Raw genomic sequence first — 144,179 nt, 5'->3', positions numbered from 1 at the left:
TATACCCAAAAGAAAGAAAATCAGTATATTGAAGAAATATCTGCATTTCTATATTTATTGCAACACTATTCCCAATAGCCAAGATTTGGAAGCAACTTAAGTGTCCATCAACAGGTGAATGGATAGAAAAAATGTGGTATATATACACAAGGGAATATTATTCAGCCATGAGAAAGAATATAATCCTGTTATTTGCAACAACATGGGTAGAACTGGAGATCATTATGTTAACTAAAATAAGCCAGACACAGAAAGACAAATTTTGCATGTTCTCAGTCATTTGTGGGTGCTAAGAATTAAAATAATTGAACTTATGAAGACAGAGAATAGAATGATGGTTACCAGAGGCTGGGAAGGGTAGTGGGCTGGAGGGGGTGCACAGGAATGATTAATGGGTACAAAAATACAGTTAGAATGAATAAGATGTAGTATTTGGTAGTACAACAGCATGACTATAGTAAACAATAATTTATTGTATATTTAAAAATAGCTAAAAGAGGCCAGGTGTGGTGGCTTATGCCTGTAATCCCAGCACTTTGGGAGGCCGAGGTGGGGCTGATCACCTGAGGTCAGAAGTTCAAGACCAGCCTGACCAACACGGAGAAACCCCATCTCTACTAAAAATACAAAAATTAGCGGGGCGTGGTGGTGCACACACCTGTAGTCCCAGCTACTCAGGAGGCTGAGGCAGGGGAATCGCTTGAACCAAGGGGGCAGAGGTTGCAGTTAGCCAAGATTGTGCTACTGTACTCCAGCCCTGGTGACAGAGCTGGACTTTGTCTCAAAAAAAAAAAAAAAAAAGCATAATTGGAGATTGTTTGTAAAACAAAGAAAGAACAAATGCTTGAGGTGATGGGCATCCCATTCACCCTGATGTGATTATTACACATTACATGCCTGTGTCAAAACATCTCATGCACCCCATAAATATATACACCTACTGTATAGCCACAAAAATTGAAAGTAAAGAATTTTTTAAACCCCCAATCTTGGCCAGATGTGGTGTCCCACACCTGTAATTCCAGTGCTTTTTTAGGCCAGGATGAGAGGATCACTTGAGTCCAGGAGTTTGAGACCCACCTAGGCAACATAGCAAGACTGTCATCTCTAATACCAATAAAAAAACTTAGCCAGGCATGGTGGGGCTCATGCCTATAGTCCCAGCTACGCGGGAGGCTGAGATGACAGGATCCCTTGAACCCAGGAGGTTGAGGCTGCAGTGAGCTATGATTGCCCCACTGCACTCCAGCCTGGGTGACAGAATGAGACCATGTCTCTTAAAAAACAAACCAATCCTAGCATGATCGGACCCTGTCTGCCACCCTCTATTCCTTTCCTCTTGCTCATTGTGCATCAGGCATCTGGGCTTCTTTTCTGCTTCTGTAAATGCCAAGTGGTTTCCCTCTTCAGGACCTTTGCACATGCTCTCCCCTGCCTGAAATGGACTTCCTATACCTCCTGCCATAGCTGGATTTTTCTCATGTTTCAGACCTCAGCTCACACATCATCTCTGCAGAGAAATCCTCCCTCATCCTGTGAAGAGGGAATCATCGTCCTTTTCATTGCCTCGTCCTGCCTGGTTCTTTCAAAGCAGATATCACACTAAAAAATCAGCTTGTTATTTATTGAACTGCTTGTCTGTATGTCCTCCTCCCAAACGCACGGCGAATCAGAACAGAGACTCCCTATGGCAGGAGTCCCATCTTGTTCATTCTCAGAACCTAATATAGTACTTGGCACATAGTAGGCACACAACAAATGTCATTAGAATGAGAAAGTATCAAGGGGCCAGGCGCGGTGGCTCATGCCTGTAATCCCAGCACTTTGGGAGGCCGAGGCAGGTGAATCACCTCAGGTCAGAAGTTTGAGACCAGCCTGGCCAACATGGTGAAACTTTTGTCTCTGCAAAAAATACAAAAGTTAGCTGGGCATGGTGGTGCACACCTGTAATCCCAGCTACTTGGGAGGCTGAGGCAGGAGAACCGCTTGAATTTGGGAGGCAGAGGTTTCAGTGAGCCAAGATTGTGCCACTACACTCCAGCCTGGGTGACAGAGTGAGATTCCATCTCAAAAAAAAAAAAAATGAATGAATGAATAAGTATCAAGGAAGGGAGATTTTGTGATTTGCCACCTTTACATGGAAAGCCTACTTAACATTGACATTTTCTATTTGATGGTATTTTTATAATAGGAAATTGAAACTGAGCTAATTAAAAAAGAATAAGGCTGGGCATGGTGATTCATGCCTGTAATTCCAGCACTTTGGGAGGCTGAAGAGGTAGGATCACTTGAGGGTAGCAGTTTCAGACCAGCTTGGGCAACATACAGAGACCTCTGTCTCTGTAAAAATAACTTTTTTTTTTTTTTTTGAGACAGAATTTTGCTCTTGTTGCCCAGGTTGGAGTGCAGTGGCATGATCTTGGTTCACCAACCTCTGCCTCCCAGGTTCAAGCAATTCTTCTGCCTCAGCCTCCCAAATAGCTGGGACTACAGGCATGCACCACCACACCTGGCTAATTTTGTATTTTTAGTAGAGGTGGGGTTTCTCCATGTTGGTCAGGCTGGTCTGGAACTCCCGACCTCATGTGATCCACCTGTCTCGGCCTCCCAAAGTGCTGGGATTACAGGCATGAGCCACCTCGCCTGGCCAAAAATAACTTTTAAAAAATAAACCAGGTGTGCCAGGCACAGTGGCTCATGTCTGTATTCCCAGCACTTTGGGAGGCTGAGGGGGCCGGATCACCTGAGGTCAGGAGTTTGAGACCAGCCTGGCCAGCATGGTGAAACCTCATCTCTACTAAAAATACAAAAATTAGCTGGGCGTGGTGGCAGGCACCTGTAATCCCAGCTACTCAGGAGGCTGAGGCACAAGAATCGCTTGAACCCAGGAGGCAGAGTTTGCAGTGAGCTGATATCAAGCCATTGCACTCCAGCCTGGACAACAAGAGTGAAACTCTGTCTTGAAAAAAAAATTAACCAGATGTGGTGACACACGCCTGTAGTCCCAGCTCCTCCAGAGGCTGAGGTGGGAAGATCACTTGAGCCCAGGAGATAGAGGCTGCAGTGAGCCATGATTGCCCCACTGCACTCCAGCCTGATCAACAGAGCTAGACCTTATCTCTAAAAACAAAAAACAAAAACAGAAAAGGGTCAGGCGCAGTGACTCACACCTGTAATCCCAGCACTTTGGAAGGCTGAAGTGGGTGGATTTCCTGAGGTCAAGAGTTCAAGACCAGCCTGGCCAACATGGTGAAAGCCTGTCTCTACTAAAAAATACAAAAATTAGCCGGGCATGGTGGCAGGCACCTGTAATCCCAGCTACTCAGGAGGCTGAGGCACAAGAATTGCTTGAATCCGGGAAGCAGAGGTTGCAGTGAGCAGAGATCATGCCACTGCACTGCAGCCTGGGCGACAGAGCAAGACTCCATCTCAAAGAAAAAACAAAACAAAAACACTAAAAGGAACATTTCAGCTGCTTGTCAAGAGACTGGACATGGAGGGGCAAGAGTTGGAGCAGGACATCTGGTGAGGAGCTGCCACATCAACATCTTTTGATCACTCCAGGCCACGTTTTGAGTGGGGCCTCCGCTAGAATGTGGCCCAGCCTCAGATGCCTTAATTCTGACACTCAGTGCCGGTAGAGGCCCTGTGAGGTCACACTGTGGAGGCTTCTTGGGAAAGTGTTGGCTCTAAAATCAGCATCTTGGTTCATTCCTTTGATGCTGGAGACAATGACCTGTATCTCCTCATATGTCTGCTCAAGACTGTTATAAACAGGGTGGAGTGTCTCTTAGTCTAGGAGCTTGGGCTGCTCTGGAGTTTGCACAAATACAAATAATCATCACATGCTCTCAGGCCACATGTCTTGGTTATGACCCAAAACAGCCCTTCAGCAGTGGACGTCTACATAGTGGAAGTTCCCAAACACCTCTTTTTTTAAAAAAAATATAGAGACAGGGTCTCACTATATTGCCCAGGGTGGTCTTGAATTCCTGGCCTCAAGAGATCCTCCTGCCTCAGCCTCCCAAAGTGCTGGGATTACAGGTGTGAGCCACTGAATCTGGCCCTTTTTTGTTGTTTTTAGACAGGGTCTTGCTCTGTCACACAGGCTGGAGTACAGTGGCATGATTACAGCTCGCTGCAGTTTCAAATTCCTGGGCTCAAGTGATCCTCCTGCCTCAGCCTCCTGAGAAGCTGGGACCACAGGCATACAGCCACACCCAGCTAAGTAAAAAAAAAAAAAAAAAATTTCTGGAGACAAGGTCTCACTATATTGACCAGGCTGGTCTTGAACTCCTGATCTAAAGCCATCCTTCTGCCTCCGCCTCCCACCTTGAACACCTCTTTTCCCCAGTTTGAAAATGAAATCCACACTTTGAGAAGAAGGAACAAATGGGGAAGACAGGAAGCCAAGAAGCCAACCAGGCTTGCCTGGATAAACACTAAATCCCTTACATTGGTTTTACTTCAATGATACAGCTCATTAAGAGTTGTTGATTTTGTTAAGTTCCTATTTGGCAAGTGAACAGTTTCTTCCTCGGTAAATTCGAACATCAAGTGTCTATTCTGTGATTGAATGAAGCAAATATTTTACACATGGGAAACCACTGTTAAATCATTGTATTATAGAAAGGGATGAACGGGACAGGGGCAAGGCAGGGGTGGATGTCAGTGCCTGTGTCCCTGTGCTCCCCACCCACCTCCTCTGTCCCTGCTTCCCATGGTGTTTGTCAAGGGGCACAGTGTGCTGAAGATGGGGTTACCAGGTGGCATATCCAGAAGACATCATTCTCAGCTACATGGAATCCACTTACTTTGATCTAACTTCTTTACTCATAAAATTCATTAAACATTCACATCAGCAGCTCCTGAATATCTAAGCCAATTGTTAAACATAGTGATGTTACTGGATTCTTAAAACAAGCTGGAGGCTGGCCGGGCACAGTGGCTCACACCTGCAATCCTAACACTTTGGGAGGCTGAGGGTGGATCATCTGAGGTCAGCAGTCAGAGACCAGCCTGGCCAACATGGCAAAACCCCATCTTTACTAAAAAAAAATACAAAAAAAATTAGCCAGGCATGGTGGCAGGCCTGTAATCCCAGATACTCTGGAGGCTGAGGCAGGAAAATCGCTGGAACCCTGGGGTCAGATGTTGCAGTTAGCCGAGATCGCACCACTGTACTCCAGCCTAGGTGATAGAGCAAGACTCCGTCTCAGAAAAAAGCAAAACAAGTTAGAGAAGGGTTTTTTTTTAGCTTCATTTTGAAATTGTGAAGACAGGCAGTGAGAGTGAGTGAGTTGTCCAAATTCAGGCCACAAGCTGGAGAGCATGCGATTCCTGGCCTTTTGCAGCCAGAGTGTGTGGGCCAGCTGTGTGGTGGTGTGCACTCCCACCTCCGTCTGCCGGCACTACCACGTACCACGTCTGGCCTTGTCACCTGGAGACCTGGGAGTCTTCTTTTGTTTTCCCTGACTTTTGTCACCAGATCTGCTTACTTGCAAGTCCTGTTGGTTGTGCCCCTCCCCGCCTTTCCCGTCTTCCTCCTTTTTATCTTGGTCATTATTTCAACCCAGCTAGAATCATATCTGGCCCAGATTACTGCATTAGTTCCTAGTTGGAGTCCTTTAAACTCTCTTTTTTAAACAAAGATGGCTGAACAGGTGGCTCATGCCTGTAATCCAAGCACCTTGGGAAGTTGAGGCAGGAGGATCACTTGAGGTCAAGAGTTCAAGACAAGCCTGGGCATCAGAGTGAGACCCCCATCTCTACAAAAAAAATTTAAAATTAGCTGATGAAGGAAATAATGTATACAGTGGTCCATTTCCAAGACAAAGTGCCTTAAATCAGATTAGGTCAGCAAACTACAGAAGAAACAGGGTATACACGGCTCGGTGCAGTGACTCACGCCTGTAATCCCAGCACTTTGGGAGGCCGAGGCGGGTGGATCATGAGGTCAGGAGATCGAGACCATCCTAGGTAACACGGTGAAACCCCGTATCTATTAAAAATACAAAAAAAAAAAATAGCTGGGTGTGGTGGTGGGTGCATGTAGTCCAAGCTACTCAGGAGGCTGAGGCAGGAGAATGGCATGAACCCAGGAGGCGGAGGTTGCAGTGAGCCGAGATTGCGCCACTGCACTCCCACCTGTGCGACAGAGCAAGACTCCATCTTAAAAAAACAAACAAAAAAAAACACCTAAAGCCCCTACCCAACAACCAATAGGTGATGTCCAGAAAGATTGTGACCCCATAGTACTCAGCCTATGTATGAGGAAACGGGAGGGACCTGCACACAAGAGGATAAATTGCTTGTTGAAACTGTTCTGAGTGTGCCTACCTATCAGACACCCGATCCTGCAAGACTATCATTAAAACTCTTACTTTCGCTGTTCTCTGGGTACCTGAGTCCATTCTTTGTGTTTGGACAGGTAAGTTTGTTTCTCACACTGGGCGTGGTGGTGCAACCTCCACCTCCCGGGTTCAAGTGATTCTCCCTTCCTCAGCCTCCCGAGTAGCTGGGATTACAGGCACCCACCACCATGCCCAGCTAATTTTTGTGTTTTTAGTAAAGACAGGGTTTCACCGTGTTGGCCATGCTGGTCTCGAGCTCCTGATCTCAGGTGATCTGCCTGCCTCGGGCTTCCAAAGTGCTGGGATTACAGGTGTGAGCCACCGTCCCTGGTCCAGTTGTGAAGTCTTATACAGAGTATCAATCAGTCTTGATTGTATTGGTTTTGAATGTATTTGTTTTACTTAAAGAGTAAGTTGCTGGGCGCGGTTGGTCACGCCTGTAATCCCAGCATTTTGGGAGGCTGACGCAGGTGGATCACTTGAGGTCAGGAGTTTGAGACCAGCCTGGCCAACATGGTAAAACCCTGTCTCTACTAAAAATACAAAAATTAACCAGGCATGGTGTTAGGTGCCTGTAATCCCACCTACTCCGGAGAGTTTGAGGCAGGAGAATCACTTGAACCCAGGAGGCGGAAGTTGCAGTGAGCTGAGATCATGCCACTGCGCTCCAGCCTGGGGGATAGAGTGACACTCTGTCTCCAGAAAAAAAAAAAAAAGGGAGGGAAGTTGTATCTAGAGGAATTAAATGAAATTTGATGCTAAGAGATAAAGGGAGAAAATTGAGAGTGTAAAAAAGCAACATTTAAAGAGTTTAGCTGGTGTTTTTATCAGAAATAGTGTTTCTTGGACTCTTCTCCATTAAAAAAGTGGCCAGGTATAGTGACTCATTCCTGTAATCCTAACACTTTGGGAAGCCAAGGCAGGAGAAAAGCTTGAGGCCAGGAGTTCAAGACCCAGCCTGGGCAACGTAGCAACACTCCATTGCTCCAAAAAGGATTTTTTTCAGATTAGCCGAGTGCAGTGGCACACACCTGTAGTCCCAACTACTTGGGAGGCTGAGGTGTGAGGATCACTTGAGCCCAGGAGGCAGAGGTTACAGTGAGCCAAGATCTCACCACTGCACTCCAGCCTGGGTGATAGAGCAAGGCCCTGGCTCTAAAGGAAATTTTAAAGATTGCCCTCGGAATTAAGATTAATATGTATTCCCTGTGGTTTCCAGGGTATCAAAAAAAAAAAAAAGGAGGCAGAAAGAGAAGAAGAAAAGGAAAATTCGAGCAAGAATGGAAGAAGGGCTGGGCGTAGTGGCTCATGCCTATAATTTCAGCACTTTGGGAGGCCTAGACGGGCGGATCACCTGAGGTCAGGAGTTCTAGACCAGCCTGACCAACATGGCCAAACCCCATCTCTACTAAAAATACAAAAATTAGCAGGTCATGGTGGCGGGTGCCTGCAATCCTAGCTACTCGGGAGTCTGAGGCAGGAGAATCTCTTGAACACAGGAGGCAGAGGTTGCAGTGAGCTGAGATCATGCCATTGCACTCCAGCCTGGGCGACAGAGCAAGACTCTGTCTCAAAAAAAAAAAAAAGTTTTCTGAGCCCGGGTGCAGTGTTTCATGCCTATAATCCCAGCACTTGGGGAGGCACTTGTTTCATGCCTATAATCCCAGCACTTGAGGCAGGCAGATCATTTGAGGTCAGGAGTTTGACACCAGCCTGGCCAACATGGTGAAATCCCATATCTACTAAAATACAAAAATTAGTTGGGTGTGGCAGCAGGTGCCTGTAATCCCAGCTACTTGGGAGGCTGACAAAGGGAGAATCACTTGAACCCGGGAGGTGGAGGTTGCAGTGAACCAAGATTGCGCCATTGCTCTCCAGCCTGGGCGACGAGTAAAACTCTGTCTCAAAAAAAAATTAAAATAAAAATAAGTCAGTAAAATAAATGAATAAAAATACAAAAATTAGCTGGGCGTGGTGGTAGGCACCTGTAATCCCAGCTACTTGGAAGTCTGAGGCAGGAGAATCACTTGAACTCGGGAAATGAGAGGTTGCAGTGAGCCAAGATCGCTCCATTGCACTCCAGCCTGGGCAACAAGAGTGAAACTCTGTCTCAAAAAAAAAAAAAAAAAAAAAAAAATATATATATATATATATATATAGTGAGAGAGAGAGAGAGAAAGTTTACCTCTACTTGATGAGCCAAGTCTCTTCAGTGTGTGAAAAATAAACGCTTTTTTTTTTCCAGCCACCCCAGACTTCTGGGAAAGGACCCTGGAGCTGTGCCCAAGCATCCCAGCCTTTGCCCTAAATTGCAAACAGAGTGGAGTGTCTCTTAGCTTAGAAGTTTGTGCTGCTCAAGAGTTTGCACAAATACAAAGTTGAGAAATACTCCTTGCTGAAAGGGGTGTAAAAGGCAAAGGACAAACCGGTTGTCCTCTGAAGTGGAGACATTTCTATTCTATGTTGGGCTATGATCTTGGAGGATGCAGGCAAGGAACGAGTTTTGCTGGTTTTTCAGTGACAGACTCCTTGTAGTAAGAGAGGCTCTTCTCTCTCTACCTGGTGAGTTATTTCATCTCTTTGGTACCCATTTCCTCATGTTTAAACTTAGGAGTGAAACCACATGTCCCCTAAGATCCTTTTCTCTTAGCTGTTCTGTGAATTAATTAATGAGATTTGTTTTCCCATTAGCATACATCCAAAAAGGTAATCAGCGTAGGTTTTCCATGTTTCCTGGAATCTTGTAATTGCCCCAAATGAAGTGGGAGTATTTGGAGGAGAAGCCCTTCCTTGCTTCCTTTATTTCATTTTTAGAGACAAAATCCCTGTCACCCAGGCTGGAGAGCAGTGGTGCAATCCTGGCTCACTGCAACCTCCAATTCTTGGCCTCAAGTGATCCTCCCATCCCAGCCTCTGGAGTAGCTGGGACAACAGGCTCACACCACCATGCCCAGCTAATTTTTAAAATTATTTTGTAGAGACAGGGTCTCTCTATCTTGCCCAGGCTGGTCTCAAACTCCTGGCCTCAAGTGATCCTTCTGCTGCAGCCTCCCAAAGTGCTGGGATTACAGACATGAGACATTGTGCCTGGCCCTTCATTGCTTTTTAATAACCTTAATTCTTTTGAATATCTTTAGAACTACAGTGGTTTTGTCTTTTGAGGCTAGAGTTGATTTCCATAAATAGTCATTTTGAGCCAGGTCTTTTGAATAAAGTGAGTGGCCAGAGATGATGCCACAACTTTGGCTAACACAGTTTCCCAAGGATCACGCCATGAACTCTAAAATGCTGTGTGCTGGTCACTGGGCCACAGTTCACTCTTCTTGCCAAATTCAGAATTGCAAATGAAAACTTTATTTTATTTTATTTATTTATTTTTTTTAGACAGAGTCTCGCTCTGTCACACAGGCTGGAGTGCAGTGGCGTGATCTCAGCTCACTGCAACCTCTGCCTCCCGGGTTCAAGAGATTCTCCTGCCTCAGCCTCCCATGTAGCTGAGATTACAGGCATGTGCCACCATGCCCAGCTAATTCTTGTACTTTATTTATTTATTTATTTACTTATTTATTTATTGACATGGAGTCTTGCCCTGTCACCCCGGCTGGAGTGCAATGGTGCAATCTCAGCTCACTGCAACTTCCGTCTCCCGGGTTCAAGCGATTCTCCCTGCCTCTGACTCCTGAGTAGCTGGGATTACAAGTGCCCACCACCACACCCAGCTAATTTTTGTATTTTTAGTAAAGACAAGGTTTCACCATGTTGGCCAGGCTGGTCTCAAACTCCTGATCTCAAGTGATCCACCTGCCTTGGCCTCCCAAAGTGCTAGGATTACAGGCATGAGCCACTGCACCCAGCCTAATTTTTGGACTTTTAGTAGATACGGAGTTTCACCATGTTGGTCAGGCTGGTCTCCAACTCCTGACCTCAAATGATCTGCCTGCCTTGGCCTCCCAAAGTGCTGGGATTACAGGCATGAGCCACTGTGCCCGGCCGATTTTTTCTGATATCAAAGGAATCACCAGGGTCTTCACTTTTGATTCATTTATTTTCTTGGTTCTGAAATATTTTTTTAAAATATGGAATGCTTCATGAATTTGTTTGTCATCCTTTCACAGGGACCATGCTCATCTTCTCCATGTCATGCCAATTTTAGTATATGTGCTGCCGAAATAAGCACTGGTTCTGGATTGATTGATTGATTTGTTTGTTTATCTGTTTTTGAGACAGGGTTTCACTGTGTCTTCCAGGCTGGAATACTGTGGTATTATCATGGCTCACTGCAACCTCCGCTCCCCAGGGCTCAAGCAGTCCTCCTGCCTGGGCCTCCCAAAGTGTTGAGATTACAGGCATGAGCCACTGTGCCCAGCCTGGAATGTTTAACTGCTGACTTTGATGCCTGGTTTTGGTTGTATTAGACACTCCCACTACTTTTTTCTTTAAAAATTACTGGTTTCTTTAGCTCCTTAAAAAGATCTTTGGTGAAAACTAGCAGAAGGCAAGAAATAACTAAAATCAGAGCAGAACTGAAGGAAATAGAGACACAAAAAACCCTTCAAAAAATTAATGAATCCAGGAGCTGGTTTTTTGAAAGGACCAACAAAATTGATAGGCCGCTAGCAAGACTAATAAAGAAGAAAAGAGAGAAGAATCAAATAGACGCAATAAAAAATGATAAAGGGGATATCACCACCGATCCCACAGAAATACAAACTACCATCAGAGAATACTACAAACACCTCTACACAAATAAACTAGAAAATCTAGAAGAAATGGATAAATGCCTCGACACATACACCCTCCCAAGACTAAACCAGGAAGAAGTTGAATCTCTGAATAGACCAATAAAAGGCTCTGAAATTGTGGCAATAATCAATAGCTTACCAACCAAAAAGAGTCCAGGACCAGATGGATTCGCAGCCAAATTCTACCAGAGGTACAAGGAGGAACTGGTACCATTCCTTCTGAAACTATTCCAATCAATAGAAAAAGAGGGAATCCTCCCTAACTCATTTTATGAGGTCAGCATCATCCTGATACCAAAGCCGGGCAGAGACACAACCAAAAAAGAGAATTCTAGGCCAATATCCTTGATGAACATTGATGCAAAAATCCTCAATGAAATACTGGCAAACCAAATCCAGCAGCACATCAAAAAGCTTATCCACCATGATCAAGTGGGCTTCATCCCTGGGATGCAAGGCTGGTTCAACATACACAAATCAATAAATGTAATCCAGCATATAAACAGAACCAAAGACAAAAACCACACGATTATCTCAATAGATGCAGAAAAGGCCTTTGACAAAATTCAACAACCCTTCATGCTAAAAACTCTGAATAAATTAGGTATTGATGGGACGTATCTCAAAACAAAAACAGCTATCTATGACAAACCCACAGCCAATATCATACTGAATGGGCAACAACTGGAAGCATTCCCTTTGAAAACTGGCACAAGACAGGGATGCCCTCTCTCACCACTCCTATTCAACATAGTGTTGGAAGTTCTGGCCAGGGCAATCAGGCAGGAGAAGGAAATACAGGGTATTCAATTAGGAAAAGAGGAAGTCAAATTGTCCCTGTTTGCAGATGACATGATTGTATATCTAGAAAACCCCATTGTCTCAGCCCAAAATCTCCTTAAGCTGATAAGCAACTTCAGCAAAGTCTCAGGATACAAAATCAATGTACAAAAATCACAAGCATTCTTATACACCAATAACAGACAGAGAGCCAAATCATGAGTGAACTCCCATTCACAATTGCTTCAAAGAGAATAACATACCTAGGAATCCAACTTACAAGGGACGTGAAGGACCTCTTCGAGGAGAACTACAAACCGCTGCTCAATGAAATAAGAGGATACAAACAAATGGAAGAACATTCCATGCTCATGGGTAGGAAGAATCAATATCGTGAAAATGGCCATAATGCCCAAGGTAATTTATAGATTCAATGCCATCCCCATCAAGCTACCAATGACTTTCTTCACAGAATTGGAAAAAACTAGTTTAAAGTTCATATGGAACCAAAAAAGAGCCCGCATCGCCAAGTCAATCCTAAGCCAAAAGAACAAAGCTGGAGTCATCACGCTACCTGACTTTAAACTATACTACAAGCCTACAGTAACCAAAACAGCATGGTACTGGTACCAAAACAGAGATACAGACCAATGGAACAGAACAGAGCCGTCAGAAATAATGCCACATACGTACAAGTATCTGATCTTTGACAAACCTGACAAAAACAAGATATGGGGAAAGGATTCCCTATTTAATAAATGGTGCTGGGAAAACTGGCTAGCCATATGTAGAAAGCTGAAACTGGATCCCTTCCTTACACCTTATACAAAAATCAATTCAAGATGGATTAAAGACTTAAATGTTAGACCTAAAACCATAAAAACCCTAGAAGAAAACCTAGGCATTACCATTCAGGACATAGGCATGGGCAAGGACTTCATGTCTAAAACACCAAAAGCAATGGCAACAAAAGCCAAAATTGACAAATGGGATCTAATTAAACTCAAGAGCTTCTGCACAGCAAAAGAAACTACCATCAGAGTGAACAGGCAACCTACAAAATGGGAGAAAATTTTTGCAACCTACTCATCTGACAAAGGGCTAATATCCAGAATCTACAATGAACTCCAACAAATTTACAAGAAAAAAACAAACAACCCCATCAAAAAGTGGGCGAAGGACATGAACAGACACTTCTCAAAAGAAGACATTTATGCAGCCAAAAAACACATGAAAAAATACTCACCATCACTGGCCATCAGAGAAATGCAAATCAAAACCACAATGAGATACCATCTCACACCAGTTAGAATGGCAATCATTAAAAAGTCAGGAAACAACAGGTGCTGGAGAGGATGTGGAGAAATAGGAACACTTTTACACTGTTGGTGGGACTGTAAACTAGTTCAACCCTTGTGGAAGTCAGTGTGGCGATTCCTCAGGGATCTAGAACTACAAATTCCATTCAACCCAGCCATCCCATTACTGGGTATATACCCAAAGGACTATACATCATGCTGCTATAAAGACACATGCACACGTATGTTTATTGCGGCATTATTCACAATAGCAAAGACTTGGAACCAACCCAAATGTCCAACAATGATAGGCTGGATTAAGAAAATGTGGCACATATACACCATGGAATACTATGCAGCCATAAAAAATGATGAGTTCACGTCCTTTGTAGGGACATGGATGAAATTGGAAATCATCATTCTCAGTAAACTATCGCAAGAACAAAAAACCAAACACTGCATATTCTCACTCATAGGTGGGAATTGAACAATGAGAACACATGGACACAGGAAGGGGAACATCACACTCTGGGGACTGTTGTGGGGTGGGTGGAGGGGGGAGGGATAGCATTGGGAGATATACCTAATGCGAGATGACGAGTTGGTGGGTGCAGCGCACCAGCATGGCACATGTATACATATGTAACTTACCTGCACATTGCGCACATGTACCATAAAACCTAAAGTATAATAATAATAATAATAATAATAAAAGAAAAAAAAAATTCTATCAGGAAAGTAGAATGAAGATATGATTTAATAAAGCATGTCTAAGAATTCTAGGGAAAAAAAAAAAAAAAAAAAAAAAACCCTAGAAGAAAACCTAGGCATTACCATTCAGGACATAGGCATGGGCAAGGACTTCATGTCTAAAACACCAAAAGCAATGGCAACAAAAGCCAAAATTGACAAATGGGATCTAATTAAACTAAAGAGCTTCTGCACAGCAAAAGAAACTACCATCAGAGTGAACAGGCAACCTACAGAGTGGGAGAAAATTTTCCCAACCTACTTATCTGACAAAGGGCTAATATCCAGAATCTACAATGAACTCAAACAAATTTACAAGAAAAAAACAAACAACCCCATCAAAAAGTGGGTGAAGGACATGAACAGACACTTCTCAAAAGAAGGCATTTATGCAGCCAAAAAACACATGAAAAAATGCTCACCATCACTGGCTATCAGAGAAATGCAAATCAAAACCACAATGAGATACCATCTCACACCAGTTAGAATGGCAATCATTAAAAAGTCAGGAAACAGGTGCTGGAGAGGATGTGAAGAAATAGGAACACTTTTACACTGTTGGTGGGACTGTAAGCTAGTTCAACCCTTGTGGAAGTCAGTGTAGTGATTCCTCAGGGATCTAGAACTAGAAATACCATTTGACCCAGCCATCCCATTACTGGGTATATACCCAAAGGACTATAAATCGTGCTGCTATAAAGACACATGCACATGTATGTTTATTGCGGCACTATTCACAATAGCAAAGACTTGGAACCAACCCAAATGTCCAACAATGATAGACTGATTAAGAAAATGTGGCACATATACACCATGGAATACTATGCAGCCATAAAAAATGATGAGTTCGTGTCCTTTGTAGGGACATGGATGAAATTGGAAATCATCATTCTCAGTAAACTATCGCAAGAACAAAAAACGAAACACTGCATGTTCTCACTCATAGGTGGGAATTGAACAATGAGAACACATGGACACAGGAAGGGGAGCATCACACTCTGGGGACTGTTGTGGGGTGGGGGGAGGGGGGAGGGATAGCTTTAGGAGATATACCTAATGCTAAATGATGAGTTAATGGGTGCAGCACACCAGCATGGCACATGTATTACATATGTAACTAACCTGCACACATATGTAACTAACCTGCACATTGTGCACATGTACCCTAAAACTTAAAGTATAATAATAATAAAATAAAATAAAATAAATACGAAAAAAAGATCTTTGGTGTTTTATATATCAAAATATGCGAGGCCAGGTGTGGTGGCTCATGCCTGTAATCCCAGCATTTGAGGAAGCCAAGGTGGGAGGATCTCTTGAGCCCAAGAGTTCAAAACCAGTCTGGGCAACATAGTGAGACCCCTGTCTCTATAAGAACTAAAAAATTAGCTGGGCACGATGGTGCATGCATGTAGTCCCAGTTCTTAGAAGGCTGAGGCAGGAAGATTGCTTGAGCCCAAGAGGGTGAGGCTTTAGTGAGCCATGATCATGCCACTGCAGTCCAGCTTGGGTGACAGAGTGAGACCCTGTCTCAAAAAAAAAAAAGAAAAAAAAAGTAGATTAATAATTGCAGAAACATTTTCTATGCTGCAGATTACTTTAAAAATTAGACCTAATCTTGGCCAGGCATGGTGGCTCACGCCTGTAATCCCAGCACTTTAGTAGACCAAGGCAGGTGGATCACTTGAGGTCAGAAGTTGGAGACCAGTCTGGCCAACATGATGAAAGCCTGTGGGTAAAAGTAAAGTTGGGTGCAGTTGCTCTCCCTGGATTCCTTGATGCTTTTAATACCCTTAGTCCTCTACCCCACTCTGAGCCACACTGACACTTGTGCACCAAGGTGCGTGGTGTGGCCCCAGTGCCCACGGGATCGCTTGTAAGAACTGCTCCTTCAACCCCTACCTGTGGCCTTTCCTCCAGGGTGCAGTCTGGTTCCTGATGTTCACACCACGCTCCTTCTCACCAGGGTGCACAGGCATCACTGCCTACAAAACATTTGATTGAAACCTGTTCCTGGTGGGGCCACCTTACCTGTCCAGGATGGCTTTCTCTGAAGCCAGTTCTCCCACCACAGTGGAAGTAAAGAAAATTATGAAAATTGGCCAGGCACGGTGGCTCATGCCTGTAATCCCAGCACTTTGGGAGGCCAAGTGGGGCAGATCACTCAAGGTCAGGAGTTCAAGACCAGCCTGGACAACATGGCAAAACCTGGTCTCTAATAAAAATACAAAAAATTAGTCAGGCATAGTGGTGTGCGCCTGCAATCCCAGCTTCTCAGGAGGCTGAGGCAGGAGAATTGCTTGAGCCTGGGAGGTGGAGGTTGCAGTGAGCTGAGATCACGTCACTGCACTACAGCCTGCGTGACAGAGCAAGACTCTGTCTCAAAAAAAAAAAAAAAGAAAAAGAAAATTATGAACACTCTCTCTTGAATATATGGGCATCTCCTGAACAGGGAGGTGGTTGAGGGGCGGTCCTGGCAGGTGGCACAGGGAATCCTGGCAGAGCAGCAGCGGGGACTTCAGTGTATTCAGTGTCTGGACCACAATGGTGCCCTTTGTCACAAGCATCCATCTACATTCACTGACTTATATGGGGGAACCTGGGGAAAAACCAATGATATGGTTTGGCTGTGTCCCCACCCAAATCTCATCTTTAATTTTAGCTCCCATAATCGCCACGTGTTGTGGCAGGGACCCAGTAGGAGGTAATTGAATCATGGGAGTGCATTTTTCCCATGCTGTTCTCATTGATAGTGAATAAGTCTCAGGAGATCTGTTTGTTTTATAAAAGGGCAGTTCCCCTGCACATGCTTTCTTGCCTGCCACCATGGAAGATGTACCTTTGGTCTTCCTTTGCCTTTGGTCACAATTGTGAGGCCTCCCCAGCCATGCTGAACAGAGAGTCCATTAAACCTCTTTCCTTTATAAATTACCCAGTCTCAGGTATGTCTTTGTTAGCAGCATGAGAATAGATGAATACAATCAACTTCAATAGCTTAAGTGGGTCTAGCTACCACTCCAGAAGAGATACAGGATTATAAACCGTGGTGGCATCCACACAGTGCTAACTCAGCATATGTGCAGAGTATATGAGCTGTGGGGCTATGGTGGGCTCCACCTAGATTTCTTTCTTTTCTTTTTTTTTTTTTTTCTTGAGATAGAGTCTTGCTCTGTTGCCCAGGCTGGAGTGCAGTGGCACAATCTCAGCTCACACTGCAAGCTCCACCTCCCAGGTTCACGCCATTCTCCTGCCTCAGCCTCCCACGTAGCTGGGACTACAGGTGCCCGCCACCACGCCCATCTAATTTTTTGTATTTTTAGTAGAGACGGGGTTTCACCATGTTAGCCAGGATGGTCTCGATCTCCTGACCTCGTGATCCACCTGACTCGGCCTCCCAAAGTGCTGGGATTACAGGCATGAGCCACCGCACCCAGCCCTCCACCTAGATTTCAAAACATGTATTGAACAGCTGGGAGCCCCAGGCAGAAGTTTGTCACAGAGGTGGAGCTCATGCCTGTAATCCCAGCACTTTGGGAGGCCGAGGAGGGCAGATCACGAGGTCAGGAGATCGAGACCATCCTGGCTAACATGGTGAAACCCCATCTCTACTAAAAAAAATACAAAAAATTAGCCGGGCATGGTAGCGGGCACCTGTAGTCCCAGCTACTCCGGAGGCTGAGGCAGGAGAATGGTGTGAACCCAGGAGGCGGAGTTTGCAGTGAGCTGAGATCGTGCCACTGCACTCCTGCCTGGGCGACAGAGCAAGACTCCATCTCAAAAACAAAAACAAAAACAAAATGTCTGCCTTATATCTGTCCTACCATTGTATTTTGGAAGCCCCCTTTTTTTTTTTTTAAATTTCACAGGCTCACAGCTGTTGCCTCAGAATGAATTGTGCCGTGGGTCTCACCCTATCTGATTTTGATGAGACTCTGAACTTTAAACTTTTGAGTTGGTCCTGAAACAAATTAAGACTTTTGGAGCTATTGGGATGGAATGAATGTATTTTGCAGGTGAGAAGGACATGAATTTGGGTGGTTGGGGCAGAATGCTATGGTTTGAATGTATCCTCCAAAGTTCATGTGTTGGAAACTTAATCCCCAATGCAACAATGTTGAGCGGTGCAACCTTTAAGAGGTAATTAGGTCACGAAGACTTTTGCCTTCAGGAATGGATTAATGTCGTTATTGTGGGAGTGGGGTTCATTATGATGTGAGCGAGTTCCTTATGAGGGCTGAGTTCCGCCCCCTTCCTGCTCTCTCTCACCATGTGATACTTTCTGCCATTGTCCAATACAGCAAGAAGGCCCTCACCAGATGTAGCCCCTCTACTCGGACTTCCCAGCCTCCAGAACCCTGAGTCAAATAAATTTCTGTTCATTATAAATTACCTGTTATAGCAGCACAGAATGAAGACAAGTGCCTCTGAATTATTCACCTGGTTTAAAAAATGCAGAATTTTTAGTGTCTCCGAGAGCTCTGAATCTAAATCTCTGGATATCTAAACCTCTGGATATGTAATTTTTAACAATTTTCCGGTGATTCTTAAGCATATTCAAATTTGAGAACTGCTGCTCTATGCCCAATATCATTTTAACCTGGAAAATATGCACTCACCAACCATTCAATGTTATTACCTGAGTTTGCCTGATCATAAAGGTCACTAGAGGGCTTGATAAAAAACCAAACACCGAATGTTCTCACTCATAGGTGGGCATTGAACAATGAGAACACATGGACACAGGAAGGGGAACATCACACACTGGGTCCTGTTGTGGGGTTGGGGGAGGGGGGAGGGATAGCATTAGGAGATATACCTAATGCTAAATGACCAGTTAATGGGTGCAGCACACCAACATGGCACATGTATACATATGTAACAAACCTGCATGTTGTGCACATGTACCCTAAAACTTAAACTATAATAAAAAAAAAGAACTAAGAAGTTACATAGTATAATATACCATGAAAGTAAATGTATTTAATAAGAGAAGAAATGGAAAATATCAAATAAAGCAATATAATAATTTCAAAAAATATATATATACACATTCTTAGGTTGCTCTGCTGGTAGAAATCATGAATGAAACAAAGCCCAGGAATTTACATTTATTTATTTATTTGCTCTTTTTGAAATGAAGTCTGTCACCCAGGCTGGGGTGCAGTGGTGCGATCTCAGCTCACTGCAACCTCCACCTCCTGGGTTCAAATGATTCTCTGGCCTTAGCCTCCTGAGTAGCTGGGATTACAGATGCCTGCCAACATGCCCGGCTAATTTTTGTATTTTTAGTAGAAACAGAGTTTCACAATGTTGGCCAGGCTGGTCTCAAACTCCTAACCTCAGGTGATCCACCCACCTTGGCCTCCCAAATTTCTGGGATTCGAGGTGTGAGCCACCATGCCCAGCCAAGAATCTACATTTAAATGCAATTGTTAAATGTTCTTCTAAGTAACTGTGTACACATTTATCTATTTTGTGGAATTACTGGAATATAGATCAGTTAAATTTTGGATAGCTTTAGCCCAATATGATAATTTTAGTTTTTGAATAGCAGTTTATTTTAAGCCATTGCTTCCAGAAGAATTTAATCTGATCCAATGTTGCATTTTTCTTTCACCCATAGAGACAAGAATGAAGATAATAGCTATAGCATTTATTGAACATTAACTATGTGCCTGTCACCATGTAACTGATTCTCCTCAAACCTTCTGAGGCATGGACCACTGTACTACTGCCATCCCCATTTTATGGAGAAGATACTGAGGCAAAGGGGAGTTAAGTACCTTGCCGGGCACAGGCAGTTATTAACGCGGTAGAGCTGGGATTCCAAACCATTCTTGTAAGCAATGCAACACTGCATCTCTGGACTTAATCCAGACCAATTTCTCTGATGCTCAGAAGTTGCCTGCATTAAATGCGCTTTTGTGAAATTCCCTCCTTCCTTCCTTTCTTCCTTCCTTCCTTCCCTTCCTTCCTTCCTTTCTTCCTTCCTTCCTTCTTTTTTTTTTTTTTTTTTGAGATGGAGTCTCTCTCTGTCACCCAGGCTGGAGTGCAATGGCACAAACTCTGCTTACTGTAACCTCCACCTCCTGGTTCAAGCGATTCTCCTGCCTCAGCCTCCCGAGTAGCTGCAATTATGGGTGGCCGCCACTACACCCGGCTAATTTTTGTATTTTTAGTAGAGACAGGGTTTCATCATGTTGGCCAAGCTGGTCTCCAACTCATGACCTCAGGTGATCTGCCTGCTTTGGCCTCCCAAAGTGCTAGGATTACTGGCATGAGCTACCACGCCCAGCCAAAATATATTTCTTATATAAAAGAGAAAGTTTTCCTTGTGCTGTGTTCTACTCATGGTTAAAAGGTTCCTAAAATGGGCCTTGTTCTTTTCTCTTCTCCTTCTTCTTCTCTAGAGCAGCTAGAAAGAAAGACACTTGTTCTTAACCCAAATAGGCCTCTTCTAAAAATGTTTTCTATATTGGTGAGACTAATTAAACTGGAAAAGATCACCAACTAAATGATGAAACAAGGTAAAGCCTTTTGCTAATTATTTTTGAATAAATTATTCCTGGCTGAGCACGGTGGCTTAAGCCTGTAATCCCAGCACTTTGGGAGGCTGAGGTGGGAGGATCTCGAGGTCAAGAGATCGAGACCATCCTGGCCAACATGGTGAAATCCTGTCTCTACTAAAAGTACAAAAATTAGCTGGGTGTGGTGGCACATGCCTGTAATCCCAGCTACTCAGGGGGCTAAGAAAGGAGAATCACTTGAACCTGGGAGGTAGAGGTTGCAGTGAGCTGAGATGGTGCCACTGCACTCTAGCCTGGCGATAGAGTGAGACCCCATCTCAAAAAAATTATTCCTGGGCTCCCTATGACTTGTTGAGGAATTGCAAGATACTGGGAAGTCTCTAATTAGGGAGTTTTAGAATAAACAGAAGTATAAACATTCATAGGAGTTAGATTTGAAGACAACTGCTTTTAACACACAGACCCACCAGGAAGTGAGCATCTTGGTGGGGGTTATTTATTATGTGTTTTAGTTTGAACAGAGAACATGCACATTCATTAGCTCAAAAGTGTTCTTGTCCTCGCATAGTGAAGGAAATGTGTGCAAGATAAGGATGAATGTGGTATGCAGGGAGATCCAGGCACAGCTGGCGTTTGGCTTTGCTGATGGCTGCAATGTGGACTGTGGACTGTGGGCAAATTAACTCACCACTTTTTGAATGGCCTTTAGAGAGAAAATCCTAAAAAGATTCCAGGACTTGCAGCAGCCACACAGGAGATTGAGTATTCAAGGGAATAGAATGCTGGAGAACACAGAGACAGTTAGGTTAACTAAAGAAGATGAAAAATTAGGCTGGGCACAGTGCTTCATACCTGTAATCCCAACACTGTGGGAGGCTGAGGCAGGAGCATCACTTGAGCCCAAAAGATTGAGGCTGGCCTGAGTGACATAGTGAGACCCCCCCCCCGTCTCTACAAAAAATAAAAAGAAATCAATTGGGTACAGTGGCATGCACATGTGGTCACAGCTACTCAGGAGGCTGAGGTGGGAGAATCACTTGAGCCTGGGGAGGTGACACCCTGTCGAGGAGGAAGAGGAGGACGAAGAGGAAGAAGGAGGAGGAGGGGGAAGAAGAGGAGGAAGAAGAAATAGAAGAAGAAGAAGAGCTGGGTGCGGTGGCTCATGCCTGTAATCCCAGCACTTTCGGAGGCTGAGGTGGGCAGATCATGAGGTCAACAGATCAAGACCATCCTGGCCAACATGATGAAACCCCATCTCTACTAAAAATACAAAAATTAGCTGGGCGTGGTGGCATGTGCCTGTAGTCCCAGCTACTCGGGAGGTTGAGGCAGGAGAATCACTTGAACCCAGGAAGCAGAGGTTGCAGTGAGCTGAGATTGTGCCACTGTGCTCCAGCCTGGTGACAGAGGGAGACCCCATCACTGAAAAAAGAAAGAAGAAGGAGAAGGAGAAGGAGTAGGAGAAGAAGAAGAAGAAGAAGAAATGGTCTCTGAGCAGCCATGAGGAGTAGGAAGATAACCCAAGCTACCTCTCACTGGGTCTATGGGGAAAATATTGATTAAGGCAGAGCAGGTCTTCAGAGAGAGACTAGGTTTGGTGAGTATGAGATTCAAAAAGCTAGAATGGAATGAGGATATTTAAGTTACTCTTATTGCATAATATATAACCCCAAAACTTTAGGCGCTTAAAATAATCTTTTTTTTTTCATGGTTCTGGGAGTTGACTGGGTTCAGGTAGGTGATTTTCACTCGGGGTGTCTCATGCTGTTGCAGTGGCTGGGGCTGGAGTCTTCATAAAGCCTTCTTCAGTCCCATGTCTGGCAACTGATGTTGGCTGTCATCTGAAACCTGTGCTGGGACTGTTGACTGGAACATCAAAATGTGGCCTCTCCCTGTGATCTGGGCTTCCTCACAGCATGGTGGCTGGGTTCAAAGAGCAAGCATCCCAGGAGGACCACGGAGAAAAGTGTCCCCTTTCATGACCTACCTTGAATCACTTCTGCCAGTCACAGACCTTCTTGAATTCAAGGGGGAGGAGCACAGACCCGACCTCACCATGGGAGCAATGTTAAAGTTATGTTGAAGAAGAGCACATGCTATTATTATTATTATTATGTCTTGCTCTGTCACCCAGGCTGGAGTCCAGTTGTGCAATCTCGACTCACTGCAACTTCCACCTCCCAGATTCAAGTGATTCTCCTGCCTCAGCCTCCCGAGTAGCTGGTATTACAGGCACATGCCACCACACCCAGCTAATTTTTGTACTTTTAGTAGAGATGGGGTTTCACCATGTTGGCCAGGCTGGTCTCAAACTCCTGACCTCAGGTGATTCACCCGCCTAGGCCTCCCAAAGTGCTGGGATTACAGGTGTCAGCCACCACACCTAGCACATGCTATTAGTAAAAAGTCAGAAAACAGTCAGGTGAGATGGTTCACGCCTGTAACCTCGCACTTTGCGAGGCTGAGGTGGGCAGATCACTTGAGGTCAGGAGTTCGAGACCAGCCTGGGCAACATAATGAGACCCCCATCTCTATAAAAATAAAAAATTGAAAGAAAACAAAAGATGTTGGCGAGGATTCAGAGAAAAAAGGAATGTAAATTAGTACAACCATTACAGAAAACAGTAGGGAGATTTCTCAAAAAACTAAAAATAGAACTGCAATCCAACCAGCAATCTCACTACTAGGTATCTACCCAAAGGGAAAGAAATCAATATATCAAAAAGTACCTGTACTCATATGTTTATCACAGCACTATTCATAGTAGCAAAGATATGGAATCAACCTAAGTGTCCATCAACGGATGATTGGATAAAGAAAATATGGTACATGTACACCATGGAACATGACCTAGCCACATGAATGAAATCATGTCTTTTGCAGCACTGTGGATAGAACTGGAGGCCATTCTCCTCAGTGAAATAATTCAGAAACAAAGTCAAATACTGAATGTTCTCACGCATGGGAGTTAAACAATAGGTACACATGGGGAGCAACAGATATTGGAGACTCCAAAAGATGGGAGGATGGGAGGAGGGTGAGGGGTGAAAATTTCCTATTGAGTACAGTGTTCACTATTTGAATCATGGCTACACACAAAGCCCAGACCTCAGCACTCCACAATATATGCATATAGCACTCCACAATATTTGCCCCTGGTCCAGTTGTGAAGTCTCATACGGAGTATCAATCAGTTAATGTTCTCCCTTGGCTTTGAATGTATTTCTTTCACTTCAAGAGTAAGTTGTCAGGCGCGGTGGCTCACACCTGTAATCTCAGCACTTTAGGAGGCCAAGGCGGGCAGATCACTTGAGGTCAGGAGATCAAGACCAGCCTGGCCAACATGATGAAAACCTGTCTCTACTAAAAATACAAAAATTAGCCAGGCATGGTGGCAGGCACCTGTAATCTCAGCTACTCAAAGGGTGAGGCAGGAGAATCTCCTGAACCTGGCCGATGGAGGTTGCAGTGAGTCGAGATCACACCACTGCACTCCAGCCTGTGTGACAGAGCTAAAAAAAAAAATTTTATAAAAATAAAAATAAATAATTTTTTAAAAAGAAGAGCACACGGGATGGCAGAACTTGTTGCAGCCACCTTGGAATATAGAATCTGCCACAGAGGGCAAGTAGAAAGTATGTCAGAGTTTAAGATTTCAGAAATCTAGCCATCCAAAAGGATCACAAGAGCCATTCCTGTAGTGGCTTTGGGGAGTGGAAGCAAAGGTCATTAGAGCTGAGAAAGACGTGGGATGATGAGTCAGGCGAATTGCATGCTCATCCACGTGGACGCTGACATCCTCAGGAAAGCAGAAGGACTTCAGATAACAGAGGGCAAAACACGATTTCATTCATTTTTTTTTTTTTTAGAGAGACAGGGTCTTTCTCTGTCACCCAGGCTGGAGTGCAGTGGCGTGATCATAGCTCACTGTAGCCTTGAACTCCTGGGCTCAAGCAATCCTTCCGCCTCGGCCTCCTGAATAGGTAGGGCTACAGTGTGTGCCACCGCGCCTGGCTAATGTTGTATTTTTATTTTTTGTAGAGATGAGGTCTTGCTATGTTGCCCAGGCTGGTTGATAACTCCTGGCCTCAAGCGATTCTCCCACATTGGCCTCCCAAAGCATTGGGATTACAAGCGTGAGCCACTGTGCTCTGCCTCAAAACACTCTTTTAAAAGCTTTTGTTTTTTTTTTCTGGAGTGGTGAAATAATTAATCTCTGCGGTGAGGACTTCTTTTTTATTTGGGAAAAGATATTTGCTGTGGGCCTATTGTTTCTGCAAAAATACTAGTAGCTAACATTTTTTGAGTGTCCATTCATTCATTCATTCAAAAAATATATATGAGGGCCAGACGTGGTGTCTCACACCTGTAATCCCAAGGCCAAGGCGGGTGGATCACCTGAGGTCAGGAGTTCAAGACCAGCCTGACCAATATGGTGAAACCCCATCTCTACTAAATACAGAAAAAAAAAATAACCAGGCGTGGTGGCGCACCAGGCTACTTGGGAGGTTGAGGCAGGAGAATCAGTTGAACATGGGAGGTGGAGGTTTCAGTCAGTAGAGATTGCATCACTGCCCTCCAGCCTGGGCAACAAGAGCAAAACTCTGTCTCAAATTAAAAAATAAAAATAAAAATAAATGAGGGCTTATGAGGCATCAAAGGTCATTTATAGAATGTTCTTAGCAATTTAATTCATGATAGCTAAAAATGGGGCAGATGTCCATCCGTAGTAGAATGGGCAAGTAAAATTGTGGATATCTAATATAATGGACTATTACACAGTAATGAAAAATAACAATCACTATTTGCAATAGCATGGGTAAACCTCCCAGACCTATTGAAGAAAGAAGCCAGATGATCAAGAGATCTCATCAACTGAGTAAAGGAATCTGCAAGAAGGGAAGCTGCAGGAGTCCACTTAGATTTATTAAAATCATTAGGGATGTAGAGTGAGGTTTTTGTTTTTTGTTTTTGTTTCTTAATCAGTGTGTCACTCTGTCATCCAGGCTGGAGTGCAGTGGGGCAATGTTGGCTCATTGCAGCCTCAATCCACACCCCTGCCCCAAGTCCTCTGGCCTCAATCAGTCCTCCCACTTCGGCCTCCCAAGTAGCTGGAACAACAGGCATGCACCACACCTTGCTAATTTTGTATATATTTTTGCAGAGATCAGGGCTCCCTACGTTGCTCAGGCTGGTCTTGAACTGCTGGCCTCAAGCAATCCTCCTGCCTCAGCCTCTCAAAGTGTTGTGAGCCACCCCACCTGGGCAGAGTGAGGATGTTTTTGAGGACTGTGGTAGATAGCTTCCTCATATTCATGTCCTGTGTAATCCTCTCCCTTTGAGCATGGGCTGGACCTAGGGACTATTTTCGTTTCCTTTCTTTCTTTTTTTTCTTCTTTTTTTGAGATGAAGTTTCTCCTTGTAAGCCAGGCTGGAGTGCAATGGTGTGAGCTTGGCTCACTGCAACCTCCACCTCCCAGGTTCAAGTGATTCTCATGCCTCAGCTTCCCAAGTAGCTGGGTTTACAGGCATATGCCACCACATCCGGCTAATTTTTGTATTTTTAGTAGAGACGGGGTTTCACCATGTTGGTCAGCTGGTCTCGAACTCCTGACCTCAGGTGCTCTACCCACCTCAGCCTCCCAAAATTCTGGGATTACAGGTGTGAGCCACCGTGACTGGCTGGACCTAGGGCCTATTTTCTAAGTAGCAATAGACTACGTAAAAGTAATGGGATGTCACTTCTGGGATTAGGTTTCAAAAAAGGACTGTGATCTCACTCTCATTTTCTTTTTCTGTCTCTTCCTCTTTCTCCTCCCTCTCCCTGGGGTAAGCCTGCCGCTTCTTACCAAGAGGTGCAAGTGGACAGGAACTGATGTCTCCAGCCAACAGCCAGAGAGGACCTGAGGCCTGCCAGCAGCCATGGAAGTGAGTTTGAAAGAGGACTCTGAAGCCTTGAGAGAGCTGCAGCCCTGGCTGACAGCTTGATTGTATCCTCCTGAGAGCCTGAGCCAGAGGACACAGCTAACCTCACCCAGATTCCTAGCCCACGGAAACTGTGAGGGAAAAAAAAAGTTTATTGTTTATTAAGCTGCTGAATTCGGGGCGATTTTTACCCAACAATAGATAATGAATACAAGGATATTGCTTATTACTCAAAATCACTATATAAAGCCCCTGAAAAATTGAAAGCTGCAACCAGGGAAACACTGAAAATCTCCAAGAACACTGTGTTTCTTCTTAAAGACAGTGAGAAAAGCACATACATCTGTTTTCCTTTTAGTTTTGGCTACCAGGAAGCTCAGAGCCAAATTTATGATGCAATTTTAATAACTATGTAAGCCCCTATGGCCTGCTTATCTGTGTTCTTCTTCCTGGCCTTTCATTTTATTCTGACTTTTCTTTTTTTTGTCCTGATTGTATTAGCTCATCTTTATTTTTCTATATTATATGAGTTATGGTAAGCCACTTCAAATTCAGCTTACGGAGAAGCAAGGCATTCGTAAATCTTTTTTTTTTTTTTTTTTTTTTTTGAGACTCTTACTCTATTGCCCAGGCTGGAGTGCAGTGGCATGATCTTGGCTCACTGCAACCTCCACCTCCCGGGTTCCAGCAATTCTCATGCCTCAGTCTCCCAAGTAGCTGGGATTACAGGCGCCCACCACGACACCAGGCTAATTTTTTTTGTTTCGTTTTTTGTATTTTTAGTAGAGACGGGGTTTCACCATGTAGGCCAGGCTGGTCTCGAACTCCTGACCTCAAGTGATCCACCAGCCTCGGCCTCCCAAAGTGTTGGGATTACGGGCGTGAGCCACCGTACCCGGCCTATAAATCATGTTTTAAAAATAGTTTTTAAATTTAAAACACAGTTTTGCACATAAAAAAAAAGTTTTGCATAGGTCGAACAGAGAGTCCCCGGGGGTGGTGGTGGGAAGATCAGGTCATAGGAGTGTGGCTCTGGAGCTCCAAGCATTGGCCAGGGTTGATTTGGATTGGGTCAGAAATATACAAGGAAAAAGGGAAAAAGGATGGCAATTGATTGCCATCCCCAGAGGGAGGGGCCGAGGGTTCGCCCAGTAACCCACAGTGGCATCCTTGCAATGTGCTAGTTACACCGCTCCTCTAAGTCCCTCCCGCACTGGCCCGCTCGGCCCCGCCCCTCTCTGGCCCCGCCCCTCTCTGGCCCCGCCCTTCCCCGCCCCTCTGTGGCCCGGGCTCCACCCCTCGCGCGCGTCGGGCCGCACCGCCTCAGTCTCCGCCCGCCGATCCGGCCTCCCCGGCGGTTGCGCACGCCACCCCCTCCCTCCGCGCCCGCGCGCGCCTTCCCCGCCCCGTCCGCCTCACTCCTTTCGGGGCGGTTGGGCCGCGCGCCTGTGGGGGCGGGGCCCGGAGCAGGCTACCGAACCAATGGGGCGCGGCGGCGGCGGCGGTGGTGGCGGCGGCGGCGGAGGCGGTGGTGGCAGTGGCGGCGGCTGGGTCGGGCCCCGACGGGCGGCGGCGGCTGAGGTGGAGGCGGAGGGAGGCGGCGGCGGCGGCGGCGGCGGCGGCGGGAAGATGGCGGCGCCCGTCCTGCTGAGAGTGTCGGTGCCGCGGTGGGAGCGGGTGGCCCGGTATGCAGTGTGCGCTGCTGGAATACTGCTCTCCATCTACGCCTACCACGTGGAGCGGGAGAAGGAGCGGGACCCCGAGCACCGGGCCCTCTGCGACCTGGGGCCCTGGGTGAAGTGCTCCGCCGCCCTTGCCTCCAGGTAGCCGGCTTGGGGGAGTGGGCCGGGAGCGGCCGAGCGGGGCGAGGGCGGAGTCTGGGGGTGGGGAGCGCGCGGCGGGAGCTCAGGCCTGGGGGCGGCGGGGACCGGGCCGTTGGGGGACTGACGGGGTCCGGTCGGGGCCGGGCGGGGGGCGGCGGGGCTCTCCTGCCCGGGGGGCGGCCTGAGCCCAGGCCGCGGGGCGGAGGTGGCGGGGCCGCGAGGCAGCCGGGGAGGGATGAGGTGGCAGAGTGCAGCCGGGAGGCCGGGGCGGACGCGGAGCGGTCGGGCGGGCTGGGGCCGGGCTGTGCAGAAGCGCGAGGGGGCTGCGGAGGGTGGGTCCAGGCTGGCTTGACAGGTTTCCTGGTTCTCAGGAGGCGGGCCGGGGGTGTGGGACCTTGTCCGCCGCAGCCGTGAGACCAGCGGCAACCTCTTGTCCCCCTGATCGCTGCAGCCGAGGCTTTGGGGCCGGCGCGGAGACAGGGGGGTTGCGTTTCCCACTGTCTTCCTGGTGCTAGGACAGGTGTTTCCGTGGTCAGGCCTCTTTGTACTCCAGCGCTAGTGAGAATTTGCAGACTTACTGGGACGGTGACATTTGCTGGCAAACACGAATTTGACCCTACTCTGGAAGAAGATACCGGCACTTAACATATCTGATTTCTTGGATTCCCTCTCGTATGTTTCAGTGTGCCAGGAGAAGGAAATGGTGTGAGTTTGGGTCTAGTTTAAGCTTCATTGGAGTACAGAACAAGTATGTTATGTATATGGTGGTGTTTTAGGCATTGGGATGACTTTTAAACGTTGTTGCCTATTAGTATAATAGGATACCCACAACAGATTAAAAACACACCCTTTGCTAAACTGGAGCGATTGGTTTGTGTTACTGATCATTTTAGTTTTTTCTTTAATGTTGTAATTGGTTTGTCTGTTATGTTTTATTTTAATGTATTACATTTTCCTAGGCAAGTTACTTTGAAAAAGGGGGGAATTTACATTTTAAAAGTGGCTGCTTTTTTTTTTTAATGGGGCGATTAAAAACATAACAGAAGTCGAAGGAATGATTTCAAAATGGATGCGTTACCATTTTAATAGAGACTATGTCTGATATTTAGATGTTTGTTAACAGTAGTCACATTTGAGCGATTTCTTCCCCTCCTGTTGATTGGTAAATTGGTATATATCAGAAATGTATAGCTCACTAGTTTATTTCAACTCATATATTGTTGATTACATGAACAAGGTAGCATTGGAGTTTCTCTTGTTATTGGTTACAAACTTCAGGGAGCTGATCTTTCCACTTAGCCTTTTTCATGGACCAGGTACTCTGTCTCATTTGCTCTTAAACCAAAATCCTGTCGCTTTTTAGAGGGTAAATAATTGTCATAGGGCCAAATGAAACATTTTAAAAATGCATTTAAAATGTAGGTATCAGTTTACAGGAGAAAATACATAGATGTGACAAAAAGCTCACATTTGTTGTTGGTTATTCAGAACAAAGTTAATAGGCTGATTAGACTCTCAGATACACTTTGAGAACATTGAGTGTCTTTTATGCAAACACTGTTATGTTATTTCAACTTTCAGAAAGGACTTTTAAACTTACAAGTACCTTCCACCCAAAGTTAGTTGAATGAATAAATATTTAAGGAAAACATTATGCAGCAGCACATTTCGAGTATTTTAACAAACAAGAAGAACTAAAAATGACTTTTGATCCTAGTTTAATATGGAATTTAAGCAGAATTATTACCAATTTTAGATTTTTTTTTTGAAACAAGTCTATAATAAATGGACCTTTTAATATTGGGGCATGGAAAGAGTGCTTACTATATGCTTAAGTTCTTTTTTTTTTTTTTTTTTTTTGAGACGGAGTCCTGTTCTTGTCACCCAGGCTGGAGTGCAGTGGCATGATCTCGGCTCACTGCAATCCCCGTCTCCCGGGTTCAAGTGATTCTCCTGCCTCAGCCTCCCGAGTAGCTGGGATTGCAGACATCCGCCATCATGCCCAGCTAATTTTTGTATTTTTAGTAGAGATGGGGTTTCACCATGTTGGTCAGGCTGGTCTCGAACTCCTGACCTCAGGTAATCCGCCCACCTCTGCCTCCCAAAGTGCTGGGAATCAAGCATGAGCCACCGCGCCTGGCCTGCTTAAGTGCTTAAAATTGACTTTTCTTGGCCGGGCACAGTGGCTCACGCCTGTAATGCCAGCACTTTGGGAGGCCGAGGCAGGTGGATCATGAAGTCAGGAGTTCAAGACCAGCCTGGCCAACATGGTGAAACCCTGTCTCTACCAAAAATACAAAAATTAGCTGGGTGTGGTGGCATGTGCCTATAGTCCCAGCTACTCGGGAGGCTGAGGCAGGAGAATTGCTTGAACCTGGGAGGCAGAGGTTGCAGTGAGCCAAGACCACACCATTGCACCCCAGCCTGGGCAACAGAATGAGACTCCATCTCAAATAAATAAATAAATAAAATATAAATAAATAAATAATTTTTAAAAATTGGCTTTTCTTTAAAAAAGTGTATTTAGCATACACTGTAAATATTCTCATATCCTGCAAGAGCTGCATGTTTGTGCATAAAACATCAAGTAGTATATTAAAAGTATGTATAAGTACATGTAAGACTAAAGGTAACTGGATCTCTTTATAGTTTTAAATGTGAATTTAATATGTTGTGACTGAAAGTGATGTTTCATTGTGTAGCTGTGGACATAAAATAGTTTAACTTAGTTGCTTGCCAAAGGAGGGTAGGTAAAAATAAGATTTGCTAATAAGAAGAGTAAATAACTTATTTGCCATGTATACAGTGAAATTAAGAAATTTGTTCAATTTGATCAGCCTGTTTATAAACTACTTGCAAAAATCAAGTAGCTTATAAACTACTCATTTAATAAAGGAATTTACAAATCAACTTGTTTTGCAGGTAGTTTATAAGCAGGCCGATCAAAATCACATATGTATATATACATATATAATCACATATATGTACATATATAGACTCATTTTCTTTTGGAAGTGCGTAGACAAAACATCATTGAAAGTTTTTATTTTGTCAAGCTGAAAGAGACTTTTCTTTTTTTTTTTTTGAGACGGAGTCTTGCTCTGTCGCCCAGGCTGGAGTGCAGTGGCGTGATCTCGACTCACTGCAACCTCCACCTCCCGGGTTCACTCCATTCTCCTGCCTCATCCTCCCGAGTAGCTGGGACTACAGGCGCCCGCCACAATGCCCGGCTAATTTTTTGCATTTTTGGTAGAGATGGGGTTTCACCATGTTAGCCAGGATGGTCTCGATCTCCTCACCTCGTGATCTGCCCTCCTCGGCCTCCCAAAGTGCTGGGATTACAGATGTGAGCCACCGCGTCTAGCCTGAAAGAGACTTTAAATGAAAGCTGATTATTGGACACCTCAAGTTAGTTTCTTTTGAGTAGTGATTGCCGTGTAGCAGTAGTACTCAAATATGTGACTCTTTTAGGAAAAGAAAGTTTGAGCCCAGAGGAAAGTTAACAGATAAAGATTCTGAAGAAAGTCATCTTCCAGGATCCAGAGTCAGCATGTGGTTTTGGATTGCTCAAACTCACTTTATTCTCATTTCACAATCCCTAAATGTCTTAATCCAAACACAATAAGGTAGAGATTAATGAGAGAATCTTGAGAGGCAGGTGCTATCTGTGTGTAAAGTCCTCTATTATTTTGGGGAGGCATAATGATGGAAAGTTCCAGATTTTATATTTCTAAAGAAATATTTCACTGAAATTAGTAGGCTACAATAGAAATGCTGATTTTTCAATTCCACCAGGTACAGCCAATAAAAACAATAACACAACACTATCCCTGTCACCATCATTTCATTTAACAAAAAGATATTTCCATTCAAACAATTTGCAAGAACAGAATCTCTCAGAATAAAAGATTTTTAAATGGAATCATTTAGCTATATGGAAAAGCTTACTTTCAGACCAGCCTGGCCAACATGCTGAAACTCTGTCTCTACTAAAAATACAAAACGAGCTGGGTGTGGTAGCATGCACCTGTAATCCCAGCTACTCGGGAGGCTGAGGCAGGAGAATCACTTGAACGTGGGATGCGGAGGTTGCAGTAAGCCGAGATCGCGCCATTGCACTCCAGCCTGTGTGACAGAACGAGACTCTGTCTCAAAAAAAAAACACAAAAGTTTACTTTCGTGTCCTTACTTTTTCCTGTTTTCCCATAAATCGGTGAAAACTCTGCTGCAAACCTGCACCAGCCTGCCAGCTAACATTAAGTTAGCAGTCCCTGCCCCCTTGGTTTGGTACACTGAGCTCAAATCTAAGGGATCTGGGTGGGCTTCCACCTCTCCCAGTTCTTAGACTTGTGGCCTTATCTTCATGGTGCCTCAGTTTCTTATGTTAAATAGGGATTTTAACACTTACTTAGGGCCTGATGCAATGGCTCACACCTGTAATCCCAGCACTTTGGGACGCTGACACCTGGCAGATCTCTTGAGCTCAGGAGTTTCAGACCAGCCTGGGCAACAGGGCAAAACCGTGTCTTTACAAAAAATACAAACGTTAACCGGGCATGGTGGCGCATGCCTGTATTTCCAGCTTCTTGGGAGGTGAGGTGTGAGGATCACTTGAGCCTGACAGGCTGAGGTCTGCAGTGAACCATGATGGTGCCACTGCACTCCACCCTGGGTGGTAGAGAGAAACCCTGTCTCAAAAAAAGAAAAACAAAAAAACCTACTTTGCCAGATTAGTGTTATGATGAAAAGTGATACATGTATGTTTCTGAAATAAAGCCTGTCCTCAGTTATAGTTGTTACCATTGATTGGAGATGTTCTTTTTTTTTCAGTTTGATAATAAATGCCTTTAAGTTTCTTGTACATACTTGTTTATACGTTTAAACATTAATTGTTTTAATGTAGTTTTTTGCTGACTTCATGGCATAGTATAAAGACGTGTTCATTTAAAACAATTTTGAAGTTGTGCAAGAGAAACTAATATGCAGAATTTTTTTTTTTTTTTTTGAGATGGAATCTCGCTCTGTCACCCAGACTGGAGTGCAGTGGCATGATCTCAGCTCACTGCAACCTCCACCTCCCGGGTTCAAGCGATTCTCCTACCTCAGCCTCCCAAGTAGCTGGGATTACAGACCCACCACCATGCCCGGCTAATTTTTGTATTTTTAGTAGAGACAGGGTCTTGCCATGTTGGCCAGGCTGGTCTTGAACTCCTGACCTCAGGTGATCTGCCTGTCTCAGCCTCCCAAAGTGCTGAGATTATAGGCATCAGCCACTGCGTCCGGCTGTAATATGCAGAATAGTCTATGTAGGTATTTTCTATATATTAGACCCCCTCTAAGAAGGGTTTCTATGTAAGAATAGTACAAATGATCTGGAAAGGTTAATAGGCTTGACAAATCTATGTTTCTTAAAACTGTAAAAATAGTCCGGTTGTCCTATGGTATATGTTCTATACATATACAGGATTTCAGTAAAAACAGGGGTCCTGGAACCAATGTATAGAACATATACCATAGGGGATTGGTTCCAGGACCCCTGTTTTTACTGAAATCCTGGCATACTCAAGTCCCCACTGTGGGCCCTGCAGAACCTGAATGTGAAAATTTGGGCCTCCATATATACAGGTTTCGGTCTGCATTTGGTTGAAAAAGATCCGCATATAAGTGAGCCCACGGAGCTTAAACCTGTGTTGTTCAAGGGTCCACTGCATTTGAAAATCAAGTCCATAAAAAAGTTGCCTTATTTTACAAAATGTTGGATTACTACTTCTCCCATATCTTAAAAAAAAAGTACCATCTATTTACTACCCCATTGAGATAATAAAACTTTTAGAATTAGAATAGAACCTACGGCTGGGCATAGTGGTTCATGCCTGTAATCCCAGCACTTTGGGAGGCTGAGGTGGGTGGATCACCTGAGTTCAGGAGTTCGAGACCAGCCTGGCCAATATAGTGAAACCCCCTGTCTACTAAAAACACAAAAAATTAGCCGAGCATGGTGGTGGGCACCTGTAATTCCAGCTACTCGGGAGGCTGAGGCAGGAGAATCACTTGAACCCGGGAGGTAGAGGTAGCAGTAAGCCGAGATCGTGCCACTGTCCTCCTGCCTGGGCAACAAGAGGGAAACTCTGTCTTAAAAAAAAAAAAAATAGAACCTAGGAGTATTTACTGCTCCTTGCTTTGTCTGAGACTCAGAGGTTAAGATAGCACAGGTAGTAGCAAATTTTGAGACTTGACACCTGGCTTCCAGAGTAGTTATTTAAAGTCCCCTTTGCACCCCCATTTTAAAAATTAAATTCTTGGCTGGACGCAGCGGCTCATGCCTGTAATCTCAGCACTTTGGGAGGCCGAGGTGGGCGGATCATGAGGTCGGGAGATCAAGACCATCCTGGCTAACATGGTGAAACACCGTCTCTACTAAAAATACAAAAAAAATTAGCCAGACATGGTGGCACACGCCTGTAGTCTCAGCTACTTAAGAGGCTGAGGCAGGAGAATCAGTTGAACCCGGGAGGTGGAGGTTGCAGTGAGCCAAGATCGTGCCACTGCACTCCAGCCTGGGTTGACAGAGTAAGACTCTGTCTCAAAAAAAAAAAAAAAAAAAAAATTAAATTCTTGTCTAGGTAATGCATTCGCTGCTTCGGATTTGAAAGATAACCAAGCATGTACAGTGAAAAGTCTCCTTCATATCCCTTCCACCAAACAGACAGTTCTCGCTCTCAGGAGACCGCTGTGAAACTTTTCAGAGCCGTTTGACACATAGACAAACATCCATGTGACCATATGATTCCTCCCTTTTTTTAACATGGGAGTATCACGTATGCGTCCTGATTGATAGCCTGCTTTTTGCTTGGCATTTGTTCCATTGCTCCCATACTTTAAATGCTTGTGTTCGTATTTAGTGAAATGTTAATAACTGCTAGTACGTAAAAGAGAATTTGTTCTAGTAGTTTTGACTAACCAAGGTAAATTTCAGAAATAAAATTCTTAACATTATCATTGTTTCTTGGTATGGAAATTTCAGAAGCAGGTTGAACTGAAAAGAGTCCAAGAGGAATAGAGAAATATCACAAGGAAGTGAATCTGGACTGTAGTAGAGATAAATGTTAATACTTACAGATAATGCTACTATGTGCTAGGCAGTGTTCTAAATGTTTTGCATATATTATTGAAGTCTCTCAACAGTCCCATGAGGCAGGTAGCTTTTATCACCATAAAATGGTGAGAAAACTGAGCCACGCAGACTAACACTTGATCCAGGTAGTACAGTGGCAGGGGCCTGATTCTAACCCAGGCAGTCTGGCTCAAGAGTCCAAGCTCTTTACCACTACTCTGTCTTCCTTTCTTCCCTTCTTTTTTTCTTCCTTTCCCTCCCTCCCTCCTTCCTTTCCTTTCCTTTCTTTTCTCTCTCCTTTCTTTTCCTTCCTTCCTTCCTTCTCTTTCTTTTTCCTTCCTTCTTTTATTTTTCCTTCCATCCTCCTTCCTTCCTTGCTTCCTTCCTTCCTTTTCTTTTTCTTTCCTTTCCTTTTTTTTTCTTTCCTTTCTTTTCTTTCTTCTTTCATTTTTTGAGACATTGTCTCACTCTGTCTCCCCAGGCTGAGTGCAGTAGTGCAATCATGGCTCACTGCAGCCTCAACCTCCCTGGGTCAAGTGATCCTCCCACCTCAGCTTCCTGAGTAGCTGGGTCTACAGGTGCACACCCCACCACCCTAGCTAATTTTTTCTATTTTTCATAGTGACGAGGTCTCACTTTGTTGCCTGAGTTGGTCTCAAACTCCTGGCCTCAAGCAGTCTTCCTACTTGGCCTCCCAAAGTGCTGAGATTACAGGTGTGAGCCACCATGCCCAGCCTTTTACCATTACTTTAAATTCCATTTAGATCTAACATTGATAGAGTGATAACCATATCAACCAGATTTTTAAAATATGCAAACAATGGTGCCAGTTTCTGTATCTGTGTGACAAAAATATATAGAGTTTGTATTACAGCTTTTACCTGTTTAGAGCACTCTTTGGAAAGGCAGGGAAATTACTGTGAAGGTATTGGTATTCCAGAAGTAAGTTCCTCGAGTGTTTGCCTTCTAAGGTGTGAGGACGTGGTTTGTCACACCCAGTTAGCTAACAGATAGACAGTATAGTGAGCTGTCCGGAAGACTTAGCAGGTTAGCCTAGGGAGGAAGGAGAAAGGGGTTCTGGGCACATGGAGGGAGGGGGAGGGAAAAGAGTTTGTTTGAATCTGTCCTAGGTTGGGGTAGCTTTTTCTGAGAGAGGCCTTGTCATGTGGACCTGCTGCATATAAAGACAGGAGAATTGGACCTGAGGTGTGGGTGCTAGCTAAAGCGCCACACAGATCTGGGAATTTAAGAGGAGTTCATTTCCTCAATCATTAGGAAAAACTTGAAAGGGTAGCAAACTGTGGTCATTTGAGAAGAATAGCAAGTGGTCATATTTGAATGTAACATACTCAACTGGGTTGGGAAAGAACCAGAATCTAGATCTTGCCCATAACAAGTGCAAAACCAGGCGTTCTTGTAAACCATGTACTCTTGTAAACACTGATAAGACATAGCACTGAGTCCTGGGCTTTTCTTCTATAAAGTTACTGTACAGGCTGAGGATCCTTAATCCGAAAATCCAAAATCTGAAATGCCCCTATGAACATTTCCATTGAGTGTCATATTGGCACTCAAAGTTTTGGATTTTGGACCATTTCAGATTTTGGACTTTCAGATTTGGGATGCTCAACCGGTATATAATGCACATATTCTGAAATCTGAAAAAATCCTAAATCCAAAGTAGTTCAGCTCCAAAGTGTTTCAGATAAGGAATACTCAACCTGTACTACATTGTACTAGGCTTGTATTAGATTCTCAGTTTTCAAAATTTGTGTCTCAGAATCCCTGTTCTCTGTCAATGAAACAGGGATTTCATACACTTTTGATTCACATTTTAATGTTTTAAACTTTAAAATATAATAAATGTTTATACACACTCAAATGCGTCTCATGCTAAATTTTAATATATTAGAGACAACTGATTTGTACTGCCAGGTTATCTCAAGAGAGTTATACTGAGTGAAAACAAGTGAGAACCCTAAAAGGTTACATACTGTATGATTGCATTTATGTAACATTATTGAAATAACAAACCTGCAGAGATGGAGAACAGATTTAGTGGTTGCTAGGAGTTAGGAATGGGAGGTGAGGGGTGGTGTGGTTATAAAGTGGTAGCATGAGGGAGCTGTGTAGGGAGGGAACAGTTCTGTGTCTCAGGTGTGATTATACAAAGCTGCAAATGTGATAAAAATTTCATACAACCACACACACACGTACTGCATATAAATCCTAGCAGACTCAAGTCCCATTTTGCATACAAAACTGGTGAAACCTGAATAAACTCGGGATTGGAGGAATTTGGGCGAGGGTACTTGGGACCTCCCTGTGTACTTTTTTGTACATTCCTGTGATTTATAATTATAGTAATTTTAAAATAAAAAGTTGGCCAGGCACGGTGGCTCATGCCTGTAATCCCAGCACTTTGGGAGGCTGAGGCGGATGTATCACCTGAGGTCAGGAGTTCAAGACCAGCCTGGCCAACATGGTGAAACCGCATCTCTACTAAAAATACAAAAATTAGCCGGGCATGGTAGTGGGTGCCTGTAGTCTGAGCTACCTGGGAGGCTGAGGCAGGAGAATCACTTGAACCTGGGAGGCGGAGGTTGCAGTAAGCTGAGATCATGCCACTGCACTCCAGCCTGAGCGACAGAGCAAACTCTGTCTCAAGAAAATAAAACAAAATAGACTAGGTGCAGTGGCTCGCGCCTGTAACCCCAGTACTTTGGGAGGCTGAGGCGGGTGGATCACCTGAGGTCAGGAGTTGGAGACCAGCCTGACCAACATGGTGAAACCCCGTCTCTACTAAAAATACAAAATTAGCTGGGCATGGTGGTGCATGCCTGTAATCTCAGCTACTCGGGAGGCTGAGGCAGGAGAGTTGCTTGAACCCAGGAGGTGGAGGTTGCAGTGAGCCAAGATCACGCCATTGCACTCCAGCCTGGGCAACAAGAGTGAAACTCCGTCTCAAAAAAAAATAAAATAAAAAAGTAGAAAAGAAAAAAAAAAAGTGCATTTAGAATATTTGAGAGAAAATAAGCAAAAGGAAGAAAATGTAAATTATCTATAATGCTTACACCCAGGACAACAATCCTTGGCATAGAATGTCTCACTTTGTGTATAGAATTGAAACTTTTAAAATGCCATTTTATTTTTTAATTAAAATTTTTTCTTTCCTTTTTTTTCCTCCTCAGAGTTAGAAAGGATAAAAATGTTATCGATTAGTAAGACTGTAGCTTTATGTTGATATTTTGAAATTTTAGGCTAGTGCTTGTTTGTTCATGTAACATTATATAAGCACATTCAGTACTATTAGAACTGTTGCATTATGCAATAACATGACTGCCTAATGCATGTATCAGGATTAGTACATATTGTAAAGTTTTTATTTTTTACCAAAATGTTTACGACTACCAAGTATTCATTCCTTAACACTGTTATATAATTAATTTAGAAATGTTTTACTTTTAAAACTTCTGGACAGATGTAATTAAATCCTTAGATAACATTAATGTACTATTTAAAAAACACACACAAAACATTATCATTTGCAGAACATGCTTTATCATCTATTCATCTTTGTGAATCAGGTTTTTCTTGATACCATGCCATCAAAACAAAACAAATTTGACATAAGACTGCCCAATCATCCATAATTTAAAGTTGGTGTTCATCAGAAGAATTTTATTGTTCTCATTATACATGTTATATATTTGAGCTTCTTTTTTTTTTTTGGAGATGGAGTCTCACTCTGTCACCCAGGCTGGAATGCAGTGGTGCCATCTCGGCTCACTGCAACCTCCACCTCCCAGCTTCAAGCGATTTTCCTGCTTCAGCCTCCTGAGTAGCTGGAACTGCAGGCATGTGCCACCATGCCTGGCTAATTTTTTTTGTGTGTATATTTTTAGTAGAGATGGGGTTTCACCATGTTGTCAGGCTCGTCTCGAACTCCTGACCTCAAATGATCCACCCCTCCCTCCTTGGCCTCCCAAAATGCTGGAATTACAGGCATGAGCCACCACACCCGGCCACATTTGAGCTTTAAAATACATTGATAGAATAAAACACTGCTTTAATCTTTTTTTTTTTTTTTTTTTTTTTTTTTTTGAGACGGAGTTTCATTCTTTCACCCAGGCTGGAGTGCAGTGGCGGGATCTCGGCTCACTGCAACCTCTGCCCTCCAGTTTCAAGTGATTCTCCTGCCTCAGGCTCCCGAGTAGCTGGGATTACAGGCACCTGCCACCAAACCCAGCTAATTTTTGTATTTTTAGTAGAGATGGGGTTTCACCATGTTGACCAGGCTGGTCTCGACCTCCTGACCTCGTAATCTGCCCGCCTCGGCCTCCCAAAGTGCTGGGATTACAGATGCGAGCCACCACACCCAGCCTAATCTGTTTCTTATGTTATAGATGCACATAAAATTTCATTTATAAAAATGTTCTTGTACTACAATATTTAAAGCTATTGAATTATGATTCATAAGTTTTATTTTGTAGTTAGCATCTCTAACTAGGGGAATTTCAGGGACACTGTTGGCTGTCTTGTGATTACCGATCCTTTTAAAAACTCACTGTATTTGAGAAGTAAAGTAGTAGAAAACCTGTGACAAAATCGGGAATTAAATTAGACAGTATACTCAACTCTACTGTGTCTAAAGAGTTTGATTAATTTCTATACATTGTGCCAGTGGTTAAGATCTGGGACTCTAGAGTCAACCTGAGTTGAAATCTTGGCTCCGTCACTTGATCTCTTGTCTCAGTTTCTTCCTCCATAAAATGAGGGTAGTAATAGTGTTAACTCATAGGATTATTGTGAATATGAAGTGTACCAGTACATGTAAATAGTCCTGGTGTCTGGCATAAAGGTACTCATAAAACATAGTTACTATTATTTTAGAGCATGGTTTAGATCTTACTGCATGTTTAATTTGTCTTTTCCTCACTTAACATATCACAGCAGGGTACGGTGGCCATAATCCCAGTGCTTTGGGAGGCTGAGGCAGGTGGATCGTCTGAGGTCAGGAGTTTGAGACCAGCCTGGCCAACGTGGCAAAACCCCGTCTCTACTAAAAATACAAAAATTAGCTAGGCATGGTAATGCACACTGATGGTCCCAGCTACTTGGGAGGCTGAGGCAGGAGAATTGCTTGAACTGGGAGGCAGAGGTTGCAGTGAGCCGAGATCATGCCATTGTACTTCAGCCTGGGCGACAGAGTGAGACTGTCTCAAAAAAAAGAAAATGTTACCACTATTTTCCCATGTTGTTAAAAATTCCACCAGTAATGGAAGAGAATATTAGGTGCCCTGTGCCCTTGCCAAATTGGGCATTCTCATTTTTTAGATATTTGCCAATATGATATATGAAAATTGTCATGTTATTGTTTTGATTTGCATTTTCCCCAAGCATCAGCAAGATTTAATGGTTTCACATTTAAAAAATTTATTTTTTAATTTATAATCACCTTGTTTGATAATGAGGTTTTCATGTTTTTATTAACTGTGTTTCTTCTCCTGCCTGGATAAATTTTAGAATTTTTCACATTGATTTAGACGAATGCTAGTACAAAGGTTTTTTCAAGTCTATGATAATTTTAATGATTTTTCTTGGTAATTTTTGTCTGTAGATTCAAGTTCAGACAGGCATTTCCCATTCTGATATCGTGTAAATATATGTAATTTGTTAGTTCTGAAAAACATGACTTCTTTAATCTCCTAGAATGTAGTTTACTGGGTGTTACATGAGTCTACAACATAATTTTTGTACAGACAAAAATTTTGCATTTCTTCTGGATATTGCCTGTTCATACCTTTGCCCATTTTTTCCCTTTCTGGGTTGTTTATCTTTTTTTCTTGTTGCTTTATAGGAGTTCTTTAGATGTCACAATGGTTAATCTTTTGTTATATGTGTTACACATTTTCTCTTCATTTGTTATTTGTCTTTTAATTTTGTTTATGGTGTCTTTATATAGAAGTTTTAACTTAGGTGGTCACATCTTTCACTTAAAATTCTTCATTATTCAACTGGAAAATCTTTCACATATTTATAGTTTTTTTTTTTCTGATTTAGCAAAATCTCTACCATCCGAAGATTATCTTTAAAAAATTTTCATATATTTTATGTGAAAAAATTTTTTTCACACTGAGCTCTTTTAGTTTGTATGGAATTTCCTTTTGTGTCTAGTGTAAGGGTAGGGATCTAAATTTTTCCTAAATGGATAGGCTTTTGCCTCTCTCAGTTCATTGACTTGTTCATATTTCAAATGCCACAAGGCTTTCCTGCATACATAAGGCCTCTTTCTGGATGCTCAGTTCTGTTCCAGTGACAGGTCTGTCTGTGTTTATTCCATTGCCACCCCTCCCCCGTGGCTTTTTATAGAAGTTTGATATCTGATAGGGCAGATATGCTCATTTTCAAATTTTTCTTTGCTATTCTCATGAATTTACTGTTTCCGGTGAATTTTAGAATAATTTTGATGAGTTCTAAGACAAATCCCACTGAGATTTTGATTAGAATTGTGCTAAATTTATAGATGAATATGGGAAGGAGTCAGTTCTCACTAGCAGGTCTTTCCATCAAGGAGCATATTGTATCTGTTTATTCTGGAGTTGCCTCTCTGATAATGGTTTTAACCTAGATGCTCATTGTGGCATTGTTTTGTTCTAAACACATGTATTACAAAGATAGTATTAGAGTAAATTAGTTGAGGGAAAAGCCTTATATCATCTATCCTTGTTTTCATTTCTCTTTTCACCTTTACTTTTGGTCTAAAGAGACTTTATCATGATATATGGTATATGTATACTCAGGTTCTTGTAATAATCAGCAGTATATTATGATCTCTTTTTCTTGTAGTCATTAATTTAATGATTAAGGACCATTTAATCAAGTTGATAACTGTAATTAACTCTTATTGTTAGATAGGAAGGGTGTTTCCAGTTTCTGAGGGTACACATTAAGATAGTGCCTTTACTTTTGTTTTATTTGAAAAATGTTTCAGGAGGGGTTTTATTTTTTCGAAAAACACCTTTGAGGTAATACGTAATTGTTGTGAAAATGTCATACAATATTGCAGCACATAAAGAAGAAAGTGCCTTTTGAGAAGGTGAGAGGTTTTTTTTTTTTATTTTAATTTTTATGTTTTTGAGACGGAGTCTCACTCTGTCGCCCAGGCTGGAGTGAGTGCAGTGGTGCGATCTCGGCTCACTGCAACCTCCACCTCCCGGGTTCACGCCGTTCTCCTGCCTCAGCATCCCGAGTAGCTGGGACTACAGGCACCCGCCACCACGCCCGGCTAATTTTTTATATTTTTAGTAGAGACGGGGTTTCACCGTGTTAGCCAGAATGGTCTCAATCTCCTGACCTTGTGATCCACCCGCCTCGGCCTCCCAGAGTGCTGGGATTACAGGCGTGAACCACTGCACCCAGCCGAGTTGTTTTTTTTTTTTTTCTGAGACAGAGTCTTACTCTGTCGCCCAAGCTGGAGTGTGGTGGCACTATCTTGGCTCACTGAAACCTCTGCCTCCTGGGTTCAAGTTATTCTCCTGCCTCAGCCTCCCAAGTAGCTGGGATTACAGGTGCACGCCACCACCCCTGGCTAATTTTACGTATTTTTAGTAGAGACGGGGTTTCACTGTGTTAGCCAGGATGGTCTCGATCTCCTGACCTCATGATCTGCCCGCCTCAGCCTCCCAAAGTGCTGGGATTACAGGCGTGAGCCACCGTGCCCGGCCTGGAAGGTAAGAGTTTTGTTCTCCAAACTTTCAGTCATTGGAGTGCCTCCTTGTTACTTTTGCCATATGCTTGTATCATCTGTACTGTTAATTCATAACAGTTTTCTTAAAATTTACTAAAGAAACCCAAAAATCCTTAGTGATAAGAGCTGTGAACTCATACATTGATCTATATTAGATAAATACATAACGTTGATATTATGTACATTGCTGTATATTAAAGAAATATAACATTGATGCATATTAAATAAATGAGTTTTTCAAAAGTATTTATACTTTATGACACACTGGCACAGTGAGTGGAAGTATACGTTCTGAAATCAAGGTTTGGTGGTTTTAGATCCTAATTGTGCTATGTCCTCCCTCAGTGATACTAGATAATAAACTTAAGCCTCCACTTCCATTTTATTTGTTAAATGAGGTTAGTATGCCACCTGCCTTGTAAGGTTATTGTAAAATTAAACAGCAAGTGTACAAGCAGTCAGCACAGCCCTAGTACATAGATGTTGCACAAATACTAGCTATCATTCAATAGAATAATTTGTAAATACCTTGCACCTCCTTCAAAGTTAGTTCTCACACAAGCATCTCATTTTTAAAGTGTTTACATAGTATTCATTGTAAGAATGTATTGTGATTTATGAAACATAGCCTTTTAAAATTTTTTTCTGTCATTTAAAAAAAAAAGCAACAAATAACAGGATTGCTTCCTAATATGTATCACCATGTTTCCCTCCCAAAGGACTGTACTAATTTGCTATTCTATCAGTTTAGACTTTATCACTTAAATATTTGGTGAGGGGTGATAGTGGGTTTAAAAATAAAAGTTGTTTTTGTTTTAGTTAACATTTTATTATTATTCACCAGCCATTAAGGAACACATTAATTACTATTTATTCTTTCTGGTTGAATCTGTGCAATTTTCTGAGAAGTAGGTAAACCCCCCCCGTGTGTGTATATGTCTGTGTGTGTGTGAGATGCAATTTGTGTGGTGCTAGAAATTGAGAAATTATGGTAATTTCTTATTATTCTGGTCAGGGATCCGTGGAATATCAAAATTGTCTGCAATCTATAGCCACTGTTTTCAAGTCTGTAGGGTCCCTGGGAGAAATATTTATATTAAATATTTGCTCTGACAAATGGACAACAAAAGGACTCTACGTTTTATTCTTTACTAGGACTTGGGCACCAAACTCCAGGGTAGAAGACTGAAATGAACCCAGCTGGTTCAGGTGGAAATGCTGTTTTTTGGAATCTAGTTAAGCTTAAATTGTTTCAAACTAAAGCAGGCCATGAGATGAACCCTTTTCATCTTCCCAGTTCTTAAACACACTGAGATCTTCCCCACATTTCACTCCTTTCTGTCAGTTGCCACAGGTCATGTAACCAGAGTGAGCCCATTTGCCCTGGCTGACTGTTGATCTGGCCTTGGACACCTGTCCTGGCCTCTTCTACCCAAGCTGTAGGTTTGACCCTGGCTCTCCCTTACTGCGGGGGTGAGGGGGGTGCAGGGGGGAGTGACAACCTTCTTAACCACTTCAGTCACATGAAAGAAGCAGAAAAGTGAGCTCGCATCTGTGTGCTGACCTTTTAACAGTGATGCTGCCCAGTAGCACTCAGACCGAATCAGTGTTCTCACATCTGCCTTCCTCCTTCCTGAGAATTAGGAGAAAGAAGAGCTCAGCCTTGATTTCTTACCTCAAAAGACAGCACAAAAAAACTTGCAGCCATTCTCAGAAGTATTGGTTTTCTGTTGGGTTGTTGCTTGTGTCAAGTCAGCCAGAAAGAGGTGGAGTAAAAACTGGCCTGCTGAGTAGTACACATAATCCATGTCCCTCCCTAACCCCCCAACTACACATCAACCTGCAGGGAGTGACTTCTTACTCTTGAGATGCTTTTCCTCTTGCTTAATGGTTCGTGACAGTTCTTCATTTTCCTCCTACCACTCTCAATTTTTTTTTTTTTTTTTTTTTTTTTGCTGGCTTATTCTCCTGTATCTGGCCATTAAATGTTGATGTCCCACCAAGCAGCCTTAGGCCCTTCTGTCATTCTTCTTTCCCTTAACAGTCACAGCCATGTCCATGGTCTCACTCATGGGTGAATCCAACATTTTTATCTCTACCCCAACCTCTGCTGTTGAGTACTTCATTTGCTTATATCTAATTGCCTACTAGACATCTCTACTTGGATGTCCCAAAACTAGTAAATTCAGTATGTCCAACATTTATTTCATACTCTTCCTCCAAAAATGCTGTTGGCTATCTCAGTGAAAGACATCACCACCTAAGCAATTGTGCAAGTCAGAAACCTGGGACTTGTCCATGATTCTTTCTCTTCCTCCCCTCCCCCACCAAATTCAATCAATCACCAGGCCCCATTGATTGTTTTTCACCTTCTTTTATTGTGAACTATAACATACAGAAAAATCAATGAGCGGTGCATCTTTTTGTTGTAATCACCAAAGTATAACCCTGTAACCAACATTCTGGTCATTAAATAGACCAATGCCAGCACTCCAGAAAGCCCTCCCTTAACTTCCCCCAATCAACTATATGCGTCCCCCTTCTCAAAAGTTACCTCTGTCCTGACTTTTATGAGAATCATTTTCTTACTTTTCTAAGATCGCACCCAAACTCGGTAGTTTAGTTTTGCTATTTGAACTTTATATAAATGGAACCATTTAGTTTGTTTTCTTTACTTGGCTGCTTTCACTCAGTGTCATTTTGTGAGATTCACCTGTGTTTTATGGAGCTGTAGTTTGTGCATTAGTCATTGCTGAATAATACTCTATTATGAATATAACACAATTGATATATTCATTCTCTCTGTTTTTGTTTTTGGAGACTGAGTTTCACTCTTGTCACCCAGGCTGGAGTGCAATGGCATGATCTCAGCTCACTGCAACCTCTGCTTCCTGGGTTCAAGCGATTCTCCTGCCTCAGCCTCCCAAGTAGCTGGGACTACAGATGCACACCACCACACCCGGCTAATTTTTTCTTTTTTTTTTTTTTTCTGAGACAGAGTCTTGCTCTGTTGCCCAGGCTGGAGTGCAGTGGTGCGATCTCGGCTTACTGCAAGTTCCACCTCCCAGATTCACGCCATTCTTCTGCCTCAGCCTCCCGAGTAACTGGGACGACAGGCTCCCGCCACCACGCCCGGCTAATTTTTTTGTATTTTTAGTAAAGACGGGGTTTCACCGTGTTAGCCAGGATGGTCTCTATCTCCTGACCTCGTGATCTGCCCGCCTTGGCCTCCCAAAGTGCTGGGATTACAGGCGTGAGCCACCGCGCCCAGCCCCTAATTATTGTCTTTTTAGTAGAGACGGCATTTCACCATGTTGGCCAGGCTGGTCTCGAACTCCTCACCTCAGGTGATCCACCTGCCTTGGCCTCCCAAAGTGCTGGAATTACAGACGTGAGCCACCACACCCAGCCTTCACTCTCTTTTTGATTGATATTTATCTCCAGTTTGCAGCAATTGTGAATACTGCAGCTATAAACATTTTTGTATATCTTCAGTTTTACTTGGTAATGCCAGACTATTTTCCAAAGTGGTTGCACTGGTTTAGATTCCTACCAACAATGTGTGAGAATTCCTGTTTATCCACCTCTTTGCCAAGGCTTAGAATTGTCAATCTGTTAAATTTTATTAACCATTCTGGTAGGTACATAATGGGTTTTTGTGTGTAACTGAGGTATATGTCATACACAATAAAAACAAAAATGTACAGCCTGAAGAGTATTTTACCTATAAATGTATCTATAACCATTACCCAGATGAAGATATAGAATATTTCCATCACCCCAGAAAGTTCTTTCATGGTAATTTCCAGAAAGAAGCTGCTATTCTAACCACACTGTTTTGACTTTGGCCACTATACATGTGTTTGGCCTGTTTTTGAACTTCATATAAATGGGCTCAGACAGTAAGGACTCTGCTGTGTCTGGCTTCTTTTGCCCGGCATAATTTTTTTTTTTTTTTTTGCAATTTATCCAACTTGGTGGTAGTATCAGTTACTCTTTTTTTCTCGCTGTGTTCTGTTGTATGATTATATTATCCTTTGTTTATTCATTTTCTTATTGATTGTTTCTAGGTTTTGGCTATTGTGAATTAAGCTGCTATGAACATTCTCGTATGTACTCATTTCTCTTGTGTATATATCTAGGAGTGGATTTCTGGGTCATGGGATAGGTGAGTGTTTAACTTTACTAGAAACGAGAGAACAGTTTCCCAAAGTGGTTGTACTAATTAACACTCCACTTTGGTTTTAATTTGCATTTCCCTGATTACTAATGAGGTTGATCAGCCTTTTATATGTTTTTTGGCCATTTGGATATCTTCTCTGTGAAGAGCTCATTGAAGTCTTTTGGCTAATTTTCTGGTTGGTTTGTATAAGGGATAAATATATTGATCCCCTCCCCTCCCTGCCCCATACCTGTGTTGCATGTATCTATTACTAGCTAGTGGCTATCCTTTCCTTTTTATTCTCTTAAAGGTGTCTCTTCACTAATGGATTTTTTTTAATTTTTGTTTTTAATTATTATGGATACATAATAGCCATACATATTTATGGGGTAGATGTGGTATTTTGATGCAAGCATAGAGTGCATGGTTATCAAATTAGGGTAGAGTACCCCATCACCTGAAGCATTTATCATTTCTTCATGTTAGGAATATTCCAATTCTAGTCTTTTAGTCATTTTGAAATATAAAATAAATTATTGTTAACTGTAGTTGCCCTATTGTGGTACTGAACACTAGACTTACTCATTCTTTTTAACTGTATTTTTGTGCCCAGTCACCAATCCCTCTTTATTTCCCACTTCCCTTCCTGTCCTCTACTCTATCTACATGGGTTCAATTTTTTTTTCTTTAACTCCCACATATGGGTGAGAACATGCAACATTTGTCTTTCTGTGCCTGGCTTATTTCTCTTAACATAATGTCCTCCAATTTTATCCATGTTGTTGAAAATGACAGGATTGCATTCATTCTGATGGCTGAACAGTACTGCATTGTGTATAAGTGCCACATTTTCTTTATCCATTCATCTGTTGATGGACACTTAGGTTAATTCCATATTTTGGCTATTGTGAATAGTGCTGCAATAAACATGGGAGTGCAGAAATCTCTTTGATACACCAATTTCCTTTCTTTTGGGTGTATACCCAGTAGCGGGATTGCTGGATCACACGGTAGTTCTGTTTTTAGTTTTTTTGAGGAACCTCCACATAGCAATTGTACTAATTTACATTACCAACAACAGTGTACAAGGGTTCCCCTTTTTCCACATCCTCACCATCGTCTCATCCATTTAAACTGGAGTGAGATGATACCTCATTGTAGTTTTGATTTGCATTTCTCTGATTAACAGAAATTCTTAATTTTAATGTAGTTGAATGTTTCTGCCTTTTCCTTTGTAATTGGGGGTTTTTGTATCCTGGTGTGAAGATAATCTACATTATTTTCTGTTACTGTTTTGCCTTTCTCATTTAGATCAACAATCTCTGGAATTTTTGTGTGTGTGGTATGACATGGGGTCAGTTTGTTATCCTAGATGACATGAAGATGATGATGATGATGTTTAGTTCCATTTATTGAAAAGGCCATCTCCTCCTGCTTTGTAGAGCTACCTTGGTCATAAATTAGGTAGTTGTGTATACCAGAATTTGCCTGCCTCTTCTATTCCTGTTTATCTTCCCCCAGTGACCCATTGTCTTAAGTACTGTATTTCAGCAATTCTCAAAGTGTGGTCCCAGGACTATGCAGGTTTCCTGAGACCCTTTCAGAGGCCAGGTCAAAACTATTTTGATAGTAACACTTGGTTGTTTTTTGCCTCACACTCATTCTCCCTCAAGTGTACAATAGGGTTTTCCAGAGGCCGCATGAAATGCAGTGTTGCAACAGATTGAATGCAGAAGCAGATAAGAGAATCCAGCTGTCTCCCATCAAGCCAAACATTAAGGAGATTTCCAAAAAATATCAAACAGTGCCACTCTTCTCTCTCATTTTTTAAATTTGTTTTGGAAAACAGTTATTTTTCATTAAAGTGTTATTTATGTTAGCATATAATAGATTTCTTGTTATTTTTAAATGAATGAATTGATATTTAAAACTTTCCTGTTTGGACATGGTGTGGTGGCTCATACCTGTAATCCAACAGTTTGGGAGGCTGAGGCGGGCAGATCACCTGAGGTTAGGAGTTCGAGACCAGCCTGAGCAACATGGTGAAACCCTGTTTCTACTAAAAATACAAAATTAGCTGGATGTGGTGGCACATTCATTTAATCCCAGCTACTTGGGAGGCTGAGGCAGGAGAATCACTTGAACCTGAGAAGTGAGCTGAGATCATGCCACTGCACTCCAGCCTGGATGACAGAGGGAGACTCCATCTCAAAAAAGTAAAAATAAATAAATAAATTTCCTGTTTTAATTTCTAATGTGATAAATATAATAGGTATATGCCACTGCACTCCAGCCTGGATGACAGAGGGAGACTCCATCTCAAAAAAAGTAAAAATAAATAAATAAATTTCCTGTTTTAATTTCTAATGTGATAAATATAATAGGTATAATGCATGTTAACTAAAGCATTTTAGAGTCTCAATAGTTTGCAGGAATGTCAAACCAAAAAGTTTGAGAATCACTCGTCTAGTTTTATGTCTTGATATCCAGTGGATAATAAATCTTGGTTATGTGTGGCCCTGGGCCCTGTGCATTTCCACATACATTTTAGAATCAGCTGTGATGTTCCACAAGAATACCTGTTAGGATTTTGACTGGAATTGTGTTGAATCAGTTTGGGAATAATTGATTTTTTTTTTTTTTTTGAGACGGAGTTTCGCTCCTGTTGCCCAGGCTGGAGTGCAATGGTGCGATCTCGGCTCGCTGCAACCTCCGCCTCCCAGGTTCAAGCAATTCTCCTGCCTCAGCTTCCTGAGTAGCTGGGATTACAGGCACCTACCAGCACGCCCCACTGATTTTTGTATTTTTAGTAGAGTTGGGGTTTCACTATGTTGGCCAGGCTGGTCTCGAACTCCTGACCTCAGACGATCCACCTGCCTCAACCTCCCAAAATGTTGGGATTACAGGCATGAGCCACTGCGCCCAGCCAAAAACATTTTTTTTTTTAAATCTACACCTGCTGTAATGGGAATTTGAAATCTTTATACTATTGAATCCTCTGATTCATAAACATTATTTCTCCATGTGTTTTGAACTTTAATTTTTTTTCTCAATATTGTTATACAATTTTCTGTATAAAGGTTTGCACATTTTCCAAACAGAATTTTTGAAGGAAAAAATTCTACTTAGAAATAAATTGGGGCCGGGTGCAGTGGCAGCACTTTGGGAGGCCAAGGCAGGCGGATCACGAGGTCAGGAGATCGAGACCATCCTGGCTAACACGGTGAGACCCCATCTCTACTAAAAATACAAAAAATTAGCTGGGCATGGTGGCAGGCACCTGTAGTCCCAGCTACTCGGGAGGCTGAGGCAGGAGAATGGTGTGAACCTGGGAGGCGGAGGTTGCAGTGAGCCGAGATCGCACCACTGCACTCCAGCCTGGGCAACAGAGCGAGACTCCGTCTCAAAAAAGAAAAAAAAAAAAAGAAAAGAAAAGAAATAAATTGGCCAGTCATAGTGGCTCATGCCTGTAATCCCAGCACTTTGAGAGGGCAAGGCAGGAGGATCACTTGAGCCCAGCAGTTTGAGACCAGCTTGGGCAACACAGTGAGACCCTATCTTTACAAAGAAAAAGTAAGAGAAACTTAAGAATTAACAAGAAAATGAAAGATATTTCTGAAAAATATTGCAAAACTTTACTGAAGCTCATAAAATAATTGAATAAATGCTAAAACATATTTTGTTCTTGAATAGAATAGCTCTCACATTTGTAAGATGTCAGTATGTGCTCTAAGTTGCTGTATTTTATATTGTTAGAAAGATACTTTTTTTTTTTTTAACCTTTTATGAAAGTTAAGCTACGCCTTAAAGCTGATGACATCTTCCAGGTACTTCTGGCCGTGTGGTAATTATGAAGTTAGGTTAGGAGCATCTTAACCAACTTACTTTACATAACTTTACTTTCATTATAAGCACAAGTTAGATGGGATATGAAAACAGAAACATTTAAGTCTAAAGAAGCTATTTCAATTGGCATAAAATAACTGTGCATCTTACATTGAAAATGTATTAAATTTAGTGAAATAGGCCAGGCACAGTGGCTCATGCCTATAATCCAGCACTTTGGGAGGCTGAGGTGGGAGGATCACTTGAGGCCAAGAGTTGGAGACCAGCCTGGGCCATATAGTGAAATGCCATCTGTGGAAAAAAAAAAATATATATATATATATACACACACACATATATAATTTGTGAATTTAAAGTAATCCCAATTAATATCTCAATAGGCTTTTCAAAACTTGATTCTAAAGTTTATATGAAAGAACAAAAATGAAACTTTTCACAAAAATTATGAAAATCTGTTCATGAAGGAGGTATTAGTGCTGTGAAATACTAAAGTGTATGTTGAAGCCAAACCAATTTGAGCATCAGATCACTGGCACAGAGTTGAGAGCACTGAAGTAGCCTCATCTACAGAAATGTTTTATGTGGTAAACAGTGGTATATGTGATGAAAATAGTGAATTCCTTAGTAAATAGTATTGGATGAACTGAGTAGCCATTGGGAAAAAAAGAAAACTATCTTGCTATCTTACTTCTTTTTTTTTTTTTTTTTTTTTGAGACGGAGTCTCCCTCTGTCCAGGCTGTAGTGCAGTGGCGTGATCTCAGCTCACTTCAACCTCCGCCTCCCAGGTTCAAGCGATTCTCCTGCCTCAGCTTCCCAAGTAGCTGGGATTACAGGTGCCCGCTACCACACTCGGCCAACTTTTTTTTTTTTTTTTTTTTTTTGTAGTAGAGACGGGGGTTTCACCATGTTGGCCAGGCTCGTTTTGAACTCCTGACCTCAAGTGATTCACTCATGTCAGCCTCCCAAAGTGCTAGGATTATAGGTGTGAGCCACCACGTCCAGCCACTATCTCACTTCTTTTGTTTAACATGTCTATGAGATTTATTTATGTTGTATATTGCAGTTCTTCTTTAGGCTATCATATTTTATCTGTTTTACTATTGATGAAAATTTTGGTTGTTTCTATATTTTGGCTAAAGTGAATAAAACTGCTAAGAACATTTTATACATGTTTGGTAGACATAAATACTCATTTTCTGTTGGAATTGAGTGGGACTGCTGGGTCATAGGTTGTATGTTTGTTTAGTTTTGGTATATATTGCCAGTTTTCCAGAATAATTGCAACAGCTTACACTCCTACCAGCAGTGTAATAGGTTCCACTCCTATCTTCCCCTCCCTCCCTCCCTCCCTTTTCCTCTTCCTTTTCTTCTTCCTCTTTCTCTTCCTGCCTCTTATGATTCTTCATCATTCAACTTGAGACCTTGCATACAGAAAAAAAGTTGATGAATTTGCATAAAAACAGACAAGCTGCTGGGCCTGGTGGCTCACGCCTATAATCCCAGCACTTTGAGAGGCTGAGGCAGGCTGATCACTTGAAGCCAAGAGTTCGAAACCAGCCTGGCCAACAAGGTGAAACTCCATCTCTACTAAAAATACAAAAATTAGCCAGGTGTAGTGACACATGTCTGTAATCCCAGCTACTTGGGATGCTGAGGCAAGAGGATCGCTTGAACCCAGGAGGCGGAGGTTGCAGTGAGCCGAGATCGCACCATTGCACTGCACTCCAGCCGGGGCAACAAAGCAAGACTCCTCATCTCATAAATAAATAAATAAACAAACAAACAGACAACCTAGACATGGCAAAAACTAGTATAAACAAAATTGGGACTCCAGTGATAAGCTGGGAAGAAATAGTTGCCAAGCAGCATGTTCAAAGGGCTAATTTCCTTTAAAAAGCAGGATCACTTGCTGATAGAAAAGACCAACAACTCAGTAGACAAGTGGGCACATTCAGAGACAGTTCAAAGGAAAGACAAGTGGCTGCTAAATGTATGAAATGATCCTCAGTTGCAGTCAGTGTAAGAGTTAAGCAAATTGAAACTATACTGAAAGCATTTTAAAAATACCCAATTAACATGATTAAGAAGTTTGATTAGCTGTTGACTAAGGTGTAGGAAAATAGCTACTTTCGTATGTTAATGGTAAGATTCTAAACTCTATGGAGAGCAGTTGAATAATATCCATTAAAATTTAAGAATGCACATACCTTGTGTAGTATAGTATGGTTTAGATCAGTTGTGGTGTATTTACACAATAGGGTATTATAGAGCAATAAGAATGAATGAATTACAGTTCACCCAACATGAATGACTCACAATCATGTTGGATGAAAGAGCCAAACACAAATATAAATTCAAAAAAAGACAAAATTGTGGTGTTAGAAGTCAGGGTAGTATTACTCTTGGGGAGCTCACTGGATGGAGATATGAGGGGCTTTTGGAGGCTTATAATCTTTTTTTTTTTTTAAATCTCTGTGTTAGGTGGAATTATATTGAGAAAATTCATCAAGCTATGAACTTAAGAATTATGTTCTGTTCTGAATGTATGTATGCTATACTTCAATACACATTTTAATGTAAATAAAAAGTGTGCATACATCAAGTCACACATCACACACATCACACAATCACACATAAAGAATGCACATACCTTTTGTTTTAGCAGTTTCATCCTAGGCATGTAACATATATTTACACACACTCTTGTATATGTGGGGCTTAAAAATAGCATGAAGGTATTCATTGCTGTGTTTATAAGCACAAAAACTCGTGCAAAACCTAATTACCTATAAGTAGGGAACTGGTAAAATAATTGATATAGTCATACAGTAAATTTGTAGCAGGTTTTTTTTTGAGACAGAGTCTCGCTTTGTCACCCAGGCTGGTGTGTAGTGGCACGATCTCGGCTCACTGCAACCTCTGCCTCCTCGGTTCAAGCAATTATCTGCCTTAGCCTCCCGAGTATATGGGTTACAGGCGCCTGCCATCACGCCCAGCTAATTTTTGTGTTTTTAGTAGAGACGGGGTTTCACCATCTTGGCCAGGCTGGTCTTGAACTCCTGACCTCGTGGTCCACCTGCCTCAGCCTCCCAAAGTGTTGGGATTACAGGCGTGAGCCACTGTGCCCGGCCAGGTAGCAGCTCCTAGAAGGAGTAAGGCAGTTGTATATGAAGTAATTTAGAAAAGTCTCTAAGATACATTAAATGAAAAGACCAAAGTGTGTGAACAGTACATGTAGTGTGCCACTGTGTATGGGTGTGTTTTATCTCTATAGGCATATATTTGCAAGCATATATAATTAGAATATATTTGGAAAGATGGGAAGATATACTAACACTGGCTGTCTCTGAGGAGTGGAACTGAGTGGCCAGAAGGCAGAATTGGGTGACACTTTCTGTACTAATTTGTGACTTAAAATTTTTTTAAATTTTTAATTGTGATAAAATACATATAGCAAAACTTACTATCTTAAACATTTTTAAGGGTACAGCTCAGTATTGTAAAGTATATTCATATTGTTGTACAACCAGTCTCCAAAACTTTTTCATAGCCATTAAACAAGTACTTAATACTTCCCCTACACTTGGCAGTCACCATTCTACTTTGTTTCTATGAATTTGACTACTCTAGATAGCTCATGCAAGTGGAATCATATAGTGTTTGTCCTTTTGTAACTGGTTTGTTTCACTTAGCACAATGTTCACAAGGTCCATACTATTTTGTGACTTTTGAATACTTTACTTTGTTTATTACCCATTTTCAAAAGAGCATTAACGTAAAAAGACATGACCTTATTCAGAGCTGGTTAATTACATGGTAAAAAGTTGATGGCTGGCGTGTCTTATTCATTTCAACCAATATTAAATGCCAGTTTGGGCAGCAAAACAACTTTCTGCCAAAGCGCCATTTGAAGCCTGGTTTATGACATGTTTCTCCTTTTGTCATCTTTGGGTGCCACCCAAAATGCAGGCTCAATGCCCCAGCCTCTTGACTCTGTTCAACAGTTTCCCCCCTTGGCTTATTGTCCAACTTTGGCCTACTTTTCCAAATCCACCTCTTTATCCCAGGAACAAGCTGCTTCTATGCCAAGGGCATGGCTTCCTCTTTGCAGATTGTCTCATATCTCTGACCTGGAAAAAAGGGGGTTTTTCATTCTGCTAGCTTTTTAGTGCTGCTTTGAGATCATTATTCTAGAGCCCTCTGCAGTAATGTTGTTTCTCATGGATTGAAATTCGTTGTTTCCAGTGGGATTTTTGACTAGATGTGGAAACAGAAGGACAAATTGAAATGACTCTGAAGCTTATGGGAGGACTGAGTATCATTATCTGGCACAGAGGGAGAAAGGCAGGCTCTAGGTGGAAGATGTGTGACTTGCTTTTGAAAACAGTGGTGTGAGATTCTGGCCTGCGAAAACAGCTGGAGTTATGAGTTAGAAATTAAAAAATAGCTTTGTGCCAGACATGGTGGCTCACGCCTGTAATCCCAGCACTTTGGGAGGCTGAGACAGGCGGATCATCTTAGGTCAGGAGTTTGAGACCAGTCTGACCAGCATGGAGAAACCCTGTCTCTACTAAAAATACAAAAATTAGCTGGGCGTGGTGGCACATGCCTGTAATCCCAGCTACTCGGGAGGCTGAGGCAGGAGAATCGCTTGAACTCGGGAGGCAGAGGTTGCAGTGACCCGAGATCACACCATTGCACTCCAGCGTGGGCAACAAGAGTGAAACTGTCACACACACACACACAAAAATAGCTTCGTGTGTGTGTGTGCGCGCATGCGTGTGTGTGTGTATTGAAAATACAGAAAAATAGCCAGGTGTGGTGGCTCATGCCTGTAATCCCAGCACTTTAGGGGGCCGAGGTGGGCAGATCACAAGGTCAGGAGATGGAGACCATCCTGGCTAACACGGTGAAACCCCGTCTCTACTAAAAATACAAAAAAATTAGCCAGGTGTGTTGGCGGGCACCTGTAGTCCCAGCTACTCGGGAGGCTGAGGCAGGAGAATGGCATGAACCCAGGAGGGGAGGCGGAGCTTGTAGTGAGCTGAGATTGCACCACTGCACTCCAGCCTCGGTGACAGAGCGAGGCTCTATCTCAAAAAAAAAAAAAAAAAAAAAGAAAAAATATAGAAAAATAAAGAAAATGTTACCCACAAAACAGATTATCATTCTTAATACCTTAAGTGAATTAACTGCTGTTTTTTCCTCTGGTTGTATGTGTATAAAACTACATATATAGCTGGGCATGGTGGCTCACGCCTGTAATCCCAGCACTTTGGGAGGCTGAGGCTGGTGGATCACTTAAGGCCAGGAGTTCGACACCAGCCTGGCCAACAAGGTGAAACCCCATCTCTACTAAAAATACAAATATTAGAACTGGGTGTTGTGGCACATGCCTGTAGTCCCAGCTACTCGGGAGGCTAAGGCATGAGAATCGCTTGAACCCCAGAGGCAGAGGTTGCCGTGAGCCAAGATTGCGCCATTGAACTCCTGCCTGGGTGACAGAGCAAGACTCTGCTAAAAATAATAATAAAAATAATAATAATAGAAGTACATACATAAACTTTAAAATGTAGTAGAAATTATATTTTGTATTCACCCTTTTCCCCTCTGTGAATGAAGAAGTCCAAGGCCAGTCACGTAGTACTTCCGCAAAAGAGGTTATGAATGAATTTGTGGGACTTGTTGAAATTTCACAGGTGAGATCCTACACAGATGGAGAAGAAAATGCGGCAAGAATAGGATTTTGGAAACTTGCCTAGAACTTTCAAGATTCAAGAATCAGAAATGATAATCAAAGAGGTAGGATAATTAAGAGTTTAGTGTCAAACTAAGAAGAGCAAATTCCAAGAAAAAAAGGAGGAAAAATTTTGTTTGTTGTTATAAAGAGGTAGAGCTGGATGAAGACTAAGCATTTAAATACTAAGTCGAGGGCATAGTGGCTGGCACGTGCCTATAATCCTAGTGCTTTGGGAGGCCTAGGCGGGAGGATGCCTTGAGACCAGGAGATTGAAGCTGCAGTGAGTTATGAGCCAATGCACTCCAGCCTGGGTGAGAGTGAGATCTTGTCTCAAAACAGCAACAACAACAAGATACAAATTGAGAAACTGTTACTTGATTTGCGATATATATTCTGTCCAGCAGTGATAGAATAACAAGGACTGGATTTACCTTGCTATTTTAAGCAACAATATATGAAATAGCAATTTGTAGACATTGGGTAACAGGCAAAGCAAGACTGTGGTCACTGAAAGCTGGGAAACAAACCTACTGAGCTCTATGGTTGCCCCAATTTTTTATCTGGAGGTAGTTATCAGGCTGCAGAGCAGGGATGGGGAAGCCAAATAGAGCATGGTGTCTTAGAATTGGGAGGACAAGATGGGGGTTGGCGGGGAGGGAAGGTTGTCATCATTCATGGGGCAGAGTACCAGAGAGGTGGGAGTTGTACACAGAACTCCAGAGATAGGTGGAGGAGTCTCCTGAAGTCTGGTTGAGTCCTGATCTACAGGTACATGAGAGGAGAGCACCTGAGGCCAGAGAAAGAACCCCTCTGGAAAGCAGCAGGCCAAACAATTCCTGGGACTCACACAGAGCTGGGAATAGTCTGTGTTCCCATTAGCCAGAGTATATGCAAGGGCATCAAAAGGGCATTGTAATGAGGCTAAATTCGCCCTAAGTTAAAGGCTACTCTGGACCTACTCTAACAATGAAAAAGCAAGTCTTGGAAGATACAGCCGATTTAAAGAACCTTACCTGTGGGTGAGAACAAAGTCCAGCCCTATTTAAAGAAAAACACAAAATCCAACACTCAAAACACAAAACTCATAATCTTTGGCATTCAGTAAAATGACCAGGCATGCAAAGAACCAGGAAAATGTGATGTAATCAGGAGAACAGTCAACAGAACTAGATCCAGAAATGACAGAGATGATGGAATTAACAGACGAAGACATGAAAACAGCAATTATAAATATGCTGTCGGTTCAAAAAAGTAGAGGAAATGGTTAACATAATGGAAAGAGAAGTGGAAGGTGTATTTTAAAAAGACCCAAACAGAACATCTAGAGTTGGAAATAAAATTTGAAATACAGCGATGGCATTAACAGAAGTTGAGGCACTGCAAATCAGTGGACTTGAAGACAGCAATAGAAACTGTCCAAAATGAGAACATAAAGAAAAATGGAAAAATTGATAGAGCATCAATGACTGTAACAAGGACAATTGTTAGAGATACAAATAGTCTAACATATGTGTAATTGGAGCCCCAGAAAAGAGGGAAAGGGGAGAACAGAAAAAAAAGATTGTAAAAAAAATGACAAGAAAATTCTCAAATTTGATGAAAACTATAAGCCCACATATTTAAGAATCCCAAGGAGAATAACTATAAAGGGAACCACACCAAGGCACATCATCATCAAACTGTTGGCAACCCATTATAAAGAGAAAATCTTGAAAGCAGGCAGAGAAAAAATACACATCATGTACAGAGTAACAGAGATAAGGATTATAGCAGACTTCTCATCAGAAATTTAGCAAATCGAAATACAATTGAGAGACATCTTTAATTTTGTTTATTTATTTATTTATTTATTTTGAGATGGAGTTTTGCTCTTATTGCTCAGGCTAGAGTGCAATGGCGCGATCTTGGCTCACCGCAGCCTCCACCTCCCGGGTTCAAGTGATTCTCCTGCCTCAGCCTGCTGAGTAGCTGGGATTACAGGCATGTACCACCATGACTGGCTAATTTTGTATTTTTAGTAGAGACAAGGTTTCTCCATGTTGGTCAGGCTGATCTCGAACTCCCGACCTCAGGTGATCTGCCCGCCTTGGCCTCCCAAAGTGCTGGGATTACAGGTGTGAGCCACCATGCTTGGCCTTCATTTTTTTTTTTTTTTTTTTTTTTTTTCAAGACAGATTCTCACTCTTGCCCAGGCCGGAATGCGGTGGCATGAACTCGGCTCACTGCAACCTCTGCCTCCTAGGATCAAGTGATTCTCTTGCCTCAGCCTCCCAAGTAGCTGTGATTACAGGCGCCTGCCACCACGCCTGGCTAATTTTTTTATTTTTAGTAGAGACAACGTTTTACCATGTTGGCCAGGCTGGTCTCAAACTCCTGACCTTGTGATCTGCCTGCTTCAGCCTCCCAAAGTGCTGGGATTACAGGTGTGAGCCACCGTGCCCAGCCTGGAGACACATCTTTAAAGTGCTTTTTTAAAAAGACTACTGGGGCTGGGTGCAGTGGCCAACACCTGTAATCCCAGCACTTGGGGAGGCAAGGCAGGAGGATTTTGAGACCAGCCTGGGTGACATGGCAAAAGCCCATCTCTACAAATAATGCAAAAATCAGCCAGGCATGGTGGCGCGCGCCTGTGGTTCCAGCTCCTTGGGAGACTGAGGTTAGAGGATCGCTTGAGCCTGGGAGGCAGAGGCTGCAGTGAGCTGTAATTGAGCCACACTGCACTTTAGCCTGGGTGACAGAGCGAGACCCTGTCTCTAAAAAAAAAAAGGCCTACTGGAACTTGTTGCCAGCAGACCTGCACAAGAAATGTTGAAGTTATTCAGGCAGAAGGCAAATGGTTTAAAATGGAAATTTAGATCTTCACAAAGGATTGAAAAGTGCTAGAAATGGTAATTGTGGGAGTAAACAAAAGAATTTTTTTTTCTGTTTTATTCTCTTTAAAAGGCGGCTGCGTTGAAGGTGATTGCTAACAGGTACGGGATTTCCCTTTTTGCACGATGGAAATGTTCTGCAATTAGTGGTGATGGTTGCACAACATTGTGAATTAAAGAAATAGTAGCTTTAAAAAGATAGTTGCTTAAAGCAAAAATAATAATGCATTATAGATTGTATAACACATGGGAATAAAAGTTATGACAATAGCCCAAAGAATGGAAGAGGACGGGAAGGGTATAAGAAACCTTAGTCAGGTTATTTATTTATTTATTTGAGACAGAGTATCACTTTGTTGCCCAGGGTGGAGTACAGTAGCGCACTACTGGCTCACTGCAACCCCTGCCTCCTGGGTTCAACAAGGTTCAACAAGCCTCCCGAGTAGGTGGGATTTCAGGTGTGTGCCTCCACACCCAGCTAATTTTTGTATTTTTAGTAGAGATGAGGTTTCACCATGTTGGCCAGGCTGGTCTCAAACTCCTGACCTCAAGTCATCTGCCTGCCTCAGCCTCCCAAAGTGCTGGGATTACAGGTGTGAGCTACCGTGCCTGGCAGAAACCTTACTAAGGTTCTTAAGCTGTACATGGAGTGGTATACTTCATCTGGAAGGCAGACTGATAGTTAACAATGTATAATTTAAAATCTAGAACAACTACCAGAAAAATTAAAGAGGTATAGCTAATAAACTGATAGTGGAAATAAATAGAATTCTAAAAAGTAGTTAATCTAAAAGAATGCCAGACGTGGGGAAAGAAACAAAGCACAGATGGGATAAATAGAAAAAGACAGCAAAATGGTAGATTTAAACAGAATCATGGATCAATTATTACATTAAATGTAAATGGTCTTAAAAAATTCATTCGGGTTAAAAATACAGGAGAAGATAAAAATCTCCATTTTCACCATCATTAAGTATACTTCTTTCCAGTTGATTTTTGTCTGTGTGTATATATGTGTGTATACATTTGTTCCTGTGTATGTATGTTATACACATTGTATACATATTATGTGTGTATATATATATACACGTGTATATACATATATATATACACGTGTATATACATACATATATATACACGTGTATATACATACACACACATGCCTGTATATATGTATATGTATACATATAGGTATGTATATATACACATACATACACACATATGCATACAAATGCAGGTGTATACACATAAATAATGTGCAGTTTTTTAGAAACAAAATTGGAATCATGCTTTTTGTTTCCTTTAACTTTTAATCGTGAAGATTTGGACCTGTAATAAAATATTTGAAAACAGCTTTTAATGTCTGTATAGTATTCCACTGAGTGCCACATTATAACTTGTTTCATTCTAGATAATTTGTCATATAAGTTGTTTTAAATTGGCGTTTTTTTTTTTTTTTTGAGATGGAGTCTCGTTCTGTCGTCCAGGCTGGAGTGCAGTGGCACGATCTCAGCTCACTACAACCTCTGCCTTCTGGGTTCATGCCATTCTCCTGCCTCAGCCTCCCACATAGCTGGGACTACAGGTGCCCGCTACCACACTCAGCTAATTTTTTGTATTTTTAGTAGAGACAGCATTTCACCATGTTAGCCAGGATGGTCTCAATCTCCTGACCTTGTGATCCGCCCTCCTTGACCTCCCAAAGTGCTGGGATTACAGGCGTGAGCCACTGTGCCCAGCCAAATTTGCCATTTTAAATAATATGAGTATTCTTGTATACTTCTGTGTAAATCTTTACATCATTGATTTTTTGGCTGTATTCCTACAAGTGGAATTGTCAAATTTACATCTAGAAAATTTAAACAATTTATGTTTCCACTACAAATATATGGAATTGCCAATTTAACCTTATGCTTGGTCCACGTGTGGTATTAGTGTAAAAACATCACCACCCAGATTTTTCAAAAACTTGATTACCCCAGACACCCAATCCTCACCGTGCTTGTAGGATACTTACTTTACCTCTGAAATCTTTGAAATTCTATCAAAATCTCTTTGCCTTAAATTTGGCTAAAACATAAAACGTATACATTTATTTTTTCCTTTCCTTCTCTTCCTGCGCCTTTTCTTCATCAATCTAGTTTTCTTCATTCACTTCTTTAGTTACTACTTCAGCTTCATTGGTTCTAGAATGTGAACGTTTTGAAGATACATTCTATGTCTCCCATATTCTCTGTTGTATCGTGGCCATAGTATACTAGATGCTCAATAAATTTTTCAAAAAGGCCAGGCACAGTGGCTCATGCCTGTAATCCCGGCACTTTGGGAGGCCAAGGTGGGCAGATCACCTGAGGTCAGGAGTTTGAGACCAGCCTGGTGCTGGTGGTCTCAACTACTCGGGAGGCTGAGGTGGGAGGATTGCTTGAGCTCAGGAGGATGAGGCTGCAGTGAGCTGTAGTACCACTGCACTCCAGCCTGGGTGACAGAGCAAGACATTGTCTCAAAAAGAAAAAAAAAAGGAGTATGGTGAAATTTTTAGTAGTATAAAGTTAGGTCTAAGAGTTTTATTTGCAAAGATTACCATGTGGGAGTAATCTCTAGACATTTTTGACTTCCTGGCCTATTTTGTAAGACCCCCAAAGGTGGAGAACTGGATCAGAGAAACAAGCAGAGCTTGAATACACACTGCCTATTTTTGAGAGGACCACAAATTCAGAATGTGAAAGAATTGGAGTTATTCCTTTCCTTAATTACACTTTGGAGTTTGGCCCTAGGGACCCAGAAATGAATGTGAGTTCCTCTTCTCTAGGAGTCCAGTTTAATGCTAGACATACATGGTAATAAGCAGAGTCTGTGCAACAGAAATCAGTGGCGTGAAAGTAAAGGGGAAGAGATCCATAATTCGTGGTTGACTTGACGTTTTCCACTGATGGGCCAGCATGGGTTTTATGCAGAATGAAGGGCATTTGAGATTTCATTTTGGGGCCATAGGAGGCTATAACCTGGGATGGGTAAAAAAATTATAAAGCAGTGCTTATGCTCAGGTTGGAGACCTTGAACTTGTACTGGTGCTAATTATGGGTTTTTTCCTAGTAGTATTTACAGCCCCTATACAAGGGTGGAAAATGAAACTAGTGTATTTACTCAAAATAGGTGACTTGAAGGAAAATGGGATGAAGCAAAGTAGTGCTTTATAATCAGCCCCAGTTTTCAGGATAAGACTGCTAGAGACTCATTACTTTTCACATTATAATGTGAAATTAATCATTAGAACCTTAAGTAAAAATGGAGGTTTTTGGCCAGGCTCGGTGGCTCATGCCTGTAATCCCAAGCACTTTGGGAGGCCGAGGCAGGCACACCATCTGAGGTCAGGAGTTTGAGACCAGCCTGGCCAACATGGTGAAACCCCGTCTCTACTAAAAATACAAAAATTAGGCATGGTGGCGTGTGCCTATAATCCCAGCTACAACAGAGGCTGAGGCATGAGAATCGCTTAGAACCCGGGAGGCGGAGGTTGCAGTGAGCCGAGATCATGCCATTGCACTCCAGCCAGGGTGAGACTGTCTTAATAAATAAATAAATTAAATAAATAAATGGAGGATTTAAATATCTTTCCTCATACCAAAAACTATTCATGGTAGCAATATTTCTGACGGCCCCTGGCATCCTTTTGTTACTAGCTAGGAAGAGAAATGTAGATTGCTTTCACAGTCCAGAATGACCCTCCCTAGGCCTCCCACTGTTCAGTTGTGATTACTGTCAATAAACACCACTGTGAATAATACGGTTTTGTTTCATTTTGTTTTAATCAGAGAGAAAAGGTTTTAATACTTTCTCTGTGACTAGGTAGGCTAATGATCTACAGATCTTTGAGCAGGTGTTTAATTATTTTTCAAGTTCAAGTTCACTTGAACTTCAGGGAGTCTGAGATTACAATGAGAACATTTGGTTATTTCCAATGACAGTTTTACTCAGCTGGTTAACCTAAGCAAGATAGGTTTTGTTTTCAAGATCTTCCCTCATCAGTTTTTTTTTCCCGTATCAAAGACAACAGTTTCAATGGAGTGAACACTGGATTAAGTATGAAAATGTGCTGTGGTCCCAGCTTTGATTACTTACTGGGAAAACAAGCAAGCAGTGTGTCAGATCTGTTAACTCCTTTGATACACAGAGGCCACAACTGCTCTGCTCATGAATATTGACAGTTAAGACATTTTCCTATACCCTTCAAACTTGTATTAGTAGAATCTTAGTTAATAGAAATTTATTTGGCTGGGTGCGGTGGCTCATGCCTGTAATCCCAGCACTTTGGAAGGCCGAGGCGGGCAGATCACCTGAGGTCAAAAGTTCGAGACCAGCCTGGCCAATAAGGTGAAACCGCTTTCCCTACTAAAAATAGAAAAATTAGCCGAGCATGGTGGCGCACGCCTGTAATCCCAGCTACTTGGGAGCTAAGGCAGGAGAATTGCTTGAACCCGGGAGGCAGAGGTTGCAGTGAGCCGAAATCGCGCCACTGCACTCCAGCTTGGGTGACAGAGCGAGACTCCATCTCAAAAGAAAAAGAACAGAGATTTATTCAAGATTATTTATCTGGATTTAATCTGTTGACACAAACTCAAAATTCAAGTAGCTACTTAAGGCTAGCCTGGTATTTCTCAAACCACTGAAGGCAGAGTTTTTAAAATTTCCAGTCCAGGCCAGCTATGGTGGCTTGTGCCTGTAATCCCAGCACTTTGGGAGGTCGAGGCAGGCGGATCACGAGGTCAGGAGATGGAGACCATCCTGGCTAATATGGTGAAACCCCGTCTCTACTAAAAATACAAAAAATTAGCTGGGTGTGGTGGCATGCACCTATCTTCCCAGCTACTCAGAAGGCTGAGGCAGGAGAATTGCTTGAACCTCGGAAGCAGAGGTTGCAGTGAGCCAAGATCGTGCCAGTGCACTCCAGCCTGGGCGACAAAGCAAGACTCCATCTCAAAAAAAAAAAAAAAATTCCAATCCATTGTAGACTGATATGTTTGCAAGATGAAGTATTAAAAAATAAGTAAAAACATCAGATATGTAAAATACAAGCTCATGTAATTTATTCAGCTGAATTATGTTTTAATAATATCAATACAGAGAGCTGTGAGTTTCATGAAGGAAAAAGCGGGGAGGGTGTGAGAAGAATAGGGAGCGACTGCTAATGTTTACAGGGTTTTCTTGGGGGCTGATGAAATTTTCTAAAATTGATTGTGAGAATTGTTGCACAACTCTATACATAGACTAAAAAATGCTGAATTGTACCCATTAAAAAAAATAATAATATCAATACAATACAGGCTGGGCACGGTGGCTCATGCCTGTAATCCCAGCACTTTGGGAGGCCGAGGCGGTTGGATCACCTGAGGTTGGGAGTTCAAGACCAGCCTGGCCGACATAGCCTTGGCCTCCCAAAGTACTGGGATTACAGGCGTGAGCCACCGCGCCCAGCCTAATTTTTTTTTTTTTTTTTTTTAGTAGAGACAGGGTTTTGCCATGTTAGCCAGGCTGGTCTCAAACTCCTCGCCTCAAGCGATCCACCCACCTTGGCCTCCCAAATTGCTGGGATTGCAGATGAGCCACTGTGCCCGGGCACAGCATCACTTTCAAGTGACAATATAAAGCTAAGCTTTGCTATGTTTTGATTTAATAATACTCTTAAGTAGAGAAACCATTGTTACCGAGATGTCGTGATGGGAATGGAAGAAGAGATCTTAAAAACAATTTCACCAAGTTCAGGATATGGACTTCCAATTGTATTCAAAATAAAGCAAGTCTCCTTAATCCTTTATCTTTCAGCATTAGCCAATTGTAACAGTTTATGCCATGAAGAGTTAAATTATCTTTAGGTGAAGGAAATAGATTTGGTTCTATTACATTTCCTGTGTGTGGATCTCATTGGTTGGAAAATTAAATTTCAGAATGTTCTGTTTCATTTATAAGGTATTTGGTGATAATCTGTCGAAACTGTTCTTGGAAGCTTCTGACTTTTAGCCTTTTGTGTATGTGTGTGTGTGAGAGAGACGGAGCCTTGCTCTGTCACCCAGGCTGGAGTGCAGTGGTGCAATCTTGGCTCACTGCAACCTCTGTCACCCAGGTTCAAGTGATTCTCTTGCCTCAACCTCCTGAGTAGCTGGGATTACAGGCATGTGCCACCATGCCCGGCTAATTTTTATATTTTTAGTAGAGACGGGGTTTCAGGATCTTGGCCAGGCTGGTCTTGAACTCCTGACCTCATGATCCACCCACTTCGGCCTCCCAAAGTGCTGGGATTACAGGCATGAACCACCGTGCCTGGCCTTGTTTTTGCCTTTTAATCTTAGCTGTTGTTAAAAAGCCTGTTGCTTTCCTTCCTTGTAAGGAAGTATTAGGATAATTAAAAGTAACAAGTTGGCTAACCAGTTCATATCTTTTAAAAGTTGGAAACAAACTTGTTTCTTACCTTGCCGAAGCACTGAGTCTATTCTGTAATTCAGATTTCTCCTCAGTACCATTGTTTTAACACGAACATTGTTTTAACATTAATTCACTAACAGTATCCTTTTCTATTAGCACATAATAAAGAGAATAATCATTAATGTGTATTTGCATTCTCATGATTTTTATTATGACACTACACACATACTGTTTAGTTCAACTGACATTTTTTGTACCAAGACCACACACCAAGCAGTGTGTGATTTTCTTTCTGGTGCAAGCTGCTTAATCTGGGGAACTACTCCAGAATGTTTTCTTGTCATTGCAGCTGTGCTATCAGAACATTCTTGTATACAAAATTCCAGACCAGTTTTATTGCCAACATAATTCTCATCGTTTTACCCAGTTCAGAACTAGTTGTGTTTGTTGGATGTAAAACTGAGAAAAAGAATTCTTCCTTCACATCACCATCATCTTTGGATAGCACATTAGCAATATCTGCGCTTGTCAAGGTACAATGAAAAGCACTTTGCAAGTTTTTTTTTGTAAATTGGTGTTCTGTATCATTAGTTTCCAAAGGTAGCAAGCTGTGCTTTCATTGGAAAGTGCAGATTTACCCTTTGATGTAAGTAATATTCACTTGTTCTTGACAATAGCATTTTCATTTTAGCAATCCAAAGTGCTGGGACAGGAAGCATCTAAAACATTTATGGATAAAATACTGATCATCTGCTTCTATTAGCCTTTAAAATGTAGTACTCTTTCAAAGAATTCTCTCTGTGTTGAGCTTATGTCTGTACATTTGGTTTATAAATGCCCCTTAAATTTTGATGATTTTGTTGCTCCATTAACCAGTATATCTCTGCAGTTAACACACTGTGACATTACACTTCACCATTAATTATGGCTACAACCCTGAACTCAGTATATGAGGGCTCAGCCCCACTCCTGAGTGAAAGTGGTGTGGCATCTTTTGGTCTTCATCTCTTTGGATTCACTTCCTTCACCGTCCTATGGTTTACTATATTCAGAGGCATGTCTTTTCCACTGAAAAGATGCTGCAAAATCAACTGAAGTTTGTTTATCCATATGTAAATTTGGTTAAAAAGAATGTAAACTTCATTTCTCTAGTTTAACTCATGTTAAATTAGAAATTTAAATACAGGCTTAAAATGAAAATGTTTGCAAAATTAAGTAGTTAAAAAATGAATAAACCCATGCATTTTCTCAGATTTTTGTATACATTTAGGTAGTTGGTAAAATAGGCATAGCATTTCCCATGTAACTTGATTCTGCCATACCTGCCTAGTACATGTCATGCCATATGCACCTCCCCATGTGAGCTTGACAGCACCTAGATAGGTTATTACTCTCTGTTCAGCAAGACAAATCACTGGTCGTGCACTTGCATGTCATGGCATTGTTGAATGTGTATAAAAGTTTTGTTTGTTTGTTTGTTTTTAAACAGAGACAGCATCTTGCTATTTTGCCCAGGTTAGTCTTGAACTCCTGGGCTCAAGCAGTCCTCCCACCTCAGTGTCCCAAAGTGTTGGGATCACAGGCATGAGCCACCATGCCTGGCCTGTACAACTTTCTAAACGGTTATTCTCAGTTTCTGGATTATCCCATCGTGGATTCATAACAAATAATTCATAGACCAGCACTGGTTTGTGGTTTTGTCTGATAGGCATTTTGCTCTGACTGGATGATTGTATCATTCTTAGAAAGTTATAGGCTTTACATGCATTAAGTCCATAGAAAATAGCTAGTTTCACTGCATCTTTTTAAAGGATTTATTTGATACCTATTATATCAAACAACAGGGCACATTACCCACTATTGACGTATAATCCCATAATATAATATCAAGGTAAAAGGGGGAGGACTGATTGAGCCTGGAAAACAGAGGTTGCAGTGAGCCACTATCGCACCATTGTACTCCAGCCTGAGTGACACAGCGAGACCCCATCTCAGGGAAAAAAAAAAAAAAAAGAAATGCTGTAACTTTATATTTCATCGTATTGCACTCTAATTTTCAAAAGCTTGACAATGCATTCATTTATAGGCGTCTACTATTTTAACTAGAATTTCAGAACATTTAAAGTAGGCATGAGCTGTGCGTAAATGTTTCTGAGGTGTGAATTTACAAAAGTAGCTTATATTAGTGGAGCTGTAGAATATTGTTTCTTCTCCAGGAAGCCACCAGGAACCATATATTGTGTGCTGGAGCTTGTGGCTCTTTCCGAGCTCACAGTGTTGACAGCTGATACATTTCAGTGCATGTAACATCCTGTGTTTCTCAGCTGGCTCCATCACGTGTCAGTTTCTTCTGATTTGTGTAATGGATTAATGAGAATAACCTCATGAAGCATCTGCATGTTGAATCTTAATGCACAAAGGCCCATGTAGCAGGCAGTATGTTTCTCAACAGCTGACTGAGGAGGACTCCAAGGAAGCTTTACTGACACCATGACTAGGTTTGTCGTTGCTTGTACCCTTCGAAACTGGGCACTTAAGGCCTAGTGTGTAAGAATCTAGTACATCAGTGCTTCTCACATTGTGATGAGGAAATACTCCCCCCACCCATCAGGTGGGGATCTATGCTTTGTAAAATACAATTGAAACAAAGTACTAGAAAAATTCATTTTAAAAGATAAAAATAAAAAATATAAAAAGTATATGCCACATTTTTATTAATAGATTCAATACATAAAATTACATTTTAGTAAATGTTACAACATGGGAAAGTTTTTCTTTTCCATTTCTGTATGTATTTCATCATGGACTAGTAAACAGTTCCAGGAGCAGCACCGGTCCATGGAACCCACTCTGAGTAGCACTGTGGTAGTTACTGAGCCTTGCATGCCAATCTGTCTGTGTTACTGGCAAGATTAGGTAGGGAGGTGTGGGTATCTCAGAGAGCTGGTAATACTGTCAGCAGCAAAACTGCAAACGAAAGAGCATCCTGTGGGGCTGCTCCCTCCACAGATCTGAAATGTGTATGTCAGAGCCCATCTTGGCTGCTATAACTATGAAAAGTTAAATTTTGATGAAATATAAATCATATTCTTTATTCTGATAGTGAATTTTCTGTAGAGGAAGATTGCTTCTCTGAGTCCTGGGAACGTTCCTGGTTCCCTTCTTTAGCACTGTTGCATAGACCCTTTGTTTTTTTCGTGTAACATGTCCTTATGGAAGGAGATCTGGGCCTGCTATTCATTGTACTTCAGCAGTCAAATAGGAGCTGGGGTGTTCTCCACCCAGATCTTCACACACATATAACATTCTGTGCCATTAGAAGGGAAAAAAGAGGCAGGCGCGGTGACTCACACCTGTAATTCCCATACTTTGGGAGGTTGAGGCAGGTGGATCACTTGAGGTCAGGAGTTTGAGACCAGCCTGGCCAATGTGGCGAAACCCCGTCTCTACTAAAAATACAAAAATTAGCCGGGTGTGGTGGTGGGTGCCTGTAATCCCAGCTACTCGGGAGGCTGAGGCAGGAGAATCGCTTAAACCTGGGAGGTTGGAGGTTGTGGTGAGCCGCGATCGGGCCACTGCACTCCAGCCTGAGCAACAGAGTGAGACTCTGTCTCAAAAAAAAAAAGTAGGGGGTGGTGGTGGGGGTGAGGTGTGGTGGAATGAGAATATTCAATTACCAGGATGAACATTCAGAGGTCTGATTGAAATTATATGGATGAAATCACTAAGGAAAATTTCTGAGTAGTTCTTTTGATGTGGCTTTTTGTGCCAAAATAAACTTTTAGGGCCTCCCTCCAGTACTAGGTATATGGGAGAGTTTCCAAAGCTGCCAAAACACAGAGATGGAATGACTACAAGTGGGAATTGGAATGGCCTCTTGACACACCTTAGACTCCAACCCTTACTTCTTGAGTTTAGAGACATTATAAAAAAATAAAAATGTGTCTTGAATTTGGTGCAGTGTATTAATATAGAGACGCTAAATCTTCAGTGCCTTTATTTTATTTTTAATTTAATTTTTTGAGACAGGGTCTCACTCTGTCACCCAGGCTGGAGTGCAGTGGTACAATCCTGGGCTCAAGCGATCCTCCCACCTCAGCCTCCTGAGTAGCCGAAACTACAGGTGTGCACCATCATACCACCATGCCCAACTACTTTTAAACATTTTTGTAGAGGTGAGGTCTCACTTTGTTGCCCAGGCTGGTCTCCAACTGCTGGACTCAAGTGGTCCTCCCGCCTTGGCCTCCCAAAGTGCTGGGATTACAGGCGTGAGTTACCGCGCTCAACCCAGGCACTTCTTTTTTGCCACTGTCTCTCCTATCCCTTCCCTCTATATCCTCTGTAAATAAATTGTCCTGCATCCTTAACCTCCCCATCTTTCCCTTTGCAATCTTACCTCAATGAAACTCACCTCTTCTAGCACTGCTTTTTAATGGCAATTACTCATTCTCTCACAGCCCATATACCATGGAGTCCAAGAGAGTGGTAACAGCATTCTTTCTGCTTCCCCTTGCTGTTTTCAAGCTAATTCTTTTCCATCCTTATATTGTTTTATTATTTTCATTCTTAGAATTCTCTTGTTTGCATCTACTTACTCTCCCTCTGGCTGGGTGTTGTGGCTCAAGCCTGTAAGTCCAGGACTTTCAGAGGTTGAAGCGGGAGGATAGCTTGAGACCAGGAGATTGAGACCAGCCTAGGTAACATGGCAAGACTCTGTCTCTACAAAAAATAACAAAAATTAGCTGGATGTGGTGGCACATGCCTTGTGGTCCCAGGTACATGGAAAGCTGAGGTGAGAAACTCACTTGAGCCTAGGAGTTCGAGGCTGCAGTGAGCCATGATTGTGCTACTGCACTCCAGCCTGGGTAACAGAGCAAGACCGTGTCTCAAAAAACAAAAAAACCCACAAATACTTACTCTCCCTCTTTGGTTTGTAATTTGTGATTGTGAGCTTATTTTCTTTCTTTCTTTTGTTTTTTTTGAGACAAGAGTCACACTCTGTTGCCCAGGCTGGAGTGCAGTGGCTAGATCTCGGCTCACTGCAAGCTCCGCCTCCCGGGTTCACGCCATTCTCCTGCCTCAGCCTCCCGAGTAGCTGGGACTACAGGCCCCTGCCGCCATGCCTGGCTAATTTTTTGTAGTTTTAGTAGAGACAGGGTTTCACCGTGTTAGCCAGGATAGTCTCGATCTCCTGACCTCGTGATCCACCCACCTTGGCCTCCCAAAGTGCTGGGATTACAGGCATGAGCCACCGCGCCCGGCCTTTGTGAGCTTATTTTCTGAACTCTTTTTTTTTTTTTTTGAGATGGAGTCTTGCTCTGCCACCCAGGCTGGAGTGCAGTGCTGCAATCTCGCCTCACTGCAACCTCCACCTTTTGGGGTCAAGCGATTATCCTGCCTCAGTCTCCCAAGTAGCTGGGACTACAGGTGTGCCCAGCCTGATGGTACCTTTAATCTGTAATTCTCCCTTCGTCTCTCCATCCCTTGCAGTTTATTAAAGAAACCAGTTTTTTTTGGTTTAGTTGAGTTTCCTACCATCTGGAAAATTGGGAGTTAGATCTAGAGGTTTGATAGTAGAGGCATGATAGGGGGTGAGGCTATTTATATTCAATTCCTAAATCCACTAATTTATTAGGTGTTGAAAAATGGTGCTATTCCATCATTCATTCTTCATGTATTAGCTGCAATACTTGTATAAGAAGAAACCTCCTGGCTGGGCGCAGTGGCTCACACCTGTAATCCCAGCACTTGCTGAGGCGGGCAGATCACTTGAGATCAGGAGTTCAAGACCAGCCTGGACAAAATGGTGAAACCCCATCTCTACTAAAAATACAAAAATGAGCTGGGCATGGTGGTGTATGTCTGTAATCCCAGCTACTTGGGAGGCTGAGGCAGGAGAATCGCTTGAACCCAGGAGGCGGAGGTTGCAGTGAGCCAAGATCGCGCTACTCTACTCCAGCCTGGGCAACAGACCGTGACTCCGTCTAAAATTAAAAAAAAAAAAGAGGAAACATCCTTTTTGTCTACTGCTTGATTACCCAGTGATACAGTTTGTATAGAGAAGGCAGGTTATGTGCCTGGTTTTTTTCTCTTTATTTGCCAGTTTTGAAAATAATGAGTTGGTTCCCTAGCATTTCCCATGTTGACCAATTAGTTTGTATTATTAGAGAGTCATAGAATTTAAACGTGTTTGATGTGCTTCAATCCATTGTGGTTATTATTCTTATTGACACCCAGACTTCTCTGCTTTCTTCTAAGTCCTTTTCATCTGACTTCCATCGCCTTCTATAGCTTCCTTGTTTGGTATGACCAGATGTTCTTGGTTCATCTTGTGCATTTCCTGCCCCCTACCTGAAACTAGCCATTTCTCTGAGGAGTCCTAGATTCTTTTAGGGGGAAATGGAATTAGAAGATCACAACCTAGATCTTATTGCTATCGATTGGTCATTGTTTGAGATATAGGAAACATCTTTTTTTTTTTTTTTTTTTTGAGATGGAGTTTTGCTCCTTGTTGCCCAGGCTGGAGTGCAATGGTGCAATCTCAGCCCACCGCAACCTCCACCTCCCGGGTTCAAGTGATTCTTCTGCCTCAGCCTCCTGAGTAGCTGGGATTACAGGCATGTGCCAACATGCCTGGCTAATTTTGTATTTTTAGTAGAGACGGGGTTTCTCTGTGTTGGTCAGGCTGGTCTCGAACTCCTGACCTCAGGTTATCTGCCCACCTTGGCCTCCCAAAGTGCTGGGATTATAGGCATGAGCTACCAAGCCTGGCCTGAAATATCTTTTTTTAGGATAACAGTACATGATTATCTTTAAAACACTCCCAATTAAAATTCAGGACTTCAGAGTGTTTATTTTATCTCCTATATCTTATCCCTTTTCTTCTACACCAGGAGTTTCAGGTCTCAAGGATGTTAGATGATAGTATTAGCATATCACGTAATTAGTCATTTACTTAATTCCTCATTTTACAAAGTGAGACTTTGTCCCGTGCACCAAGAGCCCCAACGAGACAAAAAAGTGTCCTGGTTACTTTCTCACACCTCTTTTTTCTTTATCTTCACATTCCTAATCCAATTGGTGATAAGTCCTGTTGATTTTACTTTAATGTTTCTCATCTCCACCCCTTCCCTCCACCTTTTCTCTGTGCGTTGATTTAGCCCTTCATCGTTCTTCTAGGTTTCCTATCCTTCCGTTCTGCTGTGCATGTGGCTATGAGGGTGTAGTGTAAAGCGCTTTTTGCCTGTGTAGGACAGTCGGAATTCCTGTAAGTCTCTCCATGATTTGTCTTCTGTCTACCTCTCCCTCCTTGATACACTATACTCCAGGCATTGGAAGTAACCTGCAGTTTGCCAGACTTTTCATGTTCCTCTGCCTTTGCTCAGCTACTTACTTATTGGGTCTCACATGCCCTTTCCTCTCCCATGATAAATTTTTCCCAACATTTTATTATGAAAAATTTGAAACATACAGAAAACTTTAAAGAATTTTTTAGAGAATGCTTGTATATCCACCACTCAGATTCTACCATTAACATTTCACTTGTACTTGCATTTTTATTTGCTATACAAATATCTACCCCTGTATCCATCACTAAAAACTTTCTCCTAAGTACTTTAGCATGCATATCATTAGTTCATTATTTGCTTACATTTTCTTTTGAGCCAAAATACACATACAATGAAATACACAGATTTGAAATGTATATTCTCTGAATTTTAATGAACGTGTACCCCTAAGTAAGCCAAAACTCTGTCAAGTTATATAGGGTGGTGGCTTTGCCTACTAGGGAGCATTTGACAATGGTCTGGAAATATTCTTGGTGTCACAACTGGGCAGGGTAGCGGTAGGTTAGTACTGACATCTAGCAGGTAGAGTCCAGGGACAGCTACAGTGACAGTTCTTTCTCAATAGTGCCACTGTTGATGAGCTTTGATACTTTGCTACTACATTACTACAACCCTAAAGGTTTCATCATGCCTCTTGCCAATCAGTTCCCTACCCCGCAACCTCCTAGAGATAATCATTGTGATTCTTTTGTTCTACTACAGTTTTCCTTGTTCTAGAAGATCATATAAATGGAATCAAACATTGTATACTTAATGGCATTATTGCCTAGAAAGGGAAACATTGCCTGTAACTCTTCAGGAAATGCAAAGTTTTTCCATGGATTATAAAAGAAATCCCTTGGAGGGTTTCACATAAAGGACACAGAGATATGTAGATAATATTTTCAGCAACACTGCCAGAACAAATTAAGCAAAGGCATTCGTATGACCATTTCCTTTTGAAATTACTAAGACATAATGCTGACATGAAACTTACTGCAAGCGCTTTTGCATAGGAGAGACATACTGTCCAAAGACATAGTTTTCTGGTGGTCTGGGTTGATTTAAGAGTCCAACCTAGAGAAATGAATGGTTGGGATGATCTTCACTTTCCACAAAGGGCACTTTTCCCAGCCAGGTGTCAGTAACACATGCATAGCATCCATTTCAAGGTGCTTTCTTGCTTCATTGCAGGTAACCTATGATGTCAGTTAAGGGGAAAGCCACCAAATTTGGAGATCAAATAAGAGGTAACTGAGAAAATATATGTTGCGTTAATGTTAGCTATGCAATTTTTTCTCAGAGGTGGTATATGAGAATATCTGAAGGCAAAGGAAGATTCTTTAAAAACCAACACAACAGGCCGGGCGCGGTGGCTCCCATCTGTAATCCCAGCACTTTGGGAGGCTGAGGCAGGCAGATCACTTGAGGCCAAGAGTTCAAGACCAGCCTGGCCAACATGGTGAAACCCCATCTCTACTAAAAATACAAAAATAATCCAGGTGTGATGGTACGTGATTGTAATCCCAGCTACTCTGGAGGCTGAGGCACGAGAATTGCTTGAATCCAGGAGATGAAGGTTGCAGTGATCGCGCCACTGCACTCCAGCTTGGGTGACAGAGCGAGACCCTTTCTCAAAAAATAAATAAATAAGTAAAAATAAATAATAATAATAAACTAAAACAACAGCATAGCTGTGGTTCCACTCCAAGAGAAGCTCAGGTCCCCATAGTCCTACACTACCTGTTCATCCTTGACAGCTCTGATGGCTAATAGTCATATGTTTATTAGTCATTGATTAATGGATTGATGCATTTATTAAAGGTTACTTGTTGATGTCGTTCAGTCTCTTGACTTTAAATACCAAGCTATGTGCTGACCACTCCAAAATTTTTATTTCTAACTTAACTTGCAAATTCATATATCCATTTGCCTCTCTGACATTTCCACTTAAAAGGTAGTTCAACTTGTGTCCAAAACTGAATTCCTCATCCTGAATTCCTGGTCTCTGAAGCCTTTTCTTTCCTAACTCAGAAAATAGCAACTTTTCTTCCCAGCTAGTAAAGTCAGAAACCTCTGTGGCATCTTAGACCATTTTCTTGCCTCACGCTGCACATCCAGTCTGTGAGCAAGTCTTGGTGGCTCTACCTTCAAAATATATCCTGGGCCTAACCAGTTTTCACCACCTCCACTGCGGTCATCTTGTTTTAAGCTACCATGTTCTCTGCTGGGATCATTGCAGTAGCGGACTGAGTTTATTTCCATCCTTCTTCCTCATAGTCTATTTTCAATACTACAGCCAGAGTGACCTTTTAAAAATATAAACAGTGGCCAGGCCGGGCACGGTGGCTCATGCCTGTAATCCCAGCACTTTGGGAGGTAGAGGCGGGCAGATCATAAGGTCAGGAGATCGAGACCATCCTGGCTGACACAGTGAAACCCTGTCTCTACTAAAACTACAAAAAAATTAGCCAGGTGGCCAAAACCACCCCTTGGATGCCCATTTCATTCAGAGTCAAAGTCATCATCATGTCCTAAAGACCCCATGATCTACTGCTACCCTTGCCCCAGTGTTTTTTTCTTGTATCTCCTGTTACTCTTCCCTTCTTACATTTGCTTGCTCTGTTCCATGCATCCTGGCTTCCTGGCTGTACCTCACACCTGCCGGGCATGCATGACTTGCTTTCTCACCTCAGCGAGGCCTCCTCGCCTCACCACCGACTTTAAATTTCGAATGTAAGTTTAGATTGCAGTTCCTTCAACCCTGTACTCGTCTTTCCCTGCTTTGTTTCTGTTTGCTTGTCTGCTCGTCTCTCTCTCCATGAGAGGGTAGACACCATGAGGACATACAATGTCTATTTTGTTTATTGCGTTCCCAGCACCTGATACCATGCCTGACAAATGGTGGGCACTCAATAAGTATTTTTTAAATAAATGATTGGGTCTCTCCCACCTGCTGGACCCTGCTAGACACTGGGGACTCACTGCTGAATGATCCTTCTCCTCCTGGAGCATAGCCTGGTACAGGAGACACCGTAATTGATTAACACATAGATTCGTGTACATAATTTGAGATAGAAGCTCTTGAGAAAGGAGCTTTGGTTGTAGGAGAGGATAAAATAGAAAGCTAACAGGAGGAGTGGGGAGGCTCCTTCTTGGCCAGGTGTCAAAAGCTGGGATCTGAAAGATGAGAATTAAGTAGCTTCTGTGGTGTCGTGTCCTTTCTCTTTCCTACATTGTTTTTCTCTCTTTTAAAAATTAAAGATGGGCCAGGCACGGTGGTATGCGCCTGTAGTCCCAGCTTCTTGGGAGGCTGAGGTGAGAGGATTGCTTGAGCCCAGGGGTTCAAGGCCAGCCTGGGCAACATAGTCCCTGTTTTTTAGAAAAAAAAGAGAGAAAGGAGGAAGAGAGGGAGGGAGGAAGAAAAGAAGGGAGAGAAGGAAGAAAGGAGAAAGGAAAGAGAAAGAAAGAGAAAAAGGAGAAGGAAAGAAAGAAGAAAGAAAGAAAGTTAAATATGGGTCTTTCTACACATTGACCACTTTTATTAATCTTTGATTTGTACTATTTTTGTTTCCTTTTTCATAGACTGCTTCTCTTACATTTATTAGTATCTTTTACTTTGGGGGGTTTTAACTGGCTGTTATTTTTGTAACTTTTTGAGATTGATACTTAGAGCACCAATGCGTGAAGTTATGGTTATAATTTCTCTCTAAACATTGTTAGCTACATCCTACAAGTGTTGATAGTATTTTTAGTAGGCATTTTATAGACCTTTTATATGTTCAATTTAGAATATATTTGGATTTAAAGCTAACATCTTAGGATTCCTATTTCTCCTACCAGTGCCATGTTCATTTTTCTCTTTCCTTGCCTTCTTTTGGATTAATCAAACATCTTATTCCATTTCCCCCCACTGTATTATCTTATTCATATACATTAATTTACCTTTTAGAGACAAAGTCTTGCTGTGTCACCCAGGTTGGAGTGCAGTGGCAAGATCATAGCTCACTGCAGCCTTGAACTCCTGGCCTCAAGCAGTCTTCCCACTTCACCTTCTCAATTAGTTGAGATTACAGGTGCGTGCCACCATGCTTAACTAATTAAAAAAATTTTTGGCCAGGCATGATGGCTCATGCCTGCAATCCCAACACTTTGGGAGGCCAAGGTAAGTAGATCACGAGGTCAGGAACTCAAGACCATCCTGGCTAAAATGGTGAAACCCCGTCTCTACTAAAAATACAAAAAATCAGCCGGGTGTGGTGGCGGGAGCCTGTAGTCGCAGCTACTTGGGAGGCTGAGGCAGGAGAATGGCGTGAACCTGGGAGGCAAAGCTTGCAGTGAGTGGAGATCATGCCACTGCACTCCAGCCTGGGTGACAGAACCAGACTCCATCTCAAAAAAAAAAAAATTTTTTTTAGAGACAGGTCTCACTGTGTTACCCAGCCTGGTTTCAAACTCCTGGCCTCAGGGATTCTCCAACCTTGGCCTCCCAACATGCTGTGATTACAGGCATGAGCCACCTCGTTTCTTTTAAATCATTACCCTGCAGGTTATACCATGCATGCATCCTTGGTTTATTGAAGTCTAATATAATTAATAGTTGTATCACTTTTCTATCAGTGCGTGGACCTTTGGATATTTAGGCTTCATTTACTACTCACATACCTTTTTTGTCATTATTGTCATTTATTTTAATTCTGCATATTTTTGACTCCACAAGACATTTTGTTTGACATAGTCAGTATTCGTTTAGTCTCCCTCGTATTTCTCCTTTCAATCATTATTCTCCCTCTATCTTTGCAGTGCTTCTGTCTAGGATCATGTTCCTTTTTTTTTTTTTTTTTTTTTTTTTTTTTTTTTTTTTTGAGACAGAGTCTTGCTCTGTCACCCAGGCTAGAGTGCAGTGCACTCGCGCAGTCTTGGCTGACTGCAACCTCTGCCTCCTGGGTTCAAGTGATTCTCCTGCCTCAGCCTCCCGAGTAGCTGGGATTACAGATGTTCTACACCACCACTCCTGGCTAATTTTTGTATTTTTACTAGAGAAGGGGCTTCGCCACATTGGCCAGGCTGGACTCTAACTCCTGGCCTCAGGTGATCTGCCCGCCTCAGCCTCCCAAAGTGCTGGGATTACAGGCGTGAGCCACTGCGCCCAGCCAGATCATGTTTCTTTTGCCTGAAGAACTTCCTTTGGTGTGAACAAATTCAGTTTTCATTCATCTGGAGAAGAAATTGTTTTTAACCTTCATTTTCAGCCGAAATGTAGACTTGCACCTGGAATTGTGAATTGACGATTCATTGTCTTTTAGCTTTCTTTCTTTCTGTTGGTGTTAGCTGTCAGTCTTAGTTTTGCTGCTTTAAGAGTGCTGTGTTCTTCCCTGCCTTCTCTGGCGGCTTTTAAAGATGGCTAATTTTCTTTTGTTTTCAGAAAGTTTACTGTGTTGTGCTTGCAAAAATATTTATGTGTCCTGCTTGGGCTTCAACTCTTCTTGAATCTATAGCTTAGTGTGTCTCTTCAGTTTTGGAAAAGTTTTAACCATTATCTCTCTCCCTCTCCAAATTTTGCTTTTGTCCTATTCTTCCCTCTGTTTTTGCTGATGATAAAGTAGAGCACTTGATCATAGGAAAGGTAACTGAGTTGGAGTTATTAAGGACATAATTGATGTGCTTGTTAGTCTGTGTGAGGCTGACATCTCTTAAAAAGATGATAGGAGCAGGGTGCAGTGGCACTTTGGGAGGCCAAGGCAGGTGGATCGCTTGAGCCCTGACGTTCAAGACCAGCCTGGGCAACATAGCAAGACGCTCTCTCTCAAAATCACAAAAATTAGCCGGGTGTTGTGGTGCATGCCTGTAATTCCACTTACTTGGGAGGCTGAGGCAGGAGGATCACTTGAGCCTGGGGAGGTCGAGGCTGCAGTGAGTTGTGATTGCACCACTGCACTCCAGCCTAGGCGACAGAGACTCTGTCTCAAAAAGAAAAAAAAAAAAAAAAGATGATAGTAATTGGGGAGGAGAGAAAGACTGATAAGTAAGGAGTGAAACAGCTTCCTTGAATGAGAACATGTGAGGGAGTGACTCTAAGTGTGATTATGAGGTTGGCAGGTGGCAACAGAGAGCGGTGGCTGGAGCATATGTAGTTATATGGAAACACACCTCCAAGAAGCAGGAAGATTTGCAAGAGGGAAAGAGGAGCAAACTCCTGACAGCAAAAATGAAAAGGAAGGAGGGTATTTTCCTTCCTGGCCTTGACAAATTAGGAGTGTGAGACCAAAAAGTGTTTCCAGCTGAATGGGCTGCAAGAGAATTCATATTGTCAGGGAAGAGCGAAAGAAGGCAGAAATATTTTTCTAAAGTTAATAGCTTATTGATCAATGAGCAGGGATTTCACAGGACAGAGCTGAGAGGTTTGGGACAGGAGAGGAATGAGAAATTAGATTTTAATGGAAAGTACAGAGCAGTGTGGGTTCTTGTGATGATAGGTGACTTAGGAAGCCTCACCTTCTGGCAGTGACAGGTAGAAGGGATGCTTCGAAGCTAACGGGATCGGTCTTGCTAGTTTCTGAGATATGGATGGGTAGTTGGATTTCTACTCTGATTACAAAATCTTCCCCTTCCAGTATAGCAGTGCATGAGGTGGTTTTAATGTGTTGAGACTTAAAGCCTGTAGCAGAGGGTGACCTAGCCAGGGTAGGCTTCCCAGTAAGGACTGTGAGATCAGTATGTTCTAATATCTTCATACATGGCTTACTGAGGCTGGGCATAGCAGCTTCCCAAGGTTTTTCAAGGTTTTGAGATTGTAAAACCCAAAGCTAGACCCTGGACCAGGTTCAATGCACCAAGTTAAACACCCATTGTGAGGCCTTTAGTGGCCAATCAGCCACTTAGCAGCAAACTCATCTTTGCCTTCTGTTAATCTGGACGCTGACTTTTCATCCTAGAATGGCACACTCTATTGATAGTGACATTATACTGCAGTTGGCCAGCTGTTTCTGTTAAGAGCCAGAAAGCAAATATTTTAGGCTTCACGGGCCACAGGATCATTGCCAAACTAACTACATGACTATTCTATAATATTATAGTTTGAAAGCAGCCAGAGTAATACAAATGTAAATGACTGTTTTCTGATTAAACTTTGTTTACAAAAACAAGCAGTGGGCTAGATTTGGCCATGAGTTGTAGTTTGCCAACCTCTAGTCAAGTAAAACCTCCAGGGTATTCCTCATTGGAACCACTGTTAGACTTTGACAGTACACTTCATGGTAAACTTTTTATGTGACATGTGGTCTTCAAATTGGGTGAAAATCTATCTAGTAATTTTTGCAGATGTGGTAACAAATGATGAAGTGCTTAGTTTTTATATGGACTATAAATATTTGTTACTCTGTATTCTATGAATTTTTTCTCAGCATTTGATATAGGATATTATGTTCTTCCTTAGATTCTCCTGTACCTTCCTGTTACCATTCTCTCTCCTGGTTCTCCCCCGACTCCAGCTGTTTTCCATCACCTTCAGGGGTGCTTTCCCTCCTGTTGGTCCTTCGCTTAACTTGTGGTGTTCCCTAGTACTCCATCCGTAATCTTCCCTTTCCCTCATATTCTCCCTAAACATTCTTCTTCATGGCTATCATGTTTAGAACCATACTTCTAAATCTGCATTTCAGACCCATCTAGAAACCTTCAGGTTTTTATTTTGGGCTGCTTATTGGATGGAGTTATCTGTGTGACTTGGAGGTATGTGAAAACTCAACATGTCAAAACTCAACTCAGTCATCTGTTCTTCCTCCTGTGTTCTTTGTCCCATGAATGGCCTCACTGTCTATTCAGTCATCCTGGAAACCCGGGAGTCAGTCATTCTTCCTCAATTCAGCCAGTTGTCAGATCCTGTCAGTCTTACTTCTTCAATCTTCGGATCCATCTTCAGTGCTCTAAACTCTTACAGTCTCCGAGTTGGTCTCACTCTTTCCAATTCTGACCCCTTCAATCTGTGCTGTATACCAATGCCACAGTGACTGTTAACCCCCTTAGGCAGAATTCAGCCTCTTCATTTGAGTCCATGGGTACTTTGCAGTATTTAATACATTATATTATGTTTCAGAGTGTGATGTTTCTCCCTGTTCTTTAAGCTTCTTGAGGGTAGGGGCTGTCATTCAGTCACAAGAAATAGGTGTTGGAAGCAGTAAGGGCTTTGAGGTTCTCTATATGTTAGGTTGGTGCAAAACTTCAAAGCCTTTACTGCTTGTAACACCTATTGCTTATTATATAGGATTTGATAAAATTTGAGTAAGTGCATTTTAGATTCCAGGATAAACATAATAGATTTAATGCACGTGCTTATTTCTATACCCTTAGGAAACCCCAAGGAAATGAGAGTAAAGGAATACAAGAAATTGTATAAAACCACAGGACAAAAAGAATGAGAAAATAGGCAGAGTCCAAGAACACTGGCAGCCAAGCGTCTTCATTCCAATCTGTACCCTAGAAGTAGGAGGCTAGTGGAAATGATTTTTCTGAGAGAAGTATTTTTTTTCTAGAAAAAAATATGTACAGATATTGACCTTTGGGGACCACTAATGATATAATTAACTCTCTGCTTAATTATTCACCTATGGTAACATCTGTAATTATTCACCTATGGTAACATATGTTGGATGTTGACAAAGCCACACTCAACAAGAATTCTATTCTGCCTTTAAATTTTAATGAATTATTATTATTTTTTTTTGAGACAGAGTCTCACTCTGTCGCCCAGGCTGGAGTGAAGTGGCACAATCTTGGCTCACTGCAACCTCCGCCTCCTGGGTTCAAGCGATTCTCCTGCCTCTGCCTCCAGGGTAGCTGGGACTACAGGCACCCGCCACCACGCCCGGCTAATTTTTGTAGTTTTAGTAGAGATGGGTTTTACCATATTGGCCAGGCTGGTCTTGAACTCCTGACCTTGTGATCTGCCCGCCTCAGCCTCCCAAAGTGCTGGGATTATATGTGTGAGCCACCACGCTTAGTCTAATTAATTTTTAAAATTAATTTTTAAGCTTCAAGGGAACACTTACATACTGCTGGTGAGAATGTAAATTAATACAACCTCTTTGGAAAACAGTATGGAGATTTCTTAAAGAACTAAAAGTAGAACTACCTACCATTTGATCCAGCAGTCCCACTCCTGGGTATCTACCCAGAGGAAAAGGAGTCATTCTATGAAAAAGACACCTGCACATGCATGTTTATAGCAGCACAATTCACAATTGCAAAGACATGGCACCAGCTTAAGTGCCCACTGGACCAATGAGTGAATAAAGAAAATGTGGTATATATACATCAGGGAATACTACTCAGCCATGAAGAGGAACAAAGTAATGTCTTTTGCAGCAACTTGGATGGAGCTGGAGGCCATTATCCTCAGTGAAGTAACTCAGGAAGGGAAAACCAAAAACAATATGTTCTCACTTATAAGTGGGAGCTAAGCTATGAGTACTCAAAGGCAAACAGTGTAAATACTAGATATACTAGACTGTGGAGATTCAGAAGTGGGAGGTTGGAAGAAAGGTGAGGGATAATACACATATTGTGTGGCCAGGCATGGTGGCTCACGCCTGTAATCCTTGCACCTTGGGAGGCTGAGAAGGGCAGATCACTTGAGGCCAGGAGTTCAAGACCAGCCTGGCCAACATGGTGAAACCCCATCTCTACTAAAAATACAAAAAATCACTGGGCATGGTAGTGGGTGCCTGTAGTCCCAGCTACTTGGGAGGCTGAGGCAGGAGAATCATTTGAACCTGGAAGACAAAGGTTGCAGTGAGCCAAGATCATGCCACTGCACTCCAGCCTGGGCAACAAGAGTGAGACGGTGTCTCAAAAAAAGGAAAAAAAAAAACATAATGGGTACAATGTACACTAAGTGGGTGACAAGTGTACACTAAGTGGGTGACAAGTGTACTAAAATCTCAGAATTCACTATATGTAGGATGGATATGGATTCACTATATATAGTGGATTCTGGGATTTTATATATTGTATAATTCATCCATGTCAACCAATAACCTCTTGTACCAGTGAGAAACAAACTCACCTGTCCAAACCCAAAGAATGGACTCAGAGACCAGGAAAACAGCGAAAAGTGAGACTTTGAATGGCAGCCTTGCAAGATAAGGTGTCTGGTGGACAGACACACCCAGCACAGTCACAACAAGCCATTTATCCCTCGTGTGCAGGTCCCTCCCCCAGTTGCTCATTGGCTGAGTACTACAGGGTTACAATCTTCCCAGACGTCGCCTGTTGGTAGTTGGATTAAGATTTCAAGTATGTTCTTTAGGATCTTTCTGCTGCATTTTATTGTAGCCCACCATGCATTGCAACCGTCTCAGCACTCTCCAAACATTTCTTTTGGACCTAGTGGCTGCACTTAGCTGATAAGAAAGGGTACAATTATTTATGTTGCAAGATAGCCTAAACTAAATTCTTTGGTGGGGTGGGGAGAGGGTAGTTAAGGGGGCCCCAACTGATAGGCGCCTGGCTGCTGGGTGAAAGGGAAGGCAGGAAGGAGGAGGGGGCGGTGTTGGCTCAGTACACTCTGCTTCTTTATCTCTTCATTTCTGTGAAGTCTGTTTAAACCTATACTAAGGCACTTAGAATTGAAAGTGGACTGCCACATATAGGTTATTTTCTACATGCCCCAAGAACTATTGAATTTTTTTTTAATGGGAAGAAAATTTTAAGCTTCTATACAGTGATATTCACTATTTGGTTTACAGTTTGTTGAGTTTAGAGAAACGTATATAGTCATGTAGCCACTATTAGCATCAACATCAGAACAGTCCCTCCCCCTGCCTTTTTTCTTTCTTTCTTTCTTTTTTTTTTTTTTTTTTCAGATGGGGTCTCACTGTGATACCCAGGCTGGTCTTGAACTCCTGGGATCAAGAGATCCTCTCACTTCAGCTTCCCTGATAGCTGGGATTACAAGCATGTGCTCCTGGCGTAGAACAATTCCCTTTTGTAGTCAACCTTTCCCCGTCCCTAACTCCTGGCATGCGTTTATTCTCTACCCTCATAGTTTTACCTTTTCCAGAATATCACTTAAATGGAATTTTATAGTGTCTAGTCTTTGAGTCTGGCTTTGTTCATTTATGTATTTGAGATTTATCTGTTTCATGTAGTGATACATGAAACAAATCCTTTTTATTGCTGAGTGATGGTCCATGGTATGTACCAGTGTATTCATCCATTCACCCATTGAAGGATAATTGTGTTGCTTCCGTGTGGGACAATTATAAATAAAGCTACTATAAACGTTTCCAAACAGGTTTTTGGGTGAGCATAAATTTTTGCTTCTCTTGAGTAAATGGGGTTGAGAGGGTGAGGATTGCTGGATCGTATGATAAGTATATGTTTAACTTCACAGGAAACTGCCAATTTGATTTCCATACTATTCTGTGTGACCACCAGCAATGTGTGAGAGTTTCAGTTGCTCCACATCCTCACCAGTACTTGGGTGTTTATTTTGTTATGTTTATTTGCTCTTCTGGTGGGTGTGTAGTGGTGTATCATTGGGATTTTCATTTGCATTTCTCTAATAACTAAAGATAATGGGCATCTTTCCATGTGCTTATATGCCATCTATATATATTTGGTGACTTGTTTGTTTAAATCTTTTGCCTTTAAACAAATTAGATTGTTTGTTTCCTTATGGTTCAGTTTTTAAGAGTTTTTGAAAAAAGAGGGCTGGGCGTGGTAGCTCACGCCTGTAATCCCAGCACTTTGGAAAGCTGAGGCAGATGCATCACCTGAGGTCAGGAGTTCGAGACCAGCCTGGCCAACATGGTGAAACCTCATCTCTACTAAAAATACCAAAAAAAAATTAGCTGGGTGTGGTGGCAGGCGCCTGTAATCCACCTATTCAGGAGGGTGAGGTGGGAGAATAGCTTGAACCCTGGAGGCAGAGGTTGCAGTGAGCCGAGATCGTGCCACTGCACTGTAGCCTGGGCGACAGGGAGACTCCGTCTCAAAAAATAAAATAAAATAAAAATAAGTTGTGTCTGTTTCTGAGCTCTGTATTCTTCTCTGCTGATCATTGTGTCTGTCCTTTCACCACTACCATGTGTTCACCGACTTTATTTTTCAAAACTGTTTTGGCTTTTCTAGTTTCTTCACTTTTCTGTGTAACATTTGTCACTATCTAAAAAAAAAAATGCTACTGATATATATATATGTATGTGTGTGTGTGTGTGTGTGTATATATATATATATGGTTTTTTTTAACTTTACTTTTTAAAAAGTTTTTTTGTAGAGACAGGTTCTCCTGGGCTCAAGTGATCCTCCTGCCTCGGCTTCCCAAAGTGCTGGGATTGCAGTTGTGAGCCACCATGCCTGACCCCTACTGATATTTTGGTTAGCTTGCACTGGGTGCGTAGATCAATCTGAGGATAATTAATATCCTAAAAATATTTAGTCTTCCAATCCACAAACACAGATCTCTATGTATATAGGTTGTCTTTATTTTTATCAATGTTTTATAATTGTCAGCTATAAATACTACACGTATTTTGTTAGATGTGTGCCTATGTATTTGTGTGTGCTATTATAAATATTACAAATATTTTTATTTCTAATAGTTCATTACTAGAATAAAGAAACATAATTTTGATTTTGTATATTGGTCTTGTGCCGGGCAACCTTACAAACTTCTTAATTCTAGAAGCTCTTTTGTATTTTCCTTGTGTAGAAATAAATGAAGACCACTCAAATGAGGATGAGTAAAGCTATTATTCAGAGCTTGCTATAGGAAGGTCATCAACCACTACTATTTGCATTTGGCATAGACTTAAATGGGATTCTTAAAGAGGAGCGTAAAAGCTTTAGAGTGGAAGAAGGAAAGGACTTCAGGTGTGCCCTGACTAGAAGTTGTTGGTGTGGAGGAGCTGGAAGCAAGGCTCACTAGAAGTGAGTCCTCCTGTGTGATTGGTTAGGGGAGCGTATTTGGCTTGCTGTGCTTGGTCCTAAATTGGAAACAGCAAAAATTAGGGAAGCAGGCAGTTATTGATCAAGCATTGGCTGTTTGGGACTGATTGCTATGGCGGTTGTAGTTTGGCTTCCTTGGTTGGTGGCTGCAGAGGTTGTGGGTCAGAGTTCTGTAAATATATATGGTTTAGGCATCGTCCATTTTTGTATTCAGTCTCACTTGGGATTTTCTGTGTAGACAATCATGCCATCTACAAATTGAGTTTTATTCCTTCTTTTCTGATCTGTATGCCTTTGATTTTTTTTCTTCCTTTATTTTACTGGCTAAGGGCTTTCAGTACAATGTTGAGTAGGAGTAGTGAAAGCAGACATCCTTGCTTTCTTCCTATCTTAGGGAGAAAGAATTTCGTCTTTCCCCATTGAATGTGATGTTAACTGTAGGAGTATTTTAGATGACCTTTATCAAATCAAGGAAAATCGCCTCTCTTCCTAGCTTTCAGAGAGCTTTAATCATGAATAGATGTTGTATTTTGTCAAATATATTATCTGCATCTATTAAGATGATCATGTGGTTTTTCTTCAGTCTGTTAACATGATTAATTACACTGATTGGTTTTTGAATGTCAGACCTGCCTTGCATTTCCAAAATTAATCCCACCTGGTCACGATATATTATCCTTTCTGTATATTGCTGGATTTGATTTACCATATTTTGTTGAGGGGTTTTAAGAGTCTATTTTCATGAATGATATTGGTCTATGGCGGGGTTTTTTTTTCTTTTTTTCTTTTAATGCTTTTGTATGGTTTTGATGTCAGGGTAAAGCTAGCCTTACAAAATGAGTTGAGAAGTGTTCCCTCCTCTTCTGTTTTCTGGAAGAGATTGTGTACAATTGCTATTATTTTGTATATATTTGGTAGAATTTGCTAATGAAACCATCTGGACCTGGAGTTTCTGTTTTCTTATAAGATTTTTAACTAGTAATAGGAATATTCAGATTCTGTATTTCTTGAGTGAGTTTTGGTATTTGTGAATTTCAGAGTATTGGTGCTTTTCATCTAAGTTGTCAAATTTATGGGCATAGAGTTCCTTTATTATCCTCTTAATGTATATAACTGTGTCTAGTGATATCCCTTCTTTCATTTCTGATATTAATACTTTGTATCTTGTTTTTTTATTCTTTTATCAGAGGTTTATCAATAAAGGTTAGCTAGAGGTTTATTGATTTTCTTTTTCTTTTTTTGAGATGCAGTCTCGCTCTGTGTCCCAAGCTGGAGTGCAGTGGGGTGATCTTGGCTCACAGCAGCCTCTGCCTCCTGGGTTCAAGCAATTCTCATGCCTTGGCCTGCAGAATAGCTGGGATTACAGACATCCACCACCATGCCCGGCTAATTTTTATATTTTTAGTAGAGACAGGGTTTCACCATGTTGGCCAGGCTAGTCTCGAACTCCTGACCTCAGGTGATCCCCTGGCCTCAGCCTCCTAAAGAGCTGGAATTGCAGGCATGAGCCACCATGCCCAGCCCATTTATTGATTTTCTTGATCATTTCAAAGAACCAGCCTTTGGTTTCATTTATTTTCTCTATTGTTTTTCTGTTTTAAATTTCATTTATTTCTGCTCTAAGTTTTGCTTTGCTTTCCGTTGTTCTGCTTGCTTTAGATCTAAATTGTTCTTTGGGTTTGTTGTTGTTGTCGCTTTGAGGCAGGGTATCATAGTGTTGCCCAGGCTGGAGTGCAGTGGCACAAACTCAGCTCATGGCAACCTCTGCCTCCCGGGTTCCAACAATTCTCCTGCCTCAGCCTCCCAACCAGTTGACATTACAGGCACCCGCCACCACCTCCAGCTAATTTTTGTATTTTTGGTAGAGATGGGGTTTCACCATGTTAGCCAGGCTGGTCTCGAACGTCTGAGCTCAAGTGATCCATCCACCTTGGCCTCCCAGAGTGCTGAGATTACAGGGTGAGCCACTACACCTGGCCTGTTCTTTTTGTCATTTTTTAAGGTGGTGGCTTGGAGTAATAATTTTAGACCTTCCTTTCTAATATAAGCATTTTAATGCTATAAATTTCTCTCTCAGCACTACTTTAGCTGCATAACACCAATTTTAATGTTATATTTTTATTCAGTTCAAAATTTGTTATTTCCTTGAGACTTCCTCTTTGATCCATGAATTTTTTTTAGAAGTCTATTGTTCAGTTTTCAAAGAGTTGAACGTTTTGCAGATATCTTTCTGTATGAGTTCTAGTTTAATTCCATTATGATCAGGGACACACTTTGTATGATTTCAGTTATTTTAAACTTGAAGTTTGTTTATGATATGTTTATGTTTTGTTTAAGATGTGGTCTATCTTGATGAAACTTCCATGTGTATTTGTAAAGAACGTGTGTGCAGCTGGGCGCAGTGGCTCATGCCTGTAATCCCAGCACTTTGGGAGGCCAAGGCGGGTGGATCACGAGGTCAGGAGTTCAAGATCAGCCTGGCCAAGATAATGAAACCCCATGTCTACTAAAAATACAAAAATTAGCCAGGCACAGTGGCAGGTGCCTGTAATCCCAGCTACTCGGGAGGCTGAGGCAGGCAGGAGAATCGCTTGAACCCAAGGGGTGGAGGTTGCAGTGAGCCGAGATCGCGCCACTGCACTCCAGCCTGGGCAACAGAATGAGACTCTGTCTCAAAAAGAAAAAAAAAAGTGTGTCGGCTGTTGTTGGGCGGAATATTTTGTAAATGTCAGGTCAGGTTGCTTGATGGTTCTCTTCAGACCTTCTGTATCCTTTCTGATCTTCTGCTCACCTGTTCTGTCCATTACTGAGAGAGAGATTGAAGTCTTTAAGTATAATTGTGGATTTTTTCTTTCTTTCAGTTTTGTTAGTTTTTGTTTCATTTATTTGGGAGTTCTCTTATTAGATGCCTGTATATTTAGGATTGTTTTGTCCTTTTGGTTAATTGATCCTTTTACCGTTATATGTCTCTTTCTTCCCTGGTAAGTTCCCTTGTCCTGGAGACTACATTTTCTGGTATTAATACAAGCATGGTACCTTTTTTTTTTTTCTTGTGCAAAGTTTATACAACATAAAGTTTACATTTTAACCATTTTCTGGATTTCCTTTGATTAGTGTTTGTATGATGTAACTTGTTTCATCTTTTTACTCTTAACCTATGTTATTATATTTAAAGTGAGTTTTTTGTAAATAGCATATACTTGGATCTTTTTTGCTTTTCAGTTCAGTTTGACAATGTGTGTCTTTTATTGGTATATTCAAAGTATATTACTTTTAATATAATTGTTAGTATGTTTAGATTTAGGTCAACCTCTCTGTTTTGGTTTGTTCTTTCCCCCATTTCATGCCTTTTAGATATTGGTATTTTTTGGTATTTTATCTATTGACTTTTTATTTTTATCTCTGTGAATTCTTATGTGGTAGCTCTAGAGATTACAGTATGCACACATAGCCTTTCATATTCTAGTTAGATTTTATATTTAACAACTTTAAGGAGAATATAGAAATCTTACAACTATTAATATAAAGATTCCTTAATCCTCCCCCGCCTTATGTTATAATTGTCATTTGTGTTATATCTACCTATATTGAAAACCCCACTCCACAATGTTACATTTGCTTCCAACAATCTTAAGTTTTTAAATTGAAAAAAAAAATTTTGATACATCTTTAGTCAGTTTTCTAAAAATTTTAATGTAATTTAGCTGCGTGTGGTGGCTCATGCCTGTAATCCCAGCACTTTGGGAGGCTGAGGTGAGAGGATCACTTGAGGCCAGAAGTTCAAGACCAGCCTGGGCAACATAGTGAGACCCCCATCTCTTCAAAAAAAATCATTTTATTGTAAATTGACAGTCAATAATTGTATATATTTATGGAGTACAACATGATGTTATAATTTACCAGTATAATATGGAATAATTAAATCAAGCTACTTAACATATCCATCACCTCAAATACTTATTTTTTATGGTTGAGAACATTCGAAATTTATTCTCTTGGCAGTTTTGAAATGCAGAACACACTATTATTTACTATGTTCACTATGCTGTGAAATAGATCTCAAAATAAAACTTATTCCTCCTGTCTGAGATTTTTGTATCCTTTGACCACCATCTCTTCATTCCTCCCACTCCTCCAGCCTCTATAACCACCATTCTACTCTCTGCTTCTATGAGTTCAATAGTCTTAGTTTCCACATGTTCGTGAAAACATGCAGTATTTGCTTTCTGTGCTGGGCTTATTTCACTCAGCATAATGTTCTCCAATTCCATCCACGTCACCAATGACAGAATTGCCCTCGTTTTAAAGGCTGAAGAATCTTACAAATGTTAAAGCACTTTAGATATTAGAAAAAAGTCTAGGCCGGGCTCAGTGGCTCATGCCTGTGGTCCCAGCATTTTAGGAGGCCAAGGTGGGCAGATCACGAGGTCAGGAGTTCAAGACCAGCCTTGCCAACATAGTGAAACCCTGTCTCTACTAAAAATACAAAAAATTAGCCGGGCATGGTGGCGGGTGCCTGTAATCTCAGCCACTCAGGAGGCTGAGGCAGGAGAATCACTTGAACCCGGGAGGTGGATGTTGCAGTGAGTGGAGATCGCGCCACTGTGCTCCAGCCTGGGTGACAATGTGAGATTCCATCTCAAAAAAAAAAAAAAAGGTCTATTGTATTTACCCAGATATTTACCATTTCTGTTTTTCTTCATTTCTGAAATTTCATATTTCCCTCTGGTGTCATTCTCCTTCAATGTGAAGAACTTCCTTCAGCATTTCTCATAGTGCCAGTCTGGTGGTAGTAAGTTCTCTTTATTTTCTTGCTTCTGGAAGTGTCTGATTGTTCTTGATCCCTCAAAGAGATCTTGAGGGATGTAGAATTCTCAGTTGACAGTTCTTTTCAGTACTTTAAAGATTTCGGCCTCCATGGTTTCTTTTTTTTTTTTTTTTTTTTTGAGACGGAGTCTTGGTCTGTCACCAGGCTGGAGTGCAGTGGCGTGATCTTGGCTCACTGCAACCTCTGCCTCCCAAGTTCAAGCAATTCTCCTGCCTCAGCCTCCCGAACAGCTGGAATTACAGGCGCGCACCACCACGCTCATCTAATTTTTGCATTTTTAGTAGAGACGGGTTTTCTCCATGTTGGCCAGGATGGTCTTCGATCTCCTGACGTCGTGATCCACCCGCCTCGGCCTCCCAAAGTGCTGGGATTACAGGCATGAACCACTGCACCTGGCCCCCTCCATGGTTTCTGATGCAAAATTGGTAGGCATTTGAATTCTTGTCTGCTTGTATAATGTGTCATTTTTCTCTGGATGCTTTCAAGAGCTTTTCTGTCTTTGGTTTTTAGTAGTTTGGTTATGATGTGTCTGGGTGTGGCATTCTTTGAGTTTAATCAACTCTCATGTTAACTGAGTTTTTGAATCTATAAATTTTTATATTTGGCTAAATTTGGGAGTTATTAGCCACTATTTTTTCATACTTTTTTGTGCACCAATCTCTTTCTTTCTCCTTCCAGAAGTCCAGTGAAATAAATGTGAGACCTATATTTAACAATATTAAATATAGGACATTACCAAAACATTGTCCTATATTTCAGATTGATATTTAAGATTGTTCTTTAAGTCTCTATTCTTTTTTTTTTTTAACATGTTTTTCCTCTCTGTTGTTCAAATTGGTTAATTTCTGTTAATCTTTCAGCTCACTGAATCTTCCCTTTGGTATCTCCATTCTGCTACTGACCTCATCTAGTGGATTTTTGATTTCAGATCTTATATTATTTAGTTCTGTAATTTCCTTTTTTTTTTTTTCAAATGGTTACTTTTTCTCTGCTGAGAACTTCCATGTTCCCAGTCATTTCTCTTTACTTTCACTTGTGGAACATAGATGTAATAACTGTTTTAAATCTTATTCTGATAATTCCAGCATCTGTGTCATCTCAGGGTTGACATCTGTTCATCGTTTGTTTCTGTTGAGAATTGGTAACATTCTTCTGGTTCTTTGTATGTCATATAATCTTGGAGTGCATCGTCAGTGTATTTTGAAGATTATGTTTAAGAGTCTGGGTCCTGTTAACATCTGGAGAATGATGATTTTGCTTTGTTTTAACAGACAATCCAGTTTCACAAGCTCCACCTCTCCTTCTGTGGGTGATGGGTTCAATGCCAGTTTTATTTTAAAAGCGTTTGCTATCCTGTTCGAGTTTGCCCTCATGTGCGCCTCTCAGTGATTTGTCTGCAATTTGAGTGATGGTTTATATCGTAGTTTATTTCTGAGAGACTTTGCTGTGCCTTTGGGGTCTATTCCATGCATGTGCCACTTGGGTGAGTCTGGGGCTTGTGTTAGTTCCTACACAGAATTAAGGAATTCCCTTCTCCGGTCCTTTCCTTGCTGGGATTTTCTTCCCCGTCTCTGGCTCCCAGGCACCCCTTTCGCTGTTTGTCTTGCTAGAAAGATGGGTTTCTCTCAGACAGTTTTAACCTCCTTCTCTGTCACACAGTTCCATGTGACTGGCTTCACCCGAAGAGTGAGGCAGTGAAAGAAAAGAGAAGAAACAACAGGATTCCTCTTACATGCTTACGGCCACAGAGACCCGTTCTCTCATTTCTTCCAGGGAAGTAGACAGGCTTTGAGGTGCCTGGACTGCTGGCCAACCTTTAGGCAAGGCCAAGAGGGAAAAAATAATGAATGTGAAAGTACGCTGTCATCATGCTCTCCAGCCCACATGGATCTCTTGTCCTCATCCTCTGGCCAGAAAGTTTTATGGGTTTTGTTTTATTTTGTTTTGTTTGTTGTTGTTGTTGTTGTTGTTGTTTTTTTGCTGTCTGACCCCTTACACACCTTACCCTTTGGGCAATTCTGCAAAGAAGAGGGGAAAAGAACCCAAGAAACTCCAATGTACTAGTTGATCTTCCAGTTTTTACTCCTCTCCTCTATCAACCAGCTATTTTTCCTTTTCAGAATCCTCAGTTGCTTTTTGTGTTGTCCAATTTTTAATTGTAATCTGTCAGGAAGAGCAGCTTGTAGTGGGTATATTCCATTTTATCCAGCACTGGAATTGGCATTCAGATTTTTTTTGTTTTATTTTGTTTTGTTTTTGAGATAGTATCGCATTCTTTTAGGCTAGAGTGCAGTAGCACAAACACAGCTCACTGCAACCTTGACCTCTGGGCTCAAGTGATCCTCCCACCTCAGCCTCCCTAGTAGCTAGGACTACAGGTGTGTGCCACTACATCCAGTTAATTTTTTTTGGTGGTTTTGTTTGTTTATTTGTTTCCGTAGAGGCAGGGTTTTGCCATGTTGCCCAGGCTAGTCTCAGACTCCTGGGTTCAAGCAATCCCTCCAACCTCAGCCTCCCAAAGTGCTGGCATTAGAGGTGTGAGGCAGTGTGCTTGGCTGACACTCAGATTTTTAATGCCCTGGTCTTACAAATGAAGAGACAGTTAATGGTCCTCAAACATTTGAGAAAAGTCTCTAGTATGAGAGACAGACACATATGGACGTATGTCCAAGGAACTCAGAGCAACCAAAAATTGAAGTAGCCAGAAATAAACTTAAACATAAATTATTTGATTTCCTTAGATCTAAGAAAAAGTGATATCCTTAGCTGGGTGCAGTGGCTCGTGTCTGTAATCCTAGCACATTGGGAGGCTGAGGTGAGTGGACCATTTGAGGTCAGGAGTTCGAGACCATCCTTGCCAACATGATGAAACTCCGTCTCTACTGAAAATATAAAAATTAGCCAGGCGTGGTGGTGGGTGCTGGTAATCCCAGCTACTTGGGAGGCTGAGGCAGGAGAATTGCTTGAACCCAGGAGGTGGAGGTTACAGTGAGCAGAGATTGCTCCACTGTGCGACCAAGCGAGACTCCATCTCAAAAAAAAAGAAAAAAGTGATATCCTTAAAACAAGGTGCTATTTATGTAAAAGGAATAATCAGAGACTAAGAGACAACACATAAAATTAAACATATGTTAGCAATAAGTTTAATAAATGAATTTAACAGGCTTGGGAGAGTATATCATGGTAATCTCCTAGAAATGGAGTAAAAGGAAAAAGAGGGAAAATAGAAGAAAAGATCAAAGAAAATTAGAGGGCCAACATTTGGCTAAGAAATGTATGAAAATTTCCTAATATTGAATAATGTGAATTTCTGCATTGAAAGAGCCCTTCACAGTGAATGACTGAACTCCCACAACAAGGCACATCCTTTGTGAAATTCAAGAACGCCCAGATTAAAAAGAAGATTCTTAGAGCAGAAACAGGTCACATTCGAAGCTCAGAATAGCATCAGAATTTTCAAGAACCAACTCTGAAAGCAGGATGGTGGAAGAGTATCCTTAAAAATGTTGAGAGATTTGTGGCCTTCAATGCTGCCGAGGAAGCATCGTTCAAGCCTCTCTTCCCACTGCGTGCATGTCTAAGCCAGAGTCTCCTAAAGAGCCCGAACAACTGCAGAAGCCTTGAAACAGCCGAGTCCGGGGAGCCCTTCTGAACCATGGGGAATGCTCATGACTATGTGCTCCTAGACCCAGACTCTAAGCACTCCGGGGGCTTTGGGTTGGTCATCTGCCACTGTGGAGGAGATGGATGCAGCCATGAATCACGGCCATACCAGGTGGTTGGAAGGGCTGTGGAACCTCAGAGAGCTGTCTGAAGAGAAGATTCTCAAAGACTGGGTGCCCATGTGACTGTGGAAAAGATATTTGTTGGTGGCATTAAACAGGACACTGAAGAACATCACCTAAGAGATTATTTTGAACAGGATAGGGAAATTGAAGTGATTGAAGTCACAACTGACTGAGGCAGTGGCAAGAAAAGGTCTTTGCTTTTACAACCTTTGATGACCGCGACTCCGTGGATAAGATTGTCATTCAGAAATACTATCCTGTAAATGGCCACGGCTGTGAAGTAAGGAAAGTCCAGGTTGCAGCAAGACATGGCTGGTGGCTCATCCAGCCAAAGAAGTGAAAGGGGTCCTGGAAACTGGTGGTGGTCGTGGAGGTGATTTGGTGGAAGTGACAAGTTTGGTCATGGTGGCTTTCGTGCCAGCCATGATGGTGGTGGATATGGTGGCAGTGGGGATGACTATCATGGATTTGGTAATAATGGAAGCAATTTTGGATGTGGTGTAAGTGACAGTGATTTTGGCAGTTACAACAGTCAGTCTCAAATTTTGGACCCATAAAGAGAAAAAACTTTGGAGGCAGAAGCTCTGGCCCCTATGGTGGTGGAAGCCAATATTTCGCCAAACCCTGAAACCGAGGTGGCTGTGGTGGTTGCAGTAGCAGCAGTAGGTATGGCAGAGGCAGAGGGCATTAATTACTGCAGGAAACAAGGCTTAGCAGGAGAAACAAGGCTTAGCCAGAGCAGCAACAGGGAAGCCGCAGGTTACAACAGATTTGCAAACTCAACCAGGCACAGTGGTGGCAGGGCCTAGCTGCTTCAGGGATATGCTTCAGACAGTACTCTTGTGTATGGGCAAAAGACTCGAGAGCCGTATTTGGGCTGTAATTGTATAACAGGGCATTTTAGTTTCTGTTCTCTGGAAACTGAAAACAATCCAACAAAGAATTTTAATGTAGACTGTTTTTGCACCCATGCTGTTGATTGCCAAATGTAATAGTCTGATCATGACGCTAAAGAAATGTGTCTTTAAAACATTCTGAGGGAAAATTGTCATTACTTTTTTTTAGTTTTTATGTTTTTGTGACAGGGTCTCACTCTGTCGCCCGGGCCGGAATGGAGCGATGTGATCCTGTTTCACTGTGGCCTCGAACTGCTGGACTCAAGCAGTCAGCCTACCCCAGCTGCCCGCCACCACACCTAGCTACTTTTTTTATGTTTTCTAGAGATGGGGTCTCACCATGTTGCCCAGGCTGGTCTTGAACTCCTGTCCTCAAGCAATCCTGAGCCTCCCAAAGTTCTGCAATAACAGGCATAAGCCATCACACCTAGCCAGAAACTTATTTTTAGTGTATAATTACATACCCAAACAATCAATCAATTATGATAGCAGAAGAAAGATATTTTTAGATGTCCAGCATCTCAGAAATTTGACCTCCAGTGTGTATTTTCTCAAGGAAAGAAACTATTAGAGGATTGTGCCACCAAGTAAAGTAAACCAAGGAGAAATGGAAGACACCAAATATAAGAAATGGAAGATTCAGTGTGGGGAAGAGATTGGAAGTCTTAGGACGACAGCTGCAGCAGGCCCAGAGAGTAGCCAACCCGAACCATGTCATCCAGAGTGCTCCAGGAAGGCAGGGGCTCCAAGAGAGATGTCTTCAGAGAAAGATGCAAATCGTAGATTTCTTCACATGGTTGATCTTGTTTAAAGTATTGCTCAGAAGGGGTTCTGAAGACCAATAATAGTGACATAGAAAGCTAAGCAAACAAAATATAAATTCGTAACTCCATGAAAAGCAATTTTTGCTCAAAAGGAAATATGATGACAGTTAATTATAGATATTTTTGTGATGGACAGTATAACATGTCCCTGGAAAAATTTATTTTCTACAGAATTGAGCCCTAAAAATACCAGAGCAAGGAACCTATAGCTTAAGAGAGTCCTAAACAACATATCAAGTAAAAGAGAATGAGAGTGGGGATTAAACTATATAGTGTCTAGGAATGCTCACTTGTAAATCCTTAGAGAAACTAAGGATAAAAGCTGGGATAGTTAGTGCTTTTAGAGGAAAGAAGAGGTGTTTAATTGCATTGGGGCACAGACAGGGGCTAGCAAAGTTCTATTTCTTTTTTTCTTTTCTTTCTTTTTTTTTTTTTTTTTTTAAGACAGGCTCTCACTCTGTCACCCAGGCTGCAGTACAGTGGCACAATCATAGCTCACTGTTTGCAGCCTCAAACTCCTGAGCTCAAGTGATCAGCCTTATGAGTAGCTGGGACTACAGGCATGTGCCATCACGCCCATCAATTTTTTTTCTTTCTTCTTTTTTTAGGTAGGGACAGAGTCTCATAATGTTGCCCAGGCTGATCTTGAACTCCTGGGCTTAAGCAGTTCTCCCATCATGGCCTCCCAAAGTGCTGGATTACAGGCATGAGCCACCATGCCATGCCAAAGTTCTGTTTCTAGATGTGGGTGTGGCTATAAGGGTATGTGCCTTGTAAAAAATAATTTTTAAAAATACATTATTCAATGTATTTTTGTACGCTTATTTCATTTTATATTTACTATATTGTTTGGTATATTACGATGTTAATATAATCTTTTTTAGAAAGACCCCAGGAGAGTGGTTATTCTGAGGGAGGAGGGGTAACTGGAAGAAGGGAATGGGGGTTGGGTGCCTCTGAGGTGCTGCTGGTATTGTGTTTCTTTTTCTTAAGTTTTTTTTTTTTTTGAGAGTTTTGCTCTGTCACCCAGGCTGGGGTGCAGTGGTGTGATCTCGGCTCACTATAACCTCTCCCTCTCGGGTTCAAGCGATTCTCTGCCTCAGCCTCCCAAGTAGCTGGGACTATAAGGCGAGTGCTACCATGTATTTGAGTAGAGATGGGGTTTCACCATGCTGGCCAGGCTAGTTTTGAAATCTTGGCCTCAATTGCTCCACCTGCTTTGGCCTCCCAAAGTGCTGGAATTACAGGCGTGAGCCACTGCGCCCAGCCATATTGCTGTTTCTTCATCCGGCTACTGATGCATGCATGTGTTCAGCTCATAGAAATTAACTGAACTTTATACACCTGTACTATATGATGTATAATGATGCTCCAATAAAAAGTATTTTTAAAAAGTACCAGAGGTTATGGGACAGGAATGGGGCAGACCACTCAAAACTAATGTAACCTTGTGACCAGAGGATGAAAGCAATGATATTTCTAGTAAAACTACTGGCAGAGTTTAAAGACTTGTTGGCCAGACACAGTGGATCATGCCTGTAATCCCAGCACTTTGGGGGTCCGAGATGAGCGGATCATGAGGTCAGGAGATCGAGACCATCCTGGCTAACACGGTGAAACCCCGTCTCTACTAAAAATGCCAAAAAAAAAAAAAAAAAAAACTAGCCTGACGTGGTGGCAGGCGCCTGTAGTCCCAGCTACTTGGGAGGCTGAGGCAGGAAAATGGCGTGAACCGGGAGGCAGAGCTTGCAGTGAGCCAAGATCACGTCACTGCACGCGCCAGCCTGGGTGATAAAGTCTCAAAAAAAAAAAAAAAAAAAAAAAAAATTGTTGATTTTTTCTTTTTCTTTCCTTTTCTTTTCTTTTTCTTTTTTTTTTTTTGTATGCTCTTTCACCCAGGCTGGAGTGCAGTGGCGCAATCTCGGCTTGCGTCCTGAGTTCAAGCGATTCTTCTGCCTCAGTCTCCCAAGTAGCTGGGATTACAGGCGCCTGCCACCACGTCCGCATAATTTTTGTATTTTTAGTAGAGACGGGGTTTTGCCATGTTGGCCAGGCTGGTCTCGAACTCCTGACCTTAAGTGATCTGCCTACCTCGGCCTCCCAAAGTGCTGGGATTCCAGGCATGAGCACTTTTAACATGCTGGGGAAAATGATGTCTGGACCGTGCAACTTGATGTTGTGTTACTGTCATTCTTCTATTTACCGATCGCCTATGACTTGATTCACTTTACAGAATCTTGTTAGAACAGATCATTCTGGGCTCTGTGTCAGACAATATAGTGATAACCATGTAAACAATATATACTGATAGAACCAAAAGTTTTGATATAAGTACAAATTATGGTATAACTGGGAGGGGGATAGGGAAGTGAAAGTCTACCAAATCATAGTCTAGTTTAGCATACAGTGATAGATAATCCAAAAATAATAAGTGGCCAGGCCTGGTGGCTCATGCCTGTAATCCCAGCACTTTGGGAGGCTGAGGTGGGAGGATCACTTGAGCCCAGGAGTTCGAGACCAGCCTGGCCAACATAATGAGACCTCGTTTCTACAAAAAAAAAATTAAAAATTAAAAAATATGAATAAAACTAATAAGGCATTTTTGTGAAAAGAAATTTGTGGGTAAATACTGAGAGAAACCACTAAAATGAGTTGCTTCTAAGGAGGATACCTCAGGGGTCAGAGGAATGCTGCTTTTTGTTCCAAGTCTTGTAGCACTATCTGATTTTTTAAACTATATATAACTGTAATAACATTAAAAATAATGTAAACAAAACAGCAACGTACCAAATAAGTTTACAAATCTTCCACTAAGTTCCTCAGAACATCTTACATGTACCGTTCTAAGCCTCGCAAATGTTTCTCCCACCTTTTTAGACTTTCCAAGGTCCAATCCTTTTTAATGGTAAGGAGTTTGAGACCAGCCTGGCCAACATGGTGAAACCCCAATTCTACTAAAAATGCAAAAAAATTAGCTGGGGTAGTGGCAGGCACGTGTAATCCCAGCTACTTGGGAGGCTGAGGCAGGAGAATCCCTTGAACCTGGGAGGTGGAGGTTGTGAGTCGAGATTGTGCCATTGCACTCCAGCCTGGGCAACAATAGTGAAACTCTGTCTAAAAAATAAATAAATAAAAATAAAGAGAAGATTATTGTTTTAAAGAATAAATGTTGATATTCTTAAAATAAAGTGGTAAAAGCAAGATAATGGCATATTTATTAGTAACAAAAATTTAAACAACAAAGAAAAAAGCAAATGATTTCCAAAATATCAATAACGAATCAGTAAATAAAGGTAATCAGAAGTTTAACTTCCTTGTGGCTGGGCACGGTGGCTTGTGCCTGTAATCCGAGCACTTTGGGAGGCTGGAGTGGGCGGATCACTTGAGGTCTAAAAAATACAAAAAATTAGCCAGGTGTGGTGGAACATGCCTGTGGTCCACCTACTCGGGAGGCTGAGGCAGGAGAATCACTTGAATCTAGGAGGTGAGACCAACCTGGGCAACATGATGAAACCCTGGCTCTACCAAAAATAAAAAAAATTAGCCCGGTGTGGTGGTGGGAGCCTGTAATCCCAGCTACTCAGGCGGCTGAGACAGGAGTCTCACTTGAACCCGGGAGGCAGAGGTTGCAGTGAGCCGAGATAGCACCACTACACTCTGGCCTGGGTGACAGAATGAGACCCTGTCTCAAAAAATAAAAATAAATAAAAGAACTAAAAGTAATTCTCAAGTGTTCAGTATGTACAGGTGGAGATGAAACAAGAAAGGCATAATTTTTGAAGCTGGGTGATGGGTACCTGGGGTTTTTTTGTTTTTTGGTGTGCACTTTGTTTTTATACCTTTTCTCTTTACCATAGCAAAATGATACATGGGTGTTTGTTACACTCTTGTGCTCACTTCGTGTATGTGCATTTGAAGTTTTCTATTATATAATAAAAAAATTTTTTTTTAGAAAAGCAATATTTGGCCGGCCACAGTAACTCACACCTGTAATCCCAGCATTTGCGGAGGCCAAAATAGGTGGAACGCCTGAGCTCAGGAGTTCGAGACCAGCCTGGGCAACATGATGAAACTTCATCTCTACCAAAAATACAAAAATTAGCCAGGCATGGTGGTGGATGCCTGTGGTCCCAGCTATTCGAGAGGCTGAGGAGGGAAAATTGCTTGAGACTGGGAGGTGGAGGTTGCAATGAGTGCAGATCACACCACTGCCCTCCAATATTATTGACAGAGTGAGATCCCATCTCAAAAAAAACCAAAAAAACAAAAAAACAAGCAACATTCTGGCTTACCATATTAGAGAGTCAAAAGATAATATTTAGGGCTGGGTGCGGTGGCTCACGCCTGTAATCCTAGCACTTTGGGAGGCCAAGGCGTATGGATGACCTGAGGTCAGGAGTTCAAGACCAGTCTGGCCAACATGATGAAACCCCATCTCTACTGAAAATACAAAAATTAGCTGGGCGCAGTGGCGGGCGCTAGTAATCCCAGCTACTCAAAAGGCTGAGTCAGGAGAATCACTTGAACCCAGGTGACGAAGGTTGCATTGAGCTGAGATTGCGCCACTACACTCCAGCCTGGGCGACAGAGCGAGACTGTCTCAAAAAGAAAAAAAAATAGCAATGTAAACATACTATTTAGAAATGTGGAAGTAAATAAGAGTGAAAACAGGGCCGGGCGCGGTGGCTCACACCTGTAATCCCAGCACTTTGGGAGGCCGAGGCGGGTGGATCATGAGGTCAGGAGATCGAGGCCATCTTGGCTAACACGGTGAAACCCCATGTCTACCAAAAATACAAAAAAATTAGCTGGGCGTGGTGGTGGGCGCCTCTAGTCCCAGGCACTTGGGAGGCTGAGGCAGGAGAATGGCCTGAAACTGGGAGGCGGAACTTGCAGTGAGCCGAGATCGCACCACTGCACTCCAGCCTGGGCGACACGAGCGAGACTCCATCTCAGAAAAAAAAAAAAAGGTGGAAACAGTTAACAGACATCAAAGTGGATGCCTCTGGGGATGAGACTTGACTTGGGGAGGGCTGGAGGAGGGAACATCTCTGTATTAGAAGGCTTTGATGTTATTTTATTTTGAAACCTTATACATGTATAACTTTGATAATATATTCATTTGTGGATTGCCACATTGTTTTCGAGGAAAATACCCATGTGATCTTACATGAATAATCAGGCATAGACCAATGCTTTGAATATATAAAAATTCTGTTTAGCCATGATAATTTTGGCAGTATGCCACTTATTTCTGTTGCCAAAGGCAGTGATTTAAATTGGAATTGCTGCCTGGAATGAGTAGGGCTAAGAGGTTTGATTGCATATAGTTTCCCTGTCTGTACTCTGGCCCCCAGCAGTTTGTTCTTTATGCAACAGCGAAGAGTGATCATAAATAAGCTTATCTCACTCTCCGGTTTGAAAGCCACTAAGCGTCTTTCATTGCAATTAGAATAAAAATCAAACTCTTCCGCACGGCCTACACACAAGGCCCTATGCAATGTAAATGACTGGATTCGCGCCCAGTTCTCCTGTCAGTCTCCTCAATCACCATCCCCCAGCCTCGATGGCCTTCCTTGGCACACCCACAGCTCATTCCTACCTCAAGGCCTTTGACTTGCCATTGCTCATGCGACCGATTGCTTACCATCACTCAGGATCTCATTCAAAACTTAATTCCTGGAAAAGGTCCTTCCTGACCATCGAGCTAGAGGAGCTTGCTGCACCCCTTCTCTGCTCACAGCTGTGGATCTCCAAGTGTGGTCTTCAGACCAGAAGCGTCAGTATCGCCTGCAAGCATTTCATTTTGTGTTGTGTTTTCTCTGGAAATGCAGAGTCTTAGGCCCCACCACAGACCCACTGAAGGAAAAGCTACATTTTAACCAGACGCCAAAGTGATTGTGCTTTAAAAATTTCGGAAGCACTGATCTAGAGTTTCCCCTTCTAATTTTCCTGTGTATCTGTTACAAGGTGTGTCCATTGCTGCAGGTAATCTGGCATGTGGTTACCTGTTTATTATTTCTCTTCCCTAAATAGAATTTAAGGTCCACAAGGGCATCACCTTGTCTGGCTCGTTCACTTCTGGATCCCCAGCACCTAGCACACAGTACATGCTCAATAAGTGTTTAGATGAGTGAAAGAATAAATGAATATAATGGAAATTATTTTATGTTCTTTGAAATGTATAACTGAAGGCTAGGTGTCATAGCTCAGCCTGTAATCCCAGCACTTTGGAAGGCCAAGGTGGGAGGACTGCTTTAGTCCAGTACTTCGAGACCAGCCTTGGCACATTGGCAAAGCTGCAACTCTACAAAAAAATACAAAAAAAAAAAAAAAAATAGCTGGGTGTAGTTGTCTCAGCTACTTCGGGAGGCTGAGGCAGGAGAATCACTTGAACCTGAGAGGTCAAGGCTGTAGTGAGTCATGATTGGAATTGCACTGTAGCCTGGGCAACAGAGGAACATCCTGCTCCAAAAAAAAAAGAAGATTGTGTAATTGTACAATGAAAATCTTCATGGCTTTCACTTGTTTGTAAAATCGGGGTAATTTTTCTCTCCCAACATCACCGTTATGCAGGGGTTTCATCCTATATCTTGGGCATCGAGTGCCATTAAACTGTTGTGGTCCGTGGAGAATCACTTATTTATCCTTGCTTTGGGGCAGTTGTCTTCAGATCCAAAGTTTAGATTTTGTTTAGAGTGCTTCTCTACTGACTTAACACTATAACTGGGGTTTTTTTTTAATATTTAAGAAGCACTCTCATTCAATCCAGAGTTAACATTATCTTTAAAGGTTTTTTATTCAAAATGAATGTTAGTTTGATATTTGTATCAAGTTTTATCAAATAAGTTAACAATTTAAAAAAGAAAATCAGGTTTTAAAAATGTTAAGTCAAATGCAAGATTTAAAGTTAAATTGCAAATAAAAACTGATAGGGCATGTAATGTATCCGGTTTTTTACATCTGAGATAGGATTCCAGGAAAGACCTACAGTTTCTGATATTATCCTGCATTTTTTTTTTTTTTTTTTGAAATGGAGTTTTGCTCTTGTTGCCCAGGCTGGAGTGCAGTGGTGCAGTCTCGGCCCACTGCAACTTCTGCTTCCAGGGTTCTACTGATTCTCCTGCCTCAGTCTCCCAACTAGCTGGGATTACAGGCGCACACCACCATGTCCGGCTAATTTTTTGTTTTTTGAGTAGAGACAGGGGTTTCACCATGCTGGCCCGTCTGGTCTCGAACTCTTGACCTCGTGATCTGCTCGCCTCGGCCTCCCAAGGTGCTGGGATTACAGGCATGAGCCACGGGCCTGGCCCTATATTTAAAAAATACATTCCCAGTATATTTCTTAATGCATATCCTGGTGAAATTTGTGAAGAAACAACTTTTCAATCTATATTCTTTGAGTGAATAAATAGCACCCCTTACATCTATGGCTTTCAACTGGGGGCACTTGTGTCCCAGCGGACGTTTGGCAATGGCTGTGACTGCATTTTTGGTAGTCACACCTGGGGTGGAAGAGTACTGGCAACACCTAGTTGGGGGAGCCCCGGGGTACTGTTAGTTATGTAATGCATAGAATACCCTACAGCACAAAGAATTATCTAGCCCAAAATGTCAGTGGTCCACTGTTAAGAGACCCTGGCTTAAGCATAGAGAAGTCTCCTTCTGCAAATACTAATGCCATTGGAAAACGAATACTTTGCCCTACCTTCTGGAGAAGAGAATATATAGAAATTGGCAACTGAGAGATTCAGATGGGTATACTGGCACCTTTAGATATGTTCATTTTAGATGACTATTTCTAATCAGAAATCTAGTGACTGGCCTCCCTCTCTTTGGGGCAAATCACTCTCTCAACACAGGACATTTAAGACATTTGACAACTTAGTTGATTTTAGAATTGGATAACGTTCTCAAATAATTATACATTTTTTAAAATAGGGAAATTCAAATATAGGGTTACTGGTTTTCCTTATTTTACAGATGGGGTCGAGGATTTGGTCTTTTGGGTTCCATTTTTGGAAAGGATGGTGTATTAAACCAGCCAAACAGTGTCTTTGGACTTATATTTTATATACTACAGTTATTACTTGGTAAGTATTTATCAATACAAAAATGTTTGTTATATTCCATTTAGTACTTTGTGTCTTTGCCCTGAAGGCTTGATGTTAAATAAAAGCATGTGTTATTTATAGAACCACTAGTGTGTACAACATTTTTGTGTTGTGAAAACTTGATTCACTAAGATTTTTATTATATTAATGTTGAATTTGTGTCAATTGCTGTTTAATCATGGAGAGCAGTATCTCATGATGTCCAGAAAAACCAGTCCCATTCCAGGAAATTATCACTCCCATCTTCCCTGTTAACGTTTTTCCTTATTTTATAGACTCTGTAGCCTTGAAAAATATCATATATTAAGGGGACATTAACAAGAAACCGTATTCATAATCCCATCACCTTTACATATCCACTATTTCTACAGTCTTCTGCTTTTTTAAAAATAATTTGGGGGCCAGGCGTGGTGGCACACGCCTGTAATCCCAGCAGTTTGGGAGGCCAAGATAGGCAGATCACCTGAGGTTGGGAGTTTGAGACTAGCCTGGCCAACATAAAGAAACCCTGTCTCTACTAAAAATACAAAATTAGCTGGGCGAGGTGGTGCATGCCTGTAATCCCAGCTACTCATGAGGCTGAGGCTGGAGAGTCACTTGAACCCAGGAGACGGAGGTTGTAGTGAGCTGAGATCGCGCCATTGCACTCCAGCCTGGGCAACAAGAGCGAAACTCCGTCTCACAGAAAAGAAATTAATAATAATAATAATAATAATAATAATAATTTGAGGCCAGGTGCGGTGGCTCACGCCTGTAATCCTAGGACTTTGGGAGGCCAAGAAGGGCAGATCACTTGAGCCTAGGAGCAACATGGTGAGACTCTGTCTCTACAGAAAATACAAAAATTAGCCAGGTGTGGTGGCACACACCTGTAGTCCCAGCTACTTGAAGGGCTGAAGTGAGAGAATTGCTTGAGTCCAAGAGATGGTGGTTGCAGGGAGCCGAGATCGTACCACTGCACTCCAGCCTGGGGGACAGGGCAAGACCCTGTCTCAAAAACTAATAATAATTTAATGTGAACTGTGTTTCAACATAGTGTCATTTATCCTAAGTGTTATTGTTAACATCTAGGTTTCCCACCTTTTACTTCCAAATAATGCTGCAGTGATCAACTTTGTTTAAAGACCTCCCGCTCCTTCCTTCTTTGAATTATCTCCACAAAATAAATTTCCAAGCATAGGATCAAAAAACACAGATATTTTCCATTTTAATCAGTGTTACCAATTTGCTTTTCCCTCAGTTCTTTGGTTTCCCTGAAGCTCCAGCAGTCTTTATTTTTAAGACGTGCTTTGTAAAATTTCTTTTTTTTTTTAAATTGTAATGATAATCTTCACCTGGAAAAATTGCTAATAGTTACACATTAGTACCTATTACTTTAAATTTTACTCTTTTTAATTTCCTTTTATTGCCCATTTAGTTATTGGATCCCGATAATAGTACGTTTTTGTATGCGTTACAAACATTTTATGCATTCTTTATCCTTTTTTGTTAGTGTTATGAATTTGTATTGTATTAAGTTTTTAGGTTTTTAGAGTTAAATCCATTGTTGCCTCTGCATTTTATTTTTCTTCTTTTTTGTAGATCTTGTTGCATACCAGTGCTTTTGTATTTTAATTGTTAATATTCCATTACCTGTCAGCTCTTTTGATTTGGTTCATTAAAAATACATGTAACTCTTCTATCTGAAATTGATTTGTTATGAGGCAAATTATAAATCTAAATCATTCTCAGTAGTTCTGTCGAGTTTGCCCAGTTCCATATCTATGTATTTATCTTGCAGAAGTACAAAGATGTGTGCACAAGGATATTCATAGCAGTACAGTGTAAAATAGCAAAAAAAAGGAGGTAGGTTAGAAATAGGTAATGGTTGAATAAATTAGAAAATATTGTGAAATACTATGTAGCCATTAAAGGAAAAAAGAGATCTATATTTATATCCTAGAAAGATAAAGACACTATTTAGTGAAAAAAGCAAATTTTGGTATAATAGGTATAGGATAAACGTGTTTGTATACATGCATGTAAATGCACAGGAAAGGGTCAGGTGGTTGGGGAGGAGGGAGAAATTTCACTCTGTATTCTGCATATTTCCATTTTGCTGGATTTCTGGAGAAGAATATGAAGTATAAGCCCAAACGCAAGACATTTTCCCTTAAAGGCAAAGAACCTAAAAACAGCCTTTGACTAGATTAACTTTTGAAGACAGAGGTGTGACAGCCAAATTTCTGTTTATACCATTAATTTACTGCCATGGTGTGTGCATTCATATGTGTTTTTTCATTCGCATTTTTTGACTCATTTAGATGTTTCACGTGCCTTTTAATGTTGGTGTCTTCATGGGAGGCACATTTGAACTAACCTAGCAGTTTCCAGAGCACAGCATCTGTACTCCCTTCTAAGCTGTTTGAGATACAGCATTTTTAATTTAATTTTTTCATAGGTAATCCATTCACGTGGTTCAAAAGTTTTTTAAAAAGGACTGGGCACAGTGGCTCATGCCAATAATTCCAGCATTTTTGTAGGCCAAGATGGGTGGATCACGAGGTCAGGAGTTCAAGACCAGCCTGGCCAACATGGTGAAACCCCATCTCTACTAAAAATACAAAAATTACCCGGATGTGGTGCCACACACCTGTAATCCCAGCTACTTGGGAGGCTGAGGCAGGAGAATTGCTTGAACCTGGGAGGCAGAGGTTGCAGTGAGCTGACGTCGCGCCATTGCACTCCAGCCTGGGTGACACAGCGAGACTCCTTCGGGAAAAAAATATATATATATATAAAATGTTACACAAAGAAAAATCTATCCCACCCCTTCCCTTTTTGTCTGGTTTCCAGTGCTCCTCAGCCCCGACTGGTAGCTTGTTATTGTCTCTTTATGCATATACGAGAAAGTACAAATATACAATCTTAATTTTCCTTCTTTTTAAAATATAAAAGGCAGATACTATACCCACTGTTATACAGCTTGCATTTTTTTTGCCTGATGAATATATCGTGGTGATTTTTCCATATCAGTATATTAAATGTCTTCATTCTTTTCTACAGCTGCAGAATAATCCATTGCATAATTGTACCATCATTTATTTAGAGTTACAGCACATTTTAAATTCCATTGGGAATTTGACCCTGAGCCACACGTACCTAGCTGCATTACAGTAGCATTTAATGGATATCTGGTATTTATACACTATTCTAAGTGCTTTAACCCTGCATTATCTCAGCTCATTTAATTGTCCAGCAGTCTTAAGAAGTAGGCATGATTGTTATCCCAATTTTACAGTTGAGAAAAGAGAGGCATGGAGGAAGAAATAACTTGCCTGTATCATTTTGAAATTAACTTCCTTAGATAAAATTAAGACCACATTGATTTTGAAATGTTAGTTGTTTAGCATAGGTGAAGTCAGCAAACTTTTTCAGTAAAGGGCCTGGCAGAAAATAGGCTTTGCCAGTTGCCGCAGCCACTCAACTCTTCTAGTATGAAAGCAGTCACAGACATTACATAATGAATGACATTACATAAATGAATGAGCATGGCTGGGTGCCAATAAAACTTTATTTACAAAAGCAGGTAGCTGGCCAGATTTGCTAGTCCCTGCAATAAGTAATTCAGCAGCACCTTAGTCTTGAAGTGCCCTATGAAAGCATCTAGTCCCGTGGCTGTGCTGCAGCCGGCCCACAGGCGTCTTCTTGTTGCTTTGCTTTTTGCCAACAGGGCCCAGGGTTTCAGCTCTTTAATTGACTTCTTTAAACCTCCTCTCACCTGTTATTTTGTTCCTGTTTCTGTTATCCTTATCCATGAGTTATTGGGTAGGAGGGTAGTTTAACATACTCTGCCTTCTCTGTCCTTGAAAATAAATGCACATATTCTCTATACTGTTGCCTATAAGAAACTAAAAACAATACATGTGAAGATAGAGTCCAGAATTCAGGTGCCTTTTTTTTTTCCTTTTTTTTTTTTTTTTGAGACAGAGTAAGACTCTGTCGCCCAGGCTGGAGTCCACTGGTGCAATCTCATCTCACTGCAACCTCCGCCTCCCTTGTAGCTGGGGTTGCAAGTGTGCAATACCATGCCCAGCTAATTTTCTTTTTTTCTTGTACTTTTTAGTAGAGAGGGGGTTTCACCATGTTGGCCAGGCTGGTCCCAAACTCCTGACCTCAAATGATCTGCCTGCCTCAGCCTCCCAAAGTGCTAGCATTACAGGCATGAGCCACTGTGCCTGGCTTCAGGTGCCTTTTTGTATTGAGAGCCTGGATTTAGCACACATGTCCACCATTTTTCTTGATCAGGTTTGACCCACATGTAGCCAACGGGCAAAATGTGGTTTCCTTTATCCACCAGGGTGAGCCCTTCCTGAAATGTTTATCAAGAGTTTCTTTTTCTCTCTTCAGCAGCTTGTTGGTATAGTCACCTCTCATTGTGGATTTTTAATCAATTTGATCTAAACATGGAAAAGCAAATTTTACTTTCCACAGATGGGCAGGATGTAGTGAAAGGCCAGAGAAGGTTCTCACCAAATGTGTACAGCTCAGAAGAAAAAGGTTGTGGTCCTCATGTCCCTTTATTCATTTGGTGTCTTGGGGCTGTTGATGTTACAAGTCAGCTTCATTGCTTAATGTAATTGTGAGATTGCATGTTTTCTTTGTGTGCATATTTTCAACTAGGCTAGTTTGTGAAATTAGTAATATTTCACCTGAAAGATTGAGAAATCGAAAACATTGCAGCTATAAAACTGGCATTTGGCCGGGCATGGTGGCCCATGCCTGTAATCCCAGCACTTTTGGAGGCCGAGGCGGGTGGATCACCTGAGGTTAGGAGTTGGAGACCAGCCTGGCCAACAAAAAATCAGCCAGGCGTGGTGGCACTTGCCTGTAATCCTGGCTACTTGGGAGGCTGAGGCAGGAGAATTGCTTAAACTCAGGAGGTAGAGGCTGCATGAGTCGAGATTGTGCCACTGCACTCCAGCCTGGGTGATGGAGTGAGACTCCATCTCAAAAACCCCAAAACCTGGCATTTGATCTGCAGAGTCAACCTGTATAATTTTAACAAAACAGACCAGTATTTCTGTTCTCAATTTTCAGAGTTTGGCAGGAAGGTCAGTATTCAAACACTGCAGCAAGTCACACGGTGTTAGTCCTTGTCACTCAGAAAGCCTCTCTCCAGCACCAAGGCCTGATTGAGCCCGCGTCTCTTCTCTTACAGGCATGACAGCAAGCGCCGTGGCAGCTTTGATCCTCATGACGTCCTCCATCATGTCAGTCCTGGGGTCCCTGTACCTGGCCTACATTCTGTACTTTGTGCTGAAGGAGTTCTGCATCATCTGCATCGTCACGTACGTGCTGAACTTCCTTCTTCTCGTTGTCAACTACAAACGACTAGTTTACTTGAACGAGGCCTGGAAGCGGCAGCTGCAACCCAAGCAGGACTGATGCCCGACAGACTCCACCCTGACAGTCTCAAGCCCCTTTCCATTCAGTTTATTTTGCAGCAGGTTTTTATTATTATTATTATTATTATTCACAACAGACACTTTCCCTAAGAATCTCAAACTGATTTTTTAAAATCCTGTAAATTAGAAGGGGCCCTCACTATTTTCTGTGTCAGTCTTCATTTTAAATATGGATACAAAAAGGATACGCCGAGCCAATCAAAGACAAGCTTTAACTTTACTTTGAAGATGTTTCTGAAATGATAAAATGTAGCCCTAGCCCCCTGCCCTCAATTGTAAAGTGAGCAACCATTGCTAGTAATTCTTTAATGTGTATAAATTCAATTTCAGGTATAACAAATGTGATCATGACATGAAAATATTCTAGAATAGATACTGTATTAAATATTGCCATGTTTACAATATGTAATATGTTTTTAGCCGATGGATTTAAACATGTAGATTCAACTAGAATCCATTTATGTGATATTTGTAAATAAAGGTAGAAATATTAGATCCATTTCTGCAGAACTTACTGTACAGTTTAGTTGGAGTGTAGCACTGAAGAACTGTCAGCTCAGCGTTGACTGAGGAGATAGTGAAAATAGCCTATACACAGCATCTTGTGAAAAGTACTGGCAGCCGTGGTTGCAGCAAATAATAGGGTGAAAAAAAAATAGGGTGGTCGGTTCCCTTTTCATCTCCCTCTTCTGAAAGGAAAAAATTGAATTGGAACGTTCAAGTCCGGTTTGTGTTCAGTCATAAAACGGCCAATTGTTAACCATACAGAATGAGTCATGTGGCCAGACCTTCAAGTCCAAGGCCTTCAGGACACTAAGGATGGGAAAATGGGTATTTTTCTTTGGAGAAAAGCTGGAAATATAAACATGGCACTTTTAGGTAAAGTTTCTTCCACCAGTTGAATTTTCATGCAGATATTTTTCCTTAACGGTGGTGCCAGTCAAGCAAAGAGTATTAGGATGGGAAAGACCAGTCCAAGCCCCGTCACTCCAGAGTGGGAGCCAGTGTTCTTGCTAATTGTTTCTTTCTGCACTAACCACTCGGATGTCTAATTTAATTGTTTTGCCGTCAAATACTGGATTTGTAACCTTCAGGGCTGACATGCTGCCCAGTTTGCTTCATCGGGAGAATAGCAACAGGTAGACACATCTCAAGGCTAAATCTGCTCATGTCGCCACTGCTCTCATAATGACACACATGCAGTAAGAAGAATTTTGTAAGGGGATTTGAGTACACCCAAATGAAATTGTGACAGGATGTTTGTATGGTTAACATCTGATATCAGAATGTTAAAAGTGCCTTCTGTCTTAAATCTCAAACCAAATATTTTGTGTGTTGACCTTGGGCAGAAGAAGTGTCCTTCCCTCCTTTCTTCACCGTCAGGTAGAAAACCTGCACTCTGCAGAAGGGTCCTGTGTGATCATTTAATCCTCTGGTTGAGAAGCAGCAGTAATGTTTTTGCTTCCAACCTGATTAATCATTTTATGTTAAAAATAGTCAATGAGACCAGTATCTCTTGAGTGCTTTATTTGCCTTCTCTTTGAAGGGAGGGGACAGGCTCTGCTCTGTAAACTCAAATGTGTAGAGTCAGCAATTCCGTAGCTTCCAACTGACTCAGAATTGATGCAACGTAGGTCTTCTGGCCCGAGGCAGGTATCAAGTCCAAATTGTAATGAACTTTTCACCAGTTTCAACCAGTTTCTTAAAAGAGAGCTTAAGTCAAGATTTCATCAAGACTTGTGTTTTCCTATGAATGTGAATCTTTCAATGGCTGTTGGAGTATGTATGTACTGTTCTTGTATTCTGAAGTAGTTAAAGAACTCTAGAAAGTACTGATTGGCCATCTAGTGTCTATGGAGAAAGAAGTCCTCACGTTTGAGGGCTGTACAGTGAGGCCATCTTGTAGCAGCGCATCCAGCTCTACCAAGGCAGTCCTCTGGTTCTTTTTTCTAAGCTACAGTGGAAATGGCCTAATGGTTAAAACTGTGGTATACATAACATCAGTTGTGCTAAACAAGTTCCTCGTGTCCCAATATCCAATGGTTTTGCGTCCTATTTTGTATCAATCAACAGAGTATAGTTAAAGCTTGTCTTGATGTTGCATTCTTGCAAATGTCTTCAACTCTTACCTGAGAAAACATGGGAAAATGGTCAGCCAGACCCTTCCAGTTTTTCCTTTGCTTTTCTAAGCCTCGAGGAAACCACTGTTTCAGTTGTATAAAAATTTTTGCCACATTCCTATGGCCCAGTCGAATTAATATCTTTTTTCTCACTGAGAGAGGAACACGTACTGCCTGTCATAACAGCATTCTAATGCCAGTATCTCAGTAACAGAACCCTGGTGGGTGTTAATTGGGTGTTTTTTGCCCTGGAGAATTCAGATTCCCTTCTATACCTCCTATTCTGCCCAGAAGAGGGGGGAATCACTAGTGTTATAAAATTAGAAGATTGTTTTGCCTCTTTTAGACTGAATATTTGAACACTGCAGCATTACTAGCCATCAGTGTTAAAGGACAGACAAGGGGAAACATTTGTTTTTAGCAGTAATTCCATGCTTCATCTTTTTTAAGTGATTTGTTCCAAATGAAGCCATTTATTGACTTGATGTTCACAAATATCATTTGAAGAAATAAGAGGAATTGGGGTTAGATGATAAATTCTAGGGAATCTAGGTGATTTGGAGGATTTCATTTGGTTTTGCATTACAGCTAGTTGCTCTCACTAAAGGTAAATTTCTGGCGAAATAACTCAGGTTTAACTAGCTGTGCGCCCAGAATCACTGTTCCTTCATACATGTGTCCTCTCCTTAAATTCATTACTTTCAAATGATGTTCAAAGTATTGACTATTTTCATTCAAAGAGACTACATTCGGCTGGGCATGGTGGCTCACACCTATAATCCCAGCACTTTGGGAGGCCGAGGTGGGTGGATTACCTAAGGTCAGGAGTTCAAGACCAGCCTGGCCCACATGGTGAAACCCCATCTCTACTAAAAATACAAAAATTAGCCAGGCGCAGTGGCACACCCCTGTAATCCCAGCTACTCGGGAGGCTGAGGCAGGAGAATTGCTTGAGCCCGGGAGACAGAGGTTGCAGTGAGTCGAGATCGTGCCGCTGCACTCCAGCCTGGCCGACAGAGCGAGACTGCCTCAAAAAAAAAAAAAGAGAGACTACATTCAAAGAGGACCAAGACTACAGTGAAATTAAAATTATTTGCTGGCTGGGCATGTTGGCTCACACCTGTAACCCCAGCACTTTGGGAGGCTGAGGCGGTTGGATCACCTGAGGTCAGAAGTTCGAGATCAGCCTGACCGACATAGTGGAACCCTGTCTTTACTAAAAATACAAAAATTAGCTGGGCATGGTGGCGGGCACCTGTAATGCCAGCTCCTCCAGAGGCTGAGGCAGGAGAATTGCTTGAACCCAGTAGGCGGAGGTTGCAGTGAGCCGCGATTGCGCCATTGCACTCCAGCCTGGGCAATAAGTGAAACTCTGTCTCAAATAAAAAAAATAAAAACTATTTGTTGACTTTTGTTTTTCCTTTAGTTTTTAAAAAGACTATTTGCAAAAGTACAAAGTTATCTTCAGCAATTACTTCATAACTTAGATTGGTACCAAGAGTGACAGGAGATTTTGTCTTGAAGATCATTATTAGATGCCAACAAGGAGACCCACTGTGATTTCTGGTAACCTATTTCGGGAGAAAGACCTAATGACCTAATACGCAATTTCTGTCCTCATGTCTTTTTCTCTAACACACAAGCATGGGTGAAACATTTCAGACACCTCAGGCAGCACTTACGGTTTCTAATTGTGAGAACTACCCTTCTATCAAACAAAAGGGGCAAGGGTGGGAGCCCCGGCTACTTGGTTAAATATTTTTTACTACAAATTCGCCCAGAAAAGGTGAAATGTTTTGTTATAAAACTGTATTAAGCATGGCCTAAGTATTAGGTATATGATCTGTGTAGTATGTTCCATCAGAAATATTTCTTACTAGTGCTTTAAGCTCCAGAGTAAACATTCATTTAAAATGGAGTTCACTGGGCAGGTTTCCCCTTTAATCTAGATAGAAATACTCTTTATCAGAGATTTAAGGCACTGTTTTGCTAACCGGTAAATAAAACCAAATGTAAATATGTAAGAATGTTTATTTGTTGCACATAGCTTTTTTGGTATAAAATAAATGTAGAAGTTACCTGTGGAAGTTGTGCTCCCATTATTCTTAAACTGCAGGGTTGCATTCCAAAAGAGCTGAAATGAAGTCTTTTTAGACTCGGTAGGAGCCTTATATTCTTGAAGTCAATACTATAACCTCATTTCTAAGGTATACAGGGTTGATTCTTTCTCCCTTAAATCATATGTAACTTGCAGAAGATTCAGAGTCCTCAGACCTCTAGTTCTTGGAATTCCTGTGGGTTTATGGTGTATGTGATTGTCAAAAATTAATGACAAACTGTGTCACTGCCTACAGTCTGTGAACACTCAGAATGTATTCATGAGCTGTTTTTCCGTAGTTTTACTTTAGCTTACCTTGAATACTCCATGTACAATCCTCTAAAAAGGTAGCATCGGCAAGAAAGATGAATCCGTTGGAAATACAGCTGAGCCATACTTCACGGAATAGAACAAGTGTGTTCTGTGCTGGAGCTTAAGACCTGTGGAAAGGGACTGCCCCCACTGGGTGCAATGGCTCACGCCTGTAATCCAGCACTTTGGGAGGCGGAGGCGGGCAGATCACTTGAGGTCAGGAGTTCAAGACCAGTCTGGCCAACATGTTGAAGCCTGCCTCTACTAAAAAATACAGAAAAATTAGTCAGGATTGTGATGTGCGCCTGTAATCCCAGCTATTCAGGAAGCTGAGGCAGGAGAATTGCTTGAACCAGGGAGGCGGAGGTTGCAGTGAGACAAGATCACGCCACTGCACTGCAGCCTAGGCGACAGAGGAAGGCTCCATCTCAAGAAAAAAAAAAAAAAATCGACTGCCCCTAATTTGTAAACCATTTAAATGTGTCTATTACATTTAACTTTTCTTAATGTTTGTCAGCTAAGTTTTATTCATTATACTTTGACATACTGGAACACAAAACTTGATTCCTTTGAAAAACTAAAGAGAAGTTGATAAAAAAATATATAGAAGCCCTAGATTCCTAATTGGAACTGACTACACTCTCATTTTTAAAAAATGGACTGACGATGCCTAATAAAACCAGGTGAAATTAACTTTATCATGAAGCTTGCACAGGAAAGCTAAAAAGGAGGGTCTGTGTGGAGACACGGGGCTCAACCACAAGAGAAGGGAAATCAAGTTCTATAGCAAGAACCATATTGGAGGTCGGGCACAGTGGCTCACGCCTATAATCCCAGCACTTCTGGGGAGGCTGAGGCGAGTGGATCACCTGAGGTCAAGAGTTCAAAACCAGCCTGGCCAACATGGTGAAACCCCATCTCTACTAAAAATATTTTTTAAAATTTAGCGGGGAATGGTGGCAGGTGCCTGTAGTTCCAGCTACTTGGGAGGATGAGGCAGGAGAATTGCTTGAACCCCAGAGGTGGAGGTTGCAGTGAGCCAAGATTGCGCCACTGCACTCCAGCCTGGGCGACGGAGCAAGACTGTCTCAAACAAAACAAAACAAAACTGTATTGGTTCATTGTCTTTCAACTGACTGGACACCAAAAGGAATATTTTTCCAAAGCATATACTTCAAATCAGAATTGATGCACCATCCTTGCCTTACTGGAGCCTGGGAAGACAGGGAGGACAGATTCCTTAAGGAAAGACTGTGCTCTGGGAGGGAGCAGGTGGTGTCATTTTGAAGTGTAAAGGCATGGAATGCTGATTTGTAGGCAGAGTTGTTTAAGGAGGTCTTGTCACATTCAGTGGCATCCATTATGATAAAGCCAATGGGCTTTTACACTCATCTGTCCATTTCTGTCAAGACCCTATGGCTGAGGTCAGAACAATGTTCTGGGAGAACCAGTTACCTCTAACCTTCCAATTCAGACACTGCCAGCTTAACTATGTGGAAACTGGCACACAGACCCTGTTAAGTGCTGCAACGACAGCATTTCTATGAGTTTGTTGGTACATGTGGGACTTTAGCTCATCTGAGGAGTCGAGCAGCAGCTGTGAAAGTCTTGTCCTCACTCCCTGTCCAGGCTGGCCCCGTGTGCTACACAAACATGGTGGCCCTAGGAGCATGGGGCTATTCCTGCAGAAGCCCTCGGGAACCAGCTGCTCTGAACGTGGTGGGGGTGTTGGAGCAGCAGTTTCTCGAAAGTCCACACACAGTTAAGGCTCTGAAAACAGCGCGACGCACAGAAATGATTTCAGATGCTTTTCAGTAGCCACTTTCATGCCAACTCTTTATTTCCATACTAGAAAATCTTTTATTTCCACCTTTAGTGTTCCCTGCTAGCACAGATGACCACAAAACCCAGGCCAGAAACGTTCTGGTCTGCCGTGAACAGTCCAGGAGGCACTTGTTCTGCTGCTGTGGAAGCTGCCCTGACTCGGGGAGGAAGGGACGCGCAGGTGGTGTCATTCTTGCTCAAGTAAACGGGCTGTTTTCCAAACATTGTGACTTGGCTACTGAGTGGGGATATCTGGTTTCATTGGCAATCTTCCAGTATCTCTCTCGCAAAAGGAACGCTGCACTTTTTGGTTGTCTCTGTCGAGTGAAGATCCCCTTTTTATTCCCCAGCACTCTCGTCAGTGCTAAAAAAAAAAAAAAAAAAAAAAAAAAAAAAGACACAAAGCGATTCAGATGACTTCTGATGGGTCAAGTTAGAACCAGTCTGGAGCCAAGGTAGGCACTAAATAGAAATGTCTTTTTTTTCTTTTTTCTCCCTGTTGCCCAGGCTGGAATGCGGTGACAATCATAGCTCACTGCAGCCTCAACCTCCTGGGCTCAGGGGATCCTCCTGCCTCAGCCTCTCCAGCACCACCATGCCCGGTAATTTTTTATTTTTATTTTTTAGTAAAGACAAGCTCTCATGTTGTCTAGGCTGGTCTCAAACTACTGGGCTCAAGCAATCTGCCCTCCTCGGCCTCCCTAAAGTGCTGGGATTATAAGCACAAGCCACCATGCTCAGCCAAATGTCCTCTTACAGTTTCAGGATGCTTGCTCTGAAGTGACAATTTATGGGTTGAAATATTTAAATACCACTGCTCTGCCCAAACACCCAGGTTCTCTGGTGTGTTAATTTCTAGTATTCTAGTCTCTTAGGGGAAAAACCCAAAACAGTGGCCAGGTGTGGTGGCCGACACCTGTAATCCCAGTGCTTTAGGAGGCTGAGGCAGGTGAATCACCTGAGGTCAGGAGTTCAAGATCAGCCTGGCCAACATGAGGAAACCCCATCTCTATTAAAAATGCAAAAACTGGCCGGGCACATTGGCTCATGCCTGTAATCCTAGCACTTTGGGAGGCCAAAGCAGGCGGATCACAAGGTCAGGAGTTCAAGATCAGCCTGGACAATATGGTGAAACATCATCTCTACTAAAAGTACAAAAATTATCCAGGCATGGTGGTGGGTGCCTGTGGTCCCAGCTACTCAGGAGGCTGGGGCACAAGAATCGCTTGAACCCAGGAGGCAGAGGTTGCAGTGAGCTGAGATCGTGCCACTGTACTCCAGCCTGGGCGACAGAGTGAGACTCCATCTCCAAAAAAAAAAAAAGCACTAAAAGTTGATCTTTTACTTACAAACTAAGGTTTACATGCTGGGTACCCAGCTGTCTGGTAACTGGGTAGGCAGAGGGCTGGGGGTATCTGGGACAGTTACCCGCCTTTTCGAAGAGATAGCGCCTAGTGGGAGCCAGGGTCCTGACCAGCCACAGGTCCCTGCATGGGACCTACTCATGGAGTTCAAAGTCCACCGGGGCTGACGTCCAGCTTTGCAGCACCCACCACCAGTGGTCATTAGCCCTGAGCTGAGCCTGGTGAGGAGCACAGCTGGCAACGACCTGTCAGGGCTGTGCTCTCAGGACTTTCTCTGTCCCCAGTAAGACCACCACTAAATGGAAATGTTAAATGGAAAGGAGGCCTTCCCCACCAAAAAGTTCAAGACTCTTTCTTCCATAAGTGAACACAGGCACCGCCAAGTACTTCATCAAATGCAGCCCTTACAACACCCACAAGGAGGTGGCATTATCCCCCCTGGACAGGCTTATGAAAAGCTTAGGTGACTTGCCCAACGTGATGCAGCTCATTTCTTTTTTCTTTTTAAGACCGAGTCTCAGCTGGCCATGGTGGCTCACGCCTGTAATCCCAGCACTTTGGGAGGCCCAGATGCGCGGATCACCTGAGGTCAGTAGTTCAAGCCCAGCCTGACCAACATGGAGAAACTCCGTCTCTACTAAAAATACAAAATTAGCCGGGTGTGGTGGTGCATGCCTGTAATCCCAGTTAATCAGGAGGCTGAGGCAGGAGAACTGCTTGAACCTGGGAGGTAGAGGTTGCAGTAGGCTGAGATAGCACCACTGCACTCCAGCCTGGGAAACGAGCAAAACTGTCTCAAAAAAAAAAAAAAGAGTCTCACTCTATCGCCCAAGCTGGAGTACAGTGGTGTGATCTTAGCTCATTGCAACCTCCATCTCCCAGGTTCAACCGATTCTCATGCCTCAGTCTCCCAAGTGACTGGCATTACAGGCATTCGCTACCACGCCCGGCTAATTTTGTATTTTTAGTAGAGACGGGGTTTCTCCATGTTGGCCACGCTGGTCTCAAACTCCTGACCTCAGGTGATCTGTCCGCCTTGGCCTCCCAAAGTGCTGGGATCACATGTGTGAGCCACCGCGCCCAGCCTGCAGCTCATTTCTTACCACATAAAGCCTCGCGCCTCTCCACAAAACTGCCATCAGGGATGTCCCCAGAAACCATTTATCACAGGTGCCATGCAGAGGAGAGCTTTCTGTTCTCCTTTTCCCTTTACCTCTTCCTTCTCACCTCATCTTGTTCATTCATTCATCCGTATTCCATTCTCACTTTTAAGCTTTACCTTTCAAAGGCCTGTCTTCCCCTATGAGTAATGTATTATAATTCCCACCATTACCATATACTTCTCCAACCCACCAAACTGCTATCTTCAGTTTATGGTTAAGTCCACAAACTAAGAAGAAATGGGACACATTCACTGCGAACTTGGCAGCCCCTCATTCATCCTCACATGAGAACGCAGCTGTTATTCTCTTTGAAGACCAATCTTGTGTTTTAAAGACAAGTCTCACTCTGTTGTCCAGGCTCTCGTGCAGTGGTGCAATCATAGTTCACTGCAGCCTCCAACTCCTGTGCTCAGGTTATCCGCCTGCCTCGGCCTCCGAAGCAGCTGGGACTACAGGCACACACCACCACACCTAGCTAATCTGTTTATTTTTTGTAGAGATGGGGTCTTGCTATGCTGAACAGGCTGGTCTTGAACTCCTGGCCTCAAGTAATCCACCCTGGCCTCCCAAAGTGCTGGGATTACAGGAGTGAGCCACCATGCCCGGCCTGAAGACTTAAATGCTGCCAAATTCAAGATGCGTTGTGGCTGGGCACGGTGGCTCACGCCTGTAATCCCAGCACTTTGGGAGGCTGAGGCGGGCGGATCACGAGGTCAGGAGATCAAGACCATCCTGGCTAACACGGTGAAACCCCATCTCTACTAAAAATACAAAAAATTAGACGGGCGTGGTGGCGGGCACCTGTAGTCCCAGCTACTCGGGAGGCTGAGGCAGGAGAATGGCGTGAACCCAGGAGGCAGAGCATGCAGTGAGTCGAGATCACGCCACTGCACTCCAGCCTGGGCGACAGAGCGAGACTCTGTCTCAAAAAAAAAAAAAGCGTTGAAACTCACCTGTATTTGGTGAGCCTGCTTTTCGCAAGTAATATACAACAGACTGAAATACCTTAAGCTTGTCAGGCTTTGTACCCTTCTATGGAATAATAGTTTATTCCAAAAGAAATCCATGAGGAGGACCCGTTTTTCCTTCCTCCTTGGCTACAAAATAGACACGGAAAAGGCAAGCCAGCCATTTCCGTCTCACTGTAGTCACTGACTCTCCTGTTCGCTTTTTGACCGTATTTGGGAGGCGGGGGCCTGATTGCTTTCCTGCTTCCTAAACACAACTTACTTTTCCTAGAAAATTCTCAACGCAACCTACATGGATGAAACCAGCTTCCCCACTTTGTTTCCAATATTCTTACAATCGAAATGGCCAGAACTGGAAAGGCAACCTGAAAAAATAAGGACGGGTACATTATCCCATGAGCCAAACTGCCACTTACACTGTTCAGTCATGAAATCGGCAAAATTCCAAATGAGCTCTCCAACCACGTATTTTCTGCGTTTTTGATCCAGACCCAGATGGTACTGCTCTAGCAGACTTTTCTGGTACTCTTCAGTGAACATCAGAGGTGGATCCTGGGATTCAAGGCAAAGAGAATGTAAGAGTCAGAACTGGCAGAATTGTAAATGTTAGATAAAAATAAAGATCCACTTGATGGTGATCAAAATATCTGTCCTCGCAGGGGGCTATAGTGACTGCAGGACTCACTGATGCTGGGGTAAAGACAGCCAAGAAATGATATAATCCAGAATAAAAAAGGAGGTTTAAAAGAAAACCAACCTTAATGAGCAACTGATTTATAAACGTAATTTGATATTTGTTTCACATTACTTTTCCACCTCTATCTACTGATACAGTCTTAAGGCTAAACTATACTACAGGTAAAAATATGTCTTTCGGTCAGGTGCAGTGGCTCATGTCTGTCATCCCAGCAATTTGAGAGGCTAAGGTGGGAGGACTGCTTGAGCCCAGGTGTTCAAGCCCAGCCTGGGCAACATAGCAAGACCCCATCTCTACTAAAAGTACAAAAATTAGCCAAGCCTAGTGGCACACATCTGTGGTCCCAGCTACTTGGGAGGCTGAGGTTGGAGGGCTGCTTGAGCCCCAGAGATCAAAGCGACAGTGAGCTGTGTTCACACCACTGCACTCCAGCTTGGGTGACACAGTGAGACCCTCTCTCTAATAAACATAAATACATATATATATAAATTAAATTAAATGAAACTCAACCAAACCGGGCTGGGCATGGTACCTCAGGTCTGTAATCCCAGCACTTTTGGAGGTCGAGGCAGGATTTCAAGACTAGTCTAGGCAACACAGTGAGACCCAGTCTCTACAAAAAGTCAAAATATTAGCCAGGCGTGGTGGCGCACGCCTGCAGCTCAAGCTACTTGGGGCTAAGGAGGGAGGATCGCTTGAGCCCAGGAGGTTGAGCAGTCAGCTGTGATTATGCCACTGCACTCCAGCCTGGGCAACAGAGTGAGGCTGTCTCAAAAAAAATTTCTTTAATTAAACAAAATCAATTCAGTTATCCTAGTCATATATCAAGACCTCAGTAGCCATGTGTAGCTAGTGTGTACCATTTCAGACGGTGCAAATATAGGACATTTCCATCATTGCAAGAGTTTGTTTTTTTTTTTATTTTTTGAAACAAGGTCTCACTCTGTCACCCAGGTGGGAGGGAGTACAGTGGTGCAATCATAGCTGAATGCAGCCTCGACCTACTGGGCTCAAACAATCCTCCCACCTCAGCCTCCCAAGTAGCTTGGACTACAAGCACTCATAACCATGCCCAACTAATTTTAAATTTTTTGTAGAGATGGGGTCTATGTTGCGCAGACGGGTCTCAAACTCCTGGGCTCAAGAGACCTTCTGACCTTGGCCTCTCAAAGTGCTAGCATTCCAGGTGTGAGCCACCACGCCCAGCACTGCGGAGGTTCTATCAGCACTGACCTAGACCCTCTCAAGAGTTTAAGAATTCAGAGCTGGGGCTTGGCACGGTGGCTCATGCCTCTAATCCCAGCACTTTGGGAGGCCAAGGAGGGCAGATCACTTGAGGTCAGGAGTTCAAGACCAGCCTGACCAACATGGTGAAACCTCATCTCTACTAAAAATACAAAATGAGGTGGGCGTGGTGGCACATGCCTGTAATCCCAGCTACTCGGGAGGCTGAGGCACGAGAATCGCTTGAATCAAGGAGGTGGACATTGCAGTGAGCCGAGATCACGCCACTGCACTCCAGCCTAGGCGACAAGAGCAAAACTCTGTCAAAAAAAAAAAAAAAAAAGAATTCAGAGCTGGTTACCTTTTCAAAGAGGATGAGCAAGCGAACATATCCAAGAGCCACTTCCCCTACTTGACTAGTTTGCAGAAGTGGCATTCTGTAAGCACGATAAATTTAAGGGTGCAAACAGAACAGCGCAGGCCACTGTGGGTGGCTGTTCCCTGTGTGTCAACCAGGAGCTGTGACAAACAAGTGTGAGCTGGCTGGAGTGGGAATGAGGGGCTGGATGGGGTTCAGGAATCCACATGAAAAAAAAAAACCTCACAAGACAAACCAACATATCTTTGGTGAGGAGGACAAAAAAATGAGATGGATTAAAAAAATGAGGACAGGCTGGGCATGGTGTCTCATGCCTGGATTCCCAGTACTTTGGGAGTCCGAGGCAGGACAATCACATAAGGTCAGGAGTTCTAGACCAGCCTGATAGTGAGACTCCATCTTTACAAAAAATTTAAAAATAGGCTGCACATGGGGGTTCATGCCTGTCGTCCCAGCTACTCAGGAGGCTGAGGTGGAAGAATTGCTTCAGCCCTGGAGTTCAAGGCTGCAGTGAGCTATGATGACACCACTGCACTCCAGCCTAGGCAACAGAAAAAGACCCTGAAAAAAAGAAAAAGAAAAAAAGGCTAGCACAGTGGATCACGCCTGTAATTCCAGCACTTTTGGAAGCCAAGGCAGGAAGATCAATTGAGTCCAGGAGTTGGAGACCAGCCTGGATAACATAGCAGACCCTATCTCTAAAAAATAAAAATTAAGAAAAAGGATCTTTTAGTTGGTGATTATGGTGCCCACATGGGCATTCCAGGCAGAAGAAACAGCTCAAGCAAGAGCAGGAGAGCAAGCGAGGGCAGTGGAAACAGATCAGTGGCTGGGAGTGAGGGGAGAAGGGATGAAAACCCAGGAGAGAGCAGAGGACACTGAGTGTCCTGACCAGAGGTTAGGGCTTTGTCCTGTGGGCCTGGGGGAGCCAATGACACGACTCCCAAAATTTTCATCTGTGGCTGGCGCAGAGGCTCACACCTGTAATCCCAGCACTTTGGGAGGAGGCAGATCACTTGAGGCCAGGAGTTCAAGACCAGTCTGGGCAACATGGCAAGACCCCATCTCTACAAAAGTAAAAAAATTAGCCAGGCGTGTTGGCATGTGCCTATGGTCCCAGCTACTCAAGAGGCTGAGGTGGGAGGATCACTTGAGCCCAGGAGGTTAATGCTGCAGTGAGCAGTGATCGCACCACCACACTCCAGCCTGGGTGACAGAGAGATCCGGTCTCAAAAACAAATACACATTTGAATTTGTTAGAAAGACCACTTGGGCACGGGTGATAGGAGGCTGTCTGGTAACAAAGCCAGTAAGGAGGCCACCTCTGAGGACCAAGCGAGTGGGGCACAGGCCTGGCTGCTGGCGGGGAGGGAATGTGGATGGGGCCGTGGGAGGAGAGCCCAAAGCTGAAGCGAGGGGAGCAGTGCAGTGGGCGCAGGGCAGGCTGGAAGAGGCGAGTGACATCTCTGCCTGAGACAACACACAAGCAGAAAGCTCAACACTGCTTACCTGGTGAAACCCTGCAATTGTTTCCGCTCCATACTCGCTCTGAATAATGGGCTTCTGATACTTCTTATACCAGTTCTCAAACTGGGTGGCCAGCTGCAGCTGAATCAACTCCAGGTGCCCGTAGTCATGATACCAAGAGTAGTAGCTGTTCAAACAGATCACGTCCACATACGGAGCCTAGGAACAGAGCAGCAGAGCCCATTCAGCACCCAGAAGACAGCATGACTCAGCATGTACACACTGCGGGGGTTCCTCTGGCAGAGAAGGTAAGGGGGGATGTAATCCCAGCACTCTGGGAGGCTGAGGCAGGAGGATGGCTTAAGGCCAGGGGTTCAAGACCAGCCTGGGCAACACAGCAAGACCCTAGCTCTACAAAAAATAGTAGTAAAAAAATAGCAGGGCACGGTGGCTCATGCCTGTAATCCCAGCACATTGGGAGGTCAAGATGGGAGGATCGCTTGATCCCAGGAGTTTGAGACCAGCCTGGGCAATATTGCAAGACCTCATTTCTACCAAAAAAAAAAACAAAAAAAAACACCTAGAACAGGAACAGCTGCCTCCTGGGACTGAGAACATCCAAGTGCACCAATTTAGATCCTGAAATTACCCTGCTCCATAGGCAGGAAACATGGTCACAGAGTGGCCCAAAGGAGGCAGGCCTGTGACTCCGTGCTGATGCTCACAACGTGCACAGCTGGGAAGGGCTGTGAGAGGCAGAGCAGCTGCCAAGGCGCAGTCCTCAGCCACAGCCCAGGGCCCCCGCCATTGGAACTGACTCCTCTCCAGGCAGCACTCCCATCACTGGGCTTCCCCTCACCTTGCCCTGGAGAAGTGCTCCCACCCGAGGGGCCGATGCAGTCATTCTCAGAGAAAATTTTTTGTTTTGTTTTCGAAACAGAGTCTCGTTTTGTCGTCCAGGCTAGAATGTTAGTGGTGCGATCTCAGCTCACTGCAACCTCTGCCTCCCACCATCAGGTGCTTCTCATGCCTCAGTCTCCCGAGTAGCTAGGATTACAGGCGTGTGCCACCACGCCCGGCTAATTTTTTGTATTTTTGGTAGAAACGAAGTTTCACCAGTTGGCTGGGCTGGTCTTGAACTCATGACCTCAAGTAATCCGCCTGCCTCGGCCTCCCAAAGTGCTGGGACGATAGGCGTAAGCCACCATGCCCGGCTGTCACAGAGAATCTTGAGGCAGCTTTCACAAGGCAGCACTGTGGACTGAAGATGGCCTGGAAAAGTCGCTCCAAGGACCAGGGCAGAGAAGACCGAGTAGGACCACCCCAAGCTTCAGCATAGCGGTGCTTACAGCTGAGCACCAGGGGTTTTTGTGTCCAACTGGCTAGTTTCTAACGCGTCCTGAACACACTTCTTTCTCGTAAAAATGCTGGCCGGGTGCAGTGGCTCACGCCTGTAATCCCAGCATGTTGGGAGGCCGAAGTAGGCAGATCACCTGAGATCAGCAGTTTGAGACCAGACTGGCTAACATGGCAAAACTCCATCTCTACTAAAAAATACAAAAATTAGCTGGGTGTGGTGGCATGCACCTGTAATCCCAGCTACTCAGGAGGCCGAGGCAGAATTGCTTGAACCTGGGAGGAGGAGGTTGCAGTGAGCTGACATTGCACCATTTCACTGAAGCCTGGGCAACAGAGCAAGACTCCATCTCAAAATAAATAAATAAATAAAGAATGCTAATGTCAGCCAGGCACTGTGGCTCATGCCTGTGATCGCAGCACTTTGGGAGGCCAAGACAGGAGATCACTTGAGCTCAAGACTTTGAGACCAGCCTGGGCAACATAGTGAGATCCCACCTCTACAAAAAGATATAAAATGAGCCAGGCACAGTGGTGAAAACCTGGAGTCCCAGCTACTCGGGAGGCTGAGGCAGGAGGATCACTTGGGCTCAGGAATTCAAGGCTGCAGTGAGCTGTGATCTCACCACTGCACTCCAACCAGGTCAACAGAGTAAGACCTTGCCTCTACAAAAGAAAAAGAAAAACTCAAGTTCCAACCCTGGACTTACTAAATCAGGATCTCAGACTGCAAAGATCTGGCATTTCATAAAAACTTCCCCTAGAGCTCTAAGCTCCCTTAAACCTTTGACATTTTATGAGTCTATTAAATCGAAGTGCAAAAAATGCTGAGTCCAAACTGAGCAAACAAATCCCATCTCCCTATGCCCAGCCTCCTTGGATTGAGAAAGCCACACTGCCTGGCGAGTAAGCAGGGGGAGAATTCTCATTAACCCAAAGACCATCTGTGAAAACAGACTGGCTGCGGCCGGGTGTGGTAGCCCACACCTGTAACCCCAGCCCTTTGGGAGGCCGAGGCAGGAGGATCGCTTGAGCCCAGGAGTTGGAGACCTGCCTGGGCAACATGGCAAGACCCCGTTCTCTATCTTTTTAAGTAAAAAAGAAAATGAAATAAAACCCAGACTGGCAGTGCATGGTTCTTTCCAGCTGTTCCCATGAGCAGGCTTCAGGACAAGCCCAGGCAAAGGTAGGGAGAAGTGGGGTGGGGACCCCCAGGCTCACCCCCTTGTCTGCTGCATAGTTAGAGTTGCTCACAAAGGTCACAGGCCGGGAGGGGTCCAAGGCTTTGGTGTGAGCGATCACCATCCTGTCCAGAAAAGGCAGAAGAAACAGGTTCCGTTGGTCCAGGAATGGCTCAGACACCCTCCCATCCTCTCTGTCCCATCTTCCACCGCCAGAACACAACACGGGGTCAGGTACGATGGCTCACACCTGGAATCCCAGCACTTTGGGAGGCCGAGGCAGGCAGATCACGAGGTCAGGAGATCGATACCTTCCTGGCTAACACGGTGAAACCCCGTCTCTACTAAAAATACAAAAAATTAGCCGAGTGTGGTGGCCGGCACCTATAGTCTGAGCTACTCAGGAGGCTGAGGCAGAAGAATGGCGGGAACCCGGAAGGCGGAGCCTGCAGTGGGCCAAGATCGCGCCACTGCACTCCAGCCTGGTGACAGAGCAAGACTCTGTCTCAAAAAAACAGAAAAAAAAAAAAGAAAAAAAATTAGCCAGGCATGGTGGCGCACGTCTGTAATCCCAGCTACTCGGGGAGGCTGAGGCATAAGAATCACTCGAACTCGGGAGGTGGAGGTTGCAGTGAACCAAGATCGTGCCACTGCTCTCCAGCCTGGTCCACAGAGCAAGACCCTGTCTCAAAACAAACAAACAAAAACAAAGGGGAAAAAAAACAAAGGCATGGAGCCGCTGCTGTCTTCCCTAACTTGAGATGTATTTGATTTAAGGGCATATGATCCTCTAGTCCTAGACCGAGCTCTCTAACATCACTCTACCCCCAATCTCCGAATCCTATCCCCCCAGAGTAGTCGTCACCCTTCCAGGTACACAGAGCTGAGGTCACTGGGCTGGACACTGGCAAAAATGAGGTTGACTCCCTGAAACAGCTCTTGAACACAGGAGGTGGATGGATGCAGATTTGGGAGGGATATTTATTAATGCATCAAGCAAACAGGGAGTGCAGGCTGGGAGGTAGGCATGGGGCTAGGTGTGAGGTGCACAGCAGTGACTCAAATCTAAGTCCGCAGGTCCTGGGCAGTGGGAGTGGAGACGCTTGCACAGAGAAATGGTGCAAGTGCTGGGCAAGGGGACTCACGCCTAGAATCCCAGCACTTTAGGAGTTTTACTAGAGACCAGGAGTTCAAGACCAGCCTGGGAAACATAGCAAGACCTTGTTTCTACAACAAATTTAAAAATTAGGGGCGGGCATGGTGGCTCACGCCTGTAATCCCAACATTTTGGGAGGCCGAGGCGGGTGGATCATGAGGTCAAGAGTTTGACACCAGCCTGGTCAACATGGTAAAAGTCTATCTCTACATAAACATACAAAAAAAACCTAGCTGGGCATGGTGGCATGCGCCTGTAATTCCAGCTACTCATGAGGCTGAGGCAGAAGAATTGCTTGAACCCAGGAGATAGAGGTTGTAGTGAGCCAAAATTGCACCAGTGCTCTCCAGCCTGGGCAACAGAGCAAGACTCCATCTTGGGGGAAAAAAAAAAAATTTAAACTTAGCCTGACATGGCTGCACACACCTGTGGTCCCAGATATTTGGGAGGCTGAGGCAGGCAGATAACCTGAGGTTGGGAGTTCGAGATCAGCCTGACCAACACGGAGAAACCCCATCTCTACTAAAAATACAAATTAGCCGGGTGTGGTAGTGCATGCCTGTAATCTCAGCTACTCGGGAGGCTGAGGCGGGAGCATCACTTGAACCTGGGAGGCAGAGGTTGCGGTGAGCCGAGATTGCGCCATTGCACTCCAGCCTGGGCAACAAGAGGAAAACTCCTTCTCAAAAAAAAGTAAATAAATAAATAAGAAGAAATGGCCCTTAGAAGGAAAGAAAAACCCAACAGAGGGACCCATCTGTGCTCAGAGCTCCCGGCACCTGCCCCAGGCCTCCACAGTACAGACTGTTTATTTTTGTTTTCGTTTTTTTTGAGACAAAATCTCTCTGTAGCCCAGGCTGGAGTGCAATGACATGATCTCAGCTCCCTGCAACCTCCACCTCCTGGGTTCAAGCGATTCTCCTGCCTCAGCCTCCCAAGCAGCTGGGATTACAGACGCCCACCTCTGTGTTCTGCTAATTTTTTTATTTTTAGTAGAGACAGGGTTTCAATATCTGGTGGCCAGGCTGGTCTCCAACTCCCGACCTCAGGTAATCCACCCACCTTGGCCTCCCAAGTGCTGAGATTACAGGCGTGAGCCACCGCACCCAGCCTAGACTGTTGTTGAAGCCTGTTTTCCTCTTCTCTTTCCTCAGTTCATTTCTTCTTTTACGCCCTCCCCCATCATTGCTCTGCCCATCCGAAGGCTGTGGCTGGCACAGGTCGGAATAGAACCCCCGAGCCTCAAGTTCCAAACCCACACTCTTCCACAGCCAGGCTCTCAGATGGGAAACTTCAAAGCCTTGTGACAGCCTGGCTGAACCTCTCCAGCCTGGGTGGCTCCCTCCAAATCCTGCCCCAGAAAACAGGCATCTCCTCTGGCCACCTCCCAAAGAAGCCTTTCTGTCAGGCACCTGCTCCTGGAAGCCTGTAGTCTTCCCCTTTGCAACAAAGGGCCTGTCCATCCAGTCCTGCTGAGCACGCCCCTGTGCCCCCGAGCTCTGAATTGTCCTTGGCCCAGGCTGCAACATCTTCTCAGAGCCTTCTGCCTGCTGCAGACTTGGCTCAGCCCAAAGCACTGCATGAAATTGGGGTGTGCTGTATGAGTCAAGAAGCATTTCTACCACCTCTCCTGCCTCTACCCCAAGTGAAAAATCCAACTCTGAACGCTGAGTTAGAACTGCACGATTGTAAGGACAAAAAGGGGCCAGGTGTGGTGGTTCACACCTGTAATCCCAGCACTTTGGGAAGGTGTGGCAGGAGGATCACTAGAGGCCAGGAGTTCCAGGCCAGCCTGGCAAACATGGTGAAACCCAGTCTCTAATTAGCCGGGCACGGTGGCTCACGCCTGTAATCCCAGCACTCTGGGAGGCTGAGGTAAGTGGATCTCCTGAGGTCAGTAGTCCAAGACCAGCCTGGCCCAACACAGTGAAACCCCATCTCTACTGAAAAATGCAAAAGTTGGCCTGGCGTGGTAGCTCACGCCTATAATCAGAGCACTTCAGGAGGCCAAGGCAGGCGGATCACGAGTTCAAGAGATCAAGACCATCCTGGCCAAAATGGTAAAACCCCGTCTCTGCTAAAAATACAAAAATTAGCAGGGTGTGTTGGCATGTGCCTGTAATCCCAACTACTCAGGAGGCTGAGGCATGAGAATCACTTGAACCTGGGAGGTGAAGGTTGCAGTGAGCCGACATTGCGCCACTGCACTCCAGCCTGGCCGCAGAGTGAGACTGCATCTCAAAAAAAGAAAAAAAAGAAAACTTAGCTGGGCATGGTGGCACATGTCTGTAATCCCAGCTACTCGGGAGGCTGAGGCAGGAGAATTGCTTGAACTCAGGAGGCAGAGGTTGCAGTGAGCTGAGATCATGCCCCTGCACTCCAGCCTGGGCAATAGAGGGCGACTCCGTATCCAAAAAATAAAAAATAAAACAAACAAAAATTAGCTGGGCATGATGACACACATCTAGAATCCCAGGTACTTGGGAGGCTGAGACAGGAGGATCATCTGAGCCTGGGAAGTCGAGGCTGCAGTGAGCCAAAACTGCACTGCTGCACTCCAACCTGGGCAACCAGAGTGAGAACCCATTTCGAAAAAAAAAAAAACAGGCCCAGCACAGTGGTTCATGGGTGCCTGTAATCCTAGCTACTCAGGAGACTGAGGCAGGAGAATCACCTGAACCCGGGAGGCAGAGGTTGTAGTGAGCGGAGATCACCCCACCGCACTCCAGCCTGGGTGACACAGTGACACTCCATCCCAAAAATTAAAAAAAAGAAAAAAAAAAGAACAAAAAAGAAAACCACAATTTGGGTGGGTAGGTATTTGGTCCCCTGAATGTCCCGGTATGGACGGCCTTCCCACTGGGCTGGACAGGAGGCTGATCTTGAACAGAACACGCCCACCCAGGCCAGCCACCCGCCAGGGTCTCCTTCCCAGTCTAGCCAAGGGCAGGCAGGGAGCACTCACTTCAAGTAGTAACCGGCAGATTCTAGGTGGGACGCGGGCTCATTGGCCACAGACCACATCACAACCGCGGGGTGGTTCTTGTCCCTACGCACCACTTCCTCCATCACCCGCATGTGGTGATGCAGAGACACGTTGTTGAAGAACTGCCTGCGGGCCAGGAGGGAAGGGACAGAGGGTCATGGTGAGGCCCCCGGGCTGGGCAGGCGGAGCAGGTGCACGGCGGGGACTCACGGCAGCGCCAGGCCCACACCGGGACACTCATCGATGACCACAATCCCATGGCGGTCACACATCTGCAGCACTTCCTCCGCGTAGGGGTAGTGGCTGGTACGGAAGGCGTTGGCACCAAGCCAGCGAAGCAGGTTGAAGTCCTTCACCAGCAGCGGCCAGTCGAAGCCCTTCCCTCGGATCTAGGGGATAGCAGAGCCAAGTGACCCCTGTCCCTGTCGAAGCTGCACTTCCTCCGAGAGCCAGGACTCTGGAGAGCCAACCCATGAGCCCCCTCTCCATTTGGAGCCATTTGCCTCATTGCCTTGAGCTGCCCTCAACTGCAGGACACAGGGAAGGCGAAAGTGGAGGGTGACCAGAAGCAGCCCCCACGAGGACCCAGGAGCCCCAACGCACGTCCGCATCCTCGTGCTTGTTGACGCCGTGGAAATAGAAAGGCTTCCCATTGATGAGGAACTGGCTCTCGGTGACAGCCACAGTGCGGATCCCCACAGGGAGCGAGTAGAAGTCAGACACAGGCCCCAGTGATGTCTGTGCAGTCAGCCGCACCTACGACAGCCAAAGCACCAGGTGTGAGCACCCTGACAGCCTGAGCCCCATCTGGCCTGCCCTCTGGCAGGAAGGCCCCTCGTGCACCCCAGCAGCCGCCTCTGGGCCTGTAAGCAGAGATGCAGCGATCAGAGGCTCTGCCCTTCCCTGGCTGACCCTGGGACCTGCCCTTCAAAACGCGGCCTTCCCTTTGACCAGACAAGGTGGCTCATGCCTGGAGTTCCCACACTTTGGGAGGCTAAGGCAGGAGGATCACTTGAGTCCAGGAGTTGAAGACCAGCCTGGCGACAGACTGAGACCCCATCTCTATAAAAAAAACTTTTTTTTTCCTCTGAGACAGTCTCACTCTGTCCCCCAGGCTGGAGTGCAGTGGTGTGATCTCAGCTCACTGCAGCCTCTGCCTCCTGAGTTCAAGCAATTCTCCTGCCTCAGCCTCCCAAGTGGCTGGAATTACAGGTGTTCACCACCATGCCCAGCAAATTTTCAAATTTTTAGTAGAGATGGGGTTTCACCATGTTGGCCAGGCTGGTCTTGAACTCTTGGCCTCAACTGATCCACCCACCTCAGCCTCCCAAAATGCTGAGATTAGAGGCATGAGCCACTCTGCCCAGCCTACAAACATTTTTTCTTTAATTCGCCAGGCATGGTGGCATGTGCCTGTAGTCCCAGATATGCAGGAGGCCAAGGGAGGAGGATTGCTGCAGGCTGAGAGTTCAAGGCTGCAGTGAGCTGTGATCAGGCCACTGCACTCCAGCCTGGGTGACAGAGTGAGACCATCTCAAAAAAAAAAAACAAACAAAAAAAACTGGGCCTCCCACCAAGGGTGAGAAACATCAGAAAGCTCAGAGGACCATGCCTGCCCATCAACCTCTCTTGGGCTCCTGCTGAAGCCAGGGTCACCAGATGGGAGCAAAAGACCTCCCTTAGGCATGTCCCAAACCACCATTACCTCCAAGGAGTACAGATAGGCGGGGCGTTCGTGCATCAGGTATGGCCACCAGAGGCTGGCACCCGGCACCTTCAGCTGGCCCTGGGTCCCAGTCCCGTTCGCCACGACTTTGTTTTCTGCATCCAAAAGACGCGCTTCCAACTCGAACAGGTTACTGCCCTTGACAGAGATCTGGTAATTCACCAGCCCTGCAAGAAACAAGAGAGACCAGGGCTGAGGGAGGGACACGACCTGAGTCACACAAACGGGAGCACCCTGCAGCCACCACTGCCAGGCAGCCATTTGTTTCTGTTGCTTTTTTTAAATTTAATTTCTTAATTTTTTTTTGAGATGGAGTCTCACTCTGTCCCCCAGGATGGAGTGCAGTGGCATGATCTCGGCTCACTGCAACCTGCGCCTCCGGGGTTCAGGTGATTCTCCTGCCTCAGCCTCCCAAGTACCTGGGATTATAGATGTGCACCACCATGCTTGGCGAATTTTTATATTTTTAGTAGAGATGGGGTTTTGCCATATTGGCCAGGCTGGTCTTGAACACCTGACCTCAGGTGATCCACCCGCCTTGGCCTCCCAAAGTGCTGGGATTACAGGTGTGAGCCACCACACCTGGTGCTTTTTTTAATTTAAAAAAAGATTTTTTTGCCAGGTGCGGTGGTCACACCTGTAATCCCAACACTTGGGGAGGCTGAGGTGGGAGGATCGCTTGAGACCAGGAGTTCAAGACCAGCCTGGGTAACATAGGGAAACCACTTCTTCCCTGAAAATACAAACAATCAGCCGGGCGTGGTGGTGCGTGCCTGCAGCCCCAGCAGCCCCAGCTACTTGGGAGGCTGAAGTGGGAGGACTGCTTGAGCCAGGAGTTCGGGGCTGCAGTGAGCTATGATCCTGACGTACGGTAGGTAGTCAAGAAGTGACCGTGTCCTTCGGACATGCCAACCACGGCACTGAGACACGTGATGTACGAACAAGCATGTACAGCTACTACGCATGTGCAACCAGAGGACAGCCCAGAACGAGCTTACAGTAACACCTCTTCCCAGCTCCTTACGAATTCATCATGGAAGACTCGCAGAAAGGGAGTTTCCCCAGTAATAATCGGCGCTGTCTCATCCTTGCGAGCAGCCTGTCCTGAATTGTGTGTCTCAGGGTGAACTGTGCATTTTGCACTTCACTATTTTTTTTGAGATGGGGGTGTCGCTCTGTCGCCTAGGCTGGAGTGCAGTGTTGCAATCTCAGCTGACTGCAACCTCCACCTCCCGGGTTCAAATAATTCTCCCATCTCAACCTCCTGAGTAGCTGGGATTGCAGGCTCACACCACAATGCCCAGCTAATGTTGGCTAAGCTGGTTTGAACTTCTGAGCTCAAGTGATCCACCCATCTCGGCCTCCAAAAGTGCTGGCATTACAGGCATGAGCCAGTGCACCCAGGCTATTCTAAACTTAACTTCCAAAATACTTTTCCTTGGCAATAAATTGCTCTGTGGTGCACTGTCTTTGCTTTGTGATTCTTTTTTAAATTCTTTTTTATTCATTTATTTATTTATTTTTTCTCAGATAGGGTCTCACTATGTTGCCCAGGCTGGTCTTGGACTTTGCAGCTAAAGCGATCCACCCATCTTGGACTCCCAAAGTGCTGGGATGACAGGCATTAGCCACCACACCCAGCCTAAATTCTTTTAAACTTAGAACCGCGGCCCCACAACAGCTGTCAATAATCTCACCACTGCACTCCAGCCTGGGCCACAGTGCAAGGCCTCATCTCAGAAAGAGAAAAAGATATATATTTTATTTTTATTTTTATTTTTTGACATGGAGTCTCGCTCTGTCCCCCAGGCTGGAGTGCAGTGATGCAATCTCAGCTCTCTGCAAGCTCTGCCTCCCAGGTTCACGCCATTCTCCTGCCTCAGCCTCCCGAGTGGCTGGGAACCCTGCCACCATGCCCGGCTAATTTTTTGTACTTTTAGTAGAGACGGAGTTTCACTGTGTTAATCAGGATGGTCTCGATCTCCTGACCTCGTGATCCCCCCGCCTTGGCCTCCCAAAGTGCTGGGATTACAGGCGTGAGCCACCACGCCCGCCCTGAAAAAGATATATTTTTAAAAAGAAAAAAACTTAAAACAAAAATTTTTCTTAAATACAGACCGAGCGCTGTGGCTCATTCCTGTAATCCCAGCATTTAGGGAGACTGAAGCGGGTGGATCCCGAAGTCAGGAGTTGAACCAGCCTCGCTAACATGGTGAATCCGCATCTCTACTAAAAACACAAAAATTAGCTGGACGTGGTGGCACACGCCTGTAATCCCAGCTGCTCAGGAGGCTGAGGCAGGAGAATCGCTTGAACCCGGGAGGCGGACGTTGCAGTGAGCCAAGAGCACGCCACTGCACTCCAGCCTGGACAACAGAGCGAGACTCCATCTCAAAAAAAAAAAAAAACAACAGGGTATCCCAGCTGGGCACAGTGGCTCACGCCTGTAACCCTTGCATTTTGGCAGGCCAAGGAGGGTGGATCACCTGAGGTTAGGAGTTCAAGACCAGTCAGGCCAACATAGTGAAACCCTGTCTCTACTAAAAAAAATTACAAAAATTAGCCGGGCGTGGTGGCGGGTGCCTGTAATCCCAGCTACTCGGGAGGCTGAGGCAGGAGAATCGCTTGAACCCGGGAGGCAGAGGTTGCAGTGAGCCAAGATCACGCCACCGCACTCCAGCCTGGCGACAGAGCGAGACTCCAGCTCAAAAAAAAAAAAAAGAAAAAAAAAGAAAGACAGGGTCTCCATCTGTTGACCAGACCAGAGTGCAGTGGCGTGGTCATAGCGCACTGCACCCTCGACCTCCCAGACTCAAGTGATTCTCCTGCCTCAGCAGCTGGGACTACTGGCACACATCACCATCGTTGGCTAATTTTTTAATTTTCTGTAGTGATGGCCTCGCTATGTTGCCCAGGCTGCTCTTGAACTACTGGCCTCAAGTGATCCTTCTACCAGGGCCTCCTTGCAAAGTGCTGGATGACAGGCACAAGCCACCATGCCCGGCACCCCCGAAGCTGCCTGTTCCTTGAGCATGATGTGTAGCAAGGGGAGATGGAGTGAGAGCAGCACCAGAGAGAAGGGACAGGATTGCCACCCCGAGCTGTGTGACATTAGGCCAGACCCCGCTTCTCCAAGTGAGGTCAACCACACAGGTGATTTCGGGAGCCCATGTCCGCTCACACAGGTTGGATTTTAGCTTCATAGGTGGATGGGAACCTGTGAGGGTGTAGAGATGCTGGGAGCACCTTTTTCCTGGGAGAGCTTTCCAAACGGGGAACAAACAGAGCCACCCTGGGCCCTGCTGAGGGAGGATCCTACCAGAAGCCCTCACCACTGTCTTGCTCCACGCCGGTGGTGACGGTGATGTCATCGATGTAGGTGGTGGGTGTCGTGTACAGAAGTACAGACCGCTGCAGTCCCGCGTAGTTGAAAAAGTCAAAATATGTGTTCTGGACAAAGTAACCCTTGGGATACCTAGGATGGGAGGACTGTGGTTCGCTGGGCCCTTGCCCTGGGTCCACTGACCTCAGCTCACAGGCCTCCCTGGCCTCCCCAGATCCAAGGCCTCCACTCTGTGAAGGCCACCCGGTCCCTACCAGGAAGACCACGGGGTGGGGCGGGAAAGTGGGTGTGTGCAATGGAAGCAGGATGGTACCCACTTGGAGGTGTCGTTCATGTACTGGATGGTCCCTGGTGGCAGGGTGGTGGGGGTGAGTGTGTTGTTGATGGCGATAGTGATTCGGAGCCGGGAGGGCAGGGGCCCCACCTGGACCAGGTTGCTGATGTCGGCCTCGAAGGGGAGGTAGCCCCCCTCATGCTCTAGCGTGTCGACCCCATTCACCCACTGCAGACACAGGAGATACGGGGAGGGGGCGGCAGGTCAGGGCATGAGGAGGGACTCTGCTATCGGGCACTCCCTCACATAACCTGCAGCATAGGGCTCCGGGGCCTTCCAGCCAGACGGGAAGAATGACATCCCAATGGGGTAGATCAGGCCACCTATCCCCCTATACAGGGCACAGCCCCCAGGGCAGGGCAGGACCACCCACCACAGCAAACATGCTGTGGGTGAAAGCTGGAGGTCCCATGCTGTTCAGCAGCTGTGCCCACCCACCCGCCCTGCCTGCTCCTGACCACACTGACCACGATGGCATAGGAGTGGGCACTGCCAATCCTCAGCACCACTCTTGTGTGCAGGTCCTGGGTCCATCGCTCCGGCAGGATCACCTCCCGTTCGTACCACACCCAGCCGACAAAATGCCGCAGACGCCAGTCCTGGCTGATGTCATTGAAGCTGGAGGGAACTGGCATGTCCAGGGTGGGGCCTGACTGTGGAGAGAAGAGCCGGGCTCAGCTCCTAGGCCCCCAAAGGGGTCCAGGACAAGTGTGCTGCACAGCTGTGCCCCCAGGCCTGGCACAAGCCCTGACACATAGTGGGGACTCTTGGCAGAACAGACAGATAACTTGCTGATGACAGGTCAACTGCCAGGGCGGTTTGTGCACCTGGGCCAGTGGGGCCAGGAGTTCCTCCTCAGAGTGGATGGGGCCCAATATCTCCTGAGACAGGAGCGAACCCAGGGCCACATCCCAGCCAGAGGCAAGAAGGTTCAGACCCGTGACTAAGAGGCAGATGGCCACTGCCTGTCACAGGGAGGACGGCTGGTTGGAGGAATGGGGGGAGGTTTGCTTAGAACACTGTCAGTGGGGCGCACACTGGCACCCAGCCCCCTCCTCTCTCCCTCCTGTACTGAATGCTGCAAAGTCAGAAAAAGAGGATGTAGACCAGGCAAAAGCGGCCCAGACCTCACCCAGTTCCACTTCTCTGCTGACCACATCCAAGTCAGGAGGGGAACAGGGGTGGCGTCCTCGGCCTGATGTCACGTCCTGTCCTCTATCTGAACCTTGAAAACCAAGGGACTTCCTGCCTCGGCAGAGCTGACCTCAGGACGTCTAAACTGTCACCTCCTCCCAATCCCCGGGCCCAGCTCTGTGCAGTGCATGCCGCTGTGGCCAGAGAAGTGTGTGGGTGGCTCATGCCAGTAATCAGCGCTTTGGGAGGTCAACGTGGGAGGATGGCTTGAGGCCAGGAGTTCGAGACCACCCTGGGTAAATAGTGAGACCCTACCTCTTTTTTTTTTTTTTTAAAAAAAAAGAAGTTTTTTTGTCTGTTTTTTTGTTTTTTTGTTTTTTTTTTTTTGAGATGTAGTCTCACTATGTCGCCCAAGTTGGAGTGCAGTGGCATCCTGATCTCAGCTCACTGCAACCTCTGCTCCCGGGATCAAGCAATTCTCCTGACTCAGCCTCCCAAGTAGCTGGGATTACAGGCATAAACCATCACACTTGGCTAATTTTTACATTTTTAGTAGAGATAAGGTTTCACCCTGTTATGTTGGCCAGCCTGGTCTCAAACTCCTGGCCTCAGGTGATTCGCCCGCCTTCGCCTCCCAAAGTGCTGCGATTACAGGTGTGATCCACCGAGCCCAGATAATTTTTTTTTTTAATTAGGCAGGCGTGGTGGCACCAGCTAAATTGCAAGGCTGGGGCGGGAGAATCGCTTGAGCTCAGAAGTTAGGATGGCGCCACTCCGCTCCAGCCTGGGAGACAGGTGCAAACCCAGTCTCAAAAAAATTTAAAAAAATTAAAAATAAATATTGAAAGGAAGGACACTGCACAGACTCAGCCTTCGCCTCGGGAAAGGGCTCGGCAGGAGCCTTTTCTCCTCCTGTCTAATCCGCCCCAGCCCTCCAGGGTGCTCCCGTTCCCCCGTCCCCCAACCCGGCGCCCACAAGCCCGTTGACCTTTAACCTCCTGCGGGCCCCCAGCTCGGAGACGCCCAGGGGAAGGAGCCTGCGGGGGGCCCGGGCTCCCCTACTCCCACCGCCGGGCTTTCGGGCGCCTCCCAGCCCTGCCCCGAGATCGCACCTCCCGCAGCGGCCGCCGGTACCACTGCTCCTCGAAGCCCCGGCGTCGGTTGTCAGAAAAGTCGGCGCGGAAGCTCCAGAGGCCGTCCAGCTCCTTGCGCTCCCGGGACCGGCTCTCCTGGGGGTACAGCATCCCGCCCTGCAGCCCTAGCGCGCAGCCCCACAACAGCGGCCCAAACGCCGCCCAGGCAACCGCCGACCCCCAGGCCATGCTTCCCGGTCCCCCGCTCCGTTGCTCCCGCGCTCCCCCGCTCGGCCACCGTCTGCGGCGCTAAGAAAAGCGCGGGAGGTGCCCGTAGGGCGGGTCTCCTGACGCGCCGGTGTCGTGATGCTCCTGAAGCCATCCGCGCCATCTTGGTTCAGGATGAGTGCCAGGCCTGGAGGGGCGGGGCCGGGCGCTGCCCGGTGGGGCTTGTGGCTGGAACCTCAGGCTAGGCCTTTGGGGAAACGGGACCCTCACCCTCAGCCCCAGCCAATAAGGGCGAGGTCTGCTCCCCACCCCGATCCAGGCTGGACGATCCAGGGCCGCAGGCCAGAACAGAACCCCTGAGAGCGGTGGGATCCCCCTGTTTCTTCAAGGAGCACCTCCACTTGCTTTTCCCAGCAGCAATTCAAGGAGACCCCAGCGGAGCCTCTTCCATGCCTGTCTGATGCAGCCTCTTGCAGGGATGCACGTCCTTGGGATGCGGCCATAGCCTTGACCCTGGGCTTCTGGAGCCCTGACCTTAACCCAGGGGCCAAGAGCTTCCTCTTGGTGTTGCGGGCACATAAAGATTCAGGGAGAGAGGCCAAGTGCACTTTGGGAACCCGAGGGGAGGGCAGATCAATTGAGGTCAGGAGTTCGACACCAGCCTGGCCAACAGATAGTGAAACCCCATCCCTATTTTGTAAAAATACCAAAAAAAAAAAAAAAAAAAAAAAAAAAAAAAATTAGCGGGGCGTGATGGTGCGTGCCTGTAATCCCAGCTACTCAGGAAGCTGAGGTAGGAGAATCGCTTGAACCTGGGAGGCAAAGGCTGCAGTGAGCCGAGATCGCACCACTGCACTCCAGCCTGGGCAACACAGGGAGACTCTGTCTCAAAAAAAAAAAAAAAAAAAAAAAAAAAAAAAAAAAATTGCAAGGAAAGGGTGCCCTGCGGGACCCCACTTTACTCCAGTAGGGAAGGCACCGTGTGGGAGAGGTAGAGGAGGAGATCTGGAGACAGCAAAGGAGACATAGGTTTATGGAGGGGACTTTCATACAGGGACGGTGCAGTGGCCATTGCTGGACATGAGAACCACTACCATTTGTAAAAAGCATGCAGCTTACATAACATTTTCAACTAGCATCCTCGACCTGTTATTGGTGGAGTTCCGGGTGGTGAATCCCTACACATCAGCAACAACCTCAATTCTTGCCTCCTCAGAAGAAAGAATTGCACTGAGGGGCATAAGGCAGAAAGCCAGAGGGAGGCAAGCTGCAGAGCAGTAGTAAAAGTTTATTAAAAAGCAGGCCAGTGCCGGGCGTAGTGGCTCACGCCTGTAATCCCAGCACTTTGGGAGGCGGAGGTGAGCCGATACGAGGTCAGGGGTTTGAGAGCAGCCTGGTCAATATGATGAAACCCCATCTCTACTAAAAAATTAGCTGGGCATGGTGGCATGCGCCTGTAGTCCCAGCTACTCGGGAGACTGAGGCAGGAGAATCGATTGAAGCCAGGAGGCAGAGGTTGCAGTCAGCCAAGATCACACCACTGCACTGCACTACAGCCTGGCGACAGAGCAAGACTCAGTCTAAAAAAACAAAAGCAGGCCAGGCAAGGAGGCTCAGGCCTGTAACTCCAAACTCCAGCACTTTGGGAGGCCAAGGCGGGAGGATCACTTGATGTCAGGAGTTTGAGACCAACTTGGCCAACACGGAGAAACCCCATCTCTACTAAAAACACAAAAATGAGCCAGGTGTGGTGGCAGGCACCTGTAATCCCAACTATTCAGGAGGCTGAGGCAGGAGAAATGCTTGAACCCAGGGGGCAGAGGTTGCAGTGAGCTGAGATCACGCCACCGCACTCCAGCCTGGGCTACATAGTGAGATGCCATTTCAGGAAAAAAAAAAAAAAATTATTAAAAAACTTTAGAACAGGAAGGAAAGAAGGAAAGCACAACTTGGAAGAGGGCCAAGTGGGTGATCTAAGAAACCAAGTGCCTTTGCTGGGCGCAGTGGCTCACGCCTGTCATCCCAGCACTTTGGGAGGCTGAAGCTGGCAGATGACCTGAGGTTGGGAGTTCGAGACCAGCCTGACCAATATGGAGAAACCCCATCTCTACAAAAATTACAAAATTAGCTGGGCATGGTGGCACATGTCTGTAATCCCAGCTACTCGGGAAGGCTGAGGCGGGAGAATCGCCTGAACCGGAGATTGCAGTAAGCCGAGATAGCGCCATTGTACTCCAACCTGGGCAACAAGAGTGAAACTCCTACTCAAAAAAAAAAAAAAAAGAAAGAAAAAAGAAAACAAGTGCCCAGCTTGACCTCTTGATGCAGGGTTTCATGGATTGGCATCCTTCCAGGATCTTGCCACTCCTGATTCCTTAGCTGGGGCTCTGAACATACATTCTGCTTAGACCATAAAGTCATTCACAGGGTGCACAGCAATTACGGATGTCAGGTGTCTCTGCCATACAGAGGGAGCCCTCATGTCCTAGGAACCTGGCCTGGACACAATTGTTTGTATGATTACTCCCCCACCCCCTTTCTTCATGCTCATCAAATCCACCTTCTGAAAATGGACCTCAATACTGGAAATGGAGTCCCCAACGTAGTGAAAATAAATACATTCTGGGAACTGACAAGGCCTAAAGGCTTTTTCCCAAATGCTTACATGTTTTTTTTTTTCATATTTTCTTTTTTTAAATTTTACTTTTATATTTCATTAGTGAAATGTTGACATGCTTAAATTAGAATACAGTTCACTGTTTATGAGGCAGCTTTAGGCCAAACTTAACGAAAGTAAGAAAAAGTAGGATGCAGACGTTTATACAGTATGTAAAAATCAGTAATTCAGGCCAGGGGCAGTGGCTCACGCCTATAATCCCAGCACTTTGGGAGGCAGAGGTGGACAGATCACCTGAGGTCAGGAGTTCAAGACCAGTCTGGCCAACAAGGTAAAACACCATCTCTACTAAAAATACAAAAATTAGCCAGGCATGGTGGCAGGTGCCTGTAATCCCAGCTACTAGAGAAGCTGAGGCAGGAGAGTCACTTGAACCCGGGAGGTGGAGGTCACAGTGAGCCAAGATCACACCACTGCACTCCAGCCTGGGGGAACAGAGCAAGACTCTGTCTCAAAAAATTAAAAAAAAAAAAAAAGAAAAGATAAAAGAGTGAGAATCACTAACTGCCACGAGAATGGCACCAGGCCATTCATGAGGGACCTGCCCCTATGACCTAAACACCTCCCACAAGGCCCCACTTCCAACATTGAGAATCAAATTTCTTTTTCTTTTTCTTTTTTTTTTTTTTTTTGAGATGGAGTTTCGCTCTTGTTGCCCCGACTGGAGTGCAATGGCGCCATCTTGGCTCACCACAACCTCCGCCTCCCAGTTTAAAGCAATTCTCCTGCCTCAGCCTCCCGAGTAGCTGGGATTACAGGCATGCATGCCCGGCTAATTTTGTATTTTTAGTAGAGACGGGGTTTCTCCATGTTGAGGCTGGTCTCGAACTCCTGACCTCAGGTGATCCACCTGCCTCGGCCTCCCAAAGTGCTGGGATTACAGGCGTGAGCCACTGGACCCTGCGGGGAATCAAATTTCAACACAACACTTGGTGGGGCCAAACAAGCCATAACCAAACCACAGGATAGGGACTATTATTATTACCATTTCTCAAATGTGAAAACTGAGACACATGAAGGTTCAGTAACTTTTCTAACACCGCAGAGCTAGTAAGATGCGGAACTGGGAATTTGACCTAATCAATCTGTTTCCAAGTGTTTATGCTGTCACTCTAAATCACTCTGCCATACCACCAGGCAAAGACTTTTTTTTCTTGAGAAAGTGTCTTGCACTGTCACCCAGGCTACATCACAGTTTACTGTAGCCTCGATAACCTGGGCTCAGGTGATCCTCCTGCCTTAGCCTCCCAAGTAGCTGGGACTACAGACACATGCCATCACACCCAGCTAATTTTTTAAAAAATTTTTATTTATGTATTTTTTTTTTGAGACGGAGTCTCACTCTGTCGCCCAGGCTGGAGTACATTGGACCAATCTCAGCTCACTGCAACCTCCGCCTCCCAGGTTCAAGCGATTCTCCTTCCTCAGCTTCCTGAATAGCTGGAATTACAGGTGCGTCACCATGCCTGGCTAATTTTTGTAGTTTTAGTAGAGACGGGGTTTCACTATGTTGGCCAGGCTGGTCTTGAACTCCTGACCTCAGGTGATCTGCCTGCCTCGGCCTCCCAAAGTGCTGGGATTACAGGTGTGAGCCTTCATGCCCGACCCTATGCCCAGCTAATTTTTAAAACATTTTGTTGGCCAGGTGTGGTGGCTCATGCCTGTAATCCTAGCACTTTGGGAGGCCAAGGTGGGTGGATCACCTAAGGTCAGGAGTTCAAGACCAGCCTGGCCAACATGGCAAAAGCCCATGTCCACTAAAAATACAAAAATTAGCCGAGTGTGGTGGTGCACACCTGTAATCCCAGCTAATCGGGAGGCTGAGGAAGGAGAATTGCTTGAACCTGGGAGCTGGAGGTTGCAGTGAGCTGAGATTACAGCCCTGCCTGAGAGAAGGGAGCAATACTCCATCTCAAAAAAAAAAAAACATTTTTTAGTCTGGGCATGGTGGCTCACGCCTGTAATCCCAGCATTTTGGGAGGCTGAGGCAGGTGGATCACCTGAGGTTGGGAGTTTGAGACCAGCCTGACCAACATGGAGAAACCCTCATTTCTACTGAAAATGCAAATTAGCCAGACATGGTGGTACATGCCTGTAAACCCAGCTACTCGGGAGGCTGAGGCCGGAGAACCACTTGAACCAAGGAGGCGGAAGCTGGAGTGAGCCAAGATCTCATCATTGCACTCCAGCCTGGGCAACAAGAGTGAAAGTCTGTCTCAAAAAAAAAAAAAAAGTTTGTAGTCAGGGTCTCACTATGTTGCCTAGGCTGGCCTTGAACTGCTGGCCTCAAGCAATCCTCCCAGCTCAGGCTCCCAAAGTGTTGAGATTACAGGCATGAGCCACCGTGTCCAGCCTGAAAGACTTTCAAATTTATGTTTGAAGAAGGAATTGACAGAGTCATGGGTTTTTTTAATACACTCATATATAGAGAGAAAAGGGAACTGTCATTTTTCATCATATATATATACACACACACATACATACATATATATGAAATGTATAGATTTTTTTAAAAACTTTCTTTTTAATTTTTATTTATTCATTTTTGAGACCAAGTCTTGCTGTCACCCAGGCTGGAGTGCAGTGGCACAATGTCAGCTCACTGCAACCTCCACCTCCCTGCCTCAGCCTCTCGAGTAGTTGGGACTACAGGCGCGTGTCACTATGCATGGCTAATTTTTTGTATTTTTTAGTAGAGACGAGGTTTCACCGTGTTAGCCAGGATGGCCTCGATCTCCTGACTTTGTGATCTGCCTGCCTTGGCCTCCCAAAGTGCCGGGTGTACTGGTGTGAGCCACTGCACCAGGTCAGATTTTTTTTAATAGAGATGCGGTGTTGCTATATTGACCAGGCTGGTCTCGAACTCCTGACCTCAAGTGATCTTCCCATCTCTGCCTCTCAAAGTGCCTGGATTACAGGTGTAGGCCACCACCTTCGGCCCATATATATATAAATACAAGTGTTTATATCCTTAAATCTACAGAGATGTCACTTGATATTTTAATTGCTACTTTAATATTTTGATATCAATACCATGACAACAATTATCAAGCACAACATCCAATTAGAATAACAGGCATTTCCAATCCTCCTGCCTCAGC

General features: G+C 43.8%; 2 protein-coding genes and 1 non-coding gene across 6 annotated transcripts; 1 reads left to right on the top strand and 2 right to left on the bottom strand.

Annotated features, from left to right (window-relative positions):
- Positions 1–10,423: 10,423 nt before the first annotated feature.
- Positions 10,424–10,530, bottom strand: LOC129041746 (U6 spliceosomal RNA). Its single transcript, XR_008503902.1, has one exon. It is a non-coding gene; the product is annotated as a U6 spliceosomal RNA (small nuclear RNA).
- Positions 10,531–27,700: 17,170 nt separating this feature from the next.
- On the top strand, positions 27,701–114,475 carry VKORC1L1 (vitamin K epoxide reductase complex subunit 1 like 1). 2 transcript variants are annotated; one of them, XM_054495908.2, is made up of 3 exons: positions 27,701–28,198; positions 104,691–104,800; positions 110,022–114,475. In XM_054495908.2, the coding sequence occupies exons 1-3, from the start codon at positions 27,858–27,860 to the stop codon at positions 110,246–110,248; spliced, it is 678 nt and encodes a 225-aa protein (XP_054351883.1). In that variant the 5' UTR covers positions 27,701–27,857; the 3' UTR covers positions 110,249–114,475. The 2 variants fall into 2 exon arrangements, with proteins under 2 accessions (XP_054351883.1, XP_054351884.1); XM_054495909.2 differs by lacking the exon at positions 104,691–104,800.
- Positions 114,476–116,606: 2,131 nt separating this feature from the next.
- GUSB (glucuronidase beta) lies at positions 116,607–138,572 on the bottom strand. Of its 3 annotated transcripts, XM_054495903.2 has the most exons (12): positions 138,213–138,572; positions 136,434–136,619; positions 135,950–136,134; positions 135,622–135,764; positions 132,269–132,456; positions 131,167–131,319; positions 130,774–130,952; positions 130,543–130,689; positions 126,462–126,546; positions 123,927–124,103; positions 120,534–120,669; positions 116,607–116,986 (listed from the first exon to the last, which is right to left on the bottom strand). In XM_054495903.2, the coding sequence occupies exons 1-12, from the start codon at positions 138,420–138,422 to the stop codon at positions 116,820–116,822; spliced, it is 1,956 nt and encodes a 651-aa protein (XP_054351878.1). In that variant the 5' UTR covers positions 138,423–138,572; the 3' UTR covers positions 116,607–116,819. The 3 variants fall into 3 exon arrangements, with proteins under 3 accessions (XP_054351878.1, XP_054351879.1, XP_054351880.1); XM_054495904.2 differs by lacking the exons at positions 135,950–136,134; positions 138,213–138,572 and having other exon boundaries at positions 136,434–136,615; XM_054495905.2 differs by lacking the exons at positions 135,622–135,764; positions 135,950–136,134; positions 138,213–138,572 and having other exon boundaries at positions 136,434–136,615.
- Between the last annotated feature and the right edge of the window lie 5,607 nt (positions 138,573–144,179).

This window comes from Pongo pygmaeus, chromosome 6 (assembly GCF_028885625.2).
Source record: "Pongo pygmaeus isolate AG05252 chromosome 6, NHGRI_mPonPyg2-v2.0_pri, whole genome shotgun sequence".
Taxonomy (NCBI): domain Eukaryota; kingdom Metazoa; phylum Chordata; class Mammalia; order Primates; family Hominidae; genus Pongo; species Pongo pygmaeus.
Note: the sequence above shows the minus strand (reverse complement) of the source record. Positions and strands in the feature narration are given on the sequence as shown.

Excerpts from the sequence above, each read along its gene's own strand:
- GUSB (XM_054495903.2), bottom strand. The coding sequence starts at position 138,422 with ATGGCCTGGGGGTCGGCGGTTGCCTGGGCGGCGTTTGGGCCGCTGTTG. Across the intron at positions 130,690-130,773 it reads GGTGTGGGCCTGGCGCTGCC|GCAGTTCTTCAACAACGTGT; the intron begins GTGAGTCCCCGC and ends CCTGGCCCGCAG. Across the intron at positions 124,104-126,461 it reads ACTATGCAGCAGACAAGGGG|GCTCCGTATGTGGACGTGAT; the intron begins GTGAGCCTGGGG and ends CTCTGTTCCTAG.
- VKORC1L1 (XM_054495909.2), top strand. The coding sequence starts at position 27,858 with ATGGGGCGCGGCGGCGGCGGCGGTGGTGGCGGCGGCGGCGGAGGCGGT. Across the intron at positions 28,199-110,021 it reads TCCGCCGCCCTTGCCTCCAG|GCATGACAGCAAGCGCCGTG; the intron begins GTAGCCGGCTTG and ends CTTCTCTTACAG.